Raw genomic sequence first — 144,179 nt, 5'->3', positions numbered from 1 at the left:
GATAATAATAATAATAATAATAATAATAATAATAATAATAATAATAATAATAATAATAACTAAGTTCTATGAAGACGGTTCTTGTTTCTAAGCTGGTCCTCCAATCATTGATGTGGAATCCGTTTTCCTATGTACCTACCCATTCCGGTTTGAAGTTAAAGTCGTCGTGTTCTCTTAATGTTGTTGTGTTTCTCCTAATGTTGTTTTGTAAATACAGTATAATTGTAAATCTCGAGAAACTACTCACTTCTAAATCTTTTGTAGTAATTTTTGTATTACTTTAGTATAAATACATGTTAATTTGGATTCATATGTTGTTTTTTGCTGACTTTATGTGAACGAAAAGACACACATTTGCCTGTTTTCCCATTGGAAATAGTGATATTTTGAAATATCACTTTCCTGGTCACACAAACAAAGTTTGTGGAGAATAATAGCCATTTGCTATACTTTTGAGGCATAAGCAATTAGGAAATAACACTTACTACCCAGGAACAAAAATTGTGTTACATAGTGTTGTCAATGTTTCAATCTAGACTGTGTAAGGATAAGGCTGGGTGTCAGTATGGCCCGTGCTCAGGAGCAGCTCTATGACATGTATCTCATTGTAATGCTTCCTCAGTTGATTGTGGATGAAGGATGTTATGAAAGTATACGTTCAATTATAATGAATTTTATTTTTGAAAACTTTCATTTAACACCTCTGCAGATAACCAGTAGCTCGCCACTGAGGAGAGGTGATTACCTGGAATCTATAATTGCGAGTCTGGTTTTCTTTTGTTAAAGGAGTCGCTCATACAGAGGTCTGCAGCAGTGCTTGCAATCAAGGTTTTAACAGACTAACCTGACAGCTTCTAAAAACTGTCCAATCAATAAAGCAGACAGCTGTGTTTTAGAAGCAAGACAGTCTGCAATCTAACATCTCTAATAATAACCTGAAGCTGACTGCCAGTGCCCTGGGAAAAGAGTCATATGGGTAGGCTTTTTATTTTAAAGGGCACTCTCACATGATAAATACATTTTCACAAACTCCAGGACCAGAATCAATAGCATTGCATTATGATGTAATCCAGTCATCTGCTCGTGTATGACATTTCTATTAACTGCTATCTAGCATACATTGTCACATACACTTAAAAAGTAGTAAAAACTTCATGTTTAATGAAATGACATTAAAATATGATTTCTAAAAGATTGACATCCATTCATTATGTAGCTGTACATATAGAGGTTTTAATTTAAGTGTATTGCAGTTTGATGATATCATCTCTTACATATTTATAAATCATTTATAAATGTTGTTAGTACCATTTATTTCTTCCCATTTATTTCTGCAGTACATTCAGGTTTTTTTCTTGATTACCGGGGAACAGACACCATTCCTAACTGAAATATGACACGCTCCTTCTCTGTAAATACTGGGAAGTTGTGAGAAGTTGAGGGGATCGACTTTGCAAACTTTGCCCTAAACACGTACTTCCTCCCTGCAGGGATGTTTTTGATTGACTTGCCCCCCATGTCTCATCCTCTCCACAGCAGCCAGATCGGATACTGACTGGCCAGTCATCCAACCCACAGTATTCAGAATCAGCACCACACAGAGCGATTGAGATCAAACAAACATGGTTCTACGTTTAGCTGATACATGTGTGCTATTTATCTGATGCACTATCATATCCCGGATTCTCTGGTCCATGCCATAGGTGTTCTGTAGCTAACAAGGCACAAGTAAGTGCAAGACTAGTTTGTAAACTGCACTTAGGTATATTTACCTGTAACATCGAGCCTAAGTAACTTGGCAACAAACCTATAATGTGAGTGACTGTATTTATTAGAACATCTTCATATTTACCAACAGTATGACAGGAAATGTACATTTACATATAACCTACGCACTACCAAACTCGATATGCAGGTCACAGAATCTATCATAGAGGTAGTTAAATAATAATAATAATAATTCCTGGGAATGAGACTTCTGTGTCAGTGACTAAATACTCCCAGTTCACTTTCTAAATTAGATTAAATGAATGCGCTAAATTTTAACTTATTAGCTGTCATTAACGTGTCACAAGAGTGTAATAAAATCCACATGTATCATGGGTAACACTACATTACGAGTCTCTAATTACTGTGTATTTACATAGTACAGTGGCTTGCGAAAGTATTGACCCCCCTTGGCATTTTTCCTATTTTGTTGCCTTACAACCTGGAATTAAAATTGATTTTTATTTGGATTTCATGTAATGGACATACACAAAATAGTCCAAATTGGTGAAGTGAAATGAAAAAAATAACTTGTTTCAAAAAATTCTAAAAAATAAATAACGGAAAAGTGGTGCGTGCATATGTATTCACCCCCTTTGCTATTAAGCCTCTAAATAAAATCTGGTGCAACCAATTACCTTCAGAAGTCACATAATTAGTTAAATAAAGTCCACCTGTGTGCAATCTAAGTGTCACATGATCTGTCACATGATCTCAGTATATATACACCTGTTCTGAAAGGTCCCAGAGTCTGCAACACCACTAAACAAGGGGCACCACCAAACAAGCGGCACCATGAAGACCAAGGAGCTCTCCAAACAGGTCAGGGACAAAGTTGTGGAGAAGTACAGATCAGGGTTGGGTTATAAAAAAATATCCGAAACTTTGAACATCCCACGGAGCACCATTAAAGCCATTATTAAAAAAATGGAAAGAATATGGCACCACAACAAACCTGGCAAGAGAGGGCCGCCCACCAAAACTCACGGACCAGGCAAGGAGGGCATTAATCAGAGAGGCAACAAAGAGACCAAAGATAACCCTGAAGGAGCTGCAAAGCTCCACAGCGGAGATTGGAGTATCTGTCTATAGGACCATTTTAAGCCATGCACTCCACAGAGCTGGGCTTTACAGAAGAGTGGCCAGAAAAAAAGCCATTGCTTAAAGAAAAAAAATAAGCAAACATGTTTGGTGTTTGCCAAAAGGCATGTGGGAGACTCCCCAAACATATGGAAGAAGGTACTCTGGTCAGATGAGACTAAAATTGAGCTTTTTGGCCATCAAGGAAAACGCTATGTCTGGCGCAAACCCAACACCTCTCATCACCCCGAGAACACCATCCCCACAGTGAAGCATGGTGGTGGCAGCATCATGCTGTGGGGATGTTTTTCATCGGCAGGGACTGGGAAACTGGTCAGAATTGAAGGAATGATGGATGGCGCTGAATACAGGGAAATTCTTGAGGGAAACCTGTTTCAGTCTTCCAGAGATTTGTGACTGGGACGGAGGTTCACCTTCCAGCAGGACAATGACCCTAAGCATACTGCTAAAGCAACACTCGAGTGGTTTAAGGGGAAACATTTAAATGTCTTGGAATGGCCTAGTCAAAGCCCAGACCTCAATCCAATTGAGAATCTGTGGTATGACTTAAAGATTGCTGTACACCAACAGAACCCATCCAACTTGAAGGAGCTGGAGCAGTTTTGCCTTGAAGAATGGGCAAAAATCCCAGTGGCTAGATGTGCCAAGCTTATAGATACATACCCCAAGAGACTTGCAGCTGTAATTGCTGCAAAAGGTGTCTCTACAAAGTATTGACTTTTGGGGGGGGGGGGGGGGGGGGGGGTTGGGGGGAATAGTTATGCACGCTCAAGTTTTCTGTTTTTTTGTCTTATTTCTTGTTTGTTTCACAATAAAAAAAATATTTTGCATCTTCAAAGTGGTAGGCATGTTATGTAAATCAAATGATACAAACCCCCAAAAAACCCATTTTAATTCCAGGTTGTAAGGCAACAAAATAGGAAAAATGCCAAGGGGGGTGAATACTTTCACAAGCCACTGTAGCTACTTAGTAAATACATGTGTACGTACATATTATTACATTGTTATTATGCATTAGGGGCACTTGAATGTCAATTGTTACCATATCTAGAATATAGGTTTTATTTGCTTAATTCCTTAATTTTAATGTCAGTGTTTTTAATTTAGTAAATGTTTTGGAGGTTTACTAATTCTACAATTCCATATCATATTGGGGTATATAAGGTATGTAATTAACTGATTAATAATCAATGAATCAATAAATCTGCCAATTGTAGTGACTTTGGTATACAATTTATTTATATATAAATTAGTCTCTAGGCGCACTGTTTAAGAACGGCCAAATGTTAGTAACTGAGACATACCATAATAGTTCGGTGATATCATGTAGAACTCGGATTCCCTTGACAACAATTGACATCCACACAATGTGTCAGAGATACAAAACAATTGTTTATTTAAGGGGAAAATGGGTTCACAACTAATCGAATATTACAGAAAGGAAAGGCTATTGGTTAGAGATATGAGTGAATAGTAATATGCAGTTCATTGATTCCATAGTCAAATGATTACAACGATCATAAAATCATTAGCATACATGTTTAATATACTAATATTGAATCTGTCTTATCACACAAAGTGTCTACTTTGCATTAGTATTTTCAATACCCGTTTCTCGTTGTAATAGATCATGTCAACATGCACAAGAATTAATTCAACTTCCCTTTCAAAACGGAATCCAACATTCCAGTACCTAATTTAGCAAATTAGTTTTACCATGTTAATTTAGTTTAGACGTGATGTATTAAACTAATATGTTATCAACCTCAGTTGATTATATATTCAAATTGACTCAGATGGGGCAATGATGAAATTCTCTGCATTTACTCCTTTTGAGTTGCACATTCCAAACAAACATAATCCATTTCTTACACACTCTAAAACAGGAAGTTATATTCTATTTCTAGAACAGTTTCCACTTAACTTGATAGCATTTGCTTCAGTTACTTTCTCAAGTCATGAAGTATTTAATATTAGACATGTTGAATACTTATCGATTTCCATATACAGACGTCACTCTGTGTCGATGAATACTGCAGCTCTCCAGATCCGCAGTTCCAATGTAGATGGTACCTTGCGGTACTCATTGTATTGCGTAGGCTCGCAGTAACCAATGGTTCCTTTTCAAATGGAGATCAGCTTGCTGATCTCCAAGGCTTGCAACCTTATCTTTGTTGTTGGCAGTTTTCCCACTGGGAATAGTTCCGTTGATCAGCTGTAACTCAGTTCAGCTAATGCGTTGCAATTGAAAAGTTATATAGTTTGTAAAAGTGTTCTTGTGGCAATTCTTCTGTATGGCTTTGCTTCAGTTCATTTCATGCAGATACGTGGAAACAACGACTCACTTTCCGATTAATGCAGTATCCGTCACTGATCCAGTGTCTCGTAGGACAGGAGGCAGGGCCCTTCCTCAGAAGATGATTCTAGGCATTATTCAGAACATTGGTTCTTCCTTGCCTTCTGTGAATTCAAGCATGTGTGCTCCCATGACTCTGCAACTTTGTTCAGAGCAGTGTAGCATCCATTTTGCCCTTTCTAACTTTCAGACAACTCTAGCGGGAGGATACTGCTTGTGCACACTTCCTTTGCGGTCAGCACTCATGTCTGGGCGCAGCAGTTCAAGCTCTCCACACAGCAGAAGCTTGCAGCTCACATTTCGAAAGTCAGCGGGTTTTGTGATTCTCTCTTCAACCCTGTGATTGGCTAGTCGGGTTATTTTGGGCAGTGCCTGAGTCAATGTAAAGTGTCTGTCATTGGTTGTTCTCGTACCGACGAGTCCCCTTGTTCTCCATTGGTCCACTATTTCGCCCCCTGTCGGCTGGATTTATGACAAGGACTGGTTCTAGTCTAGGTGTCATGGTACTCAGAATTGTCTGGAAGTTGCCCTCAGCAAAACACTACTGGCACCGAAATGACTCATTCAGTAATAGGTAGAGATAAAACTTTTGTCCAGCAGTTAGTTTATGACTCTTTCTAAAAACATTCTTTGTCAGTGAGAGAGTTGGAGACCAGAAACCAAGAAGACACAGATAATGGTTTAAGACTCCCCCTGTATATTCCAATTCTGTTATTTTCATGCATAGAATGATATGATGACCCCCCTCTGACACTACACAATGAAAAGATTAATACAATGTTATGTGTTTGTGGAAGGGGTGTGGGTAATTCACTGACAAGGAGACAGACAGGTGTATTTGGGAAACACCACACAGGTGCCCAGTTTTATTTTAGGCCGGCTCTTTTTCTTTCCTTGTATTTTTTTTTTTCTCTCCGGTAGAGGGCACTGTTGACCGTGGGCTGCCTATCAACGATGATAGACAGCACCACGGAAATACCACAGCTGGTACACGAACAGCAAATGCACTCGCAGGTGCTCAAAGAAATAATAATGAAAACAGAAGGCGAAAAGAACAAGGGAAAATAAAACAGTAATAAAACTACAAATAAAAGGTGCTGCACTCGGCAGCGTTATCCCGGTCGCCGCTACCCGCACGACCCGGATCACCGTCCTACTCTCTCGGCTATCTAGCCTGCTCTTTCACAATACGCCGGGGTCTGCCCAAGGGTTCCCCGCTCTCTCTCTCTGTCTCGCTGATTCCCGGTCCTGAATCAAAGTGTCCGCACCCTTAGCGCGTCTAAGTGGGCAGACCTGAGGAAACAACAGAGCGTTATTTTATAGGACCGACAATCACCCAAGACCCGCCTCTCGGCCATTCAGAGAGGGGGAAAGTCCACACTCACACTTTCCCACCTCCCCGTGTCACTGCCATGACTCACAGGCGGTTGTTGGACGACTGCCGCCCTCTTCCTGCAGCCCGTGAACACGCCAGCAGAGTCAGCACAGATCTCTCCCTGTTACAGTGTTCCATTAAAATATTGTACAAATCTTTGCCTGGCGAAGTAAAAAAAAAAAAAAGATAAATGCTACAAAAAATGTGGGTTTATTTTATTATAATTGATAATACACTGGTATACTGTCCAGTCTGACATTCTATAGTGGGTTTGTGAAACTGTGCACCAGGTATACAAACCCTTTGTCCGGGTAATGTTTCAAAAATATAAAGACTGTAATAAGATAGAGTGAATATGGGCAGCTGCTCAATTTACAGCAATTTTAACCATTTGGTCCAAAACTCCACTGCAGTTTAACGGGCTTAAATCTGAAATGAACAGGGACCTCATTTCAGACGCTGAGGCCTTAGTTATAGACTTTGCATTGTCTGTCAGTGACAAAAATTGAATTACAGACACATATTCTTTAAAAGATAAATATACATGTAATGGGTTATATAGTATATTATATAATTGTGGGGTGTAGTTTGGGGTTATTTCATTCGGTCACCATAAATCCAGTCCATGTCTGTTTTATTGAAATAGAAAAAAAACTACATTTTGTTTCCTCCACTATATTTCTTTTCTTGCCCAATGAAGGGTTTACTATCATGCTTCCTAGGTCTAATGTCATTTACAATCATCTTCAGACCATAACATGCAACCTTTTACAAAAGAAAAGGGTCTGTAAGATGGGGGTTTATGACCATTTACTGTTTGTTTCACATATAATAGAAATACCACAGTGTATTTATGCATTTACTATGGAAGCTGTTTCACCCAGAAATGATCTTCTGCTAGGTTCTTGTTCCATGTGTATTGAATCCTATGTTGCTTCTTCATAATGTTCTTTACAATTTTAAGATATGTGAAATATTAAAAGATGACATTATCTAAAGATGGCACTCGTAAAAATGAAAGTAAGAAAAATTACCTTGAAATTGCACAAATTAACGCTTTACTTTGGGCATTTACCAGTAAATCTAAGGTGCCTTTGGCTAATGAATGAAGGTTTCGCTTTCACAAATTGTAAGGCTTCAGGGGTACTGTGTAATTTCAAGAGCCACAAGAGTCTACCGTGCTGCAAGTAAGGAGGCTGTGTGGTCCAGTGGTTAAAGAAAAGGGATTGTAACCAGGAGGTCCCCGGTTCAAATCCGGTTCAAATCCAGCTCATCCACTGACTCATTGTGTCCCTGAGCAAGTCACTTAACCTCCTTGTGCTCTGTCTTTCAGGTGAGACGTTGTTGTAAGTGAGTCTGCAGCTGATGCATAGTTAAGAACATAAGAAAGTTTACAAATGAGAGGAGGCCATTTGGCCCATCTTGCTCGTTTGGTTGTTAGTAGCTTATTGATCCCAAAATCTCATCAAGCAGCTTCTTGAAGGATCCCAGGGTGTCACCTGGAACAACATTACACTCACACACCCTGCTAAATTAACAAATAGTAATAATATGTCTATTCACTGCCTGTATTGGTGGTGTTTTGTCTCATAAACAAAGTGTGATTTTCTGTTAAAAAAACTGAGGTCGTAAATTATTTAATTTGCGTTTCAAACAGAATGTTATTTTTCATCAAACTGCTACATATTTGGAGTGCAATATCCTTCAACACCATTGTACCAGAATGTTGGTTGTTCTACATAAGTGGATCACACTATTGTTCCGCACTGCAATGTATTGCTTCATAATTTACCACCTTATTTGGTAAATGTTAAGACTGACCAGATTCGGACTTTTACCGTAATGTGTATATAGGCATCTCAGTCATATACATTGGATGTGTGTTATACACAGGCTATGCATTATATTGTAAAGAGTACCACATAATAAAGTGATGATTTAGCCTATTAATCAGTCACATATATTTTGTCTATGTGGGTAGAGTCATATATTTCTTAACCCCTCAAGTCTGGTCATAATGAATGTATATGTTGCAACGCACTACCATCACAAACCTTTGTCTGCTTAACTAGTTTTCACAAGTATCCAAATTACCTGGGCTGTTGCTACAGTAAAAATGAACAGTATTTGAGGTTTCTCCTTCCTATCTCTGACAGTAGAGATCCCATTAGTATATTAATGCTTTATTTGTCTCTGGATATATTTATAGTACATGCTGACATTTTCCATCAATGCAGTGGATTAGGAACAAAGAGATGGAAGACAGTGAGGTTTCAGGCTAATTCATTTTTTATTTTTTTTTACTGAAGCATAACATATTCACAAATCATGCTGAGTGTTGAGCTAAAGCTTGGTTGTTAAAATAAAACAATGTGCACAGGGGAAAAAGAATGAGTATCCTTATTTCAGTCTTACTTACATGCTGTTTGGCAGAATTGAATTATTAAAGATACTTACTGTCATTTTCAGACTTAAGTCACACTCTCCCTTTGGCATAACAATGAGGCAGATAACAACAACGCTTTTTCTGCAACACTAATATATATACACACACACACACACACACACACACACACACACATACAAAATTCTACTTTTTAAAATTCAAATTATTCATGTTATGTAAAGAGGATATAGTCACAGAGATGCATTTAATTTTCAAAGATCATGGACCAATTTCCACAAACCGTGACAATGTCAAGGCCTTTCTTTGGAGTCTTGAACATCAACACCTGGAAATCTGTGGTCTCTTTTATACAATGTCTTACAGCACAAGGGCAACCATCACATCGATCTGGCACACATAGAAATGCATTGCAGTTTGTGAATAAAACTTAGAACCAAATGTCTGAGCTACAGAAAATAAACTAACCCCCTAAAGGAATACTGGGTCACCCACTGCATAGTGCAGCACAGTTTCCCTACATTCTAGTGACTACATCCGGCCTTGCTTTGCTTCTGAGCAATGAACTGCCTATCTTGCAGTAATACTTCTAAATGATCAAAATTAATTTCAGTCTGGCTTCAGAAATTAAAATACTAGCACAGTTTATTAACAGCAGGAGTCTGACTCAGTTGAACCTCTGTTCCTTTGCTTACAAGCAGGCAGGAGTTTATCCTTATTTGAAATATGCTCAGTTGCATGTCAAATGGGATCATTAATCCACCCTCAACACTGCTAATCTGAATGACAAAGCCAGGAGTTTAAACATCTAGCATGGGCTCTGTAAGGCAGTGAGGATGCAGTAAACATTCAGTGTTATCACTCTGTTCCTTTCACCTTGTGCTGGGGACAATAAAAGGCCACTCTAAAATGTGCAGTTTTGTCACACAACACAATGCCACAGATGTCTCAAGTTTTGAGGGAGTTGGCATGCTGACTGCAGAAATGTCCACCAGAACTGTTGCCAGAGAATTCAATGTTCATTTCTCTACCATAAGCCTCCTCCAACGTCATTTTAGAGAATTTGGCAGTATGTCCAACCGGCCTCACAACCGTAGACCATGTGTAAGCATGCCAGCCCAGGACCTCCACATCCAGCTTCTTCACCTGCAGGATCATCTGAGACCAGCCACCCGGACAGCTGATGAAACTGGGTTTGTACAATCGAAGAATTTCTGCACAAACTGTCAGAAACCGTTTCAGGGAAGCTCTTCTGCATGCTTGTCGTCCTCATCAGTCTTGACGTGACTACAGTTCAGTGTTGTAACCGACTTCAGTGGGCAAATGCTCACCTTCAATGGCCACTGGCACACTGGAGAAATGTGCTCTTCAAGGATGAATCCAGGTTTCCACTGTACCCGTCAGTTGGCAGATAGCGTGTATGGCATCATGTGGGTGAGCGGTTTTCTGATGTCAACGTTGTGAACAGAGTGCCCCATGGTGGCAGTGGGGTTATGGTGTGGGTAGGCATAAGCTACGGACAACGAACACAGTTGCATTTTATCCATGGCAATTTGAATGTACAGAGATACCGTGATGAGATCCTGAGGCCCATTGTCGTACCATTCATCCGCCGCCATCACCTCATGTTTCAGCATGATAATGCACGGCCCCATGTCGCAAGGATCTGTACACAATTCCTGGAAGCTGAAAATGCCCCACTTCTTCCATACTCACCAGACATGACACCCATTGAGCATGTTTGGGATGCTCTGGATCGACATGTATGACAGCGTGTTCCAGTTCCCGCCAATATCCAGCAACTTCGCACAGCCATTGAAGAGGAGTGGGATAACATTCCACAGGCCACAATCAACATCCTGATCAACTCTATGTGAAGGAGATGTGTCGCGCTGCATGAGGCAAATGGTGGTCACGCCAGATACTGACTGGTTTTCTGATCCACGCCCCCTACCTTTTTTTGAAGGTATCTGTGACCAACAGATGCATATCTGTATTCCCAGTCATGTGAAATCCATAGATTAGGACCTAATGAATTTATTTCAATTGACTGATTTCCTTATATGAACAGTAACTCAGTAAAATCTTTGAAATTGTTTTATGTTGCGTTTATATTTTTGTTCAGTGTAATATGAAATTTATTTTTTCAATGGGAAGTTTTTGTAGGTTACCTCCGATTGTCTTATGGGCCAGTAATGACTCATTTTAGGTAATGCGCTACATATTTATTCAGTTAAATCAATTGATTTTGGTAAATTATATTATGATTAAGGATAGAGTTACTTGACAATTACAGGGAAAAAACAACGTTTAAACAAAGAATGTTTTTGAAACCTAACAAATTTAAATGTCTGTTATCCTCATTTAATATCATCTGCATCGTTGATAAACATGCAAACTTTAATCACAAACAGAGAACAGCCTTGTTTCCTAACAATTTGTGTCAGATAGTGTTTGAGCCTAGCAGGCATGAATATCTTAACTATCTGAGTAACTAGAAAATAAATGTTTTTTGTGACAATTGTATCACTAAGATGTAGGAGATGACATTCTACATAAAGTATTAATTGTGTATTTGATTATAAGTTTCTTTACTTATAAGTTATTTTCATATTTTGATATAGCTTAAAGCATGTGTAACTAGCTAAGCAAGACATTTGCAGCCTCTTGTATCTTGGCGTCTGGGTAGATAGCCAAAGTTAGCAGGTGTCTAATCATGATGTGTGCACACACTGTGAAAACAGAACACCACAAACAAAGAACAGGTTAGGTTAGGCCCAGTGTTAAATATTTAAATGTGACACACTATAGAATGTTATAGATTTGATGTGATAAAGGTGTGTGTTAGTAGGGTGGATTCATACTGATTGGAAGAAATGGGAGTGGAAATGTTAATATTCATAGTATTTAATGTAATGTTTTTGTTTGAATCGTTTGTCACTTCCTTGAATTGACTCCACATGACGTCTGTGTTGCGATGCAGGCGTATGCATTGGGTCATGCTGTGACTTGCGTGTATACGATTGTATTGACAGTATTTCTTTACACATATAAAGTATTTTGATCAAAAATCATTTGTTGATTCATTCTCCCTACAGAGATATTCTTTCTCAGCCTTGACTGCTTTGAGCAGTAAAACAATTCAATACGTTGTGCATAGGGTCTCTTATTGTCATCTCCTGGCTGATCAAAATATTATTTTACAATAAGAGACAGCTACAGTGTTGTTTTTTCTCATGCATTGAATACATTGGATACTGCAAACCCTGTTAAGGTGTTGTGCATCCTGTTGTTGAAAAAACCACTTAATATCTTTACATTGTGTCTCTAATTACTGTGTATTTACATGGCAGTTGCACAGTAAATACACACATAATTACGTTGCTATTATGCTTAGCTATAGTGTACTTAATGTATAAATCTTTTTGCACAATATATGTAAGTATAGGGTTAGGGTTATATCATGCAAAAGATTTACATTGTAACTATGCATAATAGCATTGTAATTATGTGTAAGTACACAAGATATTTACTAGCTTTTTAAACAGTAGGATGCACAACATATACTATACGTTACAGCACCTCTGAAGTTTGTATTATAGGGAAAAAAACTATACTGCGTTGCATATGAGAAAGACACATATTTGAATGACTACATAAAAATACAGAATTGATTTACAATGTTTTTCTTATTGTAGCAGGAAGTGGTGTTGCAGCAGTAAATATAGTGACAGTATTATATTATTATTATTACTGTGCTCTATTCTTCTTTTTCTTCTTCGTCCTCCATCTCATTTGGTAAAAGGTGTTGCTGTTACTGTCAAGGTGATTTCTTTATTAGAGTGAAGAGAACTAAAGGCCAATGACACTATGGCTCATCTCTTGTCTTTATTCTTACTGTGCCTATATGTATGAATGACCTTGATGAGTGTGTTATAACTGTCATAGAAATGAGGGGTGGCAAAAAGGAGAGAGATAATGTATGAGTGACCAAAATAAAGCAAAAAAAAAACCAAACAAACAAAACAAAACCCAAATGTCCTCTGAGCAGCCCCTGAAAGAGTAATATGTTTTCTGTCACTGGGAACATGTGGTGGATGAATAAGAAGGCAATCTTTAAGAGAGGGAATCAAAAACAATAATCAAGCTGCGTGGAGATAAAGGAAATAATGAATTGGTTTTGCAGAACATGTCCAAGCACAAGCGGATATGCGTGTCTAGGCATAATTGCTTTGTTATTAAACAAAAAGAAATAAGGCTGTTAGTATTCAGATCAGTGTCACTCTCTGGTTTCACTTACTAATAATGTTGTGTACTTATAAGAACCCAGTGGCAGCTGGTTGCCAAAATGTTTGGATGTTCACATCTCAGGTACAGGTGAGGGGGTGGGGTCCGGGCCAGGGGGTAGAAGCACTGTCCAGTTGATCTGTTTCTTGTTGGAAGCTATACAAAAAGTTTGCTCTATTGCTTTATTATTACAGTCAGGAATGTGAGTCAGTCCATCACTCGGTTTCAAGAAATAACATAGTAAAGCATTCCATTAAGGTTTATAATATATATATATATATATATATATATATATATAATATATATATATATATATATATATATATATATATAAATAGGTGTTGAATAATCCTCTGTATCTCCTTAACTCCAGACTTTAATCTCTATTTATCAGCTGGCTGAAGGAGGTTTGCACAGCTGTTGAGTGGTGATGGCCCTTCTGAGCAGATCAGAACCACGTATAACAGGAGGTTTGCACAGCTGTTGAGTGGTGATGGCCCTTCTGAGCAGATCAGAACCACGTATAACAGGAGGTTTGCACAGATGTTGAGTGGTGATGTCCCTTCTGACACATCTTTTTTGTTTTGCTACTGTAATTGCTAAACAGTGGGCAACCTTCACCCATGTGCCTTGCATATGTCTCCAGCTGTCCAAACAATGTGCTTTTCTCCAGGGAAGGTTTCATGGAAAGAGTTTATAAAAAAGAGGAATTCCCAGCAAAGTATTCATTGTGCCCAATTAGACAGTAGGTTCTCTACGTGTCTGTTGAAAGGAAATGCTTTCCCTTTAACCTGAACAGAATGGCATTATGTTCTTTATACTCTCCTTCATAGAAAGTTCTTGTTTGGAGGTGTCACAGATAGGCTTGGTGGTGGTATCAGACCAGGAAACAGACAGACATAGTACTGCGAGTGAAGCGCTGGTGCACATATCTTATAAATGAAATACCAAACAAAAACACTGGAACAAAACAAAAGATACGGTGGACAAAATAAACAGTTACACAAAACAATGAACACAAAGCAAACAAAGATCGTGCGGGTGTAAAACCAGCAACGGTGACAATTGTTTATTTTTATAGCTCTTACTGTCTCGCTCTCAACTCCCACCTCTGAACACCCAACCCTGGTGAGCGGCTATATACAGCTGTCCTGGGGCTCCATTGCTTGTTAATCATTCTGCACCTGAACTGATTGGGCAGGGAAGACAATTAACCCTTCCCTAGTGACCTAAAACACCCAGGCACACCAAACATTCATTCGCAAACACGAAATAAACAAAACACACACAGGGGCAGAGTGTACCCCACCACAGGAGATTCAAAATGTCGATTCAGATATGGCATTGTGACAGGCTGGCGAGTGGATAGAGGCCCAGAGACAGACTGCAGTTCAAAAAAAATATATACTTTTATTAGAAATTAACACAAAATAAAAGTGCACAAGGGCAAAATAACAGATATTTAAACAAATAAAGCAAAACTCACAAAAATAAGGGCTGGGCAATGCCTTCGCTGGACACCAACACCAACACCAACACCAACACCAACACCAACACGCTTCCTCAGCTCCCTCCTCTCAATGGGAAGCAGAGGCCTCCTTTTATGTCAGGTGGCTGGGCACTGATTGATCTTTAATTAAGCTAATCAACTAATCAACCCCAGCCACCTGAACAAAATGAGCCCAGGCAGGTAGGGGAATTTAACCCCATCCCTGCCAATCTATACAGGGCAGAGCTATGCTCTGCCACAGGCATATAATAAGATATGGGTCTAAAATTATGAGTGAAGTAAAAAAAAAAAAGAACTAATATGAGAATGAATACACCCTCGAAAGAATGAATTAATGCTTAATGTTTGTTAATGCTAATTTGATGAACATGCCCAAAGGCTTGAGTCATTCATAACATTGGATAGAAAGCCATTACAATGGCTTTGAAGTGTACAATTGTGGAGTTGAATGAAACACCTTACCTTTGCCGTGCTGGTGCAATTGGAATTCAGGCCTCTATTGTGTGCTTTCTTCCTATTCTCCTAAATGAATCCCTACCTACCTAATCTACTTAAACATGTTCCTACGTGTTAGTTCACTCATGCTGGATGTACTCACGCTCATGAGGCTTTTGGGTTGTAAACAAAGCATGAAATAGCACAGAACAAAGACTGGCTTTCCAGAACCTTTTTAAAGGCAGGTTACCAGGGAGGAAAGTCTGGCCTCCAAGCCCTGCCATTTTCAGCATACACTTTGTAACTACAAAATGATTTATTTTTATTTTTACATCATAAGAACTGTAATTTTATTATATTATATATATATATATATATATATATATATATATATATATATATATATATATATATATATATACACACACACATACACACACACACACACACACAGTGGCTTGCAAAAGTATTCAGACCCCTGACCAATTTTCTCATATTACTGAATTACAAATGGTACATTGAAATTTCGTTCTATTTGATATTTTATTTTAAAACACTTAAACTCAAAATCAGTTATTGTAAGGTGACATTGGTTTTATGTTGGGAAATATTTTTAAGAAAAATAAAAAAACTGAAATATCTCGTTGCATAAGAATTCAACCCCCACACATTAATATTTGGTAGAGCCACCTTTCACTGCAATAACAGCTATAGGTTTTTTGGGGTTAGTATGTACCAGCTTTGCTGCCAAAGTAATTTTGGCCCATTCTTTTTGGCAGATTTGCTCCAGGTTGTTCAGGTTGGTTGGACAACGCTTGTGGACTGCAATTTTCAAAAAGTGCCACAGGTTCTCAATCGGCTTGAGATCAGGACTTCGACTGGGCCACTGTAGGGCATTCACCTTTTTGTTCTTGAGCCACTCCAATGTTGCTTTGGCCTTGTGCTTGGGATCATTGTCCTGCTGAAAGGTGAATTTCCTCCCAAGCTTCAGTTTTTTAGTGGACTGAAGCAGATTCTCTTGCAGTATTTTTTCCTGTATTTTGCTCCATCCATTCTTCCTTCAATTGTAACAGGATGACCAGTCCCTGCTGATGATAAGCATCCCCACAGCATGATGCTGCCACCACCATACTTCACTGTAGGGATGGTGTGTCTTGAGGCATTGGCAGTGTTATGTTTGCGCCACACATAGCGCTTTGAGTTTTGGCCAAAAAGCTCTATCTTGGTCTCATCTGACCACAAAACCTTTTCCCATATCGCAGCTGGGTCACTCTCATGCTTTCTGGCAAACTCCAGATGTACTTTCAGATGGTACTTTTTGAGTAACGGCTTCTTTCTTGCCACCCTCCCATACAGGCCAGTGTTATGCAAAGTTCTTGATATGGTTGACTGGTGCACCATTACTCCACTCTCAGCCATTGAACTCTGTAGCTCCTTCAACGTGATTGTTGGCCTCTCTGTGGCTTCTCTCACAAGTCTCCTTCTTGTGAGTTTTGAGGGACGGCCTTTTTTTGGCAGTGCCTGGGTGGTGTGATGTAGCTTCCACTTCCTGATTATTGATCCAACTGTGCTCACTGGGATATCCAAACACTTGGATATTATTTTGTACCCTTTCCCTAATCTATGCATTTGTATTACTTTATCTCTAACTTCTGTAGAATGCTCTTTGGTCTTCATTTTCCTTCAGATTCACAGCCTTACAAATGATCCTTCAACAGTGGGGTTTTTATCCAGAAATGTGTCAGCAACTTTAATGGTTCAGAGGTGGAGGCCAATTGTAAGGTAATTGTGTTCTCGTTAGGGCAATTTCTTTCATCGGTGCAAACTGGGATCTTCTACAGCACAGGGGTTGAGTACTTATGCAAGCAAGATATTTCAGTTTTTTATTTTTATTAAAAATATTTTCCAACATAAAACCAATGTCACCTTACAATAAGTTATTTTGAGTTTAAGTGTTTTAAAATAAAATATCAAACAGAACGAAATTTCAATGTACCATTTGTAATTCGGCAATATGAGATAATTGGTCAGGGGTCTGAATACTTTTGCAAGGCACTCTATATATAAACCACCAACACATCTACATGAATTTACAGGGGCAGGCCTCATTCTTGCCACAGTGCCGTATTCTCATTCCCCCTTAGATAATTGTAGATACAAATTTGGCACAGACGTCCCGTGAACATTAACGTGATGGGTATGGTGTTTGTTACTATTTTTAACATCAATTAGTGTACCAGATTATATTGCTTCTCAGGACATTGTTGCAATGTTAACTACAGTGAAGATTCAGAATGTCATCTGAATGAACCAAGACAATGCGCTGAAGGCATTTGCAGAGGCAGTCTGAGTGCCTTCACCAGTATGGTTCAGTGAACACTGTGCAGTACGTTTGAGAATTGTTTAACAAATGCTCATACTGTATTTCTTTCAGGAGATGCCTGGGACTTATTCCTAAACTAAACTAAAGTATTTTTTTTTCTAAATTAACATATAATGAAATGAACGGCTAGCTGTTATTTTAACATCCAAACCGTGTAAACACATACCAGAGATTTGATAGAAGACAGACTCAACTCAGAGCTATTCTCCATGGTTTTATGTCTGTGGTGATTATTTAGTGTGCTGATTTGGAAACTTATTCTACATTTTATTATTATTTTATTTTTAATTTGCAGCTCAGAGTCTAGTTTATGAATGTTCAGTCTCAAGATGAAGAGCTGAAGTGAAAATGGAAAAAACAATCAGATCTCTTGTCCTACTACCAGGGGTGTTTCATTAATATAATCTCAGCAGACTTTTTCAGTGTTCATTCAGGACTTGGCAAAAAAAAAAAAAACAACAAAACGTCAGTCTGGAAAATGAAGTGGGTCCCATATTATTTTCATTGTATATGCTGAGTGAGATCATTTGTAAACACAATGTACATTTTCACTGTTATGCTGACAACACACAAGTTTATATTTCTGTAAAACTTGGTGACAAAGACTAAAGCATTATACATCATAAGGTCATTTTGCCATCTGGTGTTAAACAGAAAAATAAATACTCCTTTTACATTACATCACTCTCAAGTTTACATCTGGCAATGGGAGTATCAGCAATGCTTGGGGGTTTATCTAAAACAGAGTCCTCCCCTGGGTTAGATCCCTGCAAACAGCTTATATTTCAATTGTCCATATTTAAAAACAGCACTCAAATGTGCGCCCCCTCCTCCCAAAAACGCATGCACTACTATATATGGCAATAGAATGTGTTAAACAAGCGCAGGTTTGCACAGTGAAAATGTATTGATAATCACATGCAAGTGCGATGTATTGGTCATGTTAAACCAGTTTGCTCCATGTGACTTTGGCATAAGCAGAGTTGTTAAGGTAGCATGAATTTAAAATGATTGGAGAGATAAAGCATGTGCAGAAATGAAAGGAAACTATAACCTTGTAAAAGAGTGTGGTTAGTGGTTGGTTGTATTTGAATAGAGTAACAGCTAAATGGGTCATTTCTATTGATAATTAGTAAGATGACAACAACACCATTCCACCCGTACAGTGTATATTCTCCAATAATACTTGGACACATACACTGTATATTCTTCAGTAATACATGGCCACATACAGTACATATATAAAACTACATACTCCTGCCCAGCCCCTAGTAGGGACTTGTTCACTCCAAGTCCATCATACCAGTGAAGAAAGCAACATCAGCTGGGATGTACTGAACAGTAACCATTTTGGTTGGGTTAGTAGTTTTATTTCATAAAAGTTTACTGGGCTTCTGGGGGACTTTGTATTGCTATAGATAGTTAAACAACTCTAAAGCTATATATCTATATCTATCTATATACACACACACACACACACAGAGAACAAAAATATAAACACAACATGTAAAGTGTTGATCCTATGTTTCATGAGCTGAAATAAAAGATCCCAGAAATTTTCCATGTGAACAAAAAGTTTATTTCTCTCAAATTTTGTGCACAAATTTGTTTACATCCCTCCTTTGTCAAGATAATCCATCCACTTGACAGGTGTGGCATATCAAAAAGCTGATTAAACAGTATGCTCATTATACAGGTGCACCTTGTGCTGTGGACAATAAAAGGCCACTCTAAAATGTGCAGTTTTGTCACACAACACAATGCCACAGATGTCTCAAGTTTTGAGGGAGTTGGCATGCTGACTGCAGGAATGTCCACCAGAACTGTTGCCAGAGAATTCAATGTTCATTTCTCTACCATAAGCCACCTCCAATGTCGTTTTAGAGAATTTGACAGTACGTCCAAACTGCAGACCACGTGTAACCACGCCAGCCCAGGACCTCCACATCCGGCTTCTTCACCTGCAGGATCATCTGAGACCAGCCACTCGGACAGCTGATGAAACTGTGGGTTTGCACAACCAAAGAAATTCTGCACAAACTGTCAGAAACCATCTCAGGGAAGCTCATGTACATGCTCGTCGTCCTCACCAAGGTCTTAACCTGAATGCAGTTTTGGCGTCGTAACCGAATCACCTTCGATAGCCACTGGCACGCTGGAGAAATATGCTCTTCAAGGATGAAGTATACAAGCTGAAAATGCTCCAGTTCTTCCATACTCACCAGACACGTCACCCATTGAGCATGTTTGGGATGCTCTGGATCGACGTGTACGACAGCGTGTTCCAGTTCCCGCCAATATTCAACAACTTCGCACAGCCATTGAAGAGGAGTGGGATAACATTCCACAGGCCACAATCAACAGCCTGATCAACTCTATGCGAAGGAGATGTGTCGCGCTGCATGAGGCAAATGGTGGTTACACCAGGTAATGACTGATTTTCTGATCCACGCCCCCTACCTTTTTTTGAAGGTATCTGTGACCAACAGATGCATATCTGTATTCCCAGTCATGTGAAATCCATAGATTAGGGCCTAATGAATTTATTTCAATTGACTGATTTCCTTATGTGAATGGTAACTCAGTAAAATCTTTAAAATAGCTGCAAGTTGCGTATATATTTTTGTTCAGTGTATATATTGTGAACTGGAGACACGCCACACAGGCTCGCTAGGGTTCTTTTCAAAGGGTTCAAAGTCACGACCCAACACACAGGATTGGAAGGAACTGCGCTGACGTGCACTTTTAATTACAGAAAATAAACAAAAACAAACACCTAGCTCTTACTACAGCACTAACTGAACACGAACAGGAACCAAAACTATACCACAGGACAGCTAAGCTGTTTACTTGTTAACAAAACACAAAAAAGGATTTCACACAGTACCTTTGTTTCATAATGGTTAAAGCACCATCAACCGGGCCCTCCACAGAGCAACAGCCCTGAGCACACTGGCTGCTTTCTTTAAATACCCTGCACCTGGCTCTAATTTACAATGATAGCCAGGTGCAGGGGATAATTAACACAAATATTGTTAAACTAAACCAATTAAACCCAAATGTGCATTCATACATGTTTTTAGGCAGGGAAGCTATTAACCCCCCCCTGCCGTATTACTATATATATATGTGTGTGTGTGTGTGTGTGTGTGTGTGTGTGTGTGTGTATATATATATATATATATATATATATATATATATATATATATATATATATATATATATATATATATTTTGTTATAAAAGCAATATAAAAGCAATCTTTCAAACTAACAAAGTGCAATTCTTCTAAATGTGCTATATATTGACTCTCTATGCGGTGATACAATAGTAATAACATCTCTCTTGACAGTAGCATGCAAGTGTATTTCTGTACTTAAAACATGATTCTAAACCAGCTGGCCAGCCTCAATTTTTAATACAGCAAGATGAGTCCTCTACCTCTTCCATCATCTCCCTCCTCTGTGTCTGTGCTTTGAATGCTATTCAAAAGGAAACCTAAAGCTAAAATCTGTGCAAGGAAGAGATTCAATCAGCAGGAGACCCTGCACAGACCATTACCTGGAGGTCACACTGTGGTTCTTATTTGTACAGCTTGGGTTGCTGTTTCTTCTGTGAAACTGGATGTTTGAGAACGATTCTGCAGCTTTAAAAAGGTTAGACGTGTAAACCAGTGGCAAGGTAGGATTAAAGCTGCCAATTCCGCTGCGAACTGCAAAGTTTTTAATTAGTTATTTTCTTTATTTAAAGCAGCTACAAGGAGCAATTATCTGGCCTTCTCCCCCAAACGATGTGCCAATATTGACTCAAGCTGCGAAAAATAATCAATTGTCCAGACTGACTGGGGACATGGTATTCCTGGTAACTACACCAATTAAATGTGCTTTTCGTGTTTATACTTGCACTAATTGAAAAAGTGCAAGAGACAAGAAGAGAAACACCCTTGTTTAAATCTGGTGATTCAATGATACAGTAATACAGATCAATTTCCATATTGCATATTATAGCCACATAAAATAATTACAAAATATAAAAGCACCCTGTATGCTTCTAAAATGCTGTTTGTTTTTAAGCAGTGGGGATTTGCACTCTACTGAGAGCTGATGAAGGGCATTACAGGACACTGAAGGAGTGCATTTGCTGTAGAGCTCTCAAGCACACTTGTTGTTTTACTATATTTAGTGTAGCAATTACCTGCCCCCCAACACTTTGGAAATATTATATTTATCCTGTGCTCTTATTTATTATGTTTCCTGGGAGCTGTGTGGGACAGAAGGGCAGGTTAATTGCTACAGATTGGTTTACAAGTTGTACTTTGAGAGAATATATAGCCAGGTGTTAATTTGTAAACAAAAAGGTACCAGCTCTTAGAATTATGGAAGAGGGATAGCATTTGTGCTTCTAGACCTAATGTACTGCCCTTGATTCACAGTAGCTCCCATATATGCTTCACGTCCTCATCTGCTTGGGAATCAGGGTTTTGTGCCTTCTTGTTTGAATAATACCAGTGGCAGGCCAACTAATCTAAGGAACAGGAGCGCTAGTTTTTCAACGTTTGGTGTGTAAGAAACTAATAATTTTCTTCCTCATACATGTTGCATCCTAAAAAATATCTTTACAATACACTTTTGCCATTCAATTCATGGACCAGGAAAGCTTTCCTTTTATTGCACGTTATGTATTGTGACAGAGAGCGAGAGGATCTGAGCTGTAAATCTCCCTTCCGACCCAAGAGGGCACTAAGCAGAGGTACTTGCCTGTCTGTACTGAGACGGGTTGGCTTGGAGAAAGGGGCAGAAAAGGAAGTCGGTCATCTTAGTGCAGGGCAGAATGTCCATATTAGGGGACAAGATTACTGTGATCAGCTGTGCTGCATTAGACAACTGGCAGGTGTGCTGAGTTGCGTTGATCATGGGGTGGAGTCTCCTGGTATATAAGGGCTGTCATTTTGCAAGTGCAGGGTTTTTTGGAGGTAACACTGAACCTGGGTTGCTGAGCCGTGTGTTTGTTTGTTTGCTACATGTTTTTGGTTTGTTTATTATCAGGACCAGGGTCGGAGTGAGTTGTTACGACAAGGAGGTGCCGCACTACTGCCAGCACTTTCACCTTGGACACCACACACCCTGCACAACTGAACTGGACACGTCAGCACCTGAGCACTGGCACTTTCCACCACCCTGCAAGTATAGACTCGCGCTAGGGACCCATGATTTGTATTTTTTTGTTGCTTTGGACTGCGTTCCCATAAATAAAACACACCCTCTACCATTGCTGGTATTGCGGTTATTTGCACCTGTACCACTGACTCTGTGAAGTCTGTTTCACTACCACACCCACCGCATAGTCACATGTATATTGGGCTAGAACATGAGCGATCACTTTCCTAAGGAAAAGATGCAGAAGCACATATCCTGTGATGAATAAAACAAGAGGAATGTATGTTTGACGCTTGTTGTTGAGACTACAGTCCATATTGAAGAGCAGTTCAGTTTAGTTTCTACTCCTAAATTCACCACTATTGGGTGTTTGTTAGTTTATTAATGATATTTGAAAATATCGCCACAGGTATGTCAGTAACATTCACTTCTCACCAGACAAGTACGTTCAATATTAGAGCTAAAGGCTGATGGCTATGACAAATATCAACAGTACGTACATGACAAGAAAAATATAAGAAAATAAGCAATTCATAGTTTCATGAAAAGTAGATAAGTTAAATAAGGTGTTAGTATCATGGCAAAGTAGAGGATATTTACCTACGTCATCTAGGGTATTAATCCCTACTAATTTTGTTTTAACTTGTATTCCAATTATTGCCACCAAATGGAAATAATTGCAATGGGAATACACAATGGACTCTATAGAGTAATATCAATTGAGTTCAGATCCATCAATTTAACATCGATACAATATTAGACTGAATTATTACTTAGCACAATGCATAGCAACAGATCAAAAACAAACGCAGACACTGGTTTAAAAGTATAACTATATCAATTTATTTATAGCACAAACTAACACAAAATAGAGAACTAAATACTAGTGGTCAGACTAGCTTAATGTGAGTAGAAAGGAAATTTAAGAGTCAGTGTTGTGTATCACACCTGAATTCATACCATACGCTTACGTAAGTCAGAAATGCTTTCATACAACCTTTGAATTCTGAATATATAATATACATTTCAACAAACATGATTTAGACAAGGAATCACATGCTTAATCTAATGAAGTAATATGAAAGGCAGAGTTTATTTTTAATAGCTACATGACAAAGTTCCCGGTGTGGCAGACAGCAGGGTTGCAGCTGGATGTCTTGTGGTGACGTCAGCAGCGGGAAATCCAAACTGAAGCGCAATCTTGAAAGCAGGAACAGGATACTTTAGTTGCTGCACAGTCACTGGGAGATACAATACCACGAGTATCCAATTCTTATGGATCTCGGAAGGTGCACTCAGTTACTCGAGTGAAGAAATAGCAGGTATTCATGCAAGCGTGTTGCTTGGAAGATCATATCAGATGGTTTCTATAGCAACGGGTACTTCACTCATGCTGTGATGTAGATTTCTTCTTTGTAGAATGTTGGCAGTGAGTATCTTTGAAGGGAGAAGAACACATTTCTTGAAGTGATCACATCTTGGATGGAAGCAAGCAGCAGCATCCAGAAAACAGGTCAAACACAAGCTTAAATGCATTTAGGATAACCAATCAAAGATGCTCTTGGCAGACTGGTTAATTCCATAAAGAGGAAGAACGTACTTCCATCAGACTCTGTGTTAAGGCGGATTTCAAAAAAGATGGTATTTATAACACACCATAAAACCACACCTCATTTAGCATTCTTACAAGTGTTGTTAAAAGCATGTTTAAACCCCCAAACTCTAATAGTAAGAGAAGTCTTTCTGAGTGTCTTGGAATTAAGTACAGGTTTTAGTTTCATTTTCACCATGAAATATGCGTTCGGCACATACTAAATATTTGATTGTTTGTAGTAAAATAACTGTATAAAACACTTACTTGACTGTTGTCCAATATCTATAATACTCCCAGTGTTATGGTTTCACAAACAAGAACATTTCATGCCTGTGTACATTTATATCGTATTAGATTTAACACAAAATAACAACAAACATATTTTTTTCAGACATATCACATTTTTTTTATCTGTCCATTGCGAATATTACTAAAGTGTACTGTCCGTTTTATCGACTAGATGTCACTGTTGCCCATTAACCCTTAAAATGCCAGTCTTTTAAAATTCCTAGTTCTAGGAAGTCTATTTCCAGTGTAATAAATTCCTTCAAGTCCCTTTGAAGCTTGGAGAGGGTGATATTTTCTAGTGGTCTGTGACCAAAGATGTGACAGACAGACGCAGGACAGACACAGAGACACCACCACATATACCCACAATCTGACCTGCAGGGGAACAATAACAGCAAACTACTGCATACTTTATAAACCCAAACGGGAACCAGGAATATGTAAACGTTGATTACCATTTATTTAGTGTATTTACAGAAGTACTGTATGCAAACACCATACAAATAAAAATATGCTTATTGCAAATTTACAAAAAATACAAAAAAACTATATACACATAGAAAGACAAAAAGAAATGTAAATTACTGTTATAAATTAGGTGCTCAGTTGGCTTATTTTCCACATTTAAAATTGGAATTATATAATTGACTGGTTCAAAATATCGTTCAGCTTTTCTGTCTCTTCTGTGTTCGGCACTGACCATTGCTTGTTTAAGTAGTGAATCTCTATTTTCCCAGACTGCTTTGCAAGTGACATCCCTGCAAATGAATTTTGCTTCCCAGGATCACCAAAGACGGACATGGTTGTAATTCTGTAAAAAAAAATTTAAAAAAAATTAAAAAAAATATAAGTTTTTCAATCTATTTAATGTCTAGATAAGAACATACAGACACAATTCATCTCCGACAATGGCTGTCACACTGTTTATATATATATAAAATACCTCTTGTGTTTTATAAAAAAAAACAAAAAAAAAAAAAAAAAAAGTTTTACTACTCTTACTTTCATGTGACAATATAGATATATATATATATATATATATATATATTTACATTTAAAATTTTAAAATTTTATAAATCTTGTGCTTTATAAAAAAAAAAAAAAAAAAAAAAAAAAAAAAGTTTTAACTTTACCTTACTTTCATGCAGTTTTAATGGACCTAATACAATGGCAGCAGTAAACACAAATACAATTAAAAATGGGACTCAAACTAATGCAGAGCCAATGATTCAACCAGAAGTAATCCACATTGTTGTATTATTAGAACTGGATACAACTGAGCATGGTATCTTAAATAAATCAAATATATCCTTTATAAAGAAATGTGTGAGATATATACAACAATGCATGTGTGACATACCAATGGACAGATGTACGGACAGACAACTCCTCCCCATATAATCTCTAGAATCTGATATTCTTGATAAACTAAATAACGTTAATACCACGTTTCAGGACAACTGAATATGTGCTTCACCAGATAATAAAGAAGTTAGAATGTTATGGGCTTTCCTAGCATCTCATAAACTCATCCCCATGTAAATATAAATGTCAGCATAGTAATAACAGATCATGTACACATACAAAGCTTGAATAAATTGCAAATACAAATGGATTTTCTTTTGGAAAATGAAGAACACTAAGACAGAGCAATCAGATTAGGCAATCTGACCATACATTTGAAAGGATGTAATTCTTTGCGAATCATCTTATAAAGACAATCTCATAAATGATTGACTCGTACTGTTAATCAGGCAAAAAAAGATATCACTTACTCATCCGACTGATTTTTTTCTTTTATTACAGGCTGGAAATCGTTCACCAATAAATCCCATATATAAAGACAGGATGCTGCATCTAATACAAAGAACACTGCTGGTCTTGTCAGAGCCCACTGCACTGAGATTATTGGCTCTCCGTTGGTGCTACCATTCCACTCCATGATGGGGTATTCAGTTGTTGTTGAATGCAATCTTATACTCCCATCTGCACAGCCAACCTTCAAAAGAAATACCAACACTAAGCAAAGTTACAGTACAGTATACCAAACAACTGCATGTCATTTAGCTTTCAAAGTATTCAAGATATCGCAGCACACACAGAACTGCTCTCTTATTTGATGAACACAGATGTTAACAGGATGGAGGAACATGTTAAAGGCAATAAACTCCTGATCTAACAAAGACTATATATGCATTGTCAGTGAGAATGAGAATGTATCCCTCCACTTAAAGAATGGAACACTTTTTAAGCGCTCACTAAAACCATTTTGTAGGTTTACATGTATCAGGATAGCAAATAATTAATGGAACAGATACCAAAAAAAAAAAAAAAAAAAGCTATGGTTTCTATGTAAAATATATTTAGATAAACTATGTTCTAACCGAAGAAATCACGATCTTACCAAAAATACAGGATCTCCAAAAGGAGAGAAGTCAATAGAAGTGACATGAACTGGTTTGATCCCAGTCATCTGTGAGTTGTAGGTCTTTGGTGGCACTCGTAAACCATGTCTGGTACCATGGCTCACTAAACCCTGCAACGGATATTGAAAATGTACACGCAGGTAAAGGAAACAAGGTAGTAGGTTATACCAAATGAATACAATTATCCAGCCTGGGATGCCTGACCCCTAGGGGTTGCTGAAGTGGAATAATGTGAACGAACCCAAGCCCAGGTCAATGCAGTTCTCACCGTCAACCCCCAGCCAAGACTGACCCCTGAAATAACACTCTCTCACACCTAAAACCTTACGTATAGGGCTTTTGTTTTTCAGGTTTTATTACTTGTATTTTTAGGTGCTTATTTTTAACTATTTTCAAGTTTTCTGTAAATAGTTTGTTTCCGGGGCTTTCATTTTTGATGTACTGTACGAAATTAGTGTTTTCAGTTACTTTCCAAAATGTTTGAGTGTTTTTTGTCAAAACATATAATAGTAATAGTAACTGGGCAGTACTTGCAAACGTAAGTTGTACCTTCTTTCCATTGTTATCTTCCACAACAAAATCCCTACAGTAACGGGCACATTCTTCTGGGGTTTTTGTGTGTAGGTATTTTTGTACCTTTCGCCCACAATTCTGTTTTAAATCCTCCGAATCTTAACTGTACTACAGTTTTAAATCCCGCTAAAAAGCCTCCATCCTGATTGTAATCTCATTTTTAAATCTCGCAAGTCTCCAATAGAAATGCAGGAATGTGATGTCACTCAATAGTTGGGGCGGGTTTAAAGTATTCAGAACAAATCCATGACAGAAACAACTCAGGAAGGGGGGACATTGCCCAGCAACACTGGGAAATGTAATTATAATTATTTTTGTAGTAGGTTTAATTTTTTTTAATGGAAAAAAGGGTAAAGTCAATGTGAATTGATTAACCATTTCCACAGTTTTTCCGGTGATTATTGGCTGTCCACCGATTCATTATTTTTTGTATGGGGGGGTGTTTTAAAAGGCTTTATCGGTTAAAACTGAAAATCAGAAGCCCTACTTGTGTGTCACACATATCAGTTTGACAAAGTTTGTCCTTGTGTAAAAAGCATTACGACGGGTTCTTTGTAGCCAGTTCTTTAAGACGAAGGGCCCAATTAAGTAACTTTTACCTTGAATAAAGTGTCTTAGGAAAATATAAAATACACACAGCAAATGTAGTCCTAAAATCAACACTTCTTTAAATGCTTGTAGGTGCAGTTTACGCAAAGTTTGTTGTAATCCATATAGAAAAATCAACAAAACCATTTCAGTGAAAGCTTGGACTGTTTCTGCTACCTGCTGTAGAGTACAAGGCTTCCATTTCCACTTACCATGTCTGTGCCAATAAAGAAATGATTGGAATCAGAAGGGAAAAATTTGACCATCAGTGCCTGGGAAGGTCCCGTCTGATAAGTGTCTCTTGGAAGAGAGCTGGTAAAGTTACAGAAGAGGAAACATATTATCGACAGACTGGTACTGCCATAGTAATAAAGTTATGTCTGTGAATAGCTGGCAAGCTTCTGTGGAGATCTGTTGCTTAATTAAAACCTCAGAAGTTGCATTTGTTTTTTTTTTGTGTGTGTGTGGTGACTGCTGGGGTCCATGCTCTTCCCCCGAGATTTTTTATTTTTTTTCCCCCCCATCAGCACAAGACAGAAGAGATTCAAATGGTTACTTCATCAGTGTTGGTTCAGTAGTTACTGTATTCATTTGACAGGTTGGTGATGCAATATCACTGTTGACAATATTTTATATTCCTGACTTTGAAAGACAAACATTTCATGAATAAAGCTTAAGTCTGACCTGATGTTGGTATTGATTGAAGAGCTATGTAGCAATTTCACTTTCCCGCCAGGTTTGAGACCTAAAAGAAACACTGAAGTAAACCAATTTGTAGGTATAATCATTTCTTGTACAATCAAATTAGTAATTGAGTCTTTAACCTTTTGCGGCCCTATGCCGGACCAGGACCAACATTAAAATTTTTCCTTTCCGGTCCGACATCATCAAAAAGGCGTCAGTCACAGGTCCCTAGTCAGTTTTTCTCCGGAAAAAGCCAAGAAAAGCTTTCAATGGCTGAGAGAAGCCGAGAGAAGCCAAAAAAAAAAAGGAGGCGGATCTGAGCAATACGCATAGTCCCTTCACCACAGACACAACGCAAACAAACAAGATAGCTGCTTCCACATCCAGCGCTCAAAGAATATCACAGAGATAACACGGACACAAACAAACAAGATAGCTGCTTCCACATCCAGCGCTCAAAGAATATCACAGACACAACACGGACACAAACAAACAAGATAGCTGGTTCCACATCCAGCGCTCAAAGAATATCACAGACACAACACGGACACAAACAAACAAGATAGCTGCTTCCGCATCCAGCACTCAAAGAATATCACGGATATTTGCCAAACTTTTTGAGATGTTATAGTAATAAAATAATGACTTGGATAGCATTATTGAGGAGTTTGGTGATAAACTGAGTGATCAGGAAATTATTTACCAGTATGCATGACTATGAAGAAATATGTGATAAATACAGCGAACAAGGGGAGGGGCGGGGCTAGAGATGCAGTACTGAGTGTCCTGTTGATATGCACTGCCTTTTAAACCTGTTTTACTTTGAATAAAATTACTTTTAAACAGCGTGTGTAAAATGAACAACGCGTGCGAAAATAAATTAGACCCGATGCGCCTGACAGGCGCTGAATAAATGGACCGCAAAGGGTTAAACAGTGAATGAAAAGAGCAGTGATTGTTCTGGGTTACCTACTCACACGGTCTTACAGAAAAGCTTCTCTAACTGCTTTGATTACACTGTTACTCTGCTGCAATGACGCTCCAGGAACTAAAGTTGGCTAGACAACTTGACAGCAACAAAAATAGCATGCTGGGTGTGAGAAAGGGAATCTCAGTGAATTCATTGCAATGACAGCAGTGGTCATGTAGGTAATGAAACCCCATACTTTGTCAGGTGTCATTTGGAAAATTAAGCTAAAGTCAATATCCATAAAAAACAAACCGAACAGAACCCTATGTTTATACAATGAATGTCAGCCTTGTTGTGCGATTGCTAGTCTGCTACTGCAGCTTCAAGTAGAATGAACTCCCGGTCTGTTTGGGAAAGGTCTGGCAGTGAAAGTACTGTTTCTTTTTCAGACATTAAGGAGTACAATTACTACAGACTAAGTGCTGTTTTCTATTTCTGCTGTATGTACTGAAAGTTGTATTTATTATTTCTTTATCCTAACAGAGAAGAAAATTTGAATGAAAAATGTTGGTGGGTTTGAAATGTAACCAATAAAACTAGATTTTGACAAATCTGAAAAGGTAATAAAAAAAATAATGAAATAAACACTGAAATGTAATAATAAATAAATAAATAAATAAAAACGACGAAAACAGGGAACCCTATACATAAAAGTATAGGTGCAACAACAGTCCAGGGAGTGCAGTTGTCTTAATGTTCAACCTCTATGGGTGTGTAAAAGGCACTTGGCTTTGTAAATATCTATGATGATGACTACGCGCTTGGCTATCATTATTACGCAAACTTTATTAAGCTAACTGATTACTGCCAATGCAATTACTCACCTAAATCATTTTGTGACCCTGCAAGATTAGCTTTTGGCAACTCCACAACAACCTTAAAAAAATAAAAGTTAAATCAGTTTTATTTTCTTTTTGTAACAAAACATTCCCCTCAACTTCCTGTAGTCAATCTGAATTACAATACCAATTCCTTTTGAAAAGTAAAATCCAGGTCAGTAAAACCAGAAAATGAATATTATGAGTAAAACTAAATCAAACTCACCCACAAATTAAGCAGTCCACTTTCATCAAGAGATGCTAACTGGAAAGACAACCCTAAAGTTTCTGAAACGGAAAAAAAAAAAAAAAAGACATTTATATTAGAAATCGTATAACCCTCACCATGTCTGTAAACTACAATAAGAGTTCTCGTCCTCTTGCAAAGGTAATCAGCATGAACTACATCCACAGTATCTACATGCAAAATGCAAATGTGACATACGTGAATCCAGACTCATCCATATGTATATCCTGATTTCTGATCATTTACGTTGTAATAACCAAGTTAATTCACATTTGGATAAGCTACTCATAACATAACAATGACAGTACGACAGGAGATACCTGCACAGTCTGATAGTCATAAACCCTTGCTAAGGAATCTCCTTACTACGTTTCAATACAATTGGATAAGCAGTTTGATATGCTTTCCCATGATTGCTTCTAAACAGTTCCACCTAATTCTTACATAGATTACAAAGGTCTAGTGGCTCATTTGACACGTGACCAACATTTGCAAACATTGCAGGCTAATTTTGTTTAATTCTGTTTTACTTACATTCTCAATGTTTTTGTTCAGTCAGTGTACACTTCCTAATGTACAGTGCCTATAGAAAGTCTACACCCCCTTTCAAATTTTTCAACTTTTGTTGCCTTATAGCCTGGAATTAAAATCCATTCAAATAGTTTTTTTTCATTTAGCTGCACACCCTACCCCACAACTTCCAAGTGAAAAAAATATTCTAGAAATCTGCAGAAAATTAATTAAAAATAAAAACTGAAATAGCTTGGTTGGATAAGTGTACACCCCCCTTGTAATAGCAATCCTAAAATAGCTCAGGTGTAACCAATCACCTTCAAAATCATACACCAAGTTAAATGGTCTCCATCTGTGCTAAATTGTAGTGATTCACATGACTTCAGGATAAATTCAGCAGATCCTGTAGGTTCCCTCTGCTGGGTAGTGCATTTCAAAGCAAAGACTCAACCATGAGCACCAAGGTGCTTTCAAAAGAATTCCAGGACAAAGTTGTTGAAAGACACAGATCAGGGGATGGGTATAAAAAAATATCAAAGGCCTTGAATATCCCTTGGAGCACGGTAAAAACTGGTCAAAGTGTGCATGTGACAACAATATCCCAAGCACTCCACAAATCTGGCCTGTATGGTATGGTGGCAAGTAGGAAGGCCACCTTGAATCCCATTAGAACTATGCAAAAATAAAAAACACTCAGGAGATTCTATAGCCATGTGGCAAAAAGTTTTGTGGTCTAATGAAACTAAAATGGAACTTTTTGGCCTAAATGCAAAGTGTTATGTTTGGCACAAACCCAACACAGCACATCACCCAAAGAACACCATCCCTAGTGTGAAGCATGGTGGTGGCAGCATAATGTTATGGGGATGTTTCTCATCGGCAGGGACTGGGGAACTTGTCAGGATAGAAGGGAACATGAATGGAGCAAAGTACAGAGAAGTCCTTGAGGAAAACCTGCTGCCCTCTGCAAGAAAGCTGAAACTGGGACGGAAGTTCACCTTTCAGCATGACAATGACCCAAAGCATACAGCCAAAGCTACACTGGAGTGGCTAAAAACATAAAAGTAAATGTCCTTGAGTGGTCCAGTCACAGCCCCAACCTAAATCCAATCGAAAATTTGTGGCATGACTTGAAGACTGCTGTCCATCAACGCTCCCCACGGAACTTGACAGAGCTTGAACAGTTTTGTAAAGAATGGTCAAATATTGAGAAACCTAGGTGTGCAAAGTTGGTAGAGACCTATCCCAACAGACTCACAGCTGTAATTGCTGCCAAAGTTGCATCCACCAAGTATTAACTCAGGGGGGTGGAGACTTATCCAGACTTTCAGTTTTGTATTTTTAATATATAATTTTTTTCTCAATAAAAAACTTTTTTGTGTGTAGGTAAGTGGAAAAAATCGTCATTTAAATGCATGAAACACTGAGGCACTGACACAACAAAATGTGTGAAAAAGTTCAAGGGGGTGTAGACTTTCTATAGGCACTGTATATACATACCTTCCTGAGATGACAGTAGGGAAAATCCTTGACCCTGACCTTCAGATACGTTAGCTGCCACCGGTTCTACAGCCCTTACAGGACATAAGTGACTTGAAGTCGCTAGGATGGCATCTGTAGTGACAGATAATTAAACCATAATTAAAATACATTATTCTAATCACTTCTAATCTTTAAACCATAGGCACAGTACAGCTACTTTGTCTACCAACCAGTAGAAAATGTAGGATATCTGAGAGTCCAGTCCAGATTCCCAATCCTCATTGTATAATGTAAAGTGGAGTGCTCACGGAGATCCCAGACCACCACTGAACCATCAACAGTTCCAGCAAACACCAGAGTGGCTTTACCCAGACTGAAGCAACAGCACTGAATCTGCAAGAACAAAGTAACATATGGAACATATGAAATACAGTGACGGGCATGGTAATGGAACATGTGCAATACAGTGATGGGTACAGTAATGGCACCTGTGCAATACAGTGACGGGTACGGTAATGGAACATCTGCAATACAGTGACGGGCACGGTAATGGAACCTGTGCAATACAGTGACGGGCACGGTAATGGAACCTGTGCAATACAGTGACGGGCACGGTAATGGAACCTGTGCAATACAGTGACGGGCACTGTAATGGAACCTGTGCAATACAGTGACGGGCACTGTAATGGAACCTGTGTAATACAGTGACAGGCACTGTAATGGAACCTGTGCAAAACAGTGACGGGTATGGTACTGGAACCTGTGCAATACAGTGACGGGCACGGTACTGGAACCTGTGCAATACAGTCAAGGGTACGGTAATGGAACCTGTGCAATACAGTGACGGGCACTGTAATGGAACCTGTGCAATACAGTGACGGGCACTGTAATGGAACTTGTGCAATACAGTGACGGGTACGGTACTGGAACCTGTGCAGTACAGTGACGGGTACGATAACGGAACCTGTTCAATACAGTGACGGGTACAGTAATGGAACCTGTGCAATACAGTGACGGTAAAGGAACATTTACACTGCAGGGAAATCTACCTCAAACTTTTTCTGTAACGACTCTGTAAGCTGTTGTAAAAAGCTAACCTTTTTAAAAATCACACCATAATTGTTCTAATGCACTGATTTTGGTGAAAAAAAATCAAATGTTTACCATTTTTCATATCTATAACCTCAAAGCAAGTGACTATGGCTAAGGCTACGATTTTGTCACAGTAATTTTTAGTACATTTCACGGTCGAGGTGCGGCAAAAAAACAAGAATTCATGGAAAGTTCACCAAATAATGTAGTTTTAGCGACATCAACATACACGAGAGCTTTTAAATAGTACACCAACTCCAATAACACAGAGACTATTGCTTTTGACTACTGGCAAGAAACTTACAGTACATATTTCAGACATAATTCTTGGTCGGAGTCGAGGGTCTCCAACCCTATGTGAAAAGTAGGTCATCTATAATCTTGCGATTTCTTCTTTGGAGAGGCGTACAGCCTTAACAGATTGTCAAACCTTTCACCCGTCATTCTAATATACCTCAAATATCTCTCACTGCCACATACGCTCATTGCTAAATGTTTGCAATGATTGCTTTTGGGTTCACTGTTGGTAGAGAGGACGGAGCAATGAGGTCTCTTGATTTTTTTTACTCCTCTTGTAGAGGTATAAACTCAGCACATCTACTTAAATGTAAAACATCTCTCACAATTCTTTTGCATTTTAGCTGTCACCAATTGACATGCTTGCTCGCTCAGCTATCTCATTCACTGACCTATAGAGCTACACCTAAAATATATTTTTAGTCCATTAAGCTCCATGATTCAAAAGGAAATAAAGGAAGCGCCTAATCAAGTGTTTTTACATCCGTTTTCAAGATTTCACTGACTTTTTCAAATTCAAGTGACGAAACCGTAGCCTTAATTCTGACCGATAAGAGAATAATTTGAATTGGAAGCAAAGCTTTACCTCAGATTCACAGATGAGCACTCTGTGTGGATTTGATGGCTCCCAGATGTTCCACACACACACAATGCTCTTACTGTCAAGCCGGACAGCACTGGGCTTTCTTGATGGACTGTGCACAGAAAGCATTGTTTGCCTTTGTATCTGCGAGAAGTGTAGTCCACATACTTCCCGACCTAATAAAAAGGAACAAACATTTGGAATTCTAAATCAAATCAACTTCTATGAAGAGAGATACTAACACCATAAAAGGAAATTATTACCGAGCAGGAATGGTAGATTGGTGTTGAGCAGCAAGCTTCCATCACTGATTGATAAACTGGCTGCCTGAGATCTGAGACTCTGGCCAGACTGTTTTTCTGAGCGGTCTTCTTCTAGTAAAACAGCAATAACCTTAAAAAGAGCAGAATGTTTAGCATTTATTATACTTATGTTTTGTATTTCAGTGTGTAGAAAATGCAGCTATCACACTGACTAATCCCCTTGACCATTGCCTTCAATTTCTGTTCATACAGGTCAAAATCTTAGTTTATACCAGTCACAGAATGCATTATTTATCCTGGATTCTTTAACTAAAAATGGGAATATAAACATTTTATGTAGGATACTGCTCTTTCAGTGAAATGTTCATGTAATTTGCAGTAATACAAATCTTAGCTGATTATTCTCAATGCAAGTTTTTCTGCATTGGATCGCAATGTCTGAAATATTAATTATTTATATTTTAACAGAGAGAGCAGCACTTTCCTGATACGCTCACCAATTATCACTCTCAGTCCTTCCAACCATTTAAATGTATGTTGTGATTTTTATTATAAATCATTTTCAAAAGTAGGCATTAGGCATTTTAGGACCTGAAACTACAAAAAAAACCTGAATGGTTTATAAATAAAAGTCCAAATACCAATTGAAACTGATATTATGACTGAGGAGGATTTAGTAAGTTATGTTTTTTGGTCACAGAAAGTCACATGAATGTTGATCAATAAATGACAGCAACAAATGTAATAATCAATATCAACATGAATGTTTTACACTGTATCAATGCAGCCAGTAATATCTGATAAACCCAGCTAAACAAAAGCAATTCAAGTGCCTGATCACTTGGTAGACATTTCCAATGAAATGTATAAATGAATGAAGGTCATTTTCACAGTATTACTGATATATGCAACAATCTACCTGAGAAGCGGACCGCAAAAATGTTGACAGCCTCTGAGAATCAATACTCAGTTTAGTCCTGGAATCTGGTGAAGATTCATTACTGCTACTGGGGCCTGTTTCAAAATACAAGAAAAAGGTCAATGTCTTAAATTAAAGTTACATAACAATACAGCTGTGTGTGCAATACAGCTCAACAGCTGCTTTTCAGCTTGATGAACGAGGCCCAGGCTTTTTGTATTTATCCTCACCTGCACACACAACACTGCTTTCTCCAGGATGTTGTGTCCATTTTTCAACCATTTCTATTTCCTCTGTCTGAATGTCTCGATCAGAGTTATCTTCATTACACTGGACATACGCCTGGGAGAGAACAGTTGCAGTCGTAGCATATTTATAGAAGAAAACGTAACACAACAATCCAAATCAAAATTACAGTTTCTTGACAAAAAATAACACGCTAAAAATAGACGTCACACTTCTGCTGACAATACCCAACACTTGAATGTAGCTTTACTGACTCCTATTCATTTTTATATTAGAAGTACATTTCTTAAACTGAACAATACAAATATATAAACAAAACAAAGTGGCATTGTTCTGCTTCTGGACAATGAAATGACATGGCAGTGTACAAGCTTCCATCCTCAATATCACAAAATATATTATTATGGTTTCATTATTGCACACATCCTCAGCCACAGCAGCAAACAAACAATGTGTTATAAGTATCATTACAAAGACAAGTTACCATGACCTATATTCTCAGTAAAGATGCCAGTGTGACAAATGTACACTACGGACATGGATTGAGATATTCTCAATAACTTGTGCTAAAGAATGTCTTAACTTTGTTTCAACACAACTGGATCATCTCCAGCTATATGTAAAACATGAACGCGTGACACACACAGGGGATAATAATTGCTGGCCAGGGTGAAAGCTACAATTCAAATTATTAATAAAAAAAGCACTTTATCTGCAGTTAATGTGTGCTTTGGACTTCAAGCGACTTTGATTATTCCCTCAACTTGAGTTTTTTAGTACAATATAAAGCATATTAAAAAAAGGTCAGAGTATTTTTTTTAATTGATGTACTTATTTAAAATTACCATCCACTGTGGTTGCTACGAATCAGCAACATGAATGTACTTTGTGAGATATGAAGAAGAAACATTCATGACTTTGGAGTGGGATTCGCACCTGTTTTGTGTTGCTTGTCCCGAAGTTTTTTATGTACATGTCATATTCATTTAAAGGAGGCAAATCCAGCAGGGAAAAACTGACAGAGAAGTCAAGCTCAATCAGCCGAAGCAACGCTGTGCTGCGCTTTCTGAAATACAAGAGACCAGATTAGGTCTTAAAGCCTTTCACACACACACACAGTCATGTTCTTATCTACTGAATACTATTTCTTCCTAGCTGCATTTCAATGTATTAATGCACTTTCGACAACGTACATGTGGTTATAATAACATTAGAACTATGCATGTAGCAACTAAGGGCAAAGTCCCAATTATAATTTTTGTTTGTTTGTTTTGGTGTGACCTGAGCCTTGGTTTCAAGGCAGGTATATTATTTGATATTAAACAGTTTTGGTGTAACTTTTTTAAACTTACTTCTGCTTGCAGGCTATGTTTTGGCTCACTTCTCGGTTCTTTGCTGCCACAAAGTCAATAAACTTGCCACGTTGTGCTCCCTTGTTGTAGGTGTCTGTCGAATCTTCAATATATCAAAATAGTGAACAGTAATGTATGCACCTTTTTTTAAAATCACTCAATTATTTATTTAATTAAACATGACAAGTTAATTTATTCTTAAATGTACAGAATACGCCTCCAAATGTACATAATACGCCAGGGGTTTCAAGACATGCTATCAGCACACAGAATCGCTGTATGGCATGTGTGGGTCAGTAGCTCAAGAAGCTCTTACAAGAAGACATGTAAAATGCTTCCTTCCAATTTCATTAATATTGTTTGGGAGATCTCAGCTAAACATGTGTGGTGTCATTAATGTTCTCGTTTGAGGTCTAGCATAAACTCATATACAGCATATAATGATGAGGAATTCACTAGTTACACACAGACCTCATTTGTATTGGAACCCACTGCTCAAGATAGTTTTGGAGACTGTGTTGTAAATCTCATCACCTTACTCAAAGTGAGGTAGGAGCACCTACGTACTATTTTGTTGATTTCTTGGCTACAACATGCTTCTGGTTACAGCGACACACTTTTAAAACAGTAGTGTGCACAAGCAGACAGGGATAGGATACATTAAACTACAGTCTTTCTTCCCAAGAAAATTAGACTGCACCCAAGCTACTGTAAATGAGAACCAGATGCGATCACATTCCCATTACCCAGTACACTGAGACAGTGAGTCATGTTTGCTTTCAGCCGCTCACCTCTTTTTGGTTTATCAAGTTCTTCACTTGTGTTCCTTGGATGTACAACACCTATCTGTTCATTCTCTGCAACCATCGCTCTTTGTATTGCTTCAACCTCAGCCCTTTTGAATGGAGAGATGTCTTCTTCCTCCTCTTTGTCTCCATCTTCATCACCATCACCAGCATCATCATCCTCAAAATCATCTTCATAGTCCTTTAAAAACATTACAAATAAATGTGTATATATCGAGAGAGAGAGAGAGAGAGAGAGAGAGATTGGCCAATCATCTGAAATCCTCTGCTACAAAACTCGGTTTAAAGCACAACTGTACGCTCCAACATGACAACGATCCGAAGCACCCATCAAAATCTACTTCAGAATGGTTAAAGAAGAACAAAATCAAGATTCTGAAATCGCCTAGTCAAAATCCTGATCTAAATCCTATTGAGAATCTTTGACATAAGTTGAAGAAGGCTGTGCACAAGAGAAATCTTCGGAATTTGAATGAACTGGAACAATTTTGTGTTGAAGAATGGTCAACAATCACTAAGAATCATGCCATAAGCTCACTGACAAATATCCTAATCGTTTAAAAGAGGTTATTGTTGATGAAGGTGCCTCAACTAGCTATTCATTTCATTTTCTTTGGCAGGCAGGGTATGGGTATGAATGAATACTTTTGAATTAGCAGTTTTTGAGTTTTGCAAAAAAATTGCTGAAAAGTATTTCTTGTAACTTTTTTTTCCCCCTCATCCAATTTTTTTTTTTTTTATATAATTCTTTGTTTTTGAGAAATTTTGAAAAATTATAAATTTCCATTGGGGTATGTACACTTTTGACTACAACTGTGTATAAACAGCTATTAATCTTCTCACTGAATGATGTTGTCTTGGATCCACATGGTCTGCGTATTTTATTGCATACAGTTTTTTCTGTGCCTAGAAAATCGTAAAGCAGCGTTCAATATTAATAACTTGTATTTGTTTTAACAAATCAATATGTTATAACATAGCTGTACAACATAAACAAATGCTATAAAAGCCTTCGAACATGATTTTTGTTTTTATAAATAAAATGAAAAAATGGGAGAAAAAAACTAAAGAAAGATAAACACATTTGAGCTGGAAGACCATATTTAAATAATTCATCATTGTAAAAGATGTTTGTCTTGTATAAATTCTTAATAGATTTGACTCTCAACAGCTTGTTTTCCGTTTTACAAAACAAATGCAGTAAACTTTGTACTTAGCTTTGATGCTTATTTATTTAACCAAATATTTATAATAGTCATTAATATTTACATGTATATATTAGAAGAAAAAAAACAACCTTACATTAATTTCTAAATTTAAAAAACTGCTTGTGTTACAGTTGCCTGTTTCTTAATTAGCAATCCATTCAAAGCACAAAAAGTATTTAAACACATGTAAAGAAAAAGTAAGCAGACAGTGAAACAGGTGAAAGGGAAATGCATTAGCCAGCTGCTATTCAAAATGAAACAGACAAAGCAAATACTATGAGTATTAACTAGCAACCTTCACACTTTATGCTGCAATGAAATTAATCAACAGACATGTGCTTTATTTTTAACACCATGCTTTGACAGCTACTCTTAAAACAAATAACAGGTATTCATTACTTACTTCAAAGTCCTCATCGTAGTTATCTTCTGGTTCTTCAGAATGCACCTCATCTATAGCTGGCTTCTCAACAGCTACCTCTTTTGTTTCATCATCCTAACGAAAATGATAAATGAATTTAAGAGTAAACAAGGTGGTGAACAAGTTATGTAAATTACTAAGTATATGAATACATATTTATTTCATGTATCCTTTGAGAAACATTACTTTAAAGAAAACATCATGCTTTTACTTAATAGAGCAACAGTGACACCTGGTGGCCAGATGTGTTCATTTCAAGTAATAAAAGCCATTTGCCTGTAAGTGTGAACAGTGCTCTGTGAAGACATTGAGCAATACAAGTATATATAAAAAAGGGACATTGAATACTTAATAGAAATAATGTAGTTGCAGTTTTCCCACAATTTTCAACTACTATGCCAACATTCTTTAAGGCAGAGTGTAACCAGGATGCAGTCAAAGTAGTTTTTAACAACCTTTAAAAAAAATGTTTTGTTTTTTGAATCTAACAAAAAATGCTTTAAGCAGACTGAAGTTCAAAAGTTGATTACTTATTAATTACGTACCTAAAGTATGTTACAGTATGCAAGCAAGCAGTTTTGCAATGTAGATGCTGTAAATATAGCTACTGGTTACAAGTACGTTCTTGAATAAAACAAATGAAGGAAAGTTAATTCCCTTAAAGATTCACAGTGGTTTTGCAACAGAACTGGTCTCTGGAGAACCTGAAGACATGAAATTACAGCTGAATGGATTAGGGGATTGGCCAAATCGTTAAGCAGACCTGAATCTTAATGACGACTGCATGAAATATTCTGGAATATGGGTTTCCAGCACAATGCAATACAGTCAATGCAGCATATTCCACAATGCAAGAGGTTTATCGGCGTGTGGAGGTTTGTGAATAATATTCACATTAAATTGAGAGTTAGAAACATTTATCATGACATTTCAGTACACAAGATGTCCTTAAGAAACAGCACGATGTATAATCCCATAGAAATATATTTCTTACTGGCTCCTCTGTGTCACTTAATCCTCTCTGACTAGCTCCCCATTCTGACTGAGGCCTTTCTGTGCTTTGCTGTGACGCAAAGAAAAAAGAAGAAAAAACAGTGAAAGATTAATTTAGCTATGAAGACCATGAACCCAGTCCTTCTATTGTTAAACATCAAAAATACAAAAAGAAACAAAACGAAAGAAAGCTTCCATCTGGATATTGAAGATGCAAAAATTAACTTTGGAATAATGAACTTATTTTAAAAAGTTTGCATTCAGGTTACTATATCCCGACCAACTATACATAATAGGTAGAATAAGCAAGTCTCCATGACCCAGACACCCTCAAATAATGCAAAAAAAAAAATAGATTAATTAGGTATGAGATATGTGTACAAAGATGGTTATTATGAGGAATTAAATAATGAATTCCATTGAAAAAGAAGAAAGGAAAGCAAAATAAAGACTTTCGCATTTTTATAAACTCACTGGCTAATTTATTAGGGGTCCCCTCCCGCAACACGGCCTGTAGTTGGCGTGGCACTGGCTCTACAAGATGCTAAAGGTGTCTTGCAGGATAGTGGCCCATTAACGTCTGCTTTGAATAACCACTCACCTCATTATCCTTTACCTGTTTCCTCTCTCTGTTTGGTCTCTCAATGTCTGCCTCACTAAAGTCTTGTTTCTCTCTGTGCCTTGGGTTGAGCTGTCTTGTCTTCCGTCTCAGTTCTTCAGCATCTGTTGGCATTTCTTCTGTAGTGTACTTATTCTCTCTTGGTCTCCTCTCCCTGTCTTTGTCTCTGGCTTTGTGCTCGTGTTCTTTCCTGTCCCTCCTCCGGTTTTCCCTGTCCTCCTTAGGAATATCCGATTCCCTGCGCTCCCGGCGCCGGCGGTCACGCTCCTTATCTTTGGATTCAGCACGTTGTCTGCGATTCTCCCCATAATCCTGAGAGCCACAAATAAAATAAAGAACAACAAGTTGAAGTTACACTCATTTTTCATGAAATCATATATTTAACATGTTTGGATAATGACAATTTAAGAAACCTATTCACCTGCCTCCAACATTTCTCTTAGTTAAAATGACAGCTCTGCTTTTATTAGCTAACTTTTTTACACATATGCCTGCAATCCTAACTGGGACTGTCTGAGTCCAAATTCAATGTATCCGAGTCGTAAATGTAGCATTAAAGGTTTGTGAATAAGGCCCTCTGGTACAACATTTATTATGGGATTGGTACAATGTATGCTGCATTACCTCTGAACTCTTTTCTCCTTTTTCCCTTCTTTCTCTGTGCTTCCTTTCTCGTTCTACATTTTCTCCTTTAGTTACCCCTCCAGATTCTGAAAAACAGAAGCAGAAAATGAGTCAGCGTTTCATGCTCATAGATTTGATACAAATGTGACAAAACATTTCACTATAGTATTTCATTAAAAACATTAATAGAAAACTGTTCAATAGGTATAACCTTATAAATCAGTTATATGATCTATACAGTCAATCAATATTTATTTTATATAGCGCTTTTCATAGTGAACCACCATCACAAAGCGCTTAACAAGATAGTGAGGAACAATACATGATACATTAAATACGGTGAAATACAGGGCATAGTACATTAAAAACAAACAGTACAAAACAATGCAAACACATCAAATACAAGCATAATACATTGAATATAAGGATAGGATGTGAATTCTAAACATTGTGGATGTGTGTGTCATACAGAATCATACCAATTAAGATGGATTGAACAACCTGAAATAGCAATTTAGACAACAGCTAATACCAGATATCAGGCTTAAAGAGCACCAAAAGAGGGGACTCACGAGTAGCGCATCTAGCAAAGACGCTCCGTGTGGAGCGCAGGATAGCCTGGAGATTGCAAGTTCACAGCTGTCTGTGACCGGGGGTTCCTAGGGAGGGTAGGGAGGGCTTAGTTCGGCAGGGGACTCCACGGCTCACCGTGCATCAGCGACCCCTGCGGCTGATAGGGCGCCTGTGGTTCTGCAGTGGAGTCCGGCACTATAGGTCTGGTGGCCTCTTTGTGGATCCGCAGTGCGAAAAATGACGGATTGCCAAGAGCATGTTTCAGAGGACACGTGTTCCAGCCACCGTTTCCCGAGTCGGTGGGGGGGTTGCGAGCGGTAAGCCGAGGATACAGATGAAAATTGGGGAAAAAACTGGGGTAAAAAATTGGCAACGGCTAAATTTAAAAAAAAGAGCACTGAAAGCAAGGGGGAACAAGTAGGTCTTGAGAGTTGATTTGAAGCAAGCGACTGTAGGAGCTACATGCACTAAGGCTGGGAGAGAGTTCCATAAAGTCGGTGCCATGAAGCTAAAAGAATGCTCTCCGAGTGTGGTGCAAATATTGTGGCTAACAACTTTTTTCTTTAATATTGTTTTTCATTAACCTCCAATGGGGCTTTTGCATAGCTTCCACTCTGGCAAAAGTGTAGCGCTAAAATGGTTATGGTTGGGAGCAGTACCTTTCTCTTCCTTTCGTCTCGAGTGTTCTCGTTCTCTATGTCGTTCTCTCCTTTCATCATCTCTCTGTCGGTCCCGGTGCCCCTCTCGCTGTTTGTCAGGATTGCTTCCCGTCTCCTTGGCTTGTTCTTTCTTGTGATCCCGTTCCCTATCTTTCTCTTTTCCCCTCTCCCTTTCCAGATAACGGTCTCTTTCTCTATCCCTCTCTTTCCCTCTGTCACGGTCTCTGTCTTTGCCCCTTTCTTCCTCTTTTCTTCTGTCCCTCTCTCTCTCATCATTCTTTCTTCGATCCTTGTCTCTATCTCTGTTTCTGTCCCTCTCTTTTTTTTCCCGGTCTCTGTCTGGCTCTTTCTCCCTCTCTCGATCTTTAGTCTGGTCTCTGTCTTTTTCCCTGTGTCTTCCCTTTTCTCTGTCCACTTCTTTTTCTCGCTCCCTGTGTCTACGTTCTCTAGAGTCTGCACCACTGTTTGCCCCTTTCTCATCAACTCCTTGTGGTCGATCTCTTTTCTTTGTATCACTGTCACTCTTCACTGCCTGAAACAAGGTACAAAAAAAGAATCATAGCTCAAATTGTTTAAAATATTAAGACTAAACTATAGAACATCACATAGCTTTGTAAGAGATTTTTTGATTTTATTTATCTGTATCCAGTATGCAAACTAAGTGTCAAATAAAATGGAAACAAACTTCAGTTAGCAATTAAATTGTAGGTACTTTGTGTTAAGAAAATAGGAATACAATTAAAACAAACATCAGTATTTTGTAAGTAGAGGTACAGTCATCTACAACAGAATAATATATTTCAAAATCATACATTCATAATCTGGGTGACACTAACAGCATCAAGATTCAAAGCAAGCAGTAAAATGTACCCTGTTTAAAAAACAAAATCAACATTATTATAAAAATGAATGTTTACCTGAATATGTTTCTTTAGGTCGTCTGGTTTCCAAGTATCTTCTTTGGACCTCTAAAACACACACACACAAAATCAATTGCGAAACATTTACAAAACATTGAAAAACATATAATAAGATGTGAGTCATGAGCCTTTCTCAGTGACCTGCTATACAGGAGCCATGGTTATTTCAACTGCAACAGTCTAGTACGTGGTAGGGTACTTTTGATTGCTAAAATAAAGGGTGTTTAACACAACATCCTCTTCACAGCGTTTGGGTTCATCCTTGAACAAAATGTCCTCATGAAACTTATAAGCGTCCTAAGTTGATTGTGATGTTGTGGTAGTACACTCATTTCTACAAACATATTACAGTACCTCTTCTTTCATTTAATCACAGCAGCAGTTTCACTTCACTCAGGTGAGCTCAATGTTAAAGCACTGTAAATTCACATGAAGTGCTGCAGTCATCTGGACCACCAACCACAATCCTACGTGTATCAAAGGGAGTGTGGGCCCCAGGTGGGGTCCATAGCTGTTGCACATGAAGTATTAAAATGCACTGTATATGGTAGTGATACTCAGTCAAAGTGAATTAGCAGAATTACAATGTACTTATTCAAATAAGAAATTACATATTAAATAAACCGTATCTAGTAATAAGATATCTAAGGCACTTTCAAAAAGCAAGGTACAATAATACCAGAGAAATTGGGATTGTTTTCTTTGTTTTTGCAACTATGTGACACACTAGCCAGCGTTAAGAGCTTATTTCGATTTATTGAAAAATTACAGTTTGGAAATCTAAACAGCAACTTCTTGCCACGGGACACATCTAAAATAAATACCTTTTCTGACTGCATAATTTGTTGTGACTTCTTTTCTCTTTCAGACGCACTGATTCCGCAGTTCGCAGGACCGGCAGTTAATGTCTGTTTACGTAAACAGACGCCATGACACCAGAATGCAGTCCTTTGCACATGCGTAACTAATGCTCGGAAACCAAGGCAACTGCGTTCATGTTAGCGTAGCAACAGGCTGAGTGGCTGACCACAGAGGAACGGATTCAGTTGCCATTATGTCACTATGGTCACAGACTAAACATATCAATTTCAGTTATCAAAATCATTTGAAACACGATTAACTCCCATAAAGCCGTTCTGACAAATGCCATCTCCAAATGTAACCAGTAACGTGATCCAGACTTGGAATCTACGCGGTAGAATGAAAGCGATAAGCTTCTTCATGGTATATGCAATTGGCGTACAGTAGCGTGTTTGAGTTCCAGTAAGTTGAAGTGTTTTGAGTATAGTATCGTACGATTGCGTGTTTTTCACCCACAGCCTTGCAGTGGCAGTGGTGGGATGTGAACCGGTGACCTGCTGGTTATAAACCCTGGACTTTAACCACGGCACCACACTGCCTCCTGTATGGTAAAGGGTTGGGGAAACAGAAGTTTCACTGTAAACTTGAAAAAAATGAGGCGGGGGGGTACTGATTTAATATCTAAATTATATATATATATAGAGAGAGAGAGAGAGAGAGAGAGAGAGAGAGAGAGAGAGAGAGAGAGAGAGAGAGAGAGAGAGAATCCTTAATATAAAATGTAAAGAAAAGAAAAGAGATACAGGCTACAGTAAACCACCAGGTGGCGCCTTTATCACGATTGGTCTCGTAGTGACCCAGTTCGTCAGTGACAGTTTCCTGTGTGGCAGAGGGGGTGGGGGTAAAGGATGTGATGGGGGAGGTTCTGTCTGTATTTGGTGAGCGCATTGGCAGTCTGACTTTTGTGTTGCTATGTAGTATCAAAGAGGCTACGACAACTCAGATCTAGTGGATCACTGATGTCACACAGGACAACCAGCAAACTTAACAAAATGCTGTTGACGCTGAAGAAATAAATAGACAAGATAATCAAAGCAACGTGCAGTGAACTCCCATTTGCAGGCGACAAGGAAAAGCGCAGGCGGTGTACACAAAGTATCTCACTGGACCTGGAACGCCGTTGCAACCTCGATTACTAGAGGAAAGGCTACCAGATTGGCAATTATGGCAACGTTGTAGCGGGTTTTTTTTTTTTTTTTTAAACAACCCTAAATATGGGGATGGCGGAGAACACAAACTAAGGACAGAAAGTCGCTTATTTACTCCTCGGTAACATCTGATTTTAAACTTTTTAGGAGATGAGTTCACAAGCAACAAGTACAGGAGCGGAATCGTACAGAAGAGAGTCGTCGCTGTCAGAGAAAAATGAGAACAGCACTACCAACAGACCTGTTAGCAGCAGCTCTAAAAAGAACTCTACAGCCGCTGATAAGGACCTGCTAGAAGAGGAGCCGAAGTCGAGGGGTCTTGATATCACCGGGGTGTTGCTTCAATTTGTCAAAATCTTTGTGATCATTTTCCCCGTCTACGTCTTGGGGTATTTTGGTTTGAGCTTCAGCTGGGTTTTGATCGGGCTGGTGGTGTTTTTCTGGTGGAGGAGAAATCGTGGAAATAAAAACTCCCGTCTGTACAGAGCTTTAGCATTCTTGGATCATGAAGAAAACAGCGTTTGTCGGAGTGTCCACTCTACGGATCTACCGCCGTGGGTAAGTTCAGAGGCTTCGGGTCTGTGGCAAACTTCACAGGCATTGCAGCTTGCAGAACACGGGTTTGCTTTATTTTGTGAAATTTATTTGAATGTATGCTGTGCGTTATAATAAACTAGCGATGCCACAGAGTTCTCACTCAAACTATAGTTTACTGAAGTACTACGTCATAAGAAACCTGGAAATAATAACCAGACATTTGACAGCTTTCACTGCTACGCACATGTAATTGCAGGGATGGAAATAAGACTGCATCGCTGGCTTTCCTCTGACTTTAATAAGACACGCCCGAGCTCATTACTCATACACCGTGGCTAATCAGACTGGTATTAAAACCTGGGATGGGTGAAACTATGCAATAGCTGTGTGATATGCTGAACTGGAACAGCTGGAGGAGTGGTTGTTTTCTTGGTGGTCAGCAGTACTTTGGAATATTTATTAATTGTTTACTACCTGATCAATAATGGATCAAACAATATGAACTTAGATTGTTCTGAAGGAACCCGCTGTGCGATACAGCTGCCACATACTACCCTGCTGAGGCCTGACCCACATTGCTCCCACCTTCTTTGAAATGTCAGTACAAACACTACACATGAATGGAATGAGCCCCGTTCCAACACTACATTTTAAAAACTCCTACATAATACAAAGTAGCTTTACACAATATACATGCAATCTTGTAATACAAACATATTCTCAAGTATAGGTCTAACATTAGTGCATGTGTACATCTAAACCCACACCCCATACCTGCAGGTTCAGCAGTAATTATGACATCATTATAGTAAAAATGATGACAAATGCAACAGCATTTTTTAAAAGTCATGGTAGTAAGGGACTTACTGCATATGTTTGTAGTTTATTTATGAATGCAGAAGGTCATTTAGTGTTCCTTTGTCTCTGATGGAGCCTCTCCAGCTGTAATACAGCCTTACATGTTTCCATTCTGTGTTTTCTCTCTTTTCCAGCAGTAAACTATTCTTATACACAAATCTGGCACATTGAAAACTATTTGGAGTACAGATTGGTACAGTATGTGTTCCAATAATGTATGCATCCTGCGTTCTTTCCCTTTTTATGAGAACACAGTTCAAGTTAGAAGTAAGCTAGATGTTTCCAAAGATGAAGTAAAGCCCCTTTAATAATGAACCGCAGAGAAGGGGAGTCTGGACGAGTGCTCTGCAGCTTTAAGAGGTTTTGAGTGTTACTTCTTATGAAATGTTTGTACATGTGCCTCGCCCAGTCTGCTGTTTAAGCTAATGTTTATTTTGCATGCTGATCCCAAGGAGGCATCCCATTCCTGATGTCTAACTCTATCTCCCAGTGTGCATTCTTTGGCAATAAGCCCCACATTGTATTTTAAGCCATCACCAGTGTTCAGGGCTTCACTTTGATTCCAGGGATGAAAATAAGACTCCTGTAGCATAGCAGTTTGATCTGTTCCAGGTTTTACTATAAGTCTGATTAGCCACAGTGTTTTATAGGTAACACACTTGTGTTTATGTCGTATGTTTCAGAACTGGGGCGGTGGTTGGGTATTTAGCATATTAAACGAACGCCGGGAGGGGGTGTGCTTCAGCAGTTTAGGGTTTCAGAGTGGGGCAGAGAGCTCCAAGGACTGTTGTGACCTCCATTCACTGACCATGAAAGTTGTCATTGAGAAACATGATGCGACTGTAGTTTAGACTAAGTATAGCAGTAGTAATCATGTGACCAGTGCCCTGGCTTTAAGTTGATATGCCTAGGTTCTTCCAGTTTAAAGTGTCTTTAAGAAGTTCATAGGCGTGCTTCTTTCTTCAAAGCTGTGAATAACACAACTGGCTGTTTTGTGTGGCTCTCCAAATATAGTCAAGCGACCTTCTCAGTAGAATTCATTTCAGAGACATCAAAGAAGCAGAGAGTTTATCTTTGACTAAAAACACAAACCTGTATCACTTTTTAATTTTTGTGGAGATTTGAACCAATGTTATGATTGCATTTATTCTTCTTTTTATTAATTATTTTAATACCATCCATGCAATCTTATAATGCAAATATATTCTCAAATATATAACTTTAACATTCATGCATGTATATATCTAAACCCACAATCCATACCCTTACATTCAGGGATGTTTATTGCATAGTAGGAATAGTATGATACCAAAAGCACTCACATGTCTGACCCTATACAATGTTGACTTCAGTGACAGTTAAACCCATGTGATGCATATCTGATTACAGTCAGCACTCACATATCTGACCTTATACAATGTTGACTTCAGTGACAGTTAAACGCATGTTACACATATCTGATTATTTCATTTTGGCAAGTTCTACCCCTTGTATCTTTTCTGTGTTCCCTGAAAAATGGACAATATCAAAAATACATATCTGAAAAGACTGTGTTTTAAAATAAGCAGGCTTCCATTTTGATGTACTGCATTGGTGTTGTTGGTTACTAGTATATTTAACAGAGGTAGTATTTTAATTCAGTACAAGATGATGCTGAAAATATCACTTGCCAAAACTATGAGACAACACAACAGCAAAATGAAATCTAAATATCACCCATGCACCCAATGCAATTTAGCAAAACCACAAGATTAAAAAAAAAACAGTTTCCAGAATTAAAACAGTATCCTAAGTCAGTATTCAAAATTGCAGAATATAGTGCTCGACAAGGCCCTAATGTCACAGTGCACTTTCAAATGAAAATGCACAAAAGCAACAAAAGGTCACAGATAAAACAATACAAAATACATCACAGTATCTAGAACTGTTTAATGATTAGCTGAAGCGCTATGTAACTGCACAATATAAGACAGGCTGATTTGGCATTAGAGAGATTTTTTTTAAAACAAGTTTTAAACACAGGCTGTGACAGATAGTCAGATAAATTGTAACATTGAAGAGTTGGGCTTTCTATCACAAAACTGGTGACGGAGTCGGAAACCATGTGTGATGGGTAAGCGCATTCATTTGTTTTTATATATATATATATATATATATATATATATATATATATATATATATATATATATATAATATATATATATATAATGGGGATTTATTTTATTCTTCATACAAGGGCAGTAAAACACGACTGACATATATCTGGGTAACGGATGTTTATTTTGCATGCTGATCCCAAGGAGGCATCCCATTCCTGATGTCTAACTCTATCTCCCAGTGTGCATTCTTTGGCAATAAGCCCCACATTGTATTTTAAGCCATCACCAGTGTTCAGGGCTTCACTTTGATTCCAGGGATGAAAATATGACTCCTATTGCATAGCAGTTTGATCCGTTCCAGGTTTTACTACAAGTCTGATTAGCCACAGTGTTTTATAGGTAACACGCTTGTGTTTATGTCTTATGTTTCAGAACTGGGGCGGTGGTTGGGTATTTAGCATATTAAACGAACGCCAGGAGGGGGTGTGCTTCAGCAGTTTAGGGATATATTTTCTTAGTTCATAGCTTGATACACATAGAGATCACTAGATATTTTTTGCCAATACTTACCCTCTGCATGTATGCATGAGCAATGGCCCATTCCATGTTACGTGTGTTACAGCAACATTAACGACTTGACATCTCTCCTTATGAGTTATAAAACTCATAATCGATAAAAGGTAGCTTTTGGAAGCTTTTGGCTGTATAGCTTTAAACATATGTGTTACAATAAGTGTTCAGCTTATATTTCAATGCAGGAGGGTTTGCTCCAAACTGTAACACGTAACGTGGAATGGGCTGATGCAGATTTTAAAACACATTGCTCCCTTTCAGGGGTTCATAATGAGAAGGGTTGACACTATTAGAGCATGTGTGTTATTAATTCAAGGACAAGCAAAAGACTATGCGCTAGATGGAATCATTTTAGTTTAGTTTTAAAAAATTTAAAGAAGCAATGCACCTTTGCATCTGGTAAATAAATAATAGAAGCACATCAATAATAAAATACATTGGTTGGATTTTCATTATTCGATGGTACATTTCTATAAAACTGCAGGTCTTGATGTATTTGGGGAGCTTAACTAAGCCAGGCTGTGAAGTACCTGGACGAAATGTGAAACATTAAACATGACTGTGTGTGATTAGTGTCTATGAGATGTACTGCAGTGGCCTTCTGTCACTGAGTGTGTTCTTAAGTGACTTGGCAGCTACAGTATCTATGCTTTCTGCCACTGGGGGCTTGTATGGATACAGCATCAGGTCCATCAAGTTACCCTAGTGTTAGGCAAAGGGGAGCACCTCTATTCTATACTCAGTACCCTAGTGATTCCTAACATTCAAACCTCAATGTCCAGCACAGTACAGTGTGCATTTTCAGACTCCGGCAATAGATGCATATACACATGGTGTTGCTGTATAGCATTCAGAGACGTTTCAAAGTTTAGAAAAGCTAGTAAGGGGTTGAATGCTGACTTGTCATCATTTAGATGCTCCAGCATATTCATTAAAAAAGCACTTCAGCGCTGTCCACTTCACCATTCTTAGCTTGAAGATCAGGATTCACATGCATGAAAGGTGTCCTGATTGAAACAGTGATTTTACAGTCGTATGAGGAAGGAGCTGACAGTCTGTGCAGTCTTTTGGGGAAGCGTCTTTCATTCCCGTGGGGTGTTAAGATAATAAATTATTCCTTTTCTGTAGCATTTTATGACCCTATAATATATTATAGCATTATACCCTTATAGAGATGCATATCCCAGGGAACAGGATTATTGAGCACCCAGGGTAGCCGTTTGAGGGCCAACCCTACATAGTTTACACACCACTATCCTATATCTGTGCAACAGCTACGAACATGATTTGACTTGGTTTGCAACTTTGAATGATCAGGACATGAAACCAAAATGTAGTTATTGAAACTGCTCTAGTCTGTTGTTACCCCAGTGAAATAAAGGTACTCAGACAGGAACTGGTGAGTCTGCAGCCCACATAACAATCAGCCAAACCCTTTGTGAGAAAGTGCTAAAGTAATTTGCTACAGCGGATTCGACATTGCCCTCCAACAAAGCAAGCATCCCAATCTGTTAGTGGATATATGACACATATTATAGTACTGGAGATGGTTCTGAACGTGTCTCGAGTGTTGAACTTGTGCCAGGTGGAAGTAGAGATGATTTTCAGTCACATGGTATTGGAATCTAGGTCATGGTGAACTCTTCTAATCTGCTGATTGGCTGAGTTATGGGAGACTACAGTAGTGTGCCTTGGAAGTGGCTCTCTCAAATTTGTTGAATTCACAGACCTTTGTTACGAGTAATCTTTGTCGTATATACATCAGACTGAGCGATTTTTGTATTCCACATTCTGTGTAAATGGGTCATACTGTAGTAATCTACTTTTCATAGTAGTTCTGCACCTGTGATGTGCTTATTTATATCCTAGTTTTTACTATTGTGGTTTATAGAGCGATGGAACCCTCTTATAAAATGACATATTTGAAGTCTGTACTGCTGCAGTCAGGGAGCAAGGAGTCATTACTACCAGTTTGAAAAGATGTGTGTCAGACACCATTGTGTTGCTTTCCTTCCTAAGCTATACATATTGTATCCTTCTCAATAAAATTAAAGACACTTCTAATCCAGATACATGTTTCAACAACGGTTCTTTTTGACTGTCTGACATCATGATGAAATGTTCGTCTCCTGCTCAAAGTGTTTATCTAGCTATATATATATATATATATATATATATATATATATATATATATATATATATATATATATATATATATATATATATATAGACATATAGACACACACACACACACACACACACACACACACACACTGTCCTTTACCGGCTGCTGTAAGGTGCAGGTCAGTTTGGCTCTCCGTGTGACATAGTGGCTGGGAAGCCTGTTTCAAGGAGAGAGGATTTGAGGCTGTCAACACAACCTGCTGTCTGATAACACAAGGAAACATCAGGGTACAATGTACAGTAGTATTCAGACACCAAGGCAATATAGTGTAAAATGAACATAATTGTGGGGGGACTGCTATTTTAGACGGTATTGCATAACAGAAATATGCCTCTCATTATGAGGGCTTCACTCTATTTCTGTTACTGTCTATTTGACTATGACGATCAACTAGTTCGTATAAAATAACCCACCAGCATTCCTTTTAATTATAAATAAGCTTCCCTCTGGAGGGTTTAGTTCGGAATGAACAATCCTACACATGTAAACTTCTCAGATTGATAACTAACAATATACAGCAGGCACTAAGCATTTCATGTAGCTAAATGATAGTCTTGTACAGTATGAGTGGTACAGATTCTATTACCTGGAGCTACAATAAAATATTCAATATGCTGTGCATCAAAATGACAAAATAGGAGCTGGAGTTTGAAGGCAGAACAGACCTCCAGTGTCAGAGCAGACACAATTTTTCCTGTTTGCACTGGTTTTGAAGAACACACACAAGCTAATGGCATCTCAGCGCATTGAAAATTGAACAGGTGAATGTTTTACCATGGAATTAAAGAGCAAGCTTTACTATTCAACTAAAGAGCAAGCTCTCTCGCTAGTTGAGAGGCAGGTACTTATCTTTTTGCTGATGTCGGTATATTATTAACTCACAGCCACTAGGAGAGGATTCATTACATTCTCCCCCCACTTAGTCAAGGCTTGTCCTCAAGATCGACACAAGTGTGCATCCGCTGACCTGGGCTCAGGGAGTTTCAATGTGGGGCTAATCACTGCAACCATTCCCCATCCATCAGGATCCAGAGAGACATTAGAGATAATGACGTGTCTCGCAAGCCAGCATTACATGCTGTAGCTATAATGCAAAGCAATCGTGAAATTATATGTTTCAGTCACAGGGGGCAGTATACTTTCCCACTGGGCGCCACTGTAATGGCAAGGCATCACCGCCCTTTGAGTTGAATGGAGACTTTTACCATTCAGCTAGAGCTGATGTCAGTGTAGTATAGCCTCATCAGCCGCTTGGAGGAGATCTATTTCAAGAGGTTTTATGCTTGTGTAGTTAATCCAACTAGGTGCATTGAAAGCACTACTGTAAGAAATCTTTATGAAGTTGAATATTGGTTTTGTACTTGCAGTTTCTAATAGAGTATGGATGGTAATCTGTGAAAATATTGGTGGGGTCGGCCAGGGTGTCCTCGGCTCACCACGCACCAGGGACCCCTGTGGTCTGGCCTGACACCTGCGGGCTTGCCTGTAAGCTGCCCAGGGCTGCATTGTCCTCTGACGCTGTAGCCCTGGGTGGCTGCATGTTGAATCTGCAGTGTGTAAAAAAGCAGACGGTTGACGGCATACGCTTCAGAGGACAGCGTATGTTTGTCTTCACCCCTCCCGAGTCAGTCCAGGGGTGGTAGTGGTGAGCTGAGCCTTAAAATAATTGGACACTCCTAAATTGGGGTGAAAAACAATACAAATAATTAGCGACTACTAAATAAAAAAGAAAAAGAAAAAAACTGGCCTTTTTGATTTCCACTCACCATAAAAAGGCTAGTTTCCCCCAGCAGCACGAACTGTAGCATTCTGTGGTTTCAGCTTGCCTGCCAGAATACTCAACCACATGTTTTTAATTTGATTAAAATGCAAAAAAAGACCAGACCTTGTTATACTATTGGCTGGTGCTCTCCCATGGGGCTATTATTATTCTCGGGCCTATCTAGAGCTCAGACAAACGTCTTCCAGAGCTGTCCAGAAATAGCTCAATGAGTGTCAGTGAGTACTGGTGTCTCCGTGGGTTTGAAAAGAAGACAAGGACAAATGTCTTCGAAGGCAAAGTCAAAATGCAACAACAGAACATAGCTTTTTTTTTCCTTGACTTCCACTTGGTTAGAGTTTTAGTTTCAGTAAACTCAACTGATTTAAGGTTACAGCCAGTTAGTATTTTATTTTATTTGTGTTTGTGTATTGGAAAACATGGATCGAGAATTGATTAGCAGGTTGCTATGCATGTGGACTGGCAGAGCTATACTGCTATACAGCTATACAGATCTTTTCTGAAAAGAGACTAATATTGCAGATAGCAGACTGTTTGGTTCAATTTGTATGTACTGCTAATAATTGATAGAGCCCTTGCGTCTACAAGCTTCTTGCCCAGCACTGACTGCATGCTAACAAGATAACAATGCTATGGACCAGAAGGGGCCAGGCTCTAAGACTTTTGGAATGCAAAGCATAAAGGAGCTAAAAGGATCCCAGGGACTGCCGTTGGACCCAAAGGTTCTCAGGGAGAATAAGAGATAACGCCACTGGACTCAAAGGGTCTCATGCAATATGGAGAAATAGGAACAAGATGACAAAAACCAGATGTATGGACCTTTTGGGCACCAGGGGTCTGATGAATGCACTGAGTTCAGAGGTCGTCACACTAGACTACACACACACACACACACACACACACGTACTAAATTAAATATGTGGTAACAGAATAATGTGTTGTACCTTTGCTATTGGTTAAGTGTCAGAGAAAGAGGAAGTGGACCAACTATACAGAAGGGTATTTAATGTCATGCAAAAATTGTAAGGACGAGTAATCTGTTTGTCGTGTACCTGGGACCAGACTCCCTGCATATTTCAAGAAACCTAACAACTGATTGAAGAAAAAGAATATCTGTATTTTCTTGAATCTACTTACTCACCATCCTTTTTTTTAAGTTACATCATTGTGATTCAATGGCTCTTTAAGAGCCCCCTGGCTGTCATTGTGGAGCCAGAGAAAGGTTGGGTAATTCTGTCTAAAAATGTTCTTTTGTTCTGTGCTTCCAGGTGTAATGTGTTCTAAGAACAGGGTGGAAAATAAGTTTAAGAGAAAGAACACTGAGCTGCTGATATTTCTTTATAATATGCAAGTCTGTTTAAAAATGTAGTTGTTTAAATCAGATTTTCCACAGAAATGTAATTTGCTCAATGAGTCAGTCGTATCAGCTCTGTCTGACGGTGCCCTAAAGGATGATGTGATTTTTAAAGAGACAGATACACTTTTTAATATTTGAAATTCGATATGTAGGTTTCCCATAGTAGCCCTGCTGTTCTGTGACGCAGATCTGAACTCCTGTGGCACAGCTGTGCCCATTTGCAGTGTGACACGTTCTTCTCAAAGCTTTGCATGTGACTGGACTGAAGCTCTTGTTCAAAGAAGTATTTCTTGCTGTCCTGCTGGCAGTTGCAGAGGCTATTTATACCAGTGTACTGTAGGTAGTTCAACACATTGCTCTACTAAAGTAACTTGAATTAAAAGGATACTTTTAATCCATTGACGTTTAGCTGTTTAAACTCATGCTGCAATAGGTATGTTCTCTAACGGTTTAATTATTATTCATCAGGCTTACCAGTACTATTCCAGAAATGTCTCTTCTAGGCTAATATGTGGAATTGCGATGGGCAGCGTTAGCATGCTTCCCTACCTCACTTTCTTCTAGAAAACATTTTGCAGTTATTGAGGAGAACACAAAACATGATGGTAAAACTGCTAAGATGTTAAGTATTTGGAACATGCTGATGAAAATAATGAATCTACCTGTAGATCATTTCCAGTATAATACCCTAAACTGTATTGTGTATATCTGCATAATCATGGAGGCCGCACTACTGGGCTGAGGAAAATAGGGAGCTAGGAATGCCCTCCTTCTCTGATGTGCTTGTATAAAATAAAACGAATTTGCTGTAGCAAAACAGTAAGTAAATGCAGAAGAAAATGTTTATGAAGATGTTAAAGCAAGAGGGACTTTTATATCACAAACATAAACTCTCCATCATGGTTCAGTGCTCCAGGTCATTTTTTTCGGTCAGCGGTAATCACTCCCAGAATTCTGTCAGCAGGAGTAATTTTAAATTTAAATTTTGCACAGAATTAATTTAGTGAACAAAGGCTTGGTTTACATGCTGGTAAAAATGTCATGACTTATTGGTCTACTGTCATGACTTATTTAAGGTGGTATGCTTGAAGTAACTTACAAAAAATAGATGGTGAGTAAGTAGATTCAAGAAAATGCACAGAGTCCTTTTCTTCAGTCAGTTGCCAGGTTTATTGAAATATGCAGGGAGTCTGGTCCCAGGTACAGGACATACAGAACTCAAAATTACAATGTTTGCGTGACATTAAATACCCTTCTGTATAGATGGTCCACCTCCCCTTTCTCTGACATTAACCAATGGTCAAGGTAATTTAATTTATTGTGTGAGTGTTAATGTGTGTGTGTCTGTGTGTGTGGTCTAGTGTGACAACCTCTGAACTCAGTGCATTCTTCACACTCCTGGAGACAAAAGGTCCATACATCTGCCTTTTGTTATCTCCTTGCGACCCCCATTGATGCCAGTGGGATTATCTCTTTTGATCTCTCTGAAGTCTAGAGCCTGTTCCCTTCTAGTCCACAGCATTGTTATCTCATTAGCTTGCAGTCATTGTTGGGCAGTTTGTAGACGCATCGTCTCTATCAGTGGTTAGCAGTACATGCAATTTGAACCAAACAGTCTGCTATCTGCAATATTAGTCTCTTTTCAGAAAAGAACACCAGTATAGCTCTGCTAGTCCACATGTGTAGCAAACCCCTAATCAATTCTCAATCCATGTTTTCCAACAATGCTGGATTACAGTTTTAGATAGTTTTGATTTTTGTTTGAATACAAATGTAATACATTCAACAAAAATCAACATAACATGCAGTTTCAAAGCAGGAATTGTTAAACTAAACATAAACCAAAACTCTAAAATTGTAATCCAGCCGTACCACCTTAAATAAGTAATGACAGTAGACAATTATCATGGCATTTTCACCAGCATGTATAACAAGCCAGTTGCCAGATGTAGTCATAATAAACAAAAATAATGTCATTTACAACTTAAAAAAAAAAAAAAAAACTATTTATTGGCCTATTAAAGTATAAAGGTGCATCATATTTTGCATGCTTTTTCTTTTACAGTGTAAGTAACCCAAGTAGTTAGAAAATCAGAAGTTAAGGACTACTGAGAGTAAATATAATAAACACTCAGTTTGGTCAAATAATTAATTAACAAAAAATAATAAAACTAAATTATGTTAGTCCTGCACTAAATGTTTAGGCTGCCACCCTCCTTTGTTTTATTTACGACAATGAAGTTTGCAAAATCTGTCAGAAATCCTGAAATCAAACTGCATGTATTTCTGTCTTAAAACACCACAGGATGCAGGCATTTTATTTGTTTGTTTTCTGATTTTGTATGGCTTAAACAACCTTAATTACCTCCTGTGATTTCTTTCTTTCCAGTGTGCAACAGCTTTTTTGATGTTGTATTTCTCAAGTGCTGGACCGAGCAAAACAGTGCCCATTAATCTTCAATGTGTCTGTGTCTGACACCTGGATTTGTTTTGATTTTATTTTGGGTACTGAACCCTCTTTCATACTTGTGAGACACAGAGCAATTTCACAGAGGAGTGCAACATTTGGAACAATGTTTGAGTGCCAGCTTATTATTTTTACAAAAAAGGAGACTTGTCCTGTTCTTGTAGCTTCCACTCAGCATACCGTTTACCATTGCCCACTCTACCTTCAGGGTTTTACCATTTAGAAGAGGATCACACAGTTCTGTATATGTGTCCCTATGCACTCCAAATCTGTCCACCACATGTTGTAAAGCATGTTTCACTTCATGCTCTTCTGAACAAGAGAAGGCTGCTGGATCAAGTAGAGTTACTACAGAAGGGTCAGCATCTGCTTGCTGAAGGAGGTATTCTTTCAGAGAATTAATGTACTGCACTTTCAGAGACTGAAGTTCTCTCTCTGCTTTGTCACTGTAGTTCAGCAGCTCAATTTGAGAATTTTGTAATTTGGCCACCTTGTCATTAGTTTCACTTACAGACACTCCATTTCTATATCTGACATGTAATGGCGATCTACTTTTAGCCCTGACACACATGCCTCCACCATTGGCATAATCTCTCAAAGCCCAAGGGCTCCTTTTGGAAATGTTTGCACAACATAGCTTGAAGGACGTGACTAATGCAGTCTTAAAGTCACGAAGGCCACTGGGTTCCCATCAGAAGATAATTGAGACAGGGTAATCAGAATGGAGGAGCAGCATTTGTGAACAGCATATGCAGCATTTCTAATGCTGAGCCATCATACTGGCTTTTTTTAATTTTAGTTTAATTTCACCCAGCATATCCTGAACTTCTTGTAACTTTGTGTACCTAACAGAAGAGCTGGAGAAATGATAGTACAGTGTGGAGAAAACCCTTCTGAACTTGCTCATAAATTGGACAGCTTTTGCTGCTGCACCACAAGCCAAAACATGTTTCCCTTTTGAGCTTGACCCCATCACACTTGCACCATCTGAGCCTAAACTCACCATATTGTGTAAGTCTATGCTGTGTGATTTTAATTTGTTGACCAATTCTTCAACAATTGTGTTGGCCTTGCCGCTTGACATTCTGATGTTTGTTAAAAACCTTGTTACAGCTTCTCCTTCACATACATAGCGCAAGTAAACAACTATATTTTTCTCCACTGCCAAATCTATTGTTTCTTCCACAGTTACTATTATTATTATTATTATTATTATTATTATTATTATTAAGGAACATATGTATACTTTACTCTCAAATACAATCCATCAAACTTATCAGGTTTATGCTCAAGAAATATAGGTGAGCTAACAGAATATATGCCCCTTTGAATGAAATCACCGAAGCAGTATCAGTAGCAGGTCTGGCCTAATATTATTTTTACACAAACTGGACAGTAATTGGTTGTAAATAAATCGATCGTTCCCAAGTGCACCAATAGAAACTTCTGGTGTTTGAAAAGCACGGATTGGTTCAAGAACGCACACCCATGCATTCCTGTACTACCGTTAAAACGGCAGGGGTCATATTTGTTTTTCCACGGCTGGAGCACTGCATGGGCTCTCAGGTTTTCAATGACTAATTACAGTAGGGCTACAGCAACACATTGAAAACATTGAACACACAATTACTGTAAAATACCAAAAACATTATAAAGGCCAAGTTATACAGATCTGTCTTCAAGCTCATTTTGAAGTATTGAGTAGACTGATCAGCCCCTAATAGGTTTTGGAATTGAGTTCCACAGACAGAAAGAATGAGGAGGTCTGAAATATAGGCAGAAGAACAGCCAGATAAGGCCTTATAGATAAATTCAATGAATGAGAATGGTGACATTTCAGAACAGAATTCTAGGCTGTCCAGACTTGGTTCCAGTTAAAATCTGAGCTGTGGTGAACAAGCCGCAACCTGCCCATCACCCCACTAGACAAACAGTGAAGATAGCGTTGCATCCAGGTCATAACAAAGGCATGAACCAGCCTCTCCACCTCAGCCACGGTCAAGCCTGATCAGAGTTCAGCTGTATTTCAAGGTGAAGGAATGATATTTTAATAATACTGTTAACATCACTGTTAAAGTTAGCTCTGGATCCAAAACGATTCCCAGGCTGTGAACCTGTGATAAGATCAAAAGTACACTTTTTATCTTTTTACTCCGTCATGGATTCAAAGAACTACAGGGATGGAAATTAGACTTCTGTTGCATTGCAGTTTGACCCATTCCTGGATTTCCTATCCGTTTACTAAGACACACAAGAGCTTGTTACCTATACACTGTGGCGAATCAAGCTCGTAGTACAACCAGGAATGAGTGGAGGAGGAATCTGGTTTCCATCCTTGTACTATAGTCCATTCTTTCTATTCACTGCAGAGAGAGGTGGTCTTGAAAGACTTGGGAGTATACTAACCATTTTATAATGGAATGGTTTGGCTCTAATTTGAGATGAAGGCAATGCTTTTGTTTTTTCTAATGAGTCATTCCTGTAACTCCCTGCCTACAGATTCCACAGTTGTTTTAGCTGACATCATAGTGGTCCAGATAGTATGTATTAAAGTAACTTGTTAATTCAAATAATTCAATTCCAAGCTTCCCTTTACAGTAGAGATGGGGTTGAACAGATTCATGGAAATATGGTTATGTTGCTCACACTTTTATGTCTTTTTGGCCAGCGGCATGCCTGAAGTAAAAATATTTCAAAGCTGTATCGCCCTGTTACCAAGTAATTCCAAGGCACACAGGAAAACATATTTCACGGCATTTCGCTGTCTAAATATAGGTATTTCACTAAATCAAACATCATATTTCTTAAAGCTGAAAAAAATAGCGTTGCCACATTCAGAATTGATTATTTTCTCTCGAGTTACTGTATGATACAGCAAATGTTCCTCAGTATTGAAATGCTTGCCGGAAAAACAGGAAATGCTAAATTGTAGAATGCTTTGTGTTTTATGTTCACCTGTGTGGAAAGGCTGCACAAGGCATGTTGTGTATTTCATTATGACAGCACGGTTTGGATTCAGGTCTGATTTTAGAAAGAGTTAACAGCAGCAGCGCATTGCGGTTTAATTCATTATAAACGCTTTTGTTTTGTCTCAACACCACTCTCACTCAGAAGGCAGCACCCCCAACACGTTGGCATCGTCACTAACTTGTTAACACAAGTACTGTGTTTTATGACGTCACAAACATTTTTTATTTCAGTAAGTTGACCATTTAGAGCTAAAAACAGTGACAAACGAAACCCAGATACCTAATCGGCAACAGCATAATAAAACCGTTTCAACGCAGTTTATAAGTCTATTGTTCTGAGCAGTGTTGTGGTTTTGTACTGTTAAAACTGTGTTATTTGTTTTTGAAATGTTGCCATTGCTCTTTCACTTGCTATATTCGGCACTTTATTTTCAAAACCTGGACCTTGAAAGGAGTACAGCTGCATGCAGCAATTCAACAGTATGGAGTTATAGCCTTGTTTTGTGAAAATGGACATCACTTGGCATTAAACGGCCCCATTCCGAGTGCTGGTGCGGTTCAGAAACTCTTTGCAGTGCTCAGTTTGCATTATTACATCAGAATTACCTTGAGCTTTGATTCACACTGCAGGATAGATTTGGCAGTGCTTTTAACACCAGTGTGTGTATCCTATTACAGCAACCTCATATAACAATAAGCACAGCCTGAGAAGTGATACGACAAATGAGAATTCATAATGCTTCGTACTGTAGGTAACATTTTTAGGGTTAAACGCAACAGTTAATGATTGATAAATTTGTAAATGCTCTTTTAATGGTTAGTTAGCCTTTTTAACCCGAATGACAAATATCATTGTTTTTTCTATTTTATTTGCTTATCTTTGTAATTTTGTGTTTTATCTATCATTCTTATTTATTTTCCTGTTTTCTTAAGTTAGTTTTTTTAATTGTTATTTATATTTATATTATTGTTATTCTAATTATTTATTGTTATCTTATCATTTTTACTACAGCTTGATACATCATACTTTTTCTGTTTTAACCGACATGCAAAGCGCGTTGAGATACTGTGGTATGAAAGGCGCTATATAAATAAAATACGGTAATCTATCATGTATCCACCCTAACTGTTTATCCGCCTTGATCAACCTCTTCAGCAACGTTTATTATTGAACAGAGAAGATTAGTTCAGAAATTGTAGATCCTACCAAAGTCAGACGGCTACTCTGTCACAAGCATTAATACCCTGTATCTTTCTAAACAAGGAACTTAGGGGAGCTCTCTAATAAAATCTGACTCTCAAAACAATAAATATAGCAATTGTTACAGCTGTGTATAATGGTATTTAAAACATGATTCATGTATCCGTCTTTTTACATATCCACCCTTACTCTGGTCCCACCACAGTCAGATAAGCGACAAATTACTGTACATTGAAATTGAAGTAAATTGAAATATAGACTGTTGTTAAAGAAACCTGTCTAAAAGGAGTAAAACAAGTAAAACATATCTCATATACAGTCGCGGATTTGTTGTTTAAAACAAAGGGATACTCTTAATACATTTCTGAACAAAACTAAATTGACGTTTTATTTACAAAGGAAAGATGATCCAAAACTGATTCATTGTTGTGAGCAAGTTGTAAGCATCTCCTGACCCGCAAAAACTAGCTTATCTCGGGAAATTTATTTTCATTTGTCAGCTCTGTAATTGTAGAACTGTACAAGTGAGACAGTGGAGATAGTAAATGTAAATCTCTTGTAAATGTTTAAACAGTAAAACATGGTCTGTGTACCAGCTGCACATACTGTAAAAGCATTTTCACTGTGCTGTACAATGTAAGATTAATAAAGTGGCCTTCAGCTGACTGGGGGGCGCTGTGCTTTTTGTGCTTGACTGTTTCCATTTTACACTTCGATTTCTTTCTTTTTTTTTGTATTCTCCCATTAAACTGTGCTCCCTTGTTGCAGGCTGTCTCCAGCAGTCTCATGATTCAATGCATTTCACTCACATTTTACCTTGAATGGCCAAAGTGACATTCCTTAATACATTCCATCATATCTGTCTACAATGTCTGTCTGCATCAGTTTCTGTTGTGACTTTTTAAAAATGTAAAGTATAATACAAGCTTTAAATCTGGTACAGTTGGACCAGTGTTTAGTGCCTTCAGATTGTTTGCTTCCTTGGTGTGATAATTTAATAGCAGTATAAACTTGCTATTTACAGCATGTACTACTGGAGAAATGCAACTTAAATCTTTAAATGTGTTTCTACTTATGCTGTGTAATACTACTATTAAGAATTTTTCTTTTGCATAATGTCAGTGCCACTACTGATCACATCATGTACAGTGGAATCCCTATTACAACCTCCAAAAATAGACTATATGAATGGCAATACAGCTGGCCCTTATTATTATTTGGTTATTTATCCAAAGTGATGTACAGAGACTAGGGGGTGAACTATGTATCACAACTGCTGCTGCAGAGTCACTTCCAATAAGACCTTGGTTTTACATCTCATTTGAAGAATGGAGCACAAGGAGGATGTAAGTCACTTGCTCAGGGTCACACACAGTCAGTCAGTGGCTGGGATTGAACAAGGAACCTCCTGGTAATAAGCCCCTTCCTTTAACCACTGGACCACCAAGCCTCCTAGAGGAGAAAGACATCCAGATTGCCTCCAGTTTGACACACATACAGTGCTATAAGGCGCTCAGATATAACGCTCCTACAGCATGTCCACCAATTCCCTATACTAGTGGTTCATGCAATATTTCTACAGTAAATACAGCACTGGTGTTGTTCAAGCTGTAAACAACTTCTCAGTCTAACTTCCGTTTCTGTCTCTTGCTTTTGATGCAGTATCTGAACTGAAGAAAAGCTGCGTTGGCACTTTATAACACGGACATCTTATTCAGCATTTGTTTATAGCTAAATAAATATTAGGCCTATTAGGTGGTTCTTTTTCCTAATGTATTTACTTATTTGCTGCGAGAGGAGCTGCGGCTTTCTTGGAGATAAAAGGCTTCAGCTTCACTTCAGCCCCGTTCCGGCAGCCGAACCTGCAGCGAGCCCATTCCCTCTTCCCCTCTCCCAACTCTCCTTCTCGCGCTTGGTTTGCTTGTCTGTCGCTTCGAACTGAACACCCGACCACAATTTAGCCATGCTATTTATAATTTAAAAACTGCTAATTAAAATGATCCATGGGTGGAAATGTTACCTTTTTTAAATTTAAATATAGCGTTGATTACATCTTGATTTATGCATGGTTAATTCACGGAAAGTACATTTTTTGATTTTGTATTTTAGTCAGATACGTGTTGTTATATTATGTCCCGCAGACGCCCCCCCCCCCCCCCCCCCCCCCCCCACCCCCCCCAACCCCCCCCCCTCCCCACACCACCCTGTACTACGACCTACACCATTTTATAACACTCTTATATATATATATATGATTCTATTATATTATAATATATGTCTAATATTATGGCGCTAGTTATGGGATCTTATATATATGATATATATATATAGATATCATATATATATATATATATATATATATTCCTACTGCTCCATAGCTTTTGTTTACCCCTTGGATTTTTATCAACTCTTACAATAAGACATACACAGCTGGTAATAATTATTGTATTTCATGGCTATAATCAAAATTATGGTTCAAACTAAATGCAATCTAATTGCATACAGTACTGTGCGTTTTTTAAACCCCAGAACATTTGGCTAAACATCAGTGTAACAAGCAGCCTTAAAAAATACAAATAATAATATAGGCTTAAAACAAAGTAATGTACTATGCTGTGAAATAGGTGTTCTTTAAGTTCATTATAAAAAGGAAATATTTACTAGCTAGCAGTTATCTTGTTGAACCTTGGTGTAAGTGAGCTGAACCCCAAAATAATCTGGTAATATTTGGACAGTGCGAGTTACACCATGAAGCTCAAGGCCACAGTTGTCAGTTCATAGTTCGTCTGTCAGATATTTTTTCAACCTTTGCCTTCTCTGCAGCCTGACACTGTATTTACTGTACAGCCAGCCTCTCCAACATGAACAAGGGCATTTTCCAGCTGGCCTCTAACAGCAGTCAGACCTAAATTGGTGGAATCAAATCCGTGCTCAAGAGTCTGATGAAAGTCTTCATATACTATCTATATTACTAATTCAATGAAATGCTGTTGATTTTGTTAAATTTAATTAATTTAATTATCCCCTGCACAAAATAAAGCAGGCTCCCGGTTATTTTCCTTAGTAAACGGATCTCTGAAAAAGGAAAGACGGAACTTCCTTTTTGAATCCAGGGGGTGGTGTGTACAGTACAGTAGCTGCTGTCTTGTTGGAAAATCCTCTGAAGGCCGATCGGAAATAACTAGAATGTGAGTCACCGCCTGGCCGACTTCCCTGTAAACCAGAAAACTCAAAGATGAGATGAGGGCTTTCTTACAGTGGTGAGCGTTTTCTCCAGGAGACTCTGACAGTACACTATGAATCTTAATGAATTATCGGTCTGTTGTGTTCCTTTAACTTTTGAAACTGTAGCATAGGCCCTGGACTTGCATACATTTTAGACAAGCAATGCAGAATAACAATTTCACAAGCCTACAGTTATAAAAGTAGACATGACAAATGATGTGACCCTAGGGAGCTCATCGTCCACCTCGTACACTATTTATTATGCCACACTCGGGAGGCAGGAGGAGCATGTGATATTATTATTATTATATCTGTTCCCCACCAACTATTGGAAAGGTAAAAGGACTAACTCAAATATTCATGTTTCTGATTTGACCTGTTTCTAAACATGTTGCTGTTGCAACCATTATTTGTTGAACAGTTCAATGTTGACAACTGTACTTGTAGACACATTTCTTACACTACATGCATAAATCAGGCAAGTACATACATTTAAACAGTCAATCTAAAGATCTTAAGTTATACCATACTATTACTGAAGGAACAGTTAAGATAGACTAAAGATGCTTTGCTTGAAGTTTGCTTGTTAAATCAATTCTTTAAAATCCATTAAAAAAGATGTGGTCTCCCATTTGTTGTACTACATCCTGGTAATGTAAGTCACATGGTCTAAATATAGCTGAGTGATTCTGAAATGCAATGCCTGAAGTGATTTGGTACCAAGAAGCCATATTCATTTGTCATCCATAGTTTTGCACGTTTATCGCTGAAAGCAACTACACAGTGTGAGCAAGCAAGCTAAAAGATAAACAGAATGCTTGGGTATATAACCAGAAATGTAGAGCGGAAATTCAATAATGCACCAGCGAGACTACACTGAAGAGTACTGTGTCCTGTTCTGCTCACCAAAGCACCAAAGGGACATTGTGGCCCTGGGTAAGAGTCCAGCGAAGAGCAACCACACTAATCCCAGGATTTAAAGAACTAAGCTATGAAGAAAGGATGAAAGAACTGGATCTATTTAGCCTGGAACAGAGAAGAATCAGGGACATGAATGAAGTTTCTAAAAGTAGATGACATTGTTAACCCAAACCATGACTTTAAGCACAGTACATAAACCAGGACCAAGTAACACAGTTGGATATTAAGTGGAGATAGACTTAGGACAGTGAGAAGGAGACACTTACTCACACAGAGAGTGGTGAGGGGATGGATTTGGCTCCCTAGTAATGTTCACTTGGATCCTTTAAGATCCAACTTGACAAAGTTCTGAGATCAATCAGCTCCTGGGAACTGGACTACCTCAGATGGGCTGAATGGCCTCCTCTCGTTTGTAAACTTTCTTGTGTTCTGATATCATCATGTTGAAGAATAAAAACCAAAAGACATTTATCAGATACAAGTTGAGCATCAGTTATTAATCATAACAGATGTAGTTACCTGAGTGTTGATACATTATTTAGATATGCAAATGAAGCGATCACAAATCGAAACAATGAGCTGCATTTCAATAGCAACTGTAGCTATTTGGAAACGTGATACTGCAGTGAGGGGATGAAGTGTCCTACAAACTAAGAATAGCACCAAAGAATGACTACACTGGTTCTAGTACCATGGGGCGTAAAAGAGCTTTGGGAAATCTGCAAGATAGAAAATAGCTAGGCCTATATTCCAGTAATGTGTGATGCCATCTTCTGGTCTGCTGCAGCCTATTTCCACACCATTCAGTATTCTAGAGGTTGAGAAGCATTGCACAGCCTGGATAGCTATACTAGTGGATACCTTGTGTATTTTATTTATTGCTGCTTCTGGAATTGATAAGCCTGTACTGATTTTAAACAGCAACACAGTGGCTGGTTTTGGTGTTTGGTGTCGTGTCTGACGATACCGTACAAAAAAAAAAAGTTCACTGAAAGTATTTGTTTATTTTATATTTCGTTGCGTTCAAAAAAAAAAATCAGGGTAGCAGGATTTTTTGTATATAATAATAATAATAATAATAATAATTATAATAATAAATAATAATAATAATAATAATAATATAATAATAATAATAATAATAATAATAAAACACCCCCAAAATTAGGTTGGAGGTGTAAACATCGCTCAGTGACAAAGCTGATCAACCTTTTTTGGTTTAAAAAGCCATACTGATTGCAAGGAATTTCTTATATAGTCCTACAACAAATCCTCTGTACTAGAAAAAAAGAAGTTTATTTTACTAAACAGCTGACTAAATAATCAACAGTAGTTTTCTGCTCCGTAAACATTGGTTAAGAATAGACAGTGCTTAATCAAGCTCGTAGTTAAACCGGGATTGAGTGAAATGGCTATGCAATAGGAGTCTTACAGTATGTCCATCCCTGTGAAAGAGCAATATGCTGAATTTTACTGTAGTTGCTTCTACCTAAGACCAGATTGTCATAGCTGTCTTTCAAACCCTTTAAAAACCTTGAATGGGAGACTTCAAAAGAGTCCCATTGTGGAGCTCAGTGACACTTGTATATAGAGAGCCCTGCTGTAGGTGTACTTCTGAGTCTGGCATGCCTCTGCAATAATGAGAGCATGGCCATACACAATCTGTTATAATGTGGATAAGATAAACCACAAAAAACCCTAACTGTATTATCTACATTCCCTTGCCTTGATTGTTTATTTGATTTTTTTTTACAATTGCATCTGTCCTCCTCTAATATATTAATGCTGTTTTTTGTCTGATGTTTTGTGAATAAGCGTTGTGAAAGCTGTCATCCCCTTAATAACGTACTGCACACGGCTCCACAGTGTCAGCCGCACAGTGGAAATTAGAATAGCAGATACAAAAAGCCCCTGGCCAGGTACTGTAAAAGGGCATACAGCAATAGACTTGCCTTCCAGTTTTGAGAGTGGGGGTTGCAGTCTAACATAAATGGTCCAAAGTAATTTAGCCTGTATGGGTTGACCTGGAGGAGGGAAAATATTATGAAACTGACCGAAAAGTTTTTTGTTTTGATCTAACCATGTTTTTGTACTGTAGTTGGGAGGCTAGAACAAGTTAAAAAAAAGAATAAGAATCTGATTTTGACCTGTGACTCTTTTGTCATCTGTTGTTGAAACACATGCAATGACAAATTGCCTGAGAGAAATGGAGCAATTTTAACAGTATCAAAATTAACTATACAGTTTTTTTCAAGTATCCTTAGCTATTAAAAGTTCCAAAAGACTAAATGAAGAACGCCTGTGTGAATAGGCAGTGTAGGCAGCGTTCAATAATTGTACCCAGTCTTCATCGTGTGTTGGTACAGTCAGGGTCTAGCTGCAGAAAGGATAGTAGCACCGTAACTGAACTGTGTTCCTCATGTGGCAGAAAAAGCAGTGAACTTCATCTTCAAGTTCGTCTCTAATATGTTTTAGTTTTCTACAGAGTGCTATACTGGAGGACTTCTATTAAAAACAAATGTACTACACTGGACTCAAAATCTTTTAACCAAAACACATCTTTTACTGTCGTTTCAGGTGCACTTTCCTGATGTGGAACGAGTGGAATGGCTAAACAAGGTATGTTTTTTAGTGTGTTGGTATTATTATTATTGTTTTAATTCAATATTTAAGAGTTGTTTTTGTCTGTTACAGTAGAGTTTTCATAACTCATTCTGAGTCATTGTTTAATATAGAATCTCAAAGCATGGAAATTGAAGTTTTGATCCATATCCCACTCAAAGCAACATACATAATTAAAGCAGCATTTCCTGTTCCATAAGAGTCAGGTTTCCTGTTTTCATTCCAGTAAAACTGGGCACAGTTGGGTTCAGACAGATTACCAATTGCACTGGGTGCACACAGCAACTATATACTATGTACCTGCCCACTACATAGATAAAGCATCATCTACTGTTCCTGCAAGTCGTCTTTATGAGCACTGATCTACTTGGTCATTACTGAAATAAAAAGCATTGTTTGCCTCGGATTGCTATCAGAAAGTTAGCGACAGTTAGCATCATCTTCCAATAACTCTGCTTTGCAATTGTAACATTTGGGATAAAGGCCAAACCATTTTGTAAAGTGTTGTAAGCTAAATCTGACAGATCATTGGTTCCCAAAGTTCAGTTACACAGTTCTTGCAAAAACCCATTTCTACACAAGTGCATGTTGTGCTCTCACTAAGCAGCACAACAAACAGCCTTAAACATGTGCTATATAATTAGAAGATATGCATGTAGTCTGCATTATTCCCCTTTATCGGCTTTCTTTTATTACGGGTTTATATATTTTACAGCTCCCTTTCATGCAATACCAAGTATCGCCTTCAAAGCCGCCACTGAAACAATTTCTAATGTGAAACAAATACTAACAAAATAACTTGCACATTATGAAGGCACATTTTTTGTCAAAATGACAGATTTTTTTTTTTTGAGTGAGCATTATTTTATATAAAATAAATATATACATCTAGCATTCATGTAAATGCACATCTTTCTAATCTGTGCTCATTCTACTGCTTGTTATCTGGCTGTCCAAGCCTTTTCACTCCATATAAAAGTCATTTTCAATTATATAAAATATTTGCTACAGTGTGGCCAGGGATATGGGAATATGCCTATTATTTTCTATATGTTTTTGGCTAGGTTAGCTGCATATATTACAAGTTAATTTGAAACAAAAAGAGCCTATATTTTTTGCCTGAACTGTCCCGTTGTGTGAATGATCGATTTCAGCTCTGTGTTATTATATGGGTTTATTCAGCCAGGTTTAATATCCCACAAGACTATACGTTGAGTTAGAAATGGCTAGATTAATTTGGTGCATGAGGTAATGGTTGCAGGGACCAGCACTGGCATTTACATTTACTGGATCCGAGGACGACCCAAGCTCCAGTGCATTATTTGTCAGGAGGTTTTGTCAAACAAAACTCTTGAGCCTGAAAAGCATTCAGGATGTGAAAAACAAAATGTCAACACAAGAAACAGGAACTTTGCCATCAGCAACTTTCAATGCACAAAATGACAACATTCCTTTCTGACCTGGTAGCGAAGATTCAAGCCCAGGAATCTTATATACATACTTTACTTTCTACTTGTACTTATGCATATACATATACAAATTAGTTTAAAAATGATGTTGTGAAAAAATGTGTGGCAAGTGGTCTGTGAGACACCAAGGTGATCCCTACATTGAACAAGGTTGGGAACCACTGAGATAGATGATTTGCGTGTTCACAGTATGCATTGAATTGTTTTGTTATTTTAGACAGTGAAGCACATGTGGCCGTATATATGTCAGTTTATCGACAAGCTGTTCCATGAGACGATCGAACCAGCCGTCAAAGGAGCACACAGTCACCTCAGTACCTTCAGCTTCACAAAGATCGATATGGGTGACAAGGTGAGTCCATTTACAGTGACATTTTTACATCTTAACACAGCCCAACTGTGATTCCAGAGAGGTACTTTTCATTTTAATATGACTTCCTGACACAAGTTTAATGACACACTGTTGTGTTAAACTACCGGTGTCTATTTTGCCAAGTCAGTTCAAACTCTGTCAGTTAAGGATCCTTGTGAGGTAATCTTAGATGTTTGTGTGAATATGCCTCTATGGGTATCTCCTACTCATAATCGAACACAGCTGTGTTCTGTGATTCTGTAGGTCATGTTAGATTGTGGGCATCATACAGGAAAGATGAGTGCCTTTTCTGGCAGTAATTTCCAAAGCTGCCAGAGCCTCACTGTCAAGGCTGCTATCTCAAACAGCATGTGGTACTGATGTGTATTTGTGTATGGGTTCTACAGTATAAACCCTTGATGCTGAATCCTTTGACTTGGGCCCCTGCTTTCCATTCTGAAGTCCTGTGTGTTAGGTTTCTGCTGGATGAAGACAGCCCGCTTTTGAGAGATTGTTTTCATATTTGTTTTAACCGCTGCTCAAATCAGTGGTAAAAGCCACTTGCTACAATACTTTGAGAAAGTGTGTTCACATTAGGGTTACAGCTACATTTCTCAAGTTTAGTGTGTGTTAAATCTGTTATTCTGGCTATATAATCACTCTCAATGCTATTTAGAATGCTGTTTAAAACATGAAACTGTCCAGTGTGCATAGCTACAACACTGCCCAGGGTGTTTTAATGTAATTCTGTAATCCTTCTGCTTGTAGCCCCTGAGAATAAATGGAGTGAAAGTGTACACTGAGAACGTGGACACAAGACAGATTATCCTGGACCTGCAAATAAGGTAAATAACAGCTGAGCTGTTTGCATGTCTTTATTGAAAATGGCTTCCTGTCAGATTTAACTGTAATAACCTTAAGTAATTCACTTCCCATTACTTTTTATGTATAGAATATAATATATATATATATATATATATATATATATATATATATATATATATATATATATATATATATATATATAATAATATATATATATTTTTTGTAAATAGTTTTTTTTTTTTTTTATAAAAAATTTGTTTACAAAATAAAAAAAATACATGTAATAACATTAAAAGAAAAGCCTACAGTCAGTCACGAAGCCTCTGACATACTCGTGTCCTAGAAATAATACAAATGGATAAAACTACACCACTACGCCGTATGTTAATGTGTGAGCTAATAAAATCGAAACAAACCTTGTGACTTCTCTAAACCTACTGGGATGAGACCACGTGCATCGATGTTGAGATCAAAAAATACTTTTGCAGAGCTGGAGTGAAGAGCATACAGGTAATAAAAAAGGTTGTTTTTATTTCAAGGCTGAAAAACAGCAAAATAGCACAAAAACTACTTGCGTATTACAACAGATTAATACACTACAGAATATGGGCGTGGCAATACTTGTATTTCTGAGTAATTCCCTCTAATTAGTTGTTGGCTATTAATGAAATGGATTAAAACATGTTAATTACTCTCCACCCTTTAAATTATGATTCAACTCGATGAAGAAATACATTTCTCAGCTTCCATAGCGGTATCTCTGAACAGCACTAGAAAAGGCCAAAAGTTTCGCAACGTGTTTTTATTGTCAGTTTATAGCCTCGGTACAGCAGTAAAAATGTTTGTGATGTTTTGAGGGAACAACCCATAAAATAGTAACCCCAGAGCAGACAGTCAGGGTCTAGGCCATTTCTCCAGAGCAGACAGTCAGGGTCTAGGCCATTTCTCCAGAGCAGACAGTCAGGGTCTAGGCCATTTCCCCAGAGCAGACAGTCAGGGTCTAGGCCATTTCACCAGAGCAGACAGTCAGGGTCTAGGCCATTTCACCAGAGCAGACAGTCAGGGTCTAGGTCATTTCCCCAGAGCAGACAGTCAGGGTCTAGGTCATTTCCCCAGAGCAGACAGTCAGGGTCTAGGCCATTTCTCCAGAGCAGACAGTCAGGGTCTAGGTCATTTCACCAGAGCAGACAGTCAGGGTCTAGGCCATTTCCCCAGAGCAGACAGTCAGGGTCTAGGTCATTTCCCCAGAGCAGACAGTCAGGGTCTAGGCCATTTCCCCAGAGCAGACAGTCAGGTTCTAGGTCATTTCACCAGAGCAGACAGTCAGGGTCTAGGTCATTTCACCAGAGCAGACAGTCAGGGTCTAGGCCATTTCCCCAGAGCAGACAGTCAGGGTCTAGGTCATTTCTCCAGAGCAGACAGTCAGGGTCTAGGTCATTTCCCCAGAGCAGACAGTCAGGGTTGTGTTTATTTCAGATCATTTGGTTCTCAAGACAGGTAGAGGTAAGGAATCAAGTTATAAGTGGAGGTCTGATATATACATTATTTAATAGTATTTTTGCTACAAGAAAACTTTAACTTCAACAGAATGTGTTTTTATTCTGTATAATAATTTGATGGAAATCCAAAAATCACCTCTGCATCAGGCCAGAGGAGAGGGATTGTCCCCACACACACACACACACACACACACACACACACACACACACACACACACAGAGCGCTAATTACTCACTAAGCAAGATCACCAATGTTCATTGTGAGGAATCCCCAGAGTACCTTTCCCATTTAAAAACCCACAGTACATATGAACTGCAGTCTGCATGGTCAGAGACTGGATAATCATATGGACTGACCTGCTTTCGTGTTGTGTGTAGTCAGCATCCGGGGACAGCTTTCAACACAGGGACTGCACACTTAATATGCTGAACAAAAGCAAGAAGCACTGCAGCAAACTAATGAAACACAAATGACTTGCAAATAACCACAGTGAAATGCAGCACAGATGTGATAATGGCATGCATGTATGCATATATGTATTTAGTATTTTAAAGATTCAGCCTTGCAGCCCTTCAGACCTGGTTATATGTTATGCTGTGCTCTGTTGATCTGAATACATTAATATCCCTGTGTGCTGATAATTAAAACAGCAGACAGATAATTCCCTTCAGATGTACGCATAGGTTTCAGTTTAATGTCCTTTGGCCAGATGTCTTTAATTTATAAAAAAAAAAAAAAAAATATATATATATATATATATATATATATATATATATATATATATATATATATATATATATATATAAATCACTTTTTCCTGAAAAAAGGATTACGTTATCTTGTTAATCTCTTATTGTAATCAAAGTAAATGTACAATGTTACAATTTTACGAACTCTCCTCGGATATTCCCAAACGGGTAGACGGGCTGCCGGTGTGGATGATGACAATAATATAGAGTATTTGGCACAGTCGATTGTGGAATTTTACTTGGGAAAGTGACGGTGTAACCAAATGGGGGACCCTATAGTCACTATGTCTTACGTAATGACTGTATCCTACTTTATACAGCGCCATGAAAAAGTATTTGCCCCCTGTCTGATTTTCTTATTTTTTGCATATTTTTGACACAGAATGTTATTAGATCTTCAACCAGAATCTAATATTAGTTAAAAAGGACCCTGAGTGAACATAAGACACAATTTTGATACTTACTTCATTTATTTACTAAAGAAAGTTATGCAACACCCAATGCCCCCATGTGAAAAATAATTGCCCCCTTAGTCTAAATAACTGGTTACGCCACCTTTAGCAGCAATATCTGCAACCAAACGCTTCCTGTAGTTATTGATCAGTCTCTCACAGCGCCCTGGAGATTCGAGTATAAACTGCTCGTTTCAGGTCCTGCCACAACATCTCAATGGGGTTTAGGTCTGGACTTTGACTAGGCCATTCCAAAACTTTAAATTTCTTGTTCTTCAACCATTCTGATGTAGACTTGCTTGTGTGTTTCGGATCATTGTCTTGCTGCATGACCCAGCTGCATTTCAGCTTCAGCTTACGGACGGATGGCTTAACATTCTCTTGTAGAATTATCTGATACAGAGCAGAATTCATGGTTCCTTCATAAGTCGTCCAGGTCCTGATGCAGCAAAGCATCCCCAAATCATGACATTACCACCACCATGTTTGACCGTTGGTATGAGGTTCTTACTGTGGAATGCAGTGTTTTGGTTTTCGCCAGACATAACGGGGCCCGTGTTGGCCAAAAAGTTCCACTTTTGACTCATCGGTACATAAAATATTGTTCCAGAACTCTTCAGGATCACCCACGTGTTTTTTGGCAAACTTGAGACGAGCATTAATGTTCTTCTTAGTGAGCAGTGCCTTGCTACTTGCCATGAATCTCATTTTTGCCCAGTGTCTTTCTGATGATGGAGTCATGAACACTGACCTTAGCCAAGGCAAGAGAGGCCTGCAAATCCCTGGATGTTGTTCTAGGGTTTTTTGTGACTTCATGGACGATTTTACGCCTTGCTCTTGGAGAGATTTTGGCAGGACGGCCATTTCTGGGAAGATTCACTACTGTCCCAAACTTTCTCCATTTGGATATTGTGGCTCTGACTGTGGTTTGGTGGAGCCCCAGAGCCTTAGAAATGGCTTTGTAACCCTTTCCAGACAGATAGGCATCAACAACTTTTTTCTGGAGGTCTTCAGGAATTTCTTTTGATCATGGTATGATGTGCCTCTAGAACCTATGTGCTGATAACTTTACTCTGATGGTAAGGGCCAAATTTAGTCAGCTTTATATTGGGCAGGGCTGGCCCAAATCAGGCCTGATTGTTAACCAAAGTATTCAAACAGCTGACCCTAACTATCCCTTTAATTGGATCAGAATCTGGGTTTCAGTTACAAATTCTAAGATTGTCAGATGTAGACAGGAAACGTGTGTTTGTGTCCTGTTCTAAAAAGCAGGCCATCGTTATCATGCAGGTGGCACTTTCGGTTGCTGTAGATACAGTACATATTGTTCAGTTTGCTGGTCATCACTACAGGGAGTAGTGGACTAAGTTTCTAGGAGTAAGCATTTAGGGTTGACTGTCACTCTCCAAACAGCAATAACATTTTTTAAAAAATGTTTTGGAAATTAAAACAGACATTTGGCCTTGAACATACATTTGTGACGAAAGCAAAAGTAACCCCTCTGATAAATCTTGAAACCTAGGGCAACATCCAATAGGTCAGTGCTGATACCACACATCTATTTCTCAGGGCTAATTGTTTATTTTACCTCCTATTGTACTAACATTTATGTAATACCTCATATTTACAGAATATTTTTACATTACATTGGTGTCAAAATATATAAGGACACTAAGAATTTGGTATTACCGATACAATGATGTGAAGCCTGTTAACAAAAATATAAGTACATAAAAGTGGTGCTTTTATAGGGAATCTCTGCTGAAAAGACATTGTAACAACGTATGTGACATTAAACAATACAATGTTACATTGCTTAATTTATTGGCTCCGTGGTCATAATTTAGTTAAAGAGCAAGTAGGGTCTACATGATGATCTGTCTATATACCGCACTTATAGTTCCCAACTTGCTTACCAACAGAAATACACAGCACTCATGTACATTGATAGATGATTGACTTGCATAACAAATCAAGTTAGCGCCAGCCTTTTCCTTTACTAGTTTATAAAATTGGATTTAACTTGTAGGCTGTTACTATATCAGGGAGTGCTCAGTCATGCTAGCCCACTCTGCAGCCACTGTGTAAAATCTGACTCGTTTATTGTGATTTCCTTTTTAAGGAATGTGCAAGAATTTAAAGTGGGCACTTTCACATTGGTGGTTCTCCAGTGCTTGGAGCGTATGTTCCATGTCCTGCTGTGTTTACATCCCAGTTTTTGTTCAGTGTGTCAGAACCATTTAAAGTAAATCCATTACATTTGGCCAGTGCTTCCACACGTCTACGTTTTCAAGCCTTTTCAATACGGACCCCCAACTGAATATTGTGACAAAAAGCTGATCACAAACAGAAAGAAAAATGTCCATGCTTCAGTGAAATGAAATGTTTCAAAATGTTAGTAAAACTACAGTACTTAAGACAACAAAAAAATTGTAGAATATGTATGCATCTCACATGTTACAAAATAAACTCTATTAGTGTTTGAATGTATACATTTTTTTTTTTTTCCCCAAGGAAACCGTTGGGGTCTAACCCTAACCCTTCCTAGTGTCCTTATTAACATTTCCCCTTGGCAAATTTGCATGCTTTTCATATGTTTATACTGTACTATGCATTTAAAATAGTTTACCAAGCTTTGTTGTGCTTTGTTTTAAATGCTTTCCCATACCTCTCTGTGATGTGCAGTGCTTATTAAGCTTTGCCATGCTTTCACTATGCTTTATTATAATTTGCTTGTACTGTGGGGAAGTTTTATAAGAGTGACTCAAATCATCTAGAATGTATCAACTAAATGTAGTAAACAATTATCAAAATGTCAATGACTCATCAACAACACATTGGAGGGGACGTTGGGAGATCCAGTGCTTGTAGTTAACAGACTTTTTTCTTGTCTTTTTTTAACAGCTTAGTGGCACATTGCGGGTCATTTTGGAGCCCCTGATTGGAGACATGCCGATTATTGGAGCCATTTCCCTTTTCTTTCTTAGGAAACCTGTGAGTATACGTTTCACCTCAGCTTTGTTCATGTAAGTGTTTGAAGTTACTGTATTATTAAAAACACATTATTCTAAATCAACCAAAATAATTATTTTCTGTTTGCAGTTCTTGGATAATTATTGCTGTACATTCCTATGGTTAATGTAAGTCAAGGTGAACAAGTTTTGCATCAGTTCTCTGACTGTTAGGGTAAAAGAAGGCTGTGTCTTGCTCACATCTGAAGACACTTTGTTCAATATTGTATTTTCCCAGGGTGAAAAACAATGTGTCAATAGAATTCATCCTAATCTGTTAATGAAATCCAAAATGTGCAGTGGAACAGTTTTCCAGAATGTCAGTGCACATGCAACAGTAATTAGAGTCTAGAACTTACTTCAGTTTCCTTGCAGTCTCCTTCCAGAGTGTTTCCCCAGTTAGCTTGTGAAGCACAGCCATTGCGTACGCAGTTCACAAGGAAGCTGCTATCTTCACTGGGGGTGTTTACAGTCAATTGGAGTACAGGCAGTCCTCACACTTACAACACAATTGGTTCCTGAAAGTCGCATTGTAAGTCGAAGCACATTTTCTACATAAGAACAATGTTACAAATTGGGGTTACATTCCTGACTCTTTGGCCAGATAATATATTTTTTACAAAAGTGACATATTATATTGTACTCATGCAAATATTTATTTAACTCTTTACACTTAGCCCGGTGGGAACGTGCATATTACTCAGGCTTGTTTAAAAGTACAGACTAGGGGTTTTCCAGTGATGTATTTAGTGTGTGTATGTGGTACTCCTAGCAGGAAATACGATTGTCTGAAGTTAAGCCCCTCATCATGTCTCTGACAGAGTTCACAGCTTAGGCTTCGTTTTGAGTCAGTTGCTCTATCAGATATTGTTAAAATTTAAATAAAGTTACCTTCATACAAAAAAACCCCCCAAAAAACAAAACGCTAGTCTGAGTCAGGGTGACCACGACAGGTACGGCGGTTCAGACACAGAGCTGCGCACGATTCGTGGCTCGTGTCTCGCCGTGTCGTAAATGCCGTGTTGATAGTGTAAAGTCGAAGCAGGGTAATAATGCAAAAGTCATAAGTGCCTTACTACTTTACTACCAATGCAAAATGATTAGGTCAGACATTTCAGTCAATGAATGAATGGAGGGGTTCATGGAAAAACTTGATTTTCATGTTCTTCAGGTAATCTGTCTTTGCTTATAATCAAATAAGTTCAATCTAAAACTTCCAGGACCCCAGTTAATGAATTATTCAAACCTGAAGATGTTGCTAAAACAGGGCAAGGCAAAGGTTGGCATGTAGCTACCCACACCAACAGCAAGGCGCGAAACCCACAAGCAGCTGAGAGCCTGAAGCATGCCATACATGGACGCTACTGTAAATCAATATCAGTTCATTTGAGTTAGAAACAAAAATGCTGTCCCTCTTCCTTAGTGATGAGAGCCGGTAGCATTTTGTTTACATTCCCAATATGTTAGTTCAAACATGTCTAATACATAGTTTAAATTTAAGGAAATTGAACTGAAGCCATCCCTCTTAATAGAAGCGAACTGGCAAATTACATTTCTCCTTGTCACTTCATAATCAGAAACATTTTAATTTGTTGTGCTTAGTAAAGCCATATTAACAACACGTCTATGTGGTGCTTTCGCTTGAGCTCAGGGACTGCTCTTCACTTTGTTGCCGGCCATAGGTACAGTATATGTAACGCTTTGATCAGTAAAAGGAACAGAGAAATAAAAAGCTGTCTCTCTGCTCTTTAAACATGTATCAGAACTCCACGAAGCCCTGCAGTGCTGGAATCAAACTGTATCACTGGAGTAATTTCCATGCTGGCCTCCAAGTAATCTCTGTCTGTAACTGCTTTTGTCTCTAATTATGCAGTTTTTGTAATGTGTAATGCCAAAAGTAACGAGCCAATGAACTCTGTGCGACCTTAAATAACACTGTTTCTTCACCATATAAGGCAAGGATCTTGTTTGAAAATGACGAGGAAATTAAGTAAGGGCAGTTTGCTATGGTTACGCTTTTTTGTTTAAATTCCATTGGGAACATAGAAGGGGGGGCACCACTTTGCCCGCCTGCTATATGGTGGTGAGCTGTCCTTTTGGACTTTGGGAACAGCAGAGCTCAAACCACTCACTCCTAACACTGCTGGAGTTCACTAAGCTCTTGTTTCCCTCTCAAGTTTGTACAGTGTCGTTTAATTCACCAAAATAAAACGTGTAAGGTATTCAGAGTTTGGGTGTACACTAGGACAGTTTGGGATAGTTCAATTCACTTTGCAATGCATTCTGGTAAGTGTAGTCCTGCTGTGAAAGGTACCTGAGACAGGTAAAACGTACCCGAATGCATTGCATCGTGAGTTGAAAAGGCTGAACTGTCCCAAAATGTCCTAGTGTACATAGAGTCATATGGTAACCCTATTTTGAAGTATCAAAAATGTTCAGTGCTTATGTCACCTGTCTGTCCTTTGGTATATTCTACCTCTGTTTTAAGGAGTCCCTGTGTACTATGAAGCAGGTTATCAGGCTGTGTGACCCTGGCTTCATTTTTGCCTCATAATTCCACTTCAGTTGCACTTGGCTCCTATCTGCTGTGCAGCTTTATAAAGGGGGAGCACTTTGTTACACTTACATTTTGTGTGTACAGTAAATCATGGTAACTAGTATTGCACCTATTGTTCAGGTTGAGCTTCACAGAAATCAGGGGGACCAGCACAATATTTGTTTGCTCTATGTTTGTTAGAAGTGTTCTGTCTGGTTATTTTGGCCATTGTGCCTTTTGTTTTGGGTCATTTTGTTTTGTGCAAACTATTTATTATTAAATCAGCACATCAGCGCTTCACTTGCAGTACTGTGTCTGTCTCTTCCTGGTCTGACTTCACCACCAAGCCATCCTGGTCAGAGTGGGATATGAAAGAGCAAAGTGCAATGAGTGCGTGCAATGTTAGACACCCCTTTCAGTATAGATTCACGACAGACAGGTTGATCCAAGGGCTTTATTTTCATGCAAGTGCCCATTTATTGGCACAGAGTGTGCTGCTTTAACAGTTCTGCATATTGTGTGTATGATGTGTTATATAGTAGAGGATGCATTCCTTTAAATGTATTAGAATAACTAAGGAGTACTGTGAAAAACCAAATGCAAATCTACTCTTTTGCTGTCTGTCTGTTGGCCACTGCATGTAAATGGGCTGTAGTCCCCACTGCACTGTGGTACACTACTATAAGTAGTAGCTGACCATTACTTTTCTGGTAAGGCTCCAAGAAAATGGCAGTGTTTTGAGTTTGCTTTTTTTCCATTCTTTTATGTATTGTTATATTTTTAAGCTAACCTGAATCTAATATAAATTGATCACAGATGGACATTGTTCAAATAAGTAAAGCCTTTAGAAAAGTTGCTTTAACTGTCCAATCCTTGTTGTTGAGACCTTTCCTGGTCTCTCCTTCCCTATTAGTTATGCTTATGACATAACCAAATGTAAACAAGGCACCCCATCACAAAGGCTTCTTGCTATTCAGCTAACCTCTACCCAATGGAGAATAGTGCTACTGTCTCTAGAGTCACATTTTTAATCCTAAACACTAGATCTCTTTATCAGAACCAAAACTGTCAAATTGCCAGAATTCTAAGAATGCCCCAAACAAGAGCCTGAAATGTGCATACAGCTAGCTGTGGCTGTAATTCGCCATATACCATAGGTGGCTACCTATAATGTATGCCTAAGTGTTTGGTGGCTACCTCTAATCAAGCTGAGAATGTATTTCTCACACACTTTGCTTTGTCAAGCATACAAAGTCATACAAAGAGTGCAAGAGAAAGCACACTCTCAACTTGAACACTTGTAAACACATTATGTCATTAAATCTAAAACAGATCAGAAACTGATATTAACACACTTTTTTTGTATAGAACCTGTTGTAGTTTAAACGTTTAGAATTCTTCCTCATTCTTTGTGATTGACATTGTGAGTGCGAGATCTAGACTGTCAGCAACATTGTAAGGGTTATAATAGGTTCCAGTGGGGATATGTTTTGTAATCTTGTTCTGACATATTATGTCAGTCTGATATGTTTTGTAATCTTGTTATATATCATCTTTATTTTTATACCATCACAAAGCGCTTTACAAGATACAAGAACTATGCGTTAGTTGCAGAGTAACTTACAACAACGTCTCACCTGAAAGACAGAGCACAAGGAGGTTAAGTGACTTGCTCAGGGTCACACAGTGAGTCAGTGGCTAAGCTGCGATTTGAACCGGGGACCTCCTGGTTACAAGCCCGTTTCTTTAACCACTAGACCACACAGCCTCCTATAATATATCAAGTGCAAGAGACTTTATTAGAAACAGCCAACACTTTGAAATGTATTGCTAGTCATTGAATAAAAAATAAGAATACCAAAAGCTAATATAATGGACAACAATTCCATTGGCTGGTTTCAGAGACCCAGATTGGCACTGATCTTGGACTACCATACCTAAATGAATGAGACTCCTGCAGAAGAAGAGAGCAAAGCGAAGCATGAAAATGTTTAGATGTATTGAAGTCTGTAATCTCTGGCACTTAACTTTCCTGTGAGGAGTCAGTATTTAGAGGTTGATTGTTACAGTTGTATACCAGGACATCTAAAGAATAAAAGAGGAGCCTACTTCTGGTGCATTCATTTCTATTTTTGCATCTTACAACCTCTTTCTAATCCATTCAAAACAACCCGCCCCCTTAGTTTGCTAAGTTAGCAGACTACTTACAACATGCTTCATAAATACTGGAAATTAAGAACTAGCTTCCTATAGAACTATGCAGTTTCTGAACTAGCTGTATAATCTTGATACACATACTGTAGTGGACCAGGATATATAGCAATGTCAAAGCAACTGTGACTAATCTGAAAATCTTGACCCTTTGACATCATTAAATGGGTTTTTGCTGATTCATTTCCTTTTTTGGGCATGGGCAGTGGGAACCTTACATTACTTTACTGTTCCCAATCTATACTGTACATGAAATGAACCGTTTTCTTGCAAGTGTAGAAAAAAGAATGAACCGTGTTCTAGCATTTGTAACTGTAAATAAATACAAGCATGTCTTTTAACAGTATCACTTTTAGAAACAATAGTCTGAGCAGCAAGTAAAAATGCACATGTTTTTTGACTGTTATATACCCGGTATTCACACACTATTATTCCTATCTGTCATTGCCTTTACAACGGAAGTACATTCTAAATGTAAAAGAGGGTTATTTACATTTAGTGTTTAAAGTTATTGATAGAAAGTAAAGATTAATACAATTAAGCCATATAGTTTACCACCATAATCATATTGCTAGGAAAAAAGGACAAATCCACAGCACCCCTTTCCATGTGACAGCTTTGTTTAGTACCTCCTGACCAACTGATTCAGCTCCTGCTGATAACTTTTAACTGAAGAATGCACTGAAGATCAACGAGAACCGAAAGCACAACAGTTTATAGTCTTAAGATGGCAGTGGCACAGATTTTGCTATGTAATCTGTGTGTATATATACATACACCTTCCACTTCTTAATGATCATCTTGACCATGCTCCAAGGGATATTCAAGGCCATTGATATTTTTTTATACCCATCCCCTGATCTGTGCCTTTCAACAGCTTTGTCCCGGAGTTCTCTTGAAAGCGCGTTGGTGCTCATGGTTGAGTTTTTGCTTTGAAATGCACTACCCAGCAGAGGGAATCTAAATGAACTGAATAATCTAATTATCCTGAAATCATGCGACTCACTACAATTTAACACAGGTGGAGGCCACTTAACTTGGTGTGTGATTTTGAAGGCGATTGGTTACACCTGAGCTAATTCAGGATTACAAGGGGGGGTGGACACTTATCCAACCAAGCTATTTCAGTTTTTATTTTTAAATATTTTTTTTTTTTACAAATTTCTAGAATATTTTTTTTCACTTGGAAGCTGTGGGGTAGGATGTGTAAATAAATGAAAAAAAAATGAATGCATTTTAATTCCAGGCTTTAAGGCAACAAAAGGTGAAAATTTTGAAATGGGATATATATATATATATATATAGTACTGTGCAAAAGTTTTAGTCAGGTGTGAAAAAATGCTGTAAAGTAAGAATGCTTCAAAAATTAGACATGTTAATAGTTTATTTTTATCAATTAACTAATTGCAAAGTGAGTGAACAGAAGAAAAATCTGAATCAAATCCATATTTGATGTGACCACACTTTGCCTTCAAAACATGATCAGTTCTTCTAGGTACACAAAATCAGGGATTTTGTAGGCATATAGTCAGGTGTATGATTAAACAATTATACCAAACAGGTGCTAATGATCATCAATTCAATATGTAGGTTGAAACACAATCATTAACTGAAACAGAAACATCTGTGTAGGAGGAATAAAACTGGGTGAGGAACAGCCAAACTCGGCTAACAAGGTGAGGTTGCTGAAGACAGTTTACTGTAAAAAGTCATACACCATGGCAAGTCTGAGCACAGCAACAAGACACGAGGTAGTTATACTGCATCAGCAAGGTCTCTCCCAGGCAGAAATTTCAAGGTAGACAGGGGTTTCCAGATGTGCTGTCCAAGCTCTTTTGAAGAAGCACAAAGAAACGGGCAGCGTTGAGGACCGTAGACGCACTGGTCGGCCAAGGAAACTTACTGCAGCAGATGAAAGACACATCCTGCTTACTTCCCTTCACAATCAGAAGATGTCCAGCAATGCCATCAGCTCAGAATTGGCAGAAAACAGTGGGACCCTGGTACACCCATCTACTGTCCGGAGAAGTCTGGTCAGAAGTGGCCTTCATGGAAGACTTGCGACCAAAAAGCCATACCTCCGACGTGGAAACAAGGCCAAGCGACTTAACTATGCACGAAAACACAGGAACTGGGGTGCAGAAAAATGGCAGCAGGTGCTCTGGACTGATGAGTCAAAATTTGAAATATTTGGCTGTAGCAGAAGGCAGTTTGTTCGCCGAAGGGCTGGAGAGCAGTACACGAATGAGTGTCTGCAGGCAACAGTGAAGCATGGTGGAGGTTCCTTGCAAGTTTGGAGCTGCATTTCTGCAAATGGAGTTGGGGATTTGGTCAGAATTAATGGTCTCCTCAATGCTGAGAAGCACAGGCAGATACTTATCCATCATGCAAATCCATCAAGGAGGCATTTGATTGGCCCCAAATGTATTCTGCAGCATGACAACTACCCCAAACATACAGCGAAAGTCATTAAGAACTATCTTCAATGTAAAGAAGAACAAGGAGTCCTGGAATTGATGGTATGGCCCCCACAGAGCCCTGATCTCAACATCATCGATTCTGTCTGGGATTACATGAAGAGAGAGAAGCAACTGAGGCTGCCTAAATCCACAGAAGAAATGTGGTTAGTTCTCCAAGATGTTTGGGCCAACCTACCTGCTGAGTTCCTTCAAAAACTGTGTGCAGGTGTACCTAGAAAAATTGATGCTGTTTTGAAGACAAAGGGTGGTCACACCAAATATTGAATTGATGTAGACTTTTCTTCTGTTCACTCACTTTGCATTTTGTTAATTGATAAATATAAACCATTAACATGTCTATTTTTGAAAGCATTCTTACTTTACAGCATTTTTTCACACATGCCTAAAACTTTTGCACAGTACTGTATATACATACATATATATTTTTATTTTTTATATTTTGGCTTTAACGGGGACGCTTTTACTGTGTCCATTGCCTTTTGGGCAGATGGAGTAAAAAATAAAAATGCAAGGTACTGGAGACTACAGAAATGCAGCACGTAAAAAATAAAAATGCAAGGTACTGGAGACTGCAGAAATGCAGTATGTAAAAAATAAAAATGCAAGGTACTGGAGACTGCAGAAATGCAGCATGTAAAAAATAAAAATGCAAGGTACTGGAGACTGCAGAAATGCAGCATGTAAAAAATAAAAATGCAAGGTACTGGAGACTACAGAAATACAGCATGTAAAAAAATAAAAATGCAAAATTGTTTTTCATTCAAGCTTTGTGAATGTTTTTTTCATAAAGCTTCAGAGCCAACTAAAGTGGGCTGTGTTGGGAAAACCTGTTTGTGCCGTTGATAATGTTGGTCCTGGTAATTTAATAGAGATTAAGTGATTTATACAAAAGGAATGTGAATTCAGTTAGAAAGGAAGCGTTAAGTCATGGAAAAGCCGTCAGCATTGTGTTTTCCAGTAAGAATCACATTAGTAATGAACAATTTATTCCATAGTTCCATAGCAAGTAACAGGTACATCATTTTCGTAGGCTATATTTTTACATTGTTGTTTGCCTTGAAAGTGCTAATGTGTGTTCTGTACAGTATACCGTTACACTGAATGTGAGTTTTGGCTGCTGCTATATTGAGGTTTCATTAAACGAAATCAAACTTTAGGAGATTTCTCATACAAACTTATTAGGCAGCAAGTCAAAGGGTAATGCATTATTTTGTCTCTTTCTTTTTTATTTTGTGGCACTCCTGCCATACCAATTTAGTGACCTATCATTTCAGTTTGCTAGTTCCCAGTACTTCAGACTGCTATTAAGTTTACAATGCTGCCCTCAAAATGTCAACCACCATGTTTGCTGATGCTGATGTGCCTCCAGTATTTTCAGTCCAGATGCCTCCTTGATAATGAATGCATTGAACCAGACCAGGAGCTTTGCTTTACTGCATGTGTTATTCTTATACATGACATGTACAGTAACAAAAGTTACAGCTGCATCTTACTATTTGTGGACAACCCTTTCTTGGATCAAACCCAGCAACTATACTCGTGTTCTATAATTCTTCATTTGAAGTTTTAGCCGATAAACCCAAGCTAGTTTTCCTCTATTGACTGACGGCCAGTAACATGCTCTGACTGCAAGGACACTGCTGAGGTGACATGACCTAGGAAGTGAAAGAGTAACAGACTTCCTGCAAGTAAGGCAATCAAAATGAGAACTTGATTTTACCTAGTGTACAGTAGTACCAAAGTTTGGTTTTAAAATATAAATACATGTTTTCTATGATGCATGTTGCTTTCCAGACTGCACATTTTGAAACTAATGTGTTCATCGTCTTCTTGTTTAGATTCTGTTTATCAATTTCTATGTCAGTAATCACATCGCAGTGACTTGTTAAAAGCACCTCTGTAGCACCTATAAAGCTGGACCACCAGAGAGTAACCATTAACCTGTCCTCCTGCAACACAGCTCTGTAGAGTCCACAGCAGAGGGTTCCTCTGAGTTTTAAAGTCACCAGGATGTGATAACTAAAACAGAAATAGATAACCAGTGAGTCTAGGCTACAGAAAGAATGTTTATAACAGATATTTCATTTCATGAACCAGTTAGCTTTGGTATTGACTGTCTAAGAAAAAGGCAGAGGTCAATTAATACAAGTATTGTTCTGGTTAATTAGTGAGGAGGGGTTAAGTTATAAGTCACATAGTGAGTCAGGGGATTAAAATATCATCTTGTGTGCCCTAGACACTCTCTTCTATGAGATCTGTTATGAGATATTCAGAAGCTTGTGGACATAGATATGTTTATTCAGTGATGACACACTGTACAAAGCCACACCGCACTAGAGAAATGAGCTGTGAAAATATCTTGTATGTTATTAGGAGAAGCCTTTCCTTGGCTAGGATACAGTCCATACAGTATGTGAAAACCAATGTGTTTACTTTGTAGAAGAAGTGGAAGCTATTACCTCCAATATTAGGTTCCCTCACCGAACCATCTCCATCCAGGTGATTTATTATCATGTCTTGCTCTGTAAGGGAAATGCCAGTGAGAATTCAGCCTGTGAAAGTGGATTGACAACCATGTGTTCTGAAGATTGATATAATTTATCTGAATTCTGGATCACAGACCCCTGCTATAAATCGGTTTAAACACCAAATCTAGCGAGCAGGGACATTTTAAAGTGTCTCCCGGAGCTTGAAAGATTAAAGCTTATCTGTAAGTAAAAAGCAGCACAATAGTACGCACTGCATTCCTAATACTACAGTGCCTTAGTGTTTATTTGTGTGTACATTTACATACCGTGATAGTGAGTGTAAATAACCATTGTTATAGGAACTGAAATTAACATGGCATTTATTTCTGAATCTCAATGTTCCATGCCTCTGGGCAATTACTTGTCCTGCTAGTTATTATTATTATTATTATGATCAAATGAATATTAGTCATGGTTTGGATGTATATAGGTTTCACAGTACTTTTGTTAAAGGTATCAATAATTAAACAGTCATTTGCTTGCAGAAAGTTGTTTAAGCTATGAAAGGGAAAATAAATGGTGTGTCAAACAACAACGGCTTTGCAGTTATCCTTAGTTGTGTAGGCAAGGGTTTGTATTCAGTGCCTAACAGTAAAACATAAAAGCTCTCACCAGTTTTGTAAAAAGTGAGTCGGTTGGTTCTTTTCCATTGACCTTTACATGATGACTGGGTACATTTCATCTCAACAAAAGGGATTATTATATTGTAATAACAATCATAATAAAAGTAACTTTTGGCTTTGAATGTCTTTCTTCCTTTTAAAGTATTGTATAAACTTGGAAGAAGTCCAAAAGGTTGCTTTTGGGCAGATATGTATGGTGTGAGATTTTTCATTGCTACCTTACAGCTCATAAACCTCAAATACCTGTCTGTCAAGCACTTGAGCAATGAGCAGTTCCTCGAACATTAGTTGGAATGTGTGAAAGAAATGAAATTTGACGAGACTGGCGTAAGACAGTGCACACTCCATTATAATATCCTTCTTCATGAGGGAAGGCCAGTATTGTTGACACAGCAGATCACTGTTTTGGTGGATTTGATAGACACTGTGTAACACTGGTGCCATTTCAATGAAAGCCCTTCTCGAGTACTGCTGTATACTGTTCTTGATGAAAAGAACTTTAAAAGGAACTATTTATATGACATTGGTATAACAAAACACAATATGAACAAAATATACCGATGGTTATGAGCTGCACCTACATGTTTAACTAGAACTGACCGCTATTATTACAGTACCTGCAGGAGGAATAAAGGTGTAGAGGACATCCTTTAAAATAGCTCTCACTGAGGGTTGCTTGCGCTATTCCATTACAACTTAAATGTGAATGTACACTGTACACTTATTTAGGTTAATTACATGCAGTAAAATAGCTTGTCAACATTAAACTGTTGCCATTTACCATTTTGCCATTTACATCAATACAGTTTAGAGGTTACAGATGGGGCAATGACTGCAGAAATGCAAGCCAACTGCTGCATTTCACATAATAAAATGAGAGCATGTGTCAAAGAATTTGGTGTAGTCGAGCCGGAACGACATTCCAGTGCTGTTTTCTATAGGCAGCAGTGCTGTGGTCCAGCGAGAACTCTCGTAATAGGCAAGCTACGTCACATGACTCACATCTCCCCCACAATTGTGTGGTTCAGTCAGTAGTCCTGTTGATGTAATGAAAAGAGCATTAGGAACTTCTGTTACAAACTACTTTATAAGAAAGCTAAAAATGCTGACTAAGATGACAGCAACGGTGCATGGACTACAACTGAACACAAACACAAACAAAGCCACTGACACACAAACACGTAAAGTAAAGCATTCTGACAAGATGGAGAAAGACACTTATAAAAGGTAATGCATTTATCTAGCTTTACATGTGTTACTGGAAGTTCAGTATACAAATAAAATGTGAATTTGTATAATAGTTCTTGTTTAAGAAAATCTATATTATAGTGGTGTTCCGGTACCTTTAGAATTAGGACTACACCACTGGTTAAAGTTCTATTTATAAAGCTCTGTGAAACTAAGTGAATCATTGTGAAGCTAAATCACTAAGTGAAGCAGTTATAGGAGTTGATTCCCTAACACATGTGGCTTTGCTTTCCAGGTCTGATAGATGTAGTTGTTTCAGCTGGTTTAATGCAATGTGATGTTGCAAGGTGTAAGAAATCGAGTATGTGACACATTCATGTATTTGCTGATGTGAATGAAGATTATTGTCTCTTGTAAAATAACATTCTTTTATGTTTTTCTTAAGCTGATGGATATCAACTGGACTGGCATTACGAATATACTGGACATCCCAGGCTTAAAGTAAGTTGAAATGTTTTTCAGTGATGAGATCAGCAACCATGCTGTGACATTAAAACCATCTATATTTGTACCCATATATCCATGATGACACATGGATAATACTGTGTCTCATTTCAGTCATGTCATTTGTTTATATCCCAAGATTACATGTGGGTCCTATATAACATTACGAAAGATCTGTGAGTCTGTGTCGCTGCGACATGTGGATGTGTTCTTGTGCAACATGCATTCCTGTTTAGTAACTGTCACTGCCACATTAACAACAAACGCTACAGTTGTTTAAGCTTTTATTTGTAAAATCAGTATAATTGAAAGATAATTCCATATGAAAGAACAATCCAGTCACGTGACATATATATATATATATATATATATATATATATATATATATATATATATATATATAAAAAGGGAATGCATGTGTGTTCCAGATCTTGATGTATAGGTGGGCCTTGGTTTTTGCACTACCCATAGGAATGATTAACAGCAAAAGTTCCCAAATCTATTTAAGAAAAAACATTCTGCCTTGGCTTCAGGACCATAATGAGTTAAATATTGCAATAGCTTATTTCTGTGTTCCGCCTTCATCTCTACCAGGGTTTTGTTTCACCTATTGAAGACCAACGCAGTCTTGAAAACTGAACTGATACATTCAGCCCATCACCTCTATATATATATATATTTATTTTCCTTTGGTACCCCACATTACATGCTGTATGTCTATGACAGGCAACTAGAACTGAAGGGCAGTTCCCGTGAAAACACATGCAATATTCACCCCAGTCAGAGTACAGGCCCCCCTGTGCAAGCTGTGATAAAGATGTGGCTACAGAGTATACTCTGTTTGCTAAATTGGTTTCAGAGGCTACAGAAGTGAATGTCATTGAAGATGGATTACACCCTGGTGCACTATGCAAGTCATTACTGTCAGTGATGACTTTACAAGTACATTTTAGATTCTAGAAAGAACAGGAGAGGTTATCAGGATAATTAGCTCATACGTTCAGATGTTGTGCACGGTCTTTGCTGTTCATACCAAATCCACAAGATTTGTTCCTGGTTACCGGGAAGTTGACAGGTTTTTTTTTTTCTTTCCAAATTAAGTTTTTCCTCATTAATTTGTTGCTTTTCATAATCAGAGATGTGCCTTGTAGGATCTAGGTAATAAGGGAAACAGTATTATTAGGTTAAGCAGTCTGTCGCCCGAGTGTTTAGTATTGTATAACATATGATACTGTCATTATCAATAGAGGCTCGTGTGCTAATCCAGCCAGGAGAACTATTTTTTCTGTATAGTTAACACACCTTCTTGTGATGAAGCTAATGTTAAAAGATATTCCTGTTTTTTGTCATTTTTTTAAGGCAGTTTGTTTTGATAAAGCTAAGACATTGACTTGGATGATTCCTGAGCTATGCATCCCAGTCAGGATCCCAGTTAAACTAATAGGTAGCATCTTATCCCCGTTTACACAAAAAAAAGTATGTTTCCACTGCCTACCACATCAACCCCTGGCCAGTCGTCGCTGCTTTTTCTGGCCTGTTTTCTGTATCGTACCCAATGTGGCCAGACCTTCCCACAAAGAAACGATGTCACCCGAACACAACTATATTTTTATGATAACTTACTTTGTTAACCGCAAAATTGAAATCTAAATGTAACTGTTAATTCTGAAGATATAGCCCTTCAGATGCTTTTATGACACCTGAATATAAAATAAGAAACTGAAGCCTAAAAATGCTAAGTGTATTGGTGGTAAAGCTCCATTTTCTATGTGTTGAGCTTCACAGCCAGCATGAAATTCCACTGCTCTGCGTACAAGCATCTCAAACTTGACTGTCCTCAAATATGATGTAACAGTTTGTAGCCAAATGAAGGATTTACATGTTTTATTTCTGTGAAGAAATGTTGATTTAGAATGTATCAATACAGCTTTTGTTTAGATTTTTTTTCAAAGAAAAATGTATTTGGTTCTTAAATTAACCTTCAAGCTCTTCACTCAAAGTGATTTGTTGAGCACTTGGTTTCCTTTTTTTTTTTTTTTTTGTATTCCTCAACGGTAGTTTGAGATGTAGGGATACAAGCCTCCCTGGTTACAGCTCAGGAAGCAGACTGAAAATGTTTGTGTAACATTTCACAGCGAACACATACCAGCACGGGTGTTCTCTCCATGGTTTTGTACTATAGCCCTGCACATGGGTTGTTAAACTAGTTGTGTTTGTTTGCTTATTGATTATAGTTTGTTAGTACTGTTCTGTTTTCTTCCTCAGGGTGCCTCTCTTGAGTAGATAATGGGCACACCCATCTGTAAAAATGTCATCACCCTGGTTATGCGAGTCTGTGCGGAAAGAACAGACTCTGGTTAAAACATATAAAGCTGCATCTACTCCGCCCAATAAAACAGGCCCTGAGACTAATGCAAGGTTGAACAGTCCCTGACACGTGTTTCCTTTGGAATGCAGCCACTTTCATACCCTCTGTGTCACTCTCATATGTTTAAAATGGGGCACGTACTGCAAGTCCTATTTTTAAAAGAAATTCTAAATGTGTCCCCATGTGGGGCTCTGTTGGTTAAGAGGCTGCAAGACTGTGCTGCTTTTGACTTTAACCTGGAAAAACAAGTACAATACCTGAATGTCTTGCGGGGAAGCCTTTATAAATGAAAGACCAAAACTGTAAATAAGGTATAATGTTATTGTTTTAGTTCAAAACAACACTTCTGTTTCTTCAGTATAGTTTTTAGCTAGGGTGGTGGTTGATTGACATTCAGTGGCTTGACTCTTCTTTTATAAGCACCTGTGCTGCCCTCTACTGGCCATTGACAAAACACAACCTAAAACAACCTACTGTCTGTTTACATTCTCTGACCAAACAAAGGGATGTTTTGTGTTTTCTTTCCTTCTTGTTGTTGCTCCTCTGCACACACTGTTTGAGCCAGTATTCCTGAACTTGCAGTACATGTTTCCCTTGGCTCTGTGTCTCCTTCCTCGCCCAACAGAACATGTGCTTTATTCATTGTCATGCAAGTAACGCCTAACCACACCCGTAAGTCTGCTCTCAGTGTCTCCTCCCTCGCCCAGCAAAAACAAGTGCTTTATTCACTGTTATGCAGTCATGCCTAGCCACACCCCTGTCAATTCATTTCACCCACTATTTCCCAACATCAGAATGAGGCAGCAAGGACTTTTTGCATATGCATATTTTGTATGTGGCTTCCACATTCGACTAAAACTCAATTGTTAACCAGCATTAAATGCTTCTCTACATACCCTGCATACCCTGCCTTTACAACTGCTGGTACTACAAAACCTATGTAATTACGGGGTGTACCCTAATAGTTTGCATACAGTAGTTGCCTTACCTGGGCTAAATTTAAAAGCAAGGTTGAAATATGTGGTTGTTAATGGACACAAAAGGAAGGACATGTACAGTATTAATCACACAGATTCTGTGAAGCCTCACAGCCTCTGCTGACAAAGTGTACTGTAACACTTTGTACTTTCATGGTGTGTTTTTTCAAAAGTAAGTAATAAAATAAAATGTAATACAAAGTTTAAAATCCTTTACTTATTTTAAAGAAAAGCAATGATCTTTTCAGAATGATCATACTCTATGAAAGAGATACTGTCATTTTGATACCTGAAGCTGAACATGGTGGTTATTTCTCGCTGTTTCACCAGTAACGTCCCCACTACCCTTTAATAACAGCTGTTTGGAGAATTAATTCTCATTTAGAAAAAAAGTAAAGTGGATCTTCTGCTTAATGATAAATCAACTGACACCAGATAATCATTCAGCGTGGTTACCAAGGCGACAGAGAAGGGAGACTTGTACAGTATTGTGAAATGAGTCAAGAATAGGGGGTATTAAGGGAGACCAGAGTCGTATTGATCTGACTTGTATTGTGATTTACCCAGGGCACCTGGACATGAATACAACTGAATCTTCTTCCTCCCACAGTGGCCTGTCAGACACAGTCATTTCAGATATTATCTGTAACTATCTGGTCCTTCCTAACCGGATTACAGTTCCTCTGGTGGGCGATGTTCAACTTGCTCAACTGCGCTTCCCCATGCCAAAGGTATGTATTCAAGATATTGAACATGTTTTCATGCATTTTAGCTTCAGGTCCTTTTAAAAGAAAGTTTGTCTGATACACAGCCAAGAAGAAGCATGTGGATTTTACTTGTATTACTATTGAACAAGAACATTTCCATGACCAGTAACACTGTCCATGTTGTACAACTATTTTAAATTCTGAACTCTAATTTAGATCAAATGCTGTTCTTACCTCTTTATTTGTAATTCTGCTTCTACAGTAGTTCTGTTTCTCAGAAACGAACAAGACTATGGTAAATGTCACATATTTGAGTAAGTGTCTGGTGTGAGACACTGTAGCTTGGGCCATTCTGTCTCATTCTGCACCCCAGATGCTCATGAGGCTCTGGTAATACTGTATTCTGTGTGCATGGGATTTAAAGGGATCTTGCCACCCTCTGTCCTGCTCAGGGGGTCCTACGAATACATTTCCTCGAAGCACAAGACCTGATCGGGAAGGACACTTTTTTGAAGGGGGTGATCAAAGGGAAGTCGGATCCATATGCTGTGATACAGGTCGGCCGCCACCTCTTCCAGACCAAGACCATCAAAGAAAACCTGAACCCCAAGTGGAACGAAGTCTTCGAGGTAACCCTGCAGTTCTATTGATGCAGATACTTGATAATATCGTGACACAAGTCACTTTACATGGAAATGAACTTCCTGTATAATGTGTGACAGGGAAATAAATACAGTTCTCTACTATTACAGGTCTCAGATTATTACAAGTTACATATGTTCACAAAGAGTCTGAAACAGTATGAACACTCCACAACACACATGTGTGTTCATGTAAATCAGATATTAGCCCAGACACTTCAGTGAGGTGCAGGGACACATGCTGCATGTCTGTGAATGCCCCTTTAGCTCTGATTTAGAACCACGTTGAATCGCTTGTGTATTTTCAGGCATTGGTGTATGAGAACCCAGGGCAACAACTCGAGGTTGAACTGTTTGACGAAGATCCTGACAAAGATGATTTCCTGGGAAGGTAACTGACAGCAAACAGTTTAGTAGCTACAGAGGCCTGAAGTGTCCGTTCCATTGCTGAGAACATGGAGACCAAATTTCAAACCCACTTTCCATAGTATAACAATCAGGGCTCCTGTATATTTTGGTGGAACAGCAGCACAGAGCACTGTTTCTCAATTTGGAGACCCGCTTGGGTGCCCGCGGGTGGCGCACAGAAGCGTGTCGTATTCATGGTTGGAATATGACTTTTTTGCGGTTTGCGGTTCAGTTGCAGGTCAAAAAATGTTCGGGTCAGAATTTGAATCACCTAAAACTGTAACGCTTTCCCAAATAATGTATTAGAAGGTAAATGTATTTCCTGCAGCAAAGGGGGGAGGCGATTAGGGAGCAGTGTTCTGGATTTGTTTTGCTGCTTGTTTGATATGTCGCAAGATCCTTTTACATGCCTGCTTGGTGATTATTAAAAATGCCTGTGGATGAGGTGAAACAAAAGATAGTGCAGGGTTTACATAATGTAGTGGGTGCTAGTTCGAGAAGTAAATCAGAAGCGTGGAATTCTTTTGGAATCATAGCGAACGAAAATAATGAACAATGACTGGTTCATTGCTCATGAAACCCGTCATCATGTGTAACAGGGAGAGATCTGTGCTGACTCTGCTGGCGTGTTCACAGGGCTGCAGGAAGAGGGCAGCAGTCATCCAACAACCGCCTGTGAGTCATGGCAGTGACACGGGGAGGTGAGAAAGTGGGTGTATGGACTTTCCCCCTCTCTGAATGGCTGAGAGGCGCGTCTTGGGAGATTGTTGGTCCTATAAAATAACGCTCTGCTGTTTCCTCAGGTCTGCCTTTGTAGACGCGCTGTGTGTGCGGAAGCGCTGGTCAAGGACGGAGAGACCAGCTGGGAACAGCGAACGAGCCAGAGAGTGACAGCGGGGAACCATTGAGCAGACCCCGAACTATTGTTTAGAGTAGGCAGGGAGCCCCCAGAGTAGGACGGTGATCCGGGTCGTGCGAGTAGCGGCGACCGGGATAACGCTGCCGAGTGCAGCACCTTTTATTTGTAGTTTTATTACTGTTTTGTTTTCCCTTGTTCTTTTCGCCTTCTGTTCTCTGTATTATTTTGAGCACCTGCGAGTGCGCCCGCAGTTCATTCAACTTACCAGCTTTGGTATTTCCGTGGTGCTGTTTATCATTGTTGATAGGCAGCCCACGGACAACAGTGCCCTCCGTGGGTAAAACAGTAAAATTGCTGAAATTGCTGCCAAGTACAACTGTTCTGTCTCGTGTGTCAGTGAATTACCCACCACCCTTCCACATCATGTTTTTGTGTACAACAGCCATAAAACTGGTAGGCTTAAAGAAATAGACAGGCAATTTCTAGTAAAGTAAGTAGAGATAGTTAATATATTACAATGTTAAAATATATGCAGACGACTAGAGAAAAGCTACCACGCTGTGTAGCCTGTTATATAAACTCAATCCGTGGAGAATGGTAGAGATTTCTGTGTGTGAATGTGAGAGTCAGTCGACGCAGGCAGTAGGTAAAGGACAAACACTTGCGGGTTCGGGTCGGGTTGCAGGTCTTATTAAAGCGGGTCTGATTGTGGGTAAGAAGACGTTGCTGTAGCGGGTTGCAGGTCTTATTAAAGCGGGTCGGGTTGTGGGTAAGAAGACGTTGCTGTAGCGGGTTGCAGGTCTTATTAAAGCAGGTCGGGTTGTGGGTAAGAAGATGTTGCTGTAGCGGGTTGCAGGTCTTATTAAAGCAGGTCGGGTTGTGGGTAAGAAGATGTTGCTGTAGCGGGTTGCAGGTCTTATTAAAGCAGGTCGGGTTGTGGGTAAGAAGATGTTGCTGTAGCAGGTTGCAGGTCTTATTAAAGCAGGTCGGGTTGTGGGTAAGAAGATGTTGCTGTAGCGGGTTGCAGGTCTTATTAAAGCGGGTCGGGTTGTGGGTAAGAAGACGTTGCTGTAGCGGGTTGCAGGTCTTATTAAAGCGGGTCGGGTTGTGGGTAAGAAGACGTTGCTGTAGCGGGTTGCAGGTCTTATTAAAGCAGGTCGGGTTGTGGGTAAGAAGATGTTGCTGTAGCAGGTTGCAGGTCTTATTAAAGCGGGTCGGGTTGTGGGTAAGAAGACGTTGCTGTAGCGGGTTGCAGGTCTTATTAAAGCGGGTCGGGTTGTGGGTAAGAAGACGTTGCTGTAGCGGGTTGCAGGTCTTATTAAAGCAGGTCGGGTTGTGGGTAAGAAGACGTTGCTGTAGCGGGTTGCAGGTCTTATTAAAGCAGGTCGGGTTGTGGGTAAGAAGATGTTGCTGTAGCAGGTTGCAGGTCTTATTAAAGCAGGTCGGGTTGTGGGTAAGAAGACGTTGCTGTAGCGGGTTGCAGGTCTTATTAAAGCAGGTCGGGTTGTGGGTAAGAAGACATTGCTGTGGCGGGTTGCAGGTTCGGGTCGGACCTGCACAGGACTCTGAAATCACTGGTGTGATTTTGTGCGGCCCTCAGTAACCAGTAGACCACAGCAGCCCCTGGTGTAATATTACAGCAATACAATAGTACCACCACATCCACTGGCATTGAGCCCAAGTTATAATGAGGTATTGAAAAAACAGTAGCTTGAAACTTTGAAATTGTGACGGATGGAAGTTTTACCTGCATGAGACATGGCATAGTTTCCTCCAGTGCCAGTTTGCCGAAGTGTAATGTGGTTCTTGCTTGTCAATTTATTCTATTGTCAGCTTAGCAATGTCTTTACCCAGCGACCTCCCATTAGAGGAGCCAGGTGACAGGATGTGGGAAATGCAAGAAGTAAAACCAATAAAATAATGCAAGCAGATGGGAAGTTAACACAGAAGAAGACATGCCCAGTTAGACATGCGTGGATGGTACATCAAATAATAGAACCAGAATTCTCAATGCCCATTCTAACTGATCCCAAGAACCTTCCTTTGGCAGTTGCTGTTTTTATTAGCTGTGTGTTGTAAATTTAGCCAGAATACATCATTAAAATACGGAGTGTATTCCCTGTTGATGTACAACAGGCACTTGCAACCTGTATTGGGGAAAATTGAATTACTGGAAGTCACTGCAAAGCGGTGGGTTAAAAATAAATTTTAAAGACAAGTTAATCTGTGCTTCCAGCAAAGCTTGCATATGTTTTAATATTCTTTGGTCATTACCAGATACCAGATTGTCATTGCCTGCAGAAACATTGTATGCCCTGTATATTCTTTTGTTGCTAATTCGAGTTCACATAGCTGATGATAATTCAATGCCCTTTTCTGTTACCAACACTTTAAGTCTTTACCCTGTTTTATTACAGCCTGATGATTGACCTAGCTGAAGTTTACAAGGAGCAGAGCGTTGACGAGGTAAATCCACTCAATTCGTCACCCATTTTGTGTTGTATTAACTGCTATTGTAGAAGGGACAATAACCAGTGCAGATGAGCAGCAGGTTTGTAAGGCTCCCCACTGTGTCAACAGCTTGACGTCACTATTAACATTTGTGTTCCTGTTTTATAAATTCAGTTTTTTCTTTACTATAAGCCGGATCTTTTTGAGCTCGCTGTCTCCGTCTATTTTTAAATCCAGGACATCCCTGAAAATGAGACATTGCTCCCAGATCACAGTTTAGAGGATCTTACATTACAGCCTTTTAAGGGAATTTCAGATCTTTCAGGGAGTAAAAACAGAGCTATTGAACCGATTTGATTCCACTGGTCATTGACTGAGTGGATACAAGGACTTTCTGTATCACGATGTGAACTGGCCAGGTGTTCCTCCCTTCCAGTGTGTTGCACCTTCTATTGTTACACCAGTTCCTTTCTGTCACTCTTTTTCTGCAATGATGTCCCTGTCCACTGACCCATTCACTACGGTTTTCTGTATTAGTAGAATTGTATTATTCCTAAAATCTCACTTGTGATATCTCTGAGGAATACTCTTTTGATGTCTTGAAAGCTAGTGTTTGTTTATTACAGTTATTTTAATAAGTGGCATCAAATTTTCAAATCAAAGGGGTTATCACATTCTTCATTTTGATTGCTGTATCATTTTGAATTGCTCTTATTTTAGTGGTTTGTTTTGGACGAAGTGGCGACTGGAAAGTTACACTTGAAGCTGGAATGGCTGACATTGCTGCCGACTCCTGAGAAGCTGGATCAGGTCGGGGAACTGTACTGCTCTCTTCCTTTATCACTTCACTAACTGAAAGACTACAAAACTCAAGATCAAAATCTAAAATTAATAAATACCATAAAATAGATTTCTTGCATGTCCGTTTGTATACTAATACACACACTTGTCCCTGTAGAATCCTCATTTTGTGCAGGTGATAGATATTTATGAACCTTAACCCTTTCAGTCCTGAATTACACCGTGTAACAATTTTTTTTTTGTTCCTGGGTAGTAAGTGTTATTTCCTAATTGCTTATGCCTTTATAGAAAATGGCTGTTATTCCCCACAAACTTTGCTTTTGTGACCAGGACAGTGATATTTCAAAATATCACTATTTCCAATGGGAAAACAGGCAAATGTGTGTCTTTTCATTCACATAGTCAGAAAAAAACAACATATGAATCCAAATTAACATGTATTTGTACTAAAGTAATACAAAAATGACTACAAAAGATTTAGAAGTGAGTAGTTTTTTGAGATTTACGATTATACTGTATTTATGTGAACGAAAAGACACACATCTGCCTGTTTTCCCATTGGAAATAGTGATATTTTGAAATATCACTGTCCTGGTAACAAAAGCAAAGTTTGTGGGGAATAATAGCCATTTTGTATACTTTTGAGGCATAAGCAATTAGGAAATAACACTTACTACCCAGGAACAAAAATTGTGTTACATAGTGTTATTTTTGGTGAGCGGAAGAGTACACATGAGAACGGGACAAAACATTCTTTTTTATTTTTTACATTTATTTCTACACTACCTCAGGCTGGGATCTAGGATCCCCGTGAGGTTCCAGTGTGATTTCCAATGGCATGTTTTAGTATACAGCGCTAAGATAAGGCTTGACCTTGCGGTCCTGCCAGGACTGGAAGGGTTAAACTTTAGAGAAAGGAGAGCATGCCAGAGGTATCCCAAGCGTGGGTCAGCATACAGTATGTTATTTTTGTCTACTTTACCTTATATTCGTTGCTCCAATAGCAAAACCTGCAGTACTGTATACTGACTGACAGATCAACAGAACCAAATGAGAGGGAGTGCCACAGAACAGTTGCATGGCATATACTGGCAGTATAGCTCTTTCTGTGCACAGTGTTGAACAGTGAATATAATGTGTTCTGTATGTCCCTTGGAAAGATCCTGAAGGGCTACACCTGCATCTACTATGCTATACAAGCATGTACCACACATCAAGTTACACATTGATTTACTACAGAGAAACTGCATCTCGTATTTACAAACAGCTGCTTTTACTGTTGCTGTAGTCCTCAATGTTTGGGACATTGAAAGGACTTCAAAGGGTTAACATGTTGTTGCCTGGCTGTAATGAAATATATATGTTTACTTTGAAGGTCCTTGCAAGTATTAACGCTGATAAAGGTCAAGCCAACGATGGGCTTTCATCTTCACTGCTCATCATTTATCTCGATTCTGCCAAAAACCTACCAGTAAGTACCCCCCTCATCACCTGTTCCCCTGGCGTTACTTCTACATGTTACTTACCGGACACATCGTAATGCAGTGTACAATGCTATACAGAATGTTTGTAAGCATCCAGGTTTTGTTTTCGTTTTTTTAATCATGACTTTTCCATTTCCATTCATTTCATTACTCTCAATTCTAATTTAGGTGGAGGCGCGTGTGTTTTTCTATAGCATGTGCACTCCTTTCCACTGCTGTTAGTGTTTGACTGTTTTCCCTTTATTATACCCAGCCAGTAGTAGATGTTCAGGTTTAGGATACAGGGGAAGCTTTGAAATTCTGTATTAAATATTGTTTTCATGGCCACTTGGGCCTCTCAGTAGATGGTCAAAAACAATCCTGTTTTTGCATTTCTAAGCATAGAATATTGGAAACATATTTAATCTGTGGAGACTCAATGCTTAAAATTCTGATGTGCTTGCTGCACAGACTCAGACAAATATACTGCCCATGATTTGCTATAGGCTCAGTTGTTTCATGAAGCTCCCCCTTTGAAGGGAGAGTACATAATACACATATTTAAGTGTTCAGTGAGATATTTACAGTCATGAAGCATACAGCTATGGCCAAAAGTTTTGCATCGCCATATAGAATTAACTTATTTTGCTTCATAAAGTCAAATGAACCCTGCTGAATAATGTTACTTTAACATAGAATTACATACTGCTTTGTAGTTTTCAATATACTTATTGAAAAACTGACACAAATTTAAAAATGTGACCATTTCGAAATCTAACATGAAATACTATGCGACTATTATGACTTCTAGTAGACTTTAAGATGCTATTTTCTAGTTTTTTTGATTACACAATGTTATTTAAAATATCTAAATTATGTTCATTTAGTTTTTTCTTATATCTCAATCCTAAAATTCTAGGTGATGCAAAACTGTGTCCATAGTTGTATATTTTAATAGATTTGTAAAAGAAGACCTGACGGAGCCTGTTAGGAGGTATTTCTATTCTGTATTGTGATGTAATGAAGGGGTCAGTATATCGTGGAGTAGAAACCTGGGAGATTATCTTGGAGTTTAAGGACATCTTTAACTACCACCCACATCCGTGTATCATTTCCTTTAACTTTAGACTGTGTTTGTTAAGTACCGAGTCTATTGTAAGTGGTCATCTTCCTGTATATTTCCTTTCCTTTGTAATGGTCTTCCACCATTTCCCACAACACTCACACTACTGTCTTCTACCTAAGAGGAGGTTTTCCTGGCTTTCACACATACTGCACTGTTTAACATTACTCATTTCTGGCTTGACTGTGGCTTTTGTTCTAGTGTAAAGATACTTTGCTGTGTCAAAGTGCTTTGTGCTTGTGTATTGCATGGGTAGGTAATGGAATCCCATACAGGAAACTACTCATTTTTACTCCTCAGTCCCATCATTCGTTGCTCTCTTTTCTCCATTTCCCTCTTCTTAAGAGTGTCTTCGAAGGGAGCTTTGGGTGTGGATACTTATCAGAGAGGAGAGCTTCTGGCCTAGTCTTTTGTGAAAACACTGCTTCGCTGTATAGAGCGATATTTGTGAGTCCTGTAGTATTTTGCATCCGAGTTCTGCCGTGGTGTGATCTGGTATTGCCGCAGCAACCAAAAAACACCACCTTGTGTGCAAGAAAGCATGTTGATTGATGATTTATTTTGTTACCGCATGTTGCGTTTTATTTTTAACTGTTGGTTGTGTAGGATTTAAAACATGTTTCCAAGTTTTAAGCTACAGATAGGAATACATCCAATTGTGATGTGAAGAAGTTGTTTTTTTTTTATTTTTTTGGTAAAGACAGAGAACAGTGGCTAATGGAGATCAACAACAGGAGACAAATTGTTAAGTCTGTTGTGGCTGAGCCTGACTTTGCGGTCAACAGCCTGCTCCTATTACTCTACCAGCGTTACTTGCAACACAGTGTCCGTTTGTCATTCTAAAGCTGCCCACTATTTTCATCATCACTAACAATTAATCAATGTCCTTGCTTACAAAGCGACTCTTTTAGAAAGCACTGCCCTGTCTCCCGGAGGTTTTTCAAAGCATGGCATGTTGCTTAATTTGCACTTTTAGAATCAAATATTTGCAAAACAAAGTTTTGGTTTTTTTTTTTTTTTTTTTTTTTCTTTTCTTTAAGGTCCATGATTAATATACCCAGGACATGGGTATATACAGTAATACACCCTATGAGTGCCAACTGGGGTGAAGGTGGTAAAGTGATATGCTCCCTGTACCAAAACCTTGCCCCTTGTGACATCATACTCGTCCAGCGACCAAGCCAATCCAAAGGGGGGTGCCCTTGCCAGGTCTCCCTTCTGTTACCTGCCTTGCTGTCCCATTGGCATCATGTTATTCACTGCTGCTTGATTCATTCCTGCTGCCCTAACTGATTCACATAATGGTACTGTATACCCATGGACTCAGTTAAGTAGGTAGAGTTATTACTGTAGAGTATCTTCAACATATTTACATGATGAACAGGAATCAGATACATGTGCTATACAGTGGGACCTAATAAGTGCACCATGTGTGGCAGAGAGTAAAGTCCTCCTGCAACAAAGCTCAAATAATTTTTGGTTCTTAAAAATTTAATTTTTTACAAAGAATAATAGTCAAAAAGAAGGAAAACACAGATGAGAACATAAAATATCCTAGAGTACAACCTAAACTTTTTTTTTCATTTCCGTGAGTCACACAGTGACTGGAGAGATAGCTTAAAACTTAAAAAATGTATGCACTTTTTGCACATTGTATTCATCTGCATTCATTTGATTTCTGCTGTCCTGGGGAAAAGGGACTCTTCTAATACTTGTGCTAACTTTGTCATTGGCCCCCTTTGTTTTGTTCTTTGTTGCCTCGCTACTTAGCATGAATTAACCAAGCTTGTTGTTGCATGAGTTAATAACCCATTGTGTGTTCATTCTCTCCTGCCTCAAAAAGAGAGATCCATCAGAAATGAAGAAACATTTGCAAAAGCTGAAGGTAATGTGACCACGCATGGAAATACAGCAACAAAATCTGCCTGTATTCCCTTCTCATTTTTCTTTAAATTTTTGCCATATCTTTACAATTTCTTCCCATTTCAAGGATTTTGTGGTTGCTGATAAAAATCTATGAATGTAGTGGAACTAGTTTAATGTACTGGTGTTTTAGGGCTGAAATACATTGCTGTACAGTTAGGACCAAAAGTGTTGCATCACCTAGAATTTTAGGATTTAGACATCATTTAAAAAAAAACAAAATAATGTTTTTTATATATATATATATATATATATATATATATATATATATATATATATATATATATATATATATATATATATATATATATATATATATATATATATATATATATATGTTCATGTAATTCAATATGTTAACATAACATTATTCAGCAGATTTCATTTGACTTTATGAAGCATTCTTAGTTAGTTCTATAGGGTGATGCAAAACCTTTGGCCACAGCTGCAGATCCAAGAGCAGGGATATGTGTGGTATAGTGGAATACCTTTTCTATGGTCAGGACCTGGAGTTACTCCTTTTGTTTTGTGTGTGCTATTACCCATGGCTAGTGCATGCATTACAGGCTTTGTACAGTGTGGTGCATCATTATTTTATGTCTAAGGAAATGTATCAATTCAGATTCAGAAAACATGGTTTAAAAAATAAAGACATGTCTTGCTTTTCTATCTAACTTGGAGCCCTGTAACACATGTAAAATATAGATGTTTAGTTTGGTAGGAGTCTGGTAGTTAACTGTAACCTTTAATAGCAATAAGTTGTTATTGTCTTGTGGTGGTGGTTGATTGGTGTGGGGTTATGGTAGTTTCTGTCATAAGAAAACCTTTATAATGTACAGTGCAAGTTAGGATTGAACCCAGTGTCCATTTGTTTCAGGCTTGTTTTTAGATTTCCAGTGCATATATGTCTGTCACTAGACACCACGACAAGAAAATTACAGGAACCCTGATAAGCATCACTGTTACCCATAAACTAAGTGAACACATCAAAACAGTACTGTATATAGGGCTGTCTTGTTTTCATGGTAGGACATGGCTTATTTCACAGCATTTCAGTCTATAAATAGGTATTTCAAAATATTTCATGATTTAAAAATAATATGTATTAAAGCAGAAAAAAATAGCATTGTCACATCCAAAATCGATTTTTTTTTTCTCTACAGCAATTTATACAACAAATGTTCCTAAATATTTAAATGCTTAGCTGAAAAGCAGTACATGCTAAATATTTAAATGCTTAGCTGAAAAGCAGTACATGCTAAATATTTCAATGCTTAGCTGAAAAGCAGTACAGCTAAATATTTCAATGCTTAGCTGAAAAGCAGTACATGCTGAATATTTCAATGCTTAGCTGAAAAGCAGTACATGCTAAATATTTCAATGCTTAGCTGAAAAGCAGTACATGCTAAATATTTCAGTGAGCTGAAAAGCAGTACATGCTAAATATTTCAATGCTTAGCTGAAAAGCAGTACATGCTAAATATTTAAATGCTTACCTGAAAAGCAGTACATGCTAAATTGTAGAATATTTCGTTTTTTATGTCCACCTTTTAAAGACATATTTTTTATCACCAGTGAATTATCAAACAAAATAAAGACATAAATCAATGAAAAAATAACAAGACACGTTAAATGTCCCCTCCTTGTACTGGACAGAGCGATCTTGTACTGGACAGAGCGATCTTTAGCAGAAATATTTCCGGTCTTTGATGCAACTGTTGTCTTTTTCACTAAAGACATTTTAAAGAAATTGTTCTGCTCTATGCAGTGTGTGTTCAATCATTTACCAGAAGCAAACTAAACCGGCTGCCAGGTTCCTAATGCAATGTAACAGCTAGTGCGAACATTTACTATATTTATTTTTAAGTGATGAAAGTGTGTGTGTGTGTGTGTGTGTGTGTGTGTGTGTGTGTGTGTGTGTGTGTGTGTGTGTTTATATATATATATATATATATTATATATATATATATATATATATATATATATATATATATATCAATATATATAACAGGCTAGTATAATGCATATATATATTCTATTCTTGTTGTCTTAGGTAATTATTATATAAACAAGGCTAGGAGAATGCTGCTAACATTTTTCTTGTTGTATCCCTAGTCAGGGAAGAAGGTAAGCAGCGATCCGAATCCATTTGTTCAGCTGTCTGTTGGCCATACTACATATGAAAGCAAGGTAAGTCATCATCGCCTTCACACTGCAAGTAGGGCCTTGTGCTTTTGTTTTTCATAAGGTGCTCCCTCTTGTGGAGAATTGAAGCATTGTTCAGTGTTCCTTTTAAAGATATAGGAAAAGTTTCCTTTCAAGCCAATGTGTAAAGAAGTGCGAGCGTACATTTTACACATGTAAAAACATTGACATATTGTCTCAACATTAGTCCTCCTATAATATCAATGCAATATAATGTGTGTTCATAGAGATGCAAAAGAAAAAAGCTTTTTTAATGTCTTTATTTAAATGTGGTTTTCTGTTGTGTGTTCAGGTTCGGTACAAGACCAGTGAGCCTGTGTGGGAGGAAGCATTCACGTTCCTTATTCACAACCCAAAGAGGCAGGAACTTGATATTGAGGTGCTCTACATTTCACCTCTCTAGTAAAAAACACAAGGGTCTACTGATGATGATTATTATTTATTTATTTATTTATTTAAAACGGGGAAACATAAATATATGGTTAAAATAAATCAGAAAGCAAAAAAAAAAAAAAAAAATTTTAGCTTGTATTCTGTAAAAGGAGAAACATTTTAAATTCTTTCATTAGCATAAGCTTTTAAAAAAAAAAAAAAAAAAAAAAAAAAAAAAAAGCAGTGGGCATGAGTTTTTGAAGCAATTGTTGTGGTTTTCTTTAGATCAAAGATGAGAAACACGACTGCTCTTTGGGGACTGTAAACCTGCCTCTTGGTAATCTGATGGAAGCTGAAGAAATGACCCTGACCCAGCGTTTCCCCATCAAGAGCTCTGGGCCGAACAGCACCATCAAGCTGAAGCTTGCGCTCAGAGTAGGTGTTGCCCAGTCTAGATGGAACTGAACCGTACTCTTACTGCTGTGTTTTGTTTGTAAAGCCAATAAGATCTCTGGCTTTGCCTTTTCTTCAAAAGAATTGTATTTGTGCATATATATTGTCAGCTGATAGATCAGATCTGTGTTTTTCTTCACAATGTACACATTCTAATTGTGTCAGTGGTCTACAAATGTGCTTTGTGAGTGTGCACTTTGACTGTGTTCACCGTTGTTACTTCATGACTGTTTGGATTGGGTGGCAGAGTCAGAGCACACAGTGTCTGCACACTTGGTTGATCAATGTAACCATTGTTTTAAACCTGCCTCATTGTTTAATCAGTTAATCAGTTTTGTTCCAGAAATGACATTATTTCTTCCCTATTTGATGTACTAGAGTAAATACAGTAACCACATTAAAGGTAATCATAGGTAAAGCAAGACATTCTTTTTGATCCCAATGACTCAGCATTGGCATTGTGTAAACCGTTCCCTACTCGCCACTCTCTTTGTAAAAAAAACAAAACAAACAAAAACCTCTATCCTGCTGTTAGTCTGTCTCCATTCAATTTCTAACTGTGTCCGCCGGTCCTGTTTTCTGTAATCTCCAGATAACGATGGATAGGTTCCCCAGTGCTGTGAAATGCTCTAAAATAAATCCAGTTTTGGGTTAATCTGGATGGGTACAAGTAGATCTGATCCTCGTAGTTAAGTAGACAAACATTTCGGTCAGTGCATCACTGTAAAAACTTCACAGAGGAAGATGTGCAAGTCCCTCAGTACCTTTTGTCCCTGTTCTATGTTACATTTCTAAAATCCCCTACCCTGGAATTGTCTGTTTCTTACAGCTCACATGTTTCTTTCTCTATTCTGAATCAGCAATCTCCCATGCTGCTCCTTTAACCACCATAACTAGCATTGCATTCCTTCAAAAATATATTTGTGGTTATAGCTGCAGATAGTAAGTCTTGACTGCTTTCTCTTTGCAGATACTTTCCCTTGAGAGTCAACAGAAGTCAGGACAACCATCTCTGGTCCAGGTAAAGAAGTCTCCCAATTTCACCAAGGATGGCAAGAAGGCTCAGCCCACTGTGTCTGGGAAGACGGACTCCAACCTACCTGCCACGGCGTCCGCCTCCAGCGTGGATATCAGTAGAAAGCCAGAATCCTACGAGAACCCAGGGGCTTCTTCATCTTCCCCCCAGCGGCTGGTGGATCTCAACAAAAGCAGCTCCAATCTGAACATCGCAAGTTACCCTGGCTCTCCCACCCACCTCTCTGCAAAGGAGGCGACTCCCAGCATCGCCTCAGACATCTCCCACCCATACGCCACCCAGGAGCTGCGTCAGAGACTGCGTCACCTGCAGAAGTAAGCACGCCAAACACAGCTCGCCCATTTCAAAAGAACGGCTTCTGTGAGCAGAGCCAAACACAGCTCTCCCATTTCAAAAGAACGGCTTCCGGGAGCAGAGAGACAAATAAAAGGTCATACCACAGTATTGTATTAGTGTTTTCTAGGGCTGCAACGGGGTACATTTTGACCTTTGAAGGTTTGGAACACGTTACCGAAGGAAGGTTCGAACTTCGATGGTACTCATTTGCATAATGTACTGGTGACGTCACCATAGCTACCAGTTTATATTTGATTGAAAATCCTAATATTTTACAGGTAATCCCAATAAATTAAATAAAACTTTCACATGTATTTAAAAAAATATGTTATATAAAATAGTAATATTGTTTTTATAATTTAAATAAAAATACATGTTGTTTGTTTACACGTAATTGAGGCTGCTTGCGATATATACAGTAAGTTTGCATTGCACCGGCAAAACAAAGCTTTATTTAACAGTCACTGTTCCAAGCAGGTTATCAGTCACATTTTACTACTACTAAAAATGTTAATAATACTAATAATAATATGAACTTACGCTTGTCAAGTGACTCCAGAGATTTGTTATACTTCCATGATGCGAGTTCCTTGCACAGTTTGCATTCAACTTTTGTTTTGGTCATCTGAGCATTTAACAAAAAAATCCCAAACAGCAGCGGGGTTTTTTCTTTTAATGCAGGTTACACTGTAAAATGCTTTGCTGTCATGATGGCGAGTGAATGAATTAAAGGTTTGTCTCTGAATAACACAAGCTGGAGGGGGGAGGCGCAGGTGGTGCTCAGTTTCAGTATTCAGTACATATTTTACTGAAGCACTACACCCACTATATGATGATATTGTTGTCGTTGTTTTGTTGTCTGTTTTCATTACCTGGCTGAAATGTTTCTGGGCCTCACAGGCTTTACAATGGTGTTTTTTTCGATGTGACCCCCTATAAAGTACCATAAAGCAGCATTTTTTGTGAAAATAAAATACATCTATTAATAGAATACAAGCAGCAAAAGGAAATACAGTATTTGAGTCTTTAAATGAATCTTTCAAGTTGTTTACTTGTATTGTGACACTAACGAGTCCACGGTGTTCGAATATTCTCTGCTTAAAACTAAGTGAATTTAAAAAAGTGTGTAGCAAATTATCCTTGAACAGAACAGCAAGAGGCCACTGATAATGTTACAGCATTGATTATTATTCCATTAACCTCTTTCCCATGCACCAGAAACTATTTCCAGAACAGCAGCAATACCACTTAACTGTTTACCTTATAATAGCTGCAGAACTTCTAGTGAGTGGCAAAATAGGAACCTAAAGTTTATTTTAATTTGTCTTTTATGTTTATAGAAAACAAAAAATCTAGTTTGTTAGCTAGTTATGTGTCATGTCAGATATCACCTTTTAATCAAATATTTAGCATACACATTTCAGGAATGAAGGTAGCTAGATATCTTTATTTATTTCCTAAATAGGGCAGTGAAAGATAATTAAACAAGATGGCAATAAATAAAGAAGCTGGCTAGTGTAGCTGTAGGTAATACTGTTTAGGCAGTCGTGCAGCAGAGCATGCTCTTGTGCCTATGTTAATACATTTCTTTCAGATCAATTTGAGATAGAGACCGTCTTTATTGCCAGTTATCGCTTTTCTTGAAATATGGCCGATAAAGTCCAATGGTCTGGAAAATTCGGTAATGCTGATAAGGTTTACGGCTCTTTAGTCACAAAGATGTGTTTTGTTTTCCAACGATGCAAAGTGTTTGAAGTTGCGTTAGCAGTAATAAGGAATGTTAAATGATGGTGTGTGTTTGTTTGTTTACAGCGGAACAGCTCCTCCTCACATGCCGTTGGGTCAAGTCCAGTTGACAGTCAGGCACAGTTCCCAAAGGAATAGACTGATTGTGGTTGTACATGCTTGTCGGTGAGTTGAATGTAGCGTTGATTCTGGGTGCTGGTTTGAGCAACAGCGTGTTTGTGCTACATGAGGGTAACTCAAAAAAAACAAACAAAGTCAAGCAGAGACTCGGATCAGCTAGTGCCTTCATTTTGTTTGAGCATTTTGAAATTCTGAAGGGATGCTTTAATTTTTCAAGCTGTGCTAAACTGACGTTTTATGCAGTTATACAGCTGTGGCCAACATCAACTAGCATCAACTCGAATGCTGAGATTGAGACGTAGTTTAAAAAAAAAAAAAAAGTATATGAACATAATTTCGATCTTTTATTTAACATCATGTAATCAAAGAAACTACAAAGTCTACCAGAAGCCGTAATAGTAGTATAGTATTGCATGTCAGATTTCGAAATAACAGTTTAGTCAGTTTTTCCTTAAGTATGTGGAAAACTGCAAAGCAGTATGTAATTCAATATGTTAATGTAACATTATTGAGCAGGTTTCATTCGACTTTATATAAAGTGATGCAAATCTTTTGAGTTGTAGATCTGATTTGAGTTCCAGCTTTATTTGAACCCAGGAAGCTCACTGTAGTTTGCATTTCATTTGCAGTAACCTCATAGCCTTTAGCGAGGCCAGCTCAGACCCCTACGTTCGAATGTACCTGCTGCCTGATAAGCGGAGGTCTGGAAGGAGGAAAACGTCTGTGGTGAAGAAGACACTAAACCCAGTGTATGATGAGACGTAAGTGACCAGCACCGGCTGCAATTGTGGTTTAGAAATTAACATTTTCAGCAATCCAGCAGCCTGGTCAGAACCAGTAACTGCAATTTAAATTGGTTTGGACCCACATTTTAGTTCTACCTTTGCAGTCCAACTTGAAGGGGCATGAAATATCACAGCATTTTACCTGATAAATCCTCTTTAAATCCAGGCGGACCAGCTCTATTAAGAGAAGATATCTTTGAAGCTTTCATAGTATTACAGTATTCTAGAGTGAAGATATGAAAAGAAAAACATGATTTCAAAACAAATATACAAAAATAATAAAACTGTTGCAGAGAAATATTTTGGCACTACCTGTAGGAACAACTCAAGCCGAAAAAGTTGGCAGCTGATTGATAGCTATATATTTAACTAGATTTCAGACAAGGCCAGACCATCTTGGTTACCTGTAGCACTGACGTGTTCTTTATGTTTTCAGGTTTGACTTCAACGTTTCACTGATAGAAGTGCACAGAAGAACCCTGGATGTAGCTGTGAAGAACAGCGGGGGCTTCCTGTCAAAAGACAAGGGACTTCTGGGAAAGGTTGGTTACTAGGGCACAGGGTACCCAGGTGTTCTACTTGATGTGTTCAGCATGTTTATCTTTTCATCAATCAGACAAGCTGAGCGGATTTCTCCAAAACTACCTGTAGAAAGAGGATAGCTTGCTACAATAGTTAAAAACTTGTGCTTTGTGAAAGTGGCCTCTGGAACATTCAACAGTAGTTTGAGCCATTCCAGGTTTTGCCATAAGCCTAATTTGGTCCACAGGTTTTTTCTCTATATTGGATGACAAAGCCACAACATACCCTTTTTAGGTTATACAATTTCATGTTACAGAGGTCTTTTAATGACTGTTTTCAGAGTAAGAAGTATCTGCTGTATATACTCTTCTATGAGTCTATTGTAATCTCATTTTTGCAATTGCAGGCGCTCATAGATTTGACATCTGAAGATATAAACAAAGGCTGGACTCAGTGGTGAGTGACGATTGAATATATTTGGGGCCGAGGGACGGGGTGCATTGCTTTGTCATGGTCCACCTTGCTGACCAGTTCCTGTTCCAGAGGGTGGTCGCTTCCTTCTGCCCTTGAGATGCAGGACCAACAGCCAAATCTATAAGCTTGAACATCACCAATACCCCAAAGAAGAAACCATGATCCAGGCTTTGAATTAACAAGTGGACAAGTGTCCAGTACCGTTTCAGTTAGTCCAAAAATGAATGCGATGGTGTGACACCGATGGCTGTAGGGGTGACTTCAGAACCGGAAATGAATCCACAGCACAGGAGCAGACTGGGGTACAACTGTGCTTCTTGAGCATTTATTCAAAATAAAAGATTTAAACAAAACAGACACTGTTGCAAAACAAAAGACATGAGGAACAAACAAACAAACAGAACACTGAACAAACAAGTAATTGTTAGTTTTTAGTTTTTAATTTATGTCCTCTCTCCCATTCTCCACTCACCAAACACCCAACCCAGAGCGAGCGAAACACAGCATCTTTTATGCAGCTGTACCGAGACTCAATTGCTAATCAATCATTCAATTGGAATCACGTACATCTGCACGTGGAGTGATTGTGCAATCACCGTGCCTAAATACAAATATACATTTTAACAGCTTGTGCTACATAACCCCACATTATGTCCTATGCACCAATACATGAACACCAACATTAACATGCCACACACAACATAAAACACAAAGCTGCACAGGGGCAGGGCACTCCACCACAGATGGGTATGGACCCTGCTCCCTAACCCTAAAGAGGGTGTCCCTATAGGCATGTGTTCGGAGCAATATTGCTAAGCCAGTGCCTTCCAAGTGCAGTAAGTAATAATCACAAAGACTAATACATTAAACATTCATTTTATTTGGTATTGATGTGTGTGTATATATTACATGAATAGTAGCTATATTTACAATGTCCAATGGTAAAATAAAGTCATTTTGCACTTTTGTGACATCAAGAAGTCGTATTGCATGGCTTTAGCCTTGTGGTTTATGATGTACATAACCCCTCGTAACATACTGCAGCCCATATGTTATTCTATAAAGATATATTCTATTTTTCTTTATCTTACAGGTATGACCTAACAGAAGATGGTACCCAGCAGTCAGTGCAAGCCTAGACTAAATGCCAGGACAGTACCGCAGCACACTTCTACCAAGCTTTCATCAGCAGCTATATTATCATCACAAAATGTACCCGCATTATTTTTTTTACAGCTTTTTATTTTAGCCAAATGGGAACATCCTTTTTGTTTTTTATTATTGTAAATTGCTTTTGTCACTTTTTCAATTGTTTATTACCCATTTTAATGCTAATTTCCCCTTTTTAATTAGTTATTTTGTGCAATCAAACATAAAGGAAGCGTGCGGTGTGTTTAAAAAAAAAAAAAAGAAGTGTCAAAAGAAATACTGTGCTCACAATGTGTTTTGCTGAATCTGCTCCAGTTTGCTCCCTGCCTTGTTCTGTATGTGGGTGATGTACAGCATGTTAATATGCACCATGATGTAAAACGGATTTGGAGAAGGCAGGCGGTGCAAGCGGTGGATTATTTGTTTTTTCTTAGTTATTTAAAAGGAAGGTTAATCCACTTTTACAGATGCTTTGCAGACAAAGTCATGTATTGTCAGGTTCTATCGCTGCAGGTCGTTTTTTTAAATTATTTTTTTGTTTTCTTATGTAAAAATGTAAAAAAAAAAAAAAAAAAAAACCAACTGCCAAAGAGACAATTGTTTCGTTTTTGGTCCACTTGGGTTTTAAAGCCAAAAATGTATACAAAGAATTGCACATACAGTGTTTCTCTTGATATTTTATTATGCTATACTTTATTAAAGCCTCAGCATTTTACCTGAATGTCAGAAAGCTTTACAATAAAGAAAATGTTGTAGTGACAAGTGATAATGTACCACATACTATATAGCCTGGCAAGCTTTTATACCTAATACATTGTAGCATTCACTTTTCTTAAAAGAATATTAACTCTGAAAAAATCTGCCTGGTTGTGCAGAACTATTTAAAGCCATCTTTTTATTTTTTAGAAGGGAAGTTATATTGGGAACAGTTGGATGAAGCTCAGAGATTTTATTGCATGTCACAGCCAGGTACATATTTATGAATGTATACAAAGTATTTACTTTACATTTACAGCTTAATAGTCACAGTTGTAATTTGGTTAAGGTTTTTTTTTACTGTGTTTTACACTAAATGAAGGGAAATAATGAAGATTATTGATTGGAGTGGTTCTAAATGTAAACGTGACTGCAAATGTAAACGTGACTCTTCAGAGCTTTCTTTTCCCGTTTTGCTAACAATTTCACATGTTTATAGCATCATGCAAATTCAACAGATGCAACAGTACATGTGTGGGCCATGAAATGAATAATGTCTCTGAAGGAGCACTGCAGAGATTTCCAATGGAAGCTAAATGCCTTCTCCATGTACTTAATTTATCTTGTGCCTTAAAAACACAATGAGCGAAGATGTAAGAGTAAAAGTATTATACCTGTTGACATAAAGAAGCTTTTCATGTTTACAAGTTTCCACATTTCTTTCTAACATTATTATTAACAAAGAAGTATAACCCAGTGCGTGGTTCAAACGACACTGTCGGTTTGTACTGTTCAAAACTGAAAACGTTATTAACATGAAATATATACTGTAGCAATTGAAACAGTTAATTCTGTTTGATTTAGTAATATTCAGAGGGTTTAGCCATGTTGGGTATGTTAAAGGGTTAAGCAAATATGATAATGAATTCCTTTTTCATATCTTTGGTGGGCCAAAAAAGGGTTTTGTGTAATGGGCAGTGTAGTGTGATACCTGGCCGTTACAGATTCTTTCCTGTCCCGTTGGTGAGATGTCATGGAGAAACAAGGTGTGATAAAAATGATTTCCCTTTTATACAAGCACATGATTGCCTGCAGTGCTATGCATAAAATATAACCTAGTATCCCCTTGGTTTTGTGTACCAAGGATCAAAAGGTTTATAAGCATTTAAGGGTTGTGGATATAGTGGAGACCATCTTGCGTAAGTATGTCACACTTAGATTTTCATATATATCTAGAGAAGTAGTGGAGGGGGTGTCTGTCCTTGGGGATGTAGTGGAGGGGGTGTCTGTCCTTGGGGATGTAGTGGAGGGGAGTGTACACACAGGGTGTTTCTGTCTGACCTTGGGGATGTAGTGGAGGGGGTGTCTGTCCTTGGGGATGTAGTGGAGGGGAGTGTACACACAGGGTGTTTCTGTCTGTCCTTGGGGGTGTAGTGGAGGGGGTGTACACAGAGGGTGTGTCTGTCTGTCCTTGCAGATGTAGTGGAGTGGGTGTACACACAGGAGGTGTCTGTCCGAGGGGGTGTACACACACAGGGTGTTTCTGTCTGTCCTTGGGGGTGTAATGGAGGGGGTGTCTGTCCTTGGGGATGTAATGGAGGGGGTGTCTGTCCTTGGGGATGTAGTGGAGGGGGTGTCTGTCCTTGGGGATGTAATGGAGGGGGTGTCTGTCCTTGGGGATGTAGTGGAGGGGGTGTCTATCCTTGGGGATGTAGTGGAGGGGAGTGTACACACAGGGTGTTTCTGTCTGTCCTTGGGGATGTAGTGGAGGGGGTGTCTGTCCTTGGGGATGTAGTGGAGGGGAGTGTACACACACGGTGTTTCTGTCTGACCTTGGGGATGTAGTGGAGGGGGTGTCTGTCCTTGGGGGTGTAGTGGAGGGGAGTGTAGACACAGGGTGTTTCTGTCTGTCTTTGGGGATGTAGTGGAGTGGGTGTCTGTCCTTGGGGATGTAGTGGAGGGGGTGTCTGTCCTTGGGGGTGTAGTGGAGGGGAGTGTACACACAGGGTGTTTCTGTCTGTCTTTGGGGATGTAGTGGAGTGGGTGTCTGTCCTTGGGGATGTAGTGGAGTGGGTGTCTGTCCTTGGGGATGTAGTGGAGTGGGTGTCTGTCCTTGGGGATGTAGTAGACACACAGTGTGTCTGTCTGTCACGCTTACAGTTTTACATACATCTGGAGAGCTGCTTATTCAATTTCAATGTATTTATACAGCACCTTTCATACCACAGTGTCTCAAAGCGCTTTGCATTTCGGTTAAAACAGAAAAATGTATGCTGTATCAAGCTCTGCAAAAATGACAAGATAACAATAAATTCAAAATTCAAGACAATTTAAGAAAACAGGAAATTAATAAACATTATAGAAAAAAGCAATTTGTAAGTCAGGTTAAAAAGGCTAAACAATAATATATATATATTCCTAATATTACGCTGCACCCCCTTTTGCCCTCAGAACAGTCTCAATTCGTTGGGGCATGGACTCTACATGGTGTCGAAAGCGTTCCACAGGGATGCTGGCCCATGGTGACTCCAATGCTTCCCACAGTTGTGTCAAGTTGGCTGGTAGTGGATCTCTACTCAGAATAGCTTGTTCCATCTCATCCCACAGATGCTCAATTGGATTGAGATCTGGTGACTGGGCAGGCCACTGCAGTAAACTGAATTCACTGTCATGTTCGTGGAACCATTCATGGACAATCTTAGCCTTGTGGCATGGGGTATTATTCTGCTGAAAAAATCCATTAGCAGATGGATTCACTGCTGCCATGAAGGGATGCACAATGATGTTCAGATATCCTGTGGCAATCATACGTTGCTCCACTTTTATCAAGGGGCCCAATGTGTGCCATGGAAACACACGCCACACCATCACCACCAGCCTGCAATGTTGACATGCGGCATGATGGATGCATGTACTCGTGGTTTTCTCCATACCCTAATCCTCCCATCAGCATGAAACAGCAGGAACCGAGATTCATCAGACTAGGCTATGTTTTTCCAATCCTCCAGTGTCCAGTGTTTTCATTCCTTAGCCCACCGCAACCACAGTTTCTTGTGTTTTGCTGAAAGAAGTGGCACTCTGTTAAATCGTCGGCTGCCATACCTCATTCGTTCAAGGTACGACATGCATTCTTTTATGGGTCTTTCGGCACCAATGTTGTTCTGAACTGTCAGTTGACTAACTGTAGCCAGTCTGTTGCTCTGCACAATTTGTGTCAGCCTTCTTTGGCCTCTTTAATCAATGAGCCATTTTCGACCACTGGCCTGCCGTTGGCTGGATGTCCTTTGGATGGTGGACCATCCTTGATACACACAGGAAACTGCTGAGTACGAAAAGCCCAGCAGCGTTGCAGTTCTTGACACACTCAAACTGGCGCCTTGCACCTACTACCATACCCTGTTCAAAGGCACTTAAATCTTTTGTCTTGCCCATTTACCCTCTGAATGGCACACATACACAATCTATGTCTCAATTGTGTTGTGAGGACTAAAAGCGAGGACTAAAGGAACAGCCAAACACTGCAATGGATGCAAGGGAGGAGCTTCGAACTGGGGTGTGTGTGTGTGTGTGAGAGAGAGGTAGTGATGTGATATATATATATATATATATATATATATATATATATATATATATATATATATATATATATATATATATATATATATATATATATGTGTGTGTATATATTAGAGAGATCCCTACTCAGGTTTTGCGGTCTTCAAGAGAAGCTGACCAATACTGTCAGAGGCTATTTTCACATGCTGGACCCGACCTTGCTTAAAAGTCCAACGGTTGTGTCAGCAGAGAGTAGAGAGATTTTAATTTTGTTTTAAATATGTTTCTGAAATCAGAGAATAGTGGCGAGATGTATCTGCTGCTGTTGTGCCTAATTTAAACATCGCATAATCACTAGTCAGTTTTATAAGGCGATATCTCGTTTAAGAAGTAGATGCTGCTGCTGCATTTACAGTATATTACATACTGAGTGAGACTTGTGTGGTGACTTGTGTGTAACTGAATAATTAGTGATGGGTCTTCACGCCCCGTTGCCATGCCTTCTTCCAAAGTAATATGTAAGAACAAGTAAGAACAAATAAGTGCCTCCTATTTTCTGTTCTGAATGCCCCTTTATCTACTCTCCATTTATGATCCGTGGTCCTTGTTTCTTTTTTCAGGTCAAAAAAGTCCCCTGGGTCGACTTTGATAAATTTCAGAATTTTGAATGCTTGAATTACGTCGCTGCGTAGTCTTCTTTGTTCAAGACTGAATAGATTCAATTCTTTTAGCCTGTCTACATATGACATGCCTTTTAAACTCTGGATTATTCTGGTCGCTTTCCTTTGCACTCTTTCTAGAGCAGCAATATCCTTTTTGTAGGGAGGTGACCAGAACTGAACACAATATTCTAGATGAGGTCTTACTAATGTGTTGTAAAGTTTTAACATTACTTCCCTTGATTTAAATTCAACACTTTTCACTATATATCCCAGCATCTTGTTGGCCTTTTTTATAGCTTCCCACATTGTCTAGATGAAGACATTTCTGAGTCAACATAAACTCCTAGGTCTTTTTCATAGATTCCTTGTTCAATTTCAGTACCTCCCATATGGTATTTATATTGCACGTTTGTATTGCCTGCGTGCAGTACACTTTTCTCAATCAAATGTAATTTGCCATGTGTCTGCCCAGTTCTGCCCACCTACACTTAGTTATAATAAGCAACAAGGAAGCAAAGTGTTACTTTCAATTCCATCTCGTCTTTAATATCAACACCCCCTAGGAGACTGAGCAAGCTTTATAACTTCTAAACACCTTGTAAGGTGTCGGCTATATCCTCTATATAAAATACGTATCCATCCCAACAATCATATCATTACAATCAATAACACATACACATTTACAGTTGCCTTTAGTTCGTGAACTTAATAAAAGTAATTCATTATTTCAATATATGAACGTTTATAAAGTATCAGGGAAGACTTGCGCCCTGCAGTGATTCAAATAATTTATTAAATCAGAATCTGCGGCCATCAGATTAACTGTCAGTTTGTTTATCTTTAATAATGAGTAAAAATGACGTTGCATATCCAGTCCTATAAAATACCCAGTGCACTCAGGCACTAATACAAGTGTCTCTGCTGGTTGTATGCGACTGCTGCTGTTGATATTGTTATCGTGGACACCTCACAAAAGGTACACTGAGGGACTAATTTATTACATTACCAGGTAGAAGTGTATTACATATCAGACAGGTCAGAGTTACTACATTACTGGGAGATTATTAAATGAATGGTTGTTACAATGGTAGTTGTGATTAATTCTTCATAATCAGCTCAGTGTAGGTCTGCAACAATCCCTGGGCAAGCATGTTGAATTTCAGGTACGGTCAGCTGCTTGCAGGTGTTTAAAACGGATTTTGTTTAACGCTGAAGCAATTGACCGTATTCAGGATGCAATATTCTGACTGCAGGGATTGTGGTTAATACATTTAAAAAAGCACATTAAGCACTTACAACGACCCTATAAAATACATTCAGAAATGCATAATATACATTTTAGGTCAGAATAAAAAACATAAATAAAAACACAGCAAACAAACACAAGCATTTAAAAACAATATATTTTTCAATTTAAGAACACGATAAAAAAAAAAAAAAAAATGAAGTGATCGTTAAGAGAATGATCATTTAAAACAAATTGGTAGGTCTTCATTTTTCAGTTATCACGTGTGCGGGATGTAGCGCTTACAGTGATGACGTGTTTTAAAGCTGCGCGCTCAAGGCCTCCCGCAGAGATGTCGTCACAGAGCACGCCCCCGGGCTGCCGTTCTACACTATTGCGGGGCGACCGTTGAGTTTGGAACACGGGGACGAGCACGTTGGGCGCACTCACGCAAAGTTCAATTTTGCGCGCGTATTGCAAACCTCAACCAGAAAACAGCCGAGAAATAAGAGTCCGACTAAGTAAATAAAAATCAAAGCTTTGGCAGGAAGCATATGTCCCGGGTAAGTAATAATAATTGCGAACCTTATAGGTTTTAACGCAAAGCTTTTGACAATTGAACAGAAAAAGGAAAAACTTAAATTGGACGTACTGTTTTCGTGCTTATTGAAGTTTTGAATACTGTACCGCTCTTTCGAGTAGGCGAGCTAAACGTGTTTTGAGGCGATACTAGTTTAAGTTTAGTATAGTATTTGAACAATTTTACTGTTGTTTAAATTAGATCAGCTTTCAAACATCTGTCATGTTTGTGTTATTTGACATGGAGCGCTATAGCGCATGTATCTATAGTGTTTTCCCCACAGAATCGAGTTCTGTCTTTTATAATTGTCTTATTAAAACCACAGTTCTATGGAGAGTAATTGTACTCTATCTGACGCTAAACAAGCACGACTTTAATTTTAATCGATAGTACTTGGAATGTTTTCACTTTTCACAGTCTGGTGTAAATACGAGTGGGAAACCAAGTGGGTACATAGCGATAGTACACTTCATAACTGTACAATACTGTGTTTTGTTACATTGTAATTTTTGATCCACATGCTGCCTGTTTTTCAGTACATCTATAGGAGCACTGGGTGTTAAAAATGACGAAACGGGAGGCATTTTTACAAGCTGTCAGCAAAGAATATGTGGACGAGTTTTTGAAATTTATAAATCTGAGTGTAAGTGCTTGTATTGGTTTTAAGATAGTGTGCTTGATTAACTAAATTTTTTCTGAAATGTGTTATTTTAGTAACGTTTTATATATAACGCACATTGAAAATGTACATACACCTTTCACTAAGAAAAGTCTAGTTTAAAGAGTAAAATACTGTAAGATTCCAGTCATTTTATAGTCTATTTATTAAAGCTGTTTTATATATAATTGACAGAGATGCCAGCCAGTCAATCAGTCCAATATACAATCTGTTCAGAAATATTTCACTTGTTCAAGAACGGCCAAGTTGTCATAGGGTCCAGTCCTATAAAGATGTGATATCTATGAAAGGGGTGAAGTTATATACAAAATGTTATACTGTAAAAGTGTCTAAGTCAAACAAGACACAATTGGTTTGTTTATTGATTTAGAATAGGAACTGGTAGCAACATGAAGGCTGACCCTTTCTTTATATAGAACTTACCCCCTTTTGAAGATATCTCATCTTTAGTGGCTGGACCCTTTAGGCTAACCGTTTTTGTACATAAGAAACATTTTGAGAGAGAGCTTTTTTTTAACAATTATTTATACAGTATAATGTATAATACAAATTCAAGTAAACACCACTGGGATTCAATCTCATGTATCCAGATGAGACCTGACCACAGTGCTCTAGTTAAGATACCTTTTTTCTTTGGATCATAGAAGGACCGTTCAGACCCATTTGATTTGGATGAGCTGCTTCAAGAGTTTCCCAAAAAACAGAAGGAGCAATTATGGGAGAATCTGGGGAAGCTCTTGACAGATGTTTTACTGGAGTTTCCCATGGAGAAGTGGAACTGTGAGATTGATGAAGACAGTGCTGATGAAATGGAAGTGGAGGGCTCAGACGACTTGGTAAAGTTGTGTGCTTACTGTAATTCATGTCTAATTGTATATAGCCTTAAAAAGAAAAAAAGTATTAACATCCATGTGTTTTTCTGTGTAATATATTGATGTATTCCCCCTTTTAGAAACAGACTATGTCAGTGATTGAAGGTGTGGTTATGGTAGCTTGTGCTTCTGTTCGTGTAATTGATGAGGATGTGACCTATGGGGCCCTGCTAGAAAGTGCCATTATATTAAATGGTGAGTATATTTTATTTTATTTTTATTTAATTATTTATTTACAATACTAACCCATATGGATTTTTGGTGACAGTGTATCATTTCATAGTTGTTTGTACTTTACAAAACAAAGCTAAGACACACCTCCTGTGGTCTTCTGTTGTCAGGTGACTTCCAGTACTGTTGACCAAGATTCCTAATCGTTATGGCATGCTATACATTTGTGATACCTTCATAGCTTCACAATTAATGCGCTCTGAGCCTTCAAACAAAAAGCATATCATTTTCTAATTATTTCTATTCAAATTTTCGGTAACATCATCAGTTAATACACGAGTAACAGATTATTATTATGAAGTACAGATGCAATTAGGTATACTTGAAATTCAAAATGTTTGAAGTTTGGTGAGAGTCTATTATAACTGGTGAGCAATTTTTTAAATCCAACTCGCTCATTAACACCAGCAATAGAGCTCAACTGCAGAGCGAGCTGTCAAACTGAAAGGAATTCCACAGCCAGCAACACAGAACTGTAGAACTCGGGCAGGAAAAAAATGTTCCTCAGAGAGATTAGAAATACTGCTTGGGGTCGTGGGCATTAAATTCTCATAACACACACTGCCTCATGCATTTGTCTCTCTCTATTAGACATTCATTGTACATACATAAGCAGAAATATAGTACATACATACATACCGGTATTCACACACCAGTATTTAAATTTTTTTTTTAAACTTATTTGGAGAATTGACCGTATCTTTACATTGGCTTTTTATACAACAGTCCTGAATTCCTCACCAGTACTTCCTTTTCTTTTCAGGTATTTTAGATGCTTTGCCTAAATCTCAGTTGTTTTTGCAAATTTCGATCCAGCGACTGTGTGAGTCTTGGTGGGAAAAGGGACTGGAAGGAAAAGAAGAACTTGGAAAAACTGCATTTCTTATGCTTTTGGAAAAAAGTCTTTTACTTAAGAATTCGGTACAGTACAATCTTGATTTAATGATTTTATCACAGGGTTCCTTTATCAGTCTAGTTTTAGCAATCCCAATCGTTATGGTATTTTATCACACAAAGTCGTCAGACATGTGTTACATTATTATCATGTTTTTGTGTGATGTACATTTCATTCCTGAATTATTTTTTGTCAAAATTCAGTTATATAATTAATAATAGAACTTCACTCCTATTAAGTTTTCATAACAGGACATATATATTATATATTTCTACACTACCTCAGACTGGGATTAGGAGTACCATGAGGTCCCAACATTATTTCCGATGACATCTTAACAGACGGTGCTAAATGACCCGTTTTAAATAAAATGCATACCATTGCATTCCTTTAAAAAAAAAAGAAAAAAAAAAAAAAAGTTTTGACTTGCCAGTGTTTTTCTTCTACTACTCTTGCAAATACATTTCTCCAGGGCATGGTACAGTAATATAAAGTAAAATAAATAAACAACAACATTGAATATGCCTGAAAGCAACATTTGGCAATTGTGTGTTCTTGTACTACCCAGGAAAAACCACTGGGTGGAGCTCACGCTTTAGTGTAACAGGAACAAAAGCTGTGGTCAGAATTCAGCCCAGGTCTTAAGTTTGTTTGTAGTTGGTTTGTCTTAATAGCCAAGATCATTCTAATAAAAAGCTTCATGCAAGTGACAGTCTCTACTATGTATATTCACATTAGTTATTTGAAATACAACAGCATGTCTCAAAATAGTATTTTGTAACATAAAGGTGTACAGCATTGCAAGGACAAGTGTCTAATTCAATATTTTAAATCGGACTGAGAAATAATTAAAGTAGAAAAAATGGCAGCAACTTACCCTAAAACCTTTATACCTTTTTCTAATGGTCTTCTTAATTGTATCATTAAAGCAGCCAGGTTGGTTCTATATTAGGAGAATATGATTACATGATTCTATGTTGTTCTGCCTGTTCTGTTGACTAGATACACTGAAAATCTTTTAAACTAACAGTGCAAGTTGACAAACCAAAAAGTATAGGCCTACACAATCTTCTCTCTTTTCAAGCAAGATGCTGTAATTGCTATTGATATGAACATGCTATATATGAATGTTCTGCTTAACAATGGTGTAAAACATCTATTTGAAACATGGATGTCAAAATAACAGTTTTGCAGAAGGATTACAGTTAAAACAACTTCTGATTGATGAATATTTGAGCAACTGTTTAATTTGTTATTAACTGTTTTTTTTTTTTTTTAATGAAAACTATGCATAATCCATGTGATTTTACTTCATGGATGGAAATAAGACTCATTGCATAGCAGTTTCACCCACTGGTTAGCCACGATGTATAGGTAACAAGCTCTGGTGTGTCTTAATCTCCTAGTGAAACCAGAAGTGGATCACACTGCTGTGCAATGGGAGACTTATTTTTATCCTTGTACTTTGCGTTTTAAGGCTGCAGACATACGTCGACTGTGGAACCTCCACCAGGCACTGCTCAGCTTTGACTATGACTCTGAAGACAGCAGAGAAGTGAAGGACATGCTGCTACAATGCTTTCTGAGTGTGAACCATATCAAAAGGGAAGAGGCAAGTGTTCACCCAGATACACCATTCTTTATCTCAGGCACATCAATGCACATCCTCATCATCAGTATGTTCCTGTTTTTAGGGAAGAAGGTTTCTGAGTTTCCTCTTCAGCTGGAATGTGAACTTTATAAAGATGATTCATGGAACTCTTAGAAATCAACTTCAGTTTTTTCCAAAGTAGGTATGATAGAGGTTACAGTAACCAGTAATGTAACATTTGTTCTCTTATTTCTGTTCTTTTATAACATGTATAAAAGCTGTAGGGTAAGAATTACATGTCATTGAAAAAGATAAACATTCCAAGATGCTGGTTCTTATGATTTAAGATTTAAGTTTGTAAATCTGCCTTTTTTTATTGCAATGTGTCAATTTTACATTTATCAAAGGTCCTGTTTTTATTTCTATTTCCATACATTTAGATCCATCACAGTTCATGTTGCAGAACTTTACTTCCGAGCATGGACAAAAGCATCTGGAGTCTTTTTACAGGTAGGAGCTTCCATCTGTCCTGTCATCTCATATCTAATGTGACACAATTTAAGTTGAATGTCAGATCAACGTCATGCAAGCGCTGTAACTTTAGGATTTCCATGGACAATGTAGTGCAATGCCAGTAATGTAACCTCGCTCTAAATTTCAGAAGAACTAGATCAGACAAACGTATCTGTTTTAATATAGAGGCTCTGTTGCCTGTTTGTTCATTGTTGCAGTTCAGAAACAGACCTTCTTTCCTTCCTAGTGTAAGAACTGTCTTATAACATGCTGCTTTTTCCAGTTTCATTTCAGGGTAATTGCCAGTATAATAATTGTCACTTTATTGCCACATGTTAGGCACAGAGCAAGATGGCTCGTTAGCAATATTGCTGGCAATTGTTCAAGCTGTGATGTGATTTTTGTGATCATTTCAAGTTGACAGTGTTTTCTGATAACATTTTTGATAAGGTTCAAAGCTGTGTTAGTGACCATACACATACAGAATGCTGCCTAGTGTAAACCAGTCCTTGTTTAACATTAGTACAGTCCCTGGTTAACATTGCACTTTTAACAGGTCAGATGGGATTTAGCAGGGACATTGTTTTCATCAATTGTGAATGATGAATAGATAGCTATAATTGTCTGAGTTTTAAAATAAAAGGTAATTATTTAAATTAGAAAGCCATCTCTCAAGTACATTATTTTGTGGCCACAATTGCTTTGATGCTAACTGTACCTTAAGTCAAGGAGACACTAGTCTACATGTTGCTAGAAAATGTAGAATGAAACCTGTTGCTTCTATATTGTTGCTTCAGGTTTCAGGGGACACTATTGTACAGTTTGTAGACATTGTAGATAGACTGATAGACAACACAGAGAAACAATACTTAGATGATATTTCCTATCAAAAAGTTTTAGTGTTTAGTGTTTTTTGCAATATAATAATAATAAACTATTATGTGTATATACTGTATAGGATCGTATTAGTAATATCTACCATTATCCTTATCAGTTTTCTTATGAATTTGTTACTTTGGCTTGAAGGTTTTTCTGTTTTATTTGTGTAAGTAAAACTAATTGTAAATGGAGAGAGATTGAAATGTGATGTTAGTTTTTTGTATTATATTATTTTGAACAGAATTTCCATTTATGCCAGATGACGATTCTTTTCCACAAATCAGATATAGGTAACTGTAAATATTTTGAGGTTGCATCTGCTGAACTACAGAGTGTTAAACAAAATGTAGGACTTGCGTTATCCATTACTATTAAGTTGTATCAAATGAAAGCCTTTATTTGAGACAAAATGACCACTGAAAACACAACTTAGAACTTAAACGTAACACACCGTTAGCATACTGTTGCAGTTTAACATGAACTCTCATGCTTCAGCGTCGGCACCAAACCGGCATTCTATTTCTGTTTAAAATGGTTCATAATAGTAAATCGTTTTTTCAAGGAATATAATAGTAGTTTTGTTGACTGATGCCGTTCCACTTCATCTTGTGCATTTCTGACAAATTGGTTATTAACTATCAGGAATGGACTGATGAACACTTATTTACTTGTCTATACTGCCTATAAAAGAAAAAAAGAAAAAAAAAATCACCCTGAAAAAAAAAACAATAAGGAGAGTCTCTCAATATTCATTTCATTTTCTCAGCCATTTTTCTTTATTTTTTTGACAACAAAGAAGCTAGTCACGTGACTTTTTACATCGCTTTCATTGGCTGATTTAGTCTGATATAATGTTGCTTCTACAAAATCAACCATCCTTTGATACAGTTGCTTGCAACAAATTTGCCTGAAACCTGTAGCTTGTATGTCTCTTTTTACAAAGAAAGTATCCCTTTCTACATTTTTTTCTAGCAACATGTAGACTAGTGTCCCCTCAGCTTTAGACAAGAATGAACAACAGTGTTTAAAACTAAAATACATTTTTTGTTTTTGGACATTATCTAGACAAGACAGTGGAATTTTCTTTGGTTTTGAATTGTTTTTAATATCACCAACCTATTACCTTGGTTCTAATATATAAAAGTTTTATTTTCAGGAAATTGAAAATGGCTGCATCCAAGATTTAATGCACCATGGAGTTCATCTGCACAGGAATTCCCCTGTTAATTCCAAAGTGAGGCAGGTAATATCCTTCCCTTTATTCTTGTTAAAGAACATTGTGAGCCTGTACTGAAATTCATGTGTATTACATACTGTAGTCCCTCTCTAAACCGGACATGTCGGGAGACAGACAGTAATGCCATCAATGCCTTTGCAGATTCTGAGTTACTTCCACAAACAGAAGCATCGCCAAGGAGTAGAAGAAATGCTATACAGATTATACCAGCCTATACTATGGCGGGGGCTGAAGGTAAAAGATTTTTATATGAACAAATTGAAGTGCACTGAAAATTAAGTACACAGAAGATGTCCTACTTTTTCCATTGAGAAAAACAATGTCAAAAGTGTGAGGCAGCAAGGTCTAGTGCCACCATATATTTTGCTTTTATAACACACACACACAATTCTGATGGTAATAGCATTTTGAAGTTTTAGAGGCATGTTTTTGTAAAACACAAATCACAGTACTTTAAGATGAAGACAAAATACCTCAAACCAACATTGCATTGAGTGAAAGCCCCTATTTGAACTGTTCTGTGGTGCAGTCTGACTAAAACAAAAACAATAAAAACCATTTCATTGAACACCACATGGCCCAATCCTGTAAATATTTTACAGTTTGAATACACTTGTCTTTGGATGATATTTTTTATGAAGGGTGACAGTACAGTCACGAAAACAGTTTGATTTTTATTTTAAATAAAGCCATTAGATAGAATCATTATAGTCAAGCCATGGAGCAGTGTTTGCCCTTCCATCTTTGACTGAAGTGGACTGCATTACTAGCTTTTAAAAAAATAAACTGAATAATTAAGCTATACAGTATTTAATAATTAACTAATCCAGTGTTTCAGAAATGCTAGAAAGATGGAAAGAAGATATTTTTTTCAATTAAACATGGCTTGTTTAGCTTTAAATAGTCAAGGAAACCCAATCGGTACCCTTGCTTGTACAGTTTGTGTAGGCATATAATAAATGTGTGTGTTCTGTGAGTCTTGTATGTTGGTTTTAGCAAAGTGTTCTCTCTCAGAACAATACTGTGTAGGCTGAGGGCTTTTATTTTTATTATTTAATTTATTTTAAATTCACTTGTTTTACCATTGTATTTTATTCCAATGCAACACACAGGCCAGGAATTCTGAAGTCCGTGCAAATGCCGCTTTGTTGTTCACTGAAGCATTCCCTGTTCGAGATCCGAGCTTCGATAATGAGGTCATGGACAGTGAAATCCAGAGACAGTTCGAAGTGCTTTTTGTAAGTCGTCTGGTTTTCTCAGGCAGCAGCTTATTAGTGTTCAAAATTAAATATTGGTAGTGTAAGAATAGGAACATACTGTAAAGATCTCCCTACGCTGAAATAAAACTGTCTTTGTTTTTGTTTAGAGAATGTCCTGTATAATGACAATTTTGGTGCTAATGAAATTGCATTTTGGAAGGAAAAACAGGAGTCTTATAATGTATGGTAGTGCTAATTGGGGTTCTGTGAAACATAGTGTTAATTCAAGTAAAGTAAACAAGCTTTAAAAAAACAAAAACATGTTTTAAATGTTATTAATTTAATGAAATTGACTCCTGGGAGCCAAAGCATATAGGCATTAATGTAAAACTGAGTATTTTTCAAGTTGGCAAGGTAATGCATGGGAAACATACAGTGACCTCCTTGTTTCAGAGTCTTCTTGAAGACCCTCAGCCTCTAGTTCGTTCGACAGGGGTACTTGGTGTATGCAGAGTAGCTACCAAGTACTGGGACATGATCCCCCCCACCATCCTCACAGACTTCCTTAAAAAGCTGATTGACCTGGCTTCTGACGTAAGCTCTGCTGATGTCCGCTGTTCTGTCTTTAAGGTATATTGGAGCTTTCTTGTGTATCATAATTATATTGTTAGTATCAGTCTGGATAGACTTTTTTTTTTTTTAATTTATTAACCACCACAGCAATATTTTAGTGGATTTTTCTCTTTCAGTTGTCCGGTCTGATTTGGTCTTTGTGTTCTTTTTTTGTGAGGCATGGTCCAGGTCTGAGTGGGTCATTTGTTTTAGCAAAAATTGGAATAGACTAATTCAGCAGCTATAATCACAGGCCACTTTAGTGATGGAAATAAGACTCCCATTGCAGAGCAGTTTGATGGTTTTACTGTGAGTTTAGTAAGACACACCTGAGCTTGTTACCTATACACTGTGGTAAATCAAGCTTGTATTAAAAACTGCTATACAATAAGACATTGTATAGCCGTTAAAATAAAGATTTCCACAGAAAAGTGAATCTCTATATTTGAAGAGGCTGCATGTGTCTGCTTGCATTTCCCCTTGTTTTCTTAAGCATTCTGATGTCTTCAGTTGTGGCCTGTGTGACTCGTATGGTTTATAAATTCTTAGCTCATAATGGCCTACTCCTATTGCTGTATAAAGCTGTAACTGCCTTTCCTGCCTATTTTAAATGTTGAATCCGACTGAACCGAGGAAGATCAAACACTTTAGATATCTTTAGAGTGCTGAAAGCATTTATAATAAGTCCCATGTTGTTATATGCAAAACGTGTATGCTCTGGTGGTTTAAACTGTGCTTGCTGTAAGCATGTTGCCTTCACGGTGTAAATTAGATTTTTGGAGCCCTGTCCCTTTGAAACATGGACTTCTTTTTTTACATTCAAAACCATTACTTTGTTTTTGTCCTGTTGCATTAACTTAATGTAGAGCAGGGGTGTCAAACTTCAGTCCTCGAGGGCTGCAGGGCCTTCTGGCTTTCATTCCAACTTGGTCTCAATTAACTTAATTGATTTATTTGTTCAATACGTTTTCAAAAGTCTTTTAAACCTGATGATTAAAATTGCACTTGATTTAAGATACATGACCTATAAAACATTTCAAGGCTTGGAGAGAAGTGTTATGCATTGTTTTTTTTTTACTGTATCTTGTAAAGCGCACTTTGAAAGGTAGTAAGGTGCTATATAAAAGATAGATTGATTAAATGTGTCCAATTAATCAAATAATTAGACCAATTAAGTAAGAGCTCATGTGGAATGAAAGCCAGAAGACACTGCGGCCCCCTCCAGGAGCCGAGTTCGACACCCCTGATTAGATTAACTCAGTGCATTTTGTTACCTGGTCTTTTTTTCTTTTTTTTTTTTCCTTTTGAATTATTTTTTCAGTGCATGGCAATGGTAATGGAAAACAAGCTAAGCCATCCATTGCTTGAGCAGCTCTTGCCAACTCTGAAAAACAGCCTTCATGACAATTCAGAGAAGGTGCGTGTGGCCTTTGTGGATCTCCTGCAGAAAATTAAAGCTGTCAGAGCGGCCAAGGTAAGATGAATAGGATCTGGATCCCATTTGTCACAAACAAAAACTAGCTGACTAACATTTCTCATGATGAAGCTGGCACATGAGACAAGAAGGAAATAAGGACTTATTAAACGGCAGCACCTGGTGTCCTCAGCAGAAGATTTGAACCCCTTTAGTTTCAATGAAGAATCTCTGTAGGGTTTCCAGGGTTGATGGTTAGGTCGGTTTTGTCCTGTTTTGTAAATTGCCATTTGTATCAGATTCTGAATGTGCTTGTCAGTGTTATGAGCTGTTGCCCTGTTTGTTCTTTTTACATTACCTGTGTGTCTGTCTGATAATCGCTGCTTATTGCAGCAGGGGAGACATGGATATTTAAGATTCTTGTAAGCAAATGTTAAAAAATGTATCCATCCCACCAGACACGAATGGGCTATAAGTGGTGTGGTTGGTTTTGCTAGAAATTGTTTGCGGTCTAAAGATTACTTAGACTATAGATTGTTCTCTTTCTTTTATTTACAGTTTTGGAAAGTGTGCCCGATGGAACATCTTCTGGCCCGGCTTGAGACAGATTCCCGGCCAGTCGCTAGGCGGATTGTGAACCTTCTTTTCAACTCTTTTCTTCCTGTTAACCAATCGGAAGAAGTTTGGTGTGAACGTTGTGTCACTCTCATACAGATGAATCCCATGGCAGCAAGAAAGTTCTACCAGTATGCCCACGAACATACTGCTCCTACTAATATAGGTGAGGGCAGAAAATCACTGCGTACATTCAGATGAGAGGGGACGTGAAGTAAAGCACTATGACTCCATGTAGCCACACCATCACAGTCAGCTGTCAAGACCCTTGCACAGGGAAGAGGCTGTATATAGTACAAAGCAGGAAAAACTAATCTTTTGGTTCCAGCTATTGATCTTGTAGAGCAGATGTATGTTTCCTGAGAATTGGTATAGTCTCACAAATATGGTCTGACCAGACGAATAATGAGATATATCTGCCACACAATGAGACCAGATTTTTTCCTTCTATCTGTTAAGTCATCTAAATGTAGTAATCAATATTTATTGCAGCAAAGCTGATGCTCACAATTCGCCGATGCTTAAATGCTTGTATCCAGAGAACAGCCAGAGAAGACCAAGATGATGCCGAAAACAGTAACAAGGAGAATACAAGTGTAAGTACATTGAAAAGCTTTAAGCCTAAAAGTTTCAGGAATATTTCTGACATTTGTCTGTTAAAGAGTAGCCAAGAAATGAACTTTACTATTTTGTTGTTAATGGAAAATCATTGACTCTACTTGAAAGTTATCAATCAACAATTGTGGTATGTGTTTGTATGGATCCAAGCTGGATTACATTGTATTAAGATAGTAAAATCGTTTGATTGGATTTTCCTTGCTGTTGAAAGGCTATCACTTAATATATTTTGTCTTCAGTCATGCCTGCAGTCCAAAACATTGCATTATCTAACAACACTCAAGCGATCCATGACTTTTTTGTCTTTTGTCTAGAAAAACTGACGGATGATGACAAATTGTCTGCTGTATTGTACTGTTTCTTTCATGAATAATTCTAGAAGCTTGGTGTGATGTATTTTTATTGTTCTACATACTGTAATCAATTACCAAGGCTAGATCATCCAGAGTCTTTCTGCTGTAGTAGTAAGAGCCTGGTGATCTAACAGGTATTCATTTGGTTTTGTATTGATGGCAATAAACAGTTAGAAACACCTGAAATGATTGAAGACATCATAAAAGGACAAGGAGACTTTCATATTTCTAATTTGTTGCAGGTCCTGGAACATGTTCTGTCCATTAATGACACAGCCTCCATGGCCAGCTTGCTGGAAATCACAGTCATACTTTGGAGAAGTATCCGCAAATCACTAGAAATGAATAAAGAGGCCCTTGTCTACACAACAAGCAAGTTTGCATCTGTGCTACCAGAGTATTTCCGAGTGTTTAAGGTAAGTTTTAATGTCCAAGTAGCTTTATTTCTTTAATCAACAGCAATTAAACAAAAGTGTTTAGAATTGTGCATTGCGTTTAAGATCAAGAGTAAGGGTGAATATTGTTTTCTGTCCACAGGAGGATCGTTGCATGGCACCATTAATTCTACTAGCTTCCTTTATGCCTGCTGCAGCTGTCCCTACTTTCAGGTCTGATACTTTAATTCCTAACCATTTGACATTCCCTTTTTGAAAGGTGTTTTTAAGCTTCATCACTTTTTGCATCTACGTAAGGGTGACTGTGTTTTCTGCAGCTGCGGGGTTGTCTCAAAGCTGAGAAGCTTGGAAAAAGGAGCCACTGAAAACCAGTACTCTTCACTCATAGACTGCCTTTGCCAGTGGGGTCAAGTTGGACATGTTCTGGAGGTCATTACAGACTGGCTAACTGAGGCTATGCCACTTAAACAGGTTCGTCAAAAAAAAAAAAGGATCACTACAGAACTTTTTAGGTTTGGAAAATTGAAATGGAGTCAAGGCAATCAAGAGGTTTTTGACTGAGATATACAGTAATCCCTTGTTATATGAGCGCAATTCTTTCCTTGAAAATTGCTTGTTAGGCGAAATCTCGTATAACAGAAATGAAATCCCCATTGGTTCCCATGTTATAATCTTCGATTCTTTGTTATAGTAAATATTAATGAAGTTGTAAAAATGCTAACAATAAATAAAGCAGTTATGAAAAAGAGAATATTAAATATAAAACAGAAATAAAAAAAGCACTTTAAGAAGAGATAGCAGAAGCAACTGACAACCGCTGCACACGCGAGACAACACGAGAACGGTACAATGATAAAGGCGGCTCACAGCGCATGCTAGTGGTGGTGAATGCTGTGACGTACCCTTGCACAGACTCAATATGATGGGCCACTTTGCGAGCTCCCTTCTCGTAAGAGCGAAAATATGCTTGTTTAAAGGAAAAACAGACATTCATTTCTGTGTCTCTTATAATTGAAATCTGGTAGTTCGTATAGCGAGGAATAATTGTATATAAAGCACAGTACAGATGTGTTTTCATATCTTTGTGTTTCTGTGTATTTAAAATTGTAATGCATGTTTTCTTCTATTGTCAGAGCAAAAGGGACTCAGAGCGCAGAGTGCGCATACAGGAGGTGGTGGAAGCCAAACCAGACTTGGCCCTTGATTATGTTGAATACATGATCACCCACGCAATGAATCGGGACTGCCTGCTTTCTGTACCACAGAAGAAATTAAACCATCTTCTGAAAGCCCTTGGCGCTAATTGCCACAGAGGAAGCCACTTGCCCTTGGCGAGTATGGCTGATGAAATATATATATATATATATATATATATATATATATATATATATATATATATATATATATATATATATATATATATATTATTATATATTTATTCCTAGTGGAATACATATCTCCAATGACTGAACTATAGTACTTGCATATGTATTCCTGCTCAACCAGTTCTGATGTAACTTAATACAGATGGTCTTTTGATAATATCAATAAATATATATGGATGTGCCTGTAAGGATCTGGCATCTCAATATAATTGAGCATGTTTGGGATGAACTTTTAAAAAAGCATTTGTCATCAGAGTCCTCTGGGTACCTTTCTGCACCACTTGCGTGGAAATTTAATGACTAAATAGTAGGGATGCAACAGTTGTCAATTTTGAGAAACTGGAACTAACATTTGCATAAAATTACAATTTTCAATGCTTTTTCTTTGTTTTTTTTACAATGAAAAGGCATTGGCAGTTTCTGCACTAAGCTGGCTGTATTTTCGGGAGCTCATTGTACACTTTGCTGTATGCAGATGGTTCAGATTAACATCCCTTAATAGTTTTAATATGGTAACATAAATCAAAAGTTATGACAAGACTTGCCTGTGATTCTGACAGCCCTGAGTTGAAATAGTCCGTTCCCTTGGCTGCACTAATGCAGTTTGGTTTTGTCTTTACACACGTTGTAGGGTCTATGCAACGTCGAGCCAAGACATATATAAACCCCAATCCACAATGAAAATGGATAATATAACTGGACATACTTTTATAACTACAAAGCCAGATGTATTTTATTTTTAAACTGTTATGTAAGTCATTTTTTTGTTTTAAAATACCTAATATAGAAATATAACATTACTTTGTAGGAGGTATTCTACTCATTTATAAGTTCACCTGAGACAGGCTCCTGCAAAATAGACAAAGAAACTGCTCTGAGGGCTTTTTTGATTCGTGGTCGACTGATCATCCATCTTCAGCATAAAGTAAGTGGTTTTCCAAAAATATATATATATATATATATATATATATATATATATATATATATATATATATATATATATATATATATATATATATATATATATATATATAAATATAAATACATAATCTCTGTTAGTATACCTTGTTTTCAGTTTGATTACTGTTTTTACATTTTAGGCAATTCATAGTATTGTCTTGGCTTTGCCGCAGTCAGCTTTTATGCTGTCATAATTAAAATAGCGGGCCCTAACAAGCTGCTGTCCCAACCCTGGAACGGTTCCTCCTCCGTTATGTGAATCGCTTCTTTGTACTCCTAGGTTGCGAACTAGGGTTGTTAAATGTCTGGTTGAAGGTGGGATCAAGGGTTTATATTTTTTCTTTTCTGATTTGATGTTGCTTTGGTGTAAACGATGTTCAAATGTTTCAATACCAACTGCACACATAACGTGTTGCACAAAATAATGCTCTGCAACAGTCGGCATTCATGAACTAATCACTTGTTTCAGTATAACACAGATGAAAGGACTTACCTCTTACTTCTGGAAAACACTGCTGCGTGGACAATTGAGAAGGTGCTGCCATTCTTAATAAATCCAATATGTGAAGATGAAGCATCAGAACAGAAGACTCTGGTTGCAAAACAGGCTGTTGAAGTATGTTTATGTTCTATCGTTTGTGTGTAATTCATAGCTGTATTAGAATGTATAGTACCCATATACATTCATATATAAAAAGCCTCTTCCAATATATATTTCCATGAACACAGTAACTTTGTTCTTTCCAGTGATACTTGCTCACACAGGGCTTCTGTAATCGGTTGCTTCTTTATAAAAAATGGATTATCTGAATGTGCTGACGTAGAAGAAAAACTGCTTCAGTAGGTATCAAACTTAATTCTGCCTTTTGAACTGTTAAGAATGTAAATGAGTTGTAAGGAATAAGAAGCAGTATTAGACAACTAACGGTGTACTTTCTTTAACCCTTTGCAGTCCTATTTCGGACCAGGTCTGACATTACAATTTTCCCTTTCCCGTCCAATATCGGACCTTGTCCGATCTCATCAAAAAGACGTAAAGCACAGGTCTCAAGTCATTTTTTTCTCCAGAGAAAGACGAGAAAACCTTTCAATGGCCGAGTGAGACTGATAGGAGCCGAATGAAACCGAAATAGCCGCATCCACTAGAGAGATAACACGGACACAACAAAGGAGGTGGCTGCTTCTGCATCCAGCACTCAAAGAATATCACAGACATCTGCAGAGCTTTTTGAGATGTTATAGTAATAAAATAATGACTTGAATCGCATTATTGAGGAGTTTGGTGATAAAACGAGTGATCAGGAGAGGATTTATCAGTTTGCACGACTATAAAGAAGTATGTGAAAAATACAGCGAACAAGGGGTGGGGCTTGGCTGGAGATGCAGTACTAGGTGTCCTTTTGCGATTCAATGCCTTTTAAACCGTTTTTAAACTGTTTTAAACGGCGCGTGTGAAAATAATTTGGACCTGACGCACCTGACAAGCGCTGAATAAATGGACTGCAAAGGGCTTTACCAAAGACAAACTGGAGATTTTATTTATTAAAATAATTATGTACTAGGTTGTCACAAAATAAATTAGAATTGCATCTCCATTTAATAAACATTAAATAATCAACATTCTTTTATCAATTACAATTCTTCCTCTACTTCTGGATGTACACAGTGGGTGTTTAGGTCTTGATCTACAGGATACAGTACACAGTGGGTGTTTAGGTCTTGATCTACAGGATACAGTACACAGTGGGTGTTTAGGTCTTGATCTACAGGATACAGTACACAGTGGGTGTTTAGGTCTTGATCTACAGGATACAGTACACAGTGGGTGTTTAGGTCTTGATCTACAGGATACAGTACACAGTGGGTGTTTAGGTCTTGATCTGCAGGATACAGTACACAGTGGGTGTTTAGGTCTTGATTTACAGGATACAGTACACAGTGGATGTTTTAGGTCTTGATTTACAGGATACAGTGCATATTTAGGTCTTGATTTACAGGATACAGTGCACAGTGAGTGTTTTAGGTCTTGATTTACAGGATACAGTGCACAGTTGCCACTGGAGACTTTATTTCCTTGAACAAGTTCCATTTTTATAAAGAGGTTGGCTTTGATGCACTTGTCTATACAACGACTCAAGGGGATAATGTAAATGGGTTAATAAAATGAATACTTTATCTATTTTAAACCACCAAGAACAAAAAAATAAAATAAATAAAGCTGTGATACTATGCTGGTTAAGTCACCCCAACAGTAACTTGCTCAGTGGTGCTCAATAAAAGTAAAAGGTTTCTTCAGAAAGGGAAGGCCCCCTGGTCATGTCATGTTTCATAAAGCACTTTTAATGTATTGAAACTGCACTCCTGGAGAAGGGTTGCCGACCCCTGTTCTATAGTACAGTCTTGAAAACACATTTATTTTCCAAGGGAAAGATTTATATCCGATTTATAAAAGCTTTACTTTACTGATTCACACACAATACATTTAATTATGAAAATTAATTGCAGTATTTTAATTTTGTATTACACAGGCATGTCTGGCCGTTTGCAAAGATGTGATTATGGTTGGCCTTGCTGACCCAGAGTTTCAAGGACAGATTCTACGGTTTTCCCTGTCTGTGCTGCAAGCGGGTATGTGGTTGTTCTAATGGCAGGCTTGAAAATATGTTTCTTTTCCATGCAGCACTTGAAAGGACTCCAAACTTGCTTTTAATGAATGTCTGGGACTTGCTCTAAACTAGTTAAACAGTAATCTTAGTTTATTTGCATTTACATTTGTTTATAATAGTCTCAATTTTTAAATGTTGACATAACTAATGTATAAAACATAACGTTTGCTAAAATATGTATGCATTTTAAGAAGGAATATTGTGTTGTAATGGTTTAGACATATGACTTGTACATTTCTTTTATAAATGTCCAGCTGGTAAGGAAGAATTTGTTTGAAGATAATTATTCAAGCTCTGTACACACACATACACACCGTCTTTGTTATCATCAGTCCAATGGTGTATCATGCGTGTGTTCTTCCATTCACAGAGAGGGGATACATGTGTGTGCCGTTGCTCCTTTCTGTCCTCAAGGAGATTACTGAGAACTGCCTGGCCCTGACTGTTCAAAACCAAAACGAGGACCTGCTGGTTCTCCTTAACATCGCCCAGAATGTCTTCCAAAAAATCCTTGAAACAGCTGCGCGCAGACTGAGGAAGCAGCGTGAAGAGGCCTTGCAGGTATGCCCTTTTTAAAATTTAAGGTATAGGAAACATAAGGGTTAATGTGTATTTTTAAATTTAGTCGTCGGCAATGGATTTTTTGGTGCCCAATTTTCTTCCCAATTTGGAAACACTAATTGTATTGATCTCGGTCCACTGCTGCAACCCCCGCATCAACTTCGCACAGCGGCGGCAGACGCATGCATCCTCCGAAACTGTAGGTCCACTGCGAAGCCGTCAGACCTTTAGTGCCGGAGGACAACACATATTCAAATGGCTCCACAGTAACAACAGATATTCAAATGGCTCCACAGTAACAACACATATTCAAATGGCTCCACAGTAACAACACATATTCAAATGGCTCCACAGCAGACCCACAGGCACCTTGCCAGCCACAGGAGTCGCTAGTGCGTGGTGAACCAAGGATTACCCTGCCAACCTGAGCCCTCCCTACCCAGGCAGCGCTCTGCCAATTGTGCACTGCTCCCTGGGAACTCCCGGTCACAGTCTGCAAATGATATAGCCTGGACACGAACCAGCGATCTCCAGGCTATTTGGCACATCCTGCACTCCACGTGGAACGTCTTTACTGGATGCGCCACTCAGGAGCCCCTAAAATGTGTATTATATGTATCCCCTTCCCTTGGTGATGATGACACAGTCTTTATCTGGTCAGGATTAGACTTTGACAGGTAGTAGGCTGAGCTCTTACAGTTCCGCCTGTCCTTGCAAGAAATTACATATTACTACGTGTTTAAGATACTACACTTGTTTCTGTTTTCTAGTTGCTCCATTCTGCTCACGTGATGCTTGCAGATTTCATTAATGTCGTTCAGGACTGGCATGCTGCTAATGTGTTGATACTTCATGGTGTGTTCTCAACCATTCTTGCTGCAGTACTTGTGGAGTTAAGCAATTACTTGCAGAAGGTAAGCTTTTTTAAAAAAAATAAATAAATAAACAATAAAAAAAATTGTTCTTTTTGTTCAGTGTGGTATTTCCTTTTGTGCATTGCTCAGCCAAAGTTCACCCTAACTGTAGGAAACTTTTCATAGAAAAGAAGTAATCTGACATACTTTAAATACAGTCCATGATGACCTGCTTATGTTAGTGACACCAAGATAGACTGGCCAAGATATTTAAAGTTAGTAAGTTTGGTTTCGTTTTAATATCTTTGAAAGTATGGCCCGGACGGGGTTTAAAACCCATTCCTGAATAAAGTGTGGAATCTGGCCGTTCCCCAATTGAAGCCGATTTGTTTTTCTTCAGTGTGCGTCATGGCTGTCTGTAAGAGTAGCTCAATGACAGTTTTTGTTCTGCTGCAAGGACAAGTATGTTTTATTAAACAGAGAGTCTACAGAGCCCTTTTATATTAAGTTTTTTTCTCCTTTTGGTAAGAAGTATTGGATGAGTTTGAAAAGTAAGTTAGAGCAGCGTTTCGGGACGGGATCTCCCTTTTTAGAGGAAGCAGAGCACAGCGAAACTAGGACACCTTTTGTTTTTATTAGCTTTGTTTTTAACAATATTGTTTGTTTTGCATTTTTTGTTTGTATTTTGTAAACGATGGTCCTGCTGAAGTAGCAGCATCCCCCGAGTGATACCATTGTTGGGAGCTCAGTGGTGGTGCCTGTTATTGCATGTGTGCTATGAAACAGTAAAACGTGCAATCCCTCTGGCTTTCTTCCTCCCTCTCTTGCAGCGCATTCCCATACCCTTTTTCACTTGATAATTAAAGTAGATTTTAATGAAAATGCGTGGGTATGGAGATGCTGGTCTGAATAAATGGTGACGTGCTTTCTCGTGGTGCTGACGTCTGTAATGTGATTTTTCTGGAATACTGTATGTATGTTGCTGACAAAATGCCTCGTTTAGTCTTGCCTGTAGAATTAACATTGCGCCAATGATTTTGATTTGGTTTCAGATTTCGCATGCGGAGGAGCTAACCCCTCCTGAGACAGTTCAAGACCTGCCTCCACTTTCAAGCACATTACTTGCAATTATTATGAAATCTCCAAGTCTGATCAGGTAATGGAAGAGGATTTTTACGTTTCTAGCAGAATATCCTCATCGTCCTCATGATAAATCCTCAGTAAAACTGTCCTATTACAGTAAATGGTACAACGTTGTGCGCTGCTTCCCAGTAAGGGAAGTTTGTATGAATTTTCAAACCCGCTGCTGCTGCACCTACTACTGCCACGATCTCATCTTTTAAGCTGACTGCTTCATTTTCAGTACAGTTGACACTGCTCAGGCTAAAACTAACGTCATCCTTCATGTTGATATGTGATCTGTCATGTGACTTTTTTTGATACACACGTATTCTGTGATTCGCTAGGTTAGCAACATTAACCCTTTCCTGACAGCCTTTTTGTCAAAGCCTTACTGTATATATCAGAAACCTATATGGTATAGTCACTTCACATTTACAGGGTTATGTGAACATTGCATTCATTCTAAGTGTGTTGCTGACCAGGGTAGTGACCTATTATTTATTTTATTTTTTTTAGGTCATTTCTTTGTGAGTTAAATGAGTCTGTTGATTCTGAAGCAGTGGAAGGTGTTGTTGGATTGACTGCAGTCCTATGCATCTTAACAGTGGTCAGGCAGGGTGAGTTTATGCTTTGCATGCTGCATTCTATTCATTTGTCTAGATTTATGTAAAAATAATAGATTGGAGAAATATTCCACAGATTAATATTAATCCTTTACCTTGTTCCCAATTAAGCATGAAACTTAATTCTTTTTTTATTAATCTGTCTTTGTGTTGAAGGGCAATGGAGAATGAAATCTCTGTATGGCTGGGATTTGAAGCCGTTATTTGTGAACCCCATTCTTTTGAGAGTGTTCCCAAGTAACTTAATCAGCATTAAATAATTACATTAACTGATGATTTTAAAATAAATGTTAATTACATTTTGCCTTTGCCCACACCAATGCTTTGGCAGCATTAACTCTCTACTATATCATGTATGGCATCCAATTGTACTAGTACTTGCATCAGCTTGTACTTGCACTGAACTGCTCAATTAACTACTGCTCCTAACACTAACTACATACTGTACATTGTATTTGATTTTACTCTTATAGGTAACCATACTCACGTTTTTTGTAATTGTTCTTTTTTTAAATTATTCACATCCATTTATCATACTGTCTTCATACTGGACTTTACTCATATAAGCAAATATTTACTATCGGTTTTAACTGCTCTTAGTCAAACTCGCTCTTACTTATAACTTACTGTATTCTTTATTTTGCTCTTACTTGAATTTGATCTTATTGTACTTTCGTAACTGTTCTTATCTATTGTGATGTTTTATAATGTATATTTTATAATGCGATACTTTATACTGTGATATTTTGTAACAATTGTAAGTCACCATGGATAAGGACAGCTGCTAATAAATAATTTAAATAAGTAAATAATAATTAAAACTGTTTTCTGAAAAGGACTGGTCATGACTTTTATGAAAACTGTAGAACATAATAGCAGAACCTAATACATTAAATAATGTTATTACGTGTTTGCACAATTTGAAACAGTTTAATGCACTTTGTTGTTGTTTTCTTTTCTTAAGGTAAATGTAAAGGATCTGAAATTAAGAGTTCTGCAGCCTCAGTTCATATCAAACTGCAGAAGTATTATGAAGTTATGGCCGAAGCAAGTGATAATATTGAAAGGTAAAGTGTCAACTACAGGAGTACAAACAGTTCTGGATTAATAAAAAATGTAAAATGAGTCCTTTAAATTCCTACACTGTGTGGCAAGAAACTCAGTTTGGCAGTTCTATGACAGGCGTTTTATTTTGTTGGAGCCCTGTATAAAATAGTTCAAATAGGTAGTCAAATCTATTGATTTTTTTGTTCTATAAAAAAGTGGTTGGCCTTCTACACATTCTGAAACTCAGTAAACACTAGCAGAGATGTTTCTCACCTCTGCAGGTTGTGCTTTGTGAATCTCTTCTTTAATATATATTCTTATCTGCTGACACAAGCGTTGATTAGGTCTCAGACTTCTTCCAGATACTGTGTCAAGGTTAAATACCTCCATTAACCTTGGAATAATTTCAGTTGTGAATGTATTTCTGCTAAAGAAAATTATTTCAGGTAAAGTTTGGGTACTTCAGGTTACAGTGGTAGCCATACACACAGTCTTTGCTTTCCTGTTTTTAATTGAAGCTTTTTTCTTTTCTTTACAGAGCAATATATGAATCGGCTCTTAAGATTGGAAATGACATCTTGCAGCCATGATGTGATTTGTGTGCATGATTTTGGATTTATGTTTAAGAAAATGTTTCATGTATGTAATCAGAAAACAACCAGATAGATTTTACTATGAAATAAGCATTATTCTACATGGTTGATGTATAATGATTAAAGGAATAATGCTAATTCATATATATAAAAATATACGTCTGTATACTTAGAAAAAGAAAGTGATATTGCCATACCATACCTAACCATGTAGGTTAAGCGACAACAAGAATATCTGTGACTTGTAGGTGTGGGTGTGTTCAGTTTGTTTTGTTTGTTTTTTGATGATCTCTAGAAATTGTTGTACAACAAAACATGTGATTGTTACTTCCTTCCAGGATTGCTTCATCACATAGAAAAAAAATCAACACTGAACTGCTTCAATGCCACTATTTGTAGCAACAAAAACCAATCAAGCTGTTTTGAAGTTGATCTGAATGTACAGTTTCAAAGAAGTTTGTTGCAGTGAAGGGTATTTCCATGTTGGCCAGATTATTTTTGTACTTACATTTATTAATGTGTTGCTAAAACTTTGACCTTATCCCTTTCTCATACAGTAAATATATTACAAAAACATATCCATTGCTTTTTGTGTGTTATTTTGGTATTTTTATGAAGATGATACATTGTGACAATCCATGCAAGTCATTGAATTTCTGGACATGAAAATAATGTTGTCAATGATCTAAGAATTATGATATTTTATTCATGCTGAAGTGTTGGTACATTATAGATGTCCTTTTTAGTCAAGTGAATTGTAGTGAGCTGTGTTTGTTGTTGAAATATGACCAGTATATAATAATTGGAAGTTTACAATGTTAAAATATTATTGTATTCTACTACATTCTGTATCTATTACAAGGCTGGCCTGTGAAACATAAACTATATTATGATGAAATGAGTACTTTGTCTAAGTGGAACATGAGTGGCAGCGTGTTGCAGGACACATTAATGGGGATGCATAGAATTTGCTCTTAGAAATAGCATTATGCTATTTTTAAAAAAATGTTTAATAAAAAATAAAGAAACTGACCTGTATCCTCAAATTTGATGTGCAATTGCATTCCCTTATTGTTTAATGGTGTTTGCAATCATTCTGAGTGGGACTGTTTTCTAAAACTGTCTTCACACAGCGGCAGGAATACATTGGTAGTGGTGGCGGTTTTTCACACTTTACATTCTTCTGCACACTATGTCTGGAAAACCGCTTATCCAGTGGTGAAGAAACTTGTAATTAATGTCAGTGAGTGTTTGATTCTGGGGATATATGGGCGTGTCTGTTCAGACATGTGTTCACCTGTATGCCACACATTTTTACATGTATTTTGAGAAGACGAGAAGTTATTTCACTTGCTAATGTAAATTAGTCATTTTTTTATACTAACACCTGATTTGTTGCCAAATGACATCTAGGTCATTGCCATTTCTTATTCTGTACTGTTCTGTACATGCTGTTAACATACGTCATGGACATTCACTTTTTTGTAATACACATGGCTTGGATTTTAAATATACATCACCCGCTACGGCTGTACGTTACCAACCTACTTTCTTGGAGCTCGTCAACCTTTATCAGCCCGCTCTGTTCAAATTGCTGCCTGACTTCACTGGAATGAGAAAGAATGTTCAGTCCTCTCACTAAGGATTCTACAGACAAGCTCAAAAACAGGTAAAGACAAAAAAATGATAACCATATTGGAGCAGCAGTACCTGGAAGCACCCAGTGTTTGCAGATATCATGCAACTGTAGTAGAAATATAAAAAATAGGCAATTTAAATGTAATTTGAATCTACAAGGGCTTTATGTTTCCACTCGGCTGCAATACGAATATATTAAACGTGCACAAATTAATTGATTCTGGCTTTGCATACGAATTGTGCCTAAGCAAAAGTAAAAGTGGTAACCTGCGAAACAGTTCAGTTGTTAGTCTATGGGGTGGTGACTGCAGATTACAAAGACAAAATAGAGCTTGATTATCTGAAGAAATGCCAGGTCCTTTTCAGTGAAAGCTTATTAATTGTTCTCTTGATTTATCTAAAACTCAATACAGCAATCAGAGTTTCCACTTTAAAGCAAGTATGCTGTGCTTTTGTATTTGTTGTTACAGCGCTGTATGTTTTATTCATCTTATTATTTTACATTAGACTTGCTAACCGTAAAGCCTCCAGTGCTATTTTGGGATTTTTATGATTGTAGGATTAAAAAGCAATGGAGCCCTGAAACATTTGTGGACAACACTGCGAACAAACCATTTTTTATAGCTAATAGGGTCGGCACACTCAAAGCAAGCGCTGTCTAGAGTTTCTGACAGCCAGTATCACAGGTTCAGTGATGCTAAAATAAAGAAAACAGAAAGATACTGTAGAATTCATTGAAGCAGCTGGCATATTTCTTGAAATACATTACATTAAATTTAATGTTTCAGTACCACAAAAAGCATTGGCAAAAGCTGTCATCAGCATAAAAATTAGTTTGACCAAGCCATTAGCGACACACACCCTTGTGGACACTAGGTCTCATTGTTTGCCTCAAGCAAAGTTTGCCTATGGCAGAGTTACATTAATTCATATCATGAAAATATTTAGGCTTTTTTTTTCCATATATTATTGACACCCATTCTTTGCTTGGATTTTATAATTGCGTTGTTATTTTACAGCTGCAGTTTTTGGATAACTGAATAATTCAGCTGGTTCAGCTAAGCTGTGCTGATGAATAACTCAACAGATTAGACACATTAATTATGTATTTCCCATTGTCATTAAAATAACAAACATGCTATACACACGGTTTGCTATTTTAGCATCCAGATGTTTGTCAACAGCTGCGTATGAATCATTATCATCCTAATATGCACAGCAGGTTAGTAA

General features: G+C 38.1%; 3 protein-coding genes across 5 annotated transcripts; 2 read left to right on the top strand and 1 right to left on the bottom strand.

Annotated features, from left to right (window-relative positions):
- Window positions 1–24,823: 24,823 nt before the first annotated feature.
- On the bottom strand, window positions 24,824–45,472 carry LOC121310472 (cytoplasmic dynein 2 intermediate chain 1-like). Of its 3 annotated transcripts, none has more exons than XM_041243641.1 (23): window positions 45,357–45,472; window positions 44,530–44,580; window positions 43,613–44,144; window positions 42,381–42,466; window positions 41,739–42,068; window positions 41,139–41,207; window positions 40,127–40,219; window positions 38,501–38,696; window positions 37,710–37,812; window positions 37,294–37,423; window positions 36,342–36,453; window positions 36,112–36,206; window positions 35,193–35,322; window positions 34,933–35,105; window positions 33,188–33,350; window positions 32,976–33,089; window positions 30,942–31,003; window positions 30,722–30,773; window positions 28,928–28,988; window positions 28,456–28,555; window positions 27,061–27,192; window positions 26,432–26,655; window positions 24,824–25,467 (listed from the first exon to the last, which is right to left on the bottom strand). In XM_041243641.1, the coding sequence occupies exons 1-23, from the start codon at window positions 45,369–45,371 to the stop codon at window positions 25,293–25,295; spliced, it is 3,198 nt and encodes a 1,065-aa protein (XP_041099575.1). In that variant the 5' UTR covers window positions 45,372–45,472; the 3' UTR covers window positions 24,824–25,292. The 3 variants fall into 3 exon arrangements, with proteins under 3 accessions (XP_041099575.1, XP_041099576.1, XP_041099577.1); XM_041243642.1 differs by having other exon boundaries at window positions 41,754–42,068; XM_041243643.1 differs by lacking the exon at window positions 41,139–41,207.
- Window positions 45,473–46,261: 789 nt separating this feature from the next.
- On the top strand, window positions 46,262–114,077 carry LOC121310458 (extended synaptotagmin-2-like). Its single transcript, XM_041243639.1, is given in 23 exon segments — window positions 46,262–47,099; window positions 69,288–69,329; window positions 71,019–71,153; window positions 71,922–72,008; window positions 72,426–72,488; window positions 77,584–77,673; window positions 89,702–89,757; window positions 93,716–93,836; window positions 94,265–94,441; window positions 94,762–94,844; window positions 98,138–98,186; window positions 98,892–98,981; window positions 100,348–100,443; window positions 101,904–102,005; window positions 105,597–105,671; window positions 105,979–106,065; window positions 106,344–106,493; window positions 107,482–107,861; window positions 109,696–109,794; window positions 110,379–110,510; window positions 110,971–111,076; window positions 111,463–111,512; window positions 112,624–114,077. Coding segments are annotated over 23 exon segments (2,724 nt in total). The 5' UTR covers window positions 46,262–46,691; the 3' UTR covers window positions 112,670–114,077.
- Window positions 114,078–119,067: 4,990 nt separating this feature from the next.
- On the top strand, window positions 119,068–142,334 carry ncapg2 (non-SMC condensin II complex, subunit G2). Its single transcript, XM_041243630.1, has 28 exons — window positions 119,068–119,380; window positions 119,934–120,040; window positions 120,721–120,912; window positions 121,029–121,143; window positions 121,943–122,100; window positions 123,552–123,686; window positions 123,769–123,863; window positions 124,106–124,175; window positions 126,214–126,300; window positions 126,436–126,528; window positions 127,407–127,532; window positions 127,947–128,123; window positions 129,427–129,579; window positions 130,078–130,300; window positions 130,627–130,730; window positions 131,348–131,521; window positions 131,643–131,713; window positions 131,818–131,971; window positions 132,634–132,798; window positions 133,694–133,810; window positions 134,315–134,461; window positions 136,374–136,473; window positions 136,882–137,072; window positions 137,843–137,986; window positions 138,979–139,082; window positions 139,565–139,665; window positions 140,636–140,738; window positions 141,257–142,334. The coding sequence occupies exons 2-28, from the start codon at window positions 119,963–119,965 to the stop codon at window positions 141,306–141,308; spliced, it is 3,429 nt and encodes a 1,142-aa protein (XP_041099564.1). The 5' UTR covers window positions 119,068–119,380; window positions 119,934–119,962; the 3' UTR covers window positions 141,309–142,334.
- The last annotated feature ends 1,845 nt before the right edge of the window (window positions 142,335–144,179 follow it).

The sequence above is a fragment of the Polyodon spathula genome, chromosome 3, assembly GCF_017654505.1.
Source record: "Polyodon spathula isolate WHYD16114869_AA chromosome 3, ASM1765450v1, whole genome shotgun sequence".
Classification (NCBI taxonomy): domain Eukaryota; kingdom Metazoa; phylum Chordata; class Actinopteri; order Acipenseriformes; family Polyodontidae; genus Polyodon; species Polyodon spathula.
The sequence above is the reverse complement of the archived record's forward strand: the minus strand, read 5'-3'. Positions and strand labels throughout refer to the sequence as shown.

Bases quoted from the DNA above. Each gene is read 5' to 3' on its own strand.
- ncapg2 (XM_041243630.1), top strand. From the start codon at position 119,963: ATGACGAAACGGGAGGCATTTTTACAAGCTGTCAGCAAAGAATATGTG. The intron at 130,731-131,347 runs GTAAGTACATTG...AATTTGTTGCAG, and splicing joins GTAACAAGGAGAATACAAGT to GTCCTGGAACATGTTCTGTC. The intron at 131,972-132,633 runs GTTCGTCAAAAA...TTCTATTGTCAG, and splicing joins AGGCTATGCCACTTAAACAG to AGCAAAAGGGACTCAGAGCG.
- LOC121310472 (XM_041243641.1), bottom strand. The intron at 31,004-32,975 runs GTATGTATATAC...TTTCCGTTTCAG, and splicing joins CCTACTGTCATCTCAGGAAG to AAACTTTAGGGTTGTCTTTC. The intron at 25,468-26,431 runs GTAAGTGATATC...TTTTTTTTACAG, and splicing joins GAAAAAAATCAGTCGGATGA to AATTACAACCATGTCCGTCT.